Here is a 142,130-nt window from a genome sequence, read left to right as displayed (position 1 = left end):
TCAGACACATGGTAGGATTGTTGGGGTTGTGCTGTGCAGGGCCCGGAGCTGGATTTCGCTGATCCGTGTGGGTCCCTTCCAACTCAGGATATTCTGTGGCCACTCTTAATTGCAACACACATCTGCCCAGCTGTAAAATGATGACAGAGTTCACACTGCCATCAAACAGGGCACAAACCTCCTGAGCTGCTGGGTCAGCATGGCCCAGCTGCTACATCAACAATTCCTGCATCAGATTTATGTCCTTTTGCCTTTCCGCTGGTCACCAAGGCTCTGCTTACAGGTTAATTTGTTTACTGATATTTCACATCTTTAAAATTGTAAGATACATGGAAATCTCAACCAGAGTTCTGCAAACCATCCCAGGTGCACCAAGCATATGAGTGGTGCCATCAGCCAAGCCTGACAGGGAGAATAAACTATGGAATTATAGAACATCCTGAGCTGGGAGGGACCCACAAGGATCACTGAAGTCCAATTCCTGGGCCATGATACTGCCAAGATACAACTTACTTTTGCTCTCTATGTTCAGTATTAGCATGAGCTGCTAAATAATTGTGTGTGGAGAGAGGGGCACGTTGGCACTGAAATCAAGTGAAACAAAGAGAGGGAAAGATGAAAAAGCTGATTTCCTTCCAATTAAACTTTGTACGTCAGGGTTGGCATGGCAGAGTATAGCATATAGGAACGTGTGACTAAGCCGTGCAAAATATGACAGAGATGTATTCCTGCTGGCAGTGTCCCACTGGAGAGGTAGCAGGGAAATAGTGCATGGTTCATTGGCCTTCTGAGCCAATTGGGATGCTGTATCAAACGCCACCCACTTGGTAATAAAAGCATCCTGTGTGTTTTGCAGGAAGCTCTTTGGAATTAGGAAATTTTGACATGGACACTGTGCAGAAGGCCCCCTTAGGCTGCCTGAATTGGGCATTGTTCTGGCTTTATTTCGTTGCTGGCTTTTGTGCAGTTTCCCAGTTTCCAACATGGGGCTTCACTTTGGTTTTTCAGAAAAAAAAAAATGTTAAAAGAAAAATCCATCTGGGCAGGAGGTTGGGTTGGCGATGTGGGCTATTTCCCAAACACTGGTGTGAGGCTGTCACATGAGTTATTTGTAAACACTGACCCTGATGCTGGCCCTGCCTGTTCTGAGCTGTTTGTCAGCTGCTGCCCGGCCTCTGTCAGATCCCTCTGGCAGAGCAGTGCTTCCCCATAGGATGAGGGAAGATATGTAAAGGACTTCTCAAACAAGAACCACCTCCTACAGTTTTAGTGAAGGTGTTGGAGGTGAAGAGCCATTAACGTGACGGTTTTGGAAAGCATAATTTGTTTCAAGTGGCTTCAAGGTTTTTCGTTTTGGTTTGGTTTCGTTTTGTTTTTTGTGGGTTTATTTTTCTTTTCCTCAGATGCTTTACTGATATTTCACATGTCATTCGCCTAATTTGGGAATCATTCCTGGGTTCTGGTCTGGAATGTGGGATTTCGCAACTCTGTTCTTCAATGACATCATGTGGTTTGTACTGAACACAGCAGTAATAAATGAGAGCAAAGGGAGTTTACCAGCCTGTCTACAATAAACATTTTATCTGAATAGTCATCTTTTGGGCATCTGAACTAATTTGTGTGGATTAGATTTCACCTAGTAAGACATGCTTTCCATGTATATAGGACAAAGGGTCCCACTTGGATAACAAGGAAGCTACATCTTGGTTTCATCTCCCCCTTACCAGTGGTGGCTGTGAAAGCCAGAGTTCCCGAGAGCTTTGGTAGAAAAACACGACTTTGAGAAGTCAAGAGGAAATTCAGTCAGGGAAAAATGCAGAAAGTATTTGGTTTCAGTTCCAGTGAAATCTTGTGTTTCATTCCTGACACCAACACGCACCTGGAGGAGAAGGTGGATCTCAGGGGTGGGAGTTGGTGTCGCTTTTCTCCTTGGGAGTTGGTGTAGCTTTTCTCCTTGCTGAGCTTTCTTCCTGCTTACACCTGTTCGGTGTCATTATAAGTTGGAGCTCTCATGAGCAATTGCACTTTCTGTAGAAGAGTCCAGTACTGGCTAAATAGGAGGAGTGAGCATGTTTCTGTGTGCAATTGCTTCTGGGAATGGCAGATATCTGTATTTATGGATGCCTGTTACAGGAGTATCCCCATTTGTGAGGAAGGCTCTTCATGCACTGCTTAGCAATTCATGTGGAGTTCAAGATGACCCTTCCTTTGTGCTCTCAGATGGCCTCCAGGCAGCACCCAGATGTATTTTTAGCTCTCAGAATAGGGGAAAATTTGCAAGAAATGGTGCAGAGAAGAAATAAGCAAAAGAGTTGAAGCTGGCTCAGTCGTCGGATTTAGGCAAGCTGGATTTGCAGGAAGAAATAAGTGTTTCTGTGAGAGAAATGAAATGTGTACAAAATGAGGCAAACTACCTTCCCAAGGATTTGCTGCAGAAGTAATACACCTTCTGGACAAAGACCAGAGTCAAGTAAGGAAGGAAATAAAGTGGAACTTGTAAGGGATCAGTGCTCCATGAGCACACCTCTCACATCTCAAAACCAAAAACCCAGGGAGAGATATAAATTTAAGAAGCGACCAGGTCTGCATTGGAGAGTGTTTGAGCTGAGATGTCAGACAAGAGAGCACAGAGTAATTGCAAGATTTAATCATTCTTCCGGTGACTATCGATAGATAACCTCAACCAACAGTGCAGTAAAACTGCAATGCCTCATCTATCACGAGTGGTCTGAGGGCTGCAGAGATGTCCTATTGCTAATTAAAGACCAGCGATGTAGAGCAAGCAGGAGCTTCAGATATACTTGGACAAGGCTTTGCACATTCCTAGTTAGCATGTTACATTAGCCTGTAATTCCTATAACCCTCTAAAGCATTTATGGCTTTTTACAGACATTAAAAGCCAGTGTTACTGCTGAAAAAGGCTTGTAATTGAAGTCTATGATAAGCAGCAGATTCCTTTTAAACGAGGTTGGTGCAGTCATTAAGCTGGGGTGCAGAGATTATCTCGTGAACAGGTTCTACAATATTGCTAATACACACAGCGTTGCAGTGTAGCAGTTAATCTGAAAAAAAAAAAAAAACAGGAAAAGGAAGGACAGCAGTAAACCACAAATCTTTGTTTAGTTTGGATAACAATAATCAAAGAACACAAAAGCCGATTATGACTTTGCCTCCCACTGCTTTGTGCCTATTCATGCAGCCTGTCCTGGCTGCTCCACTGAAGTGCAACCTGAAGGAAGCTAACAAATACTTCATGTCTTTCTTTTTTTTTTTTTTTTTAAGTAATTTGCAGATGATGTCCTTAGACTGTTTTTCTTCGTCTTAGCTGCATGAAATAAACTCATCAGGGTGGTAACGGCTAATCTTGCAGCCTCAAATGGCATTAGAGGCTTATGATGATGCTAAAGTGACTGCCAAGTAGCTGGATTCCATCCAGAATTGCAAGTGACCTGGATATGACATAAAGAGAATTGGATTTAACCCCTGTATGCACTATTTCCTGGTCCAGCTGAACCATTGTCAGACATGGCACTTATTTTGTCATTGCAGGAAAATACGTCAGATCAGCTCAAAGGAGAAATATCTGTGCTGTAATAGTGTTTCTCATCCATCAGTGCCTACTTACCTATGTCTTAGGCCTGCACAGCTATAAGAAGCAGAGAATCCACTTGAGCCCTTGCAGGATGCTGCACTAACACATCGTGGTCGTTGCCACTGGGAAAGCAACTCCAGGATGTCTACACACCCTTCATCACACAGACATCCCTCTGGACTGTGCAGCTGGAATCCAATGAAGGTCACAGAAGTGCTGTGTCACCTACCTGTCCATGCCAAGGTGGAGCACCTCACCCTGGCAGGTGCATCTGGAGAGGTTATGAACTCTCCCCATCCTGCGCTGTGGGTTGGACCTCTGGTCCTGGTGCACTTCTGTAAAGCATGAACCACCTCAAAGGGTTACAGATAAGTGAGTTGTTGAGAGACACACACCTGGCCAAACATCTGTTGGCAGTTCCTAGGAATCCTAACACCCAACAGAGCAGGGACAAGGCAAACTGCCTCCTGGCTCTCTGACACATTCCCCTTTAAGCAGCAGCAGACTGTAATTCTGGTTTAACTGAGCAATGCCTGTAACTGTCATCCCAGCACTGGCTTTTTCCCTGGAATGACAATGATCTTGAGTTGCCTGGAATAAGTCTCCATGTGGTGCAGCTCCCCTGGAAGCTGTGAGATTAAATCCTTGTGGCATCTTGTTACAGGGATCAGCGGATAGAGGATTATAGATGTGCAAGTGGCACCCACTCTCTGGGGAAAGTAGGGAAACATCTGTTAACATGTGTGACCAGGCTTCCAAATCCCCAGTGTGAACCAGACCTAAGACTTTTTCATGGCAAGATGGATATTAGGAAAAGGTGTGCCGACAGGGGAAAATCTGTGAGCTCTTGCTACAGTTTGTTGCTTTCTAAAAGGGCTGAACTTTGTGGTTTCTTAGTGGAGTTTTTGTTTGGTTGTTTTTGTTGGGATTTCTAGAGAAGGATTTTTCTGGTTTCATTTTAGCAATGTGAAGCCTTATCTTTGTGTGACCAGGGGGTCTTTAAGAATGAGTGGAGAAACAGTAGGATTATGACCTTAGCAGATCCAAAGATAAAAGATAAGCAATCAGAAAAGGAAGGATTATTTCTTAAATTGCTAGAAACTCACTGTTGCTTGTTATCATGTATTTAATTTAAATATTGGAAAGACACCTGGGGTAAGAATCAGGCTGCTCAAGAGATTCAGGTATCCCATCACTATGAAAAAACCTCACACCTACCTTCCACATTGTCTAAAAAGCAAAGCAGAAAGGAAAAATGTCTTTATAGCTCTCAAATAGCAAACATGTTTTTTTCAACTAAATTTTGAAGCCTCTGTTACACATGAAGAGTAGGTGTAAAATATATTTGTTTCCCTTCAAATCAACTAAATAAATGTCGCTTCCCACCACACAAATTGTCACTTAAGCCAGCCTTTGAGAGCTGCAATTTCTACCCATCTCGTGTTTTTGCTGCCTGAAACACTATTTCAAATATTTTCAGCTTCGCCCCAAATACAGCTGACGATTTTTGGAAGCAGCACTTCAAATGAAGTTGGCTGTGAAGAATTTGCCTGGCACTAAACATCTGCAGTCAGCACTGTTATCAGCAGAGTGCCACAAACCCTTCCTCACCTGCGGGATGCTAATAGGTTTATTGCAGTTCAGATGAAAGACGTCTAGGCCATAAGCCTATCCCGTTTCTCCCAGTTTTTTCCCCCAACTGAAACACCTGTGAAAGAATGTGTGTTTATGGAGGTAGGAGTCTGACAGCACTGTTCGGAGCCAAATATAATGTGCAATCCTCCCTAAGGAGGCACTGGGGTTTTAGCTATGACGATTTGCTAATTTAGCCTCTACTTCAGTTCCTGTCCCCTGCCAAATCTGCTGTGCCTCTAAATCCTGAGCACCAAGAACCCTACATGCTCTTCTCCTGAGCCAGATGCACTTACTGCCTTCCAGTGTACCATACACTTAATTTCAAGCCCCTTAAAATTTCAGTTCTAAACTTTGATCACAGTGAATCCTTACTGGTAGGATGAACCTTGTTAGAGCATGAAACCTCACCCAGTCCAGGGAACAGCACACCCATTCTCTAGGAGAAGGGCTGATAGAAAAATCGACTCATTTGAATTCAGCTCAGAAAAATTTTCCACTTTATGTCATGCTTCCTGCCAGCAGAACGCAAAGCCTTTTTTATCAGACTAAACATTCTCCAAATCCCTGGGCAGTGGGTAATAATGTCTACTTCTATAGTGTACTTCAAAGCCTGTCTTCAAAGCTTTCACTACCTGCACAACACTGTAATGACCTTTATTTTGCAGAGAGATAAAGCCACGCTGGGCAGCAGTGCTGGCCAGGGGAGGACAGAGCCATGGCACAGGATGTCAGTGGTGAATTGGGAAGGGCCTGTAGGTCACAGGAAAATTAAATCATGCAAAGAGCTGTTCCACAGGCAAGGGGCACTAGCTGATACGAGGCAGGGTGGGGTGGACCTACAGGCAAAGGTCATTCCTCTGCTCCCACCTACTCCAAATCCTTTAACACTGGGCACTTCGGAGCCACCTCAAGCAATCTGGCATTGTGTTCTCTTGTCTCACTTCCCTGACTGCACTGCTCCATCCTACTGTTCCTCCAGAATATCTTTCCCTGGCTGCTGGCGTAGGCTCACGGAGGGAGGGATGCCACAGCATGGCAGGGAAATCTGCACAGAAGAGCTGCTCTAACTGGCTGCATTTACCCAGTTTCCTCGGGACTTCCAGATCAATGATCCATCTGCCATTGAGAGTGTCCCTAGGAATCCTCTTCCTGTCATAGCCTCCTCCTCCTCCAGTCAAGAGGTGCTGGGTGATGGGGTAAGGGAACTTGAGACTGCCAACATGCCATGGCAGATTCCAAGTCCTAAGCTTCTTTTGGAATCTCTAGAATCCTTCTTCAAATCGAGCCCCATACATGCAAACCAAAGGAAAGGCAGTAGGCTTTTTCACTTCTAAATTTTCATCTGCCAGCAGAGGAGAGGTTGTAGATTTCAGAGAAATAAGAGAGAGTTAGTTACGCTTCCCTGAATAATTCACTCCTGTCAACAGAGGTTGCTAATAGAGGCTCTGCCTGGGCATTTGGATGGAAATTAATGCATCGAGGAGACAAAGCCGTGTGCAGTTTGCAGACATGACACCAGCTCGGTGATCGGAAATGATACATCGAGTTTTATTATAGAAGATTCTTGGTAGACATGTTTATTAAATGACTTGCCTGCCAGAAGCGCTAAAGGATTTTCTGTTGTTTTCCTTCTAGCTCACTGTATCACTTCTCTAGGGCTTCAGATGGAGCATTTCCCCATACACGGCACTTTTTAGGCTTTCCCCCCCATGGCATCATCCTAATGAGCCTATAGGCATCAGCAGATATGAAACTTCCAATCTGCCCAAGTCTCAGATTCATTACACTAAGATATTTTCACCCCAATTTTCTAGTCTATCCAGATTCCTTTGCATTATCCTTCAGGTTTCTCAGGTGTTTGTGATCCCTTTCAACTTCATGTCACTGTGTGAATGCCTGTCATTCTTTTGATCAGTCCTTCCTTGGTCATCAATAAAAATGTCAAAAAAGACCAAAGACCTGATCTCTGTGATGCTCTAATAAACATTATTCTGTAACAGAATTACTCCCTGTTTAGTATTCTCTTTGTCTGCAGCTGCTCAGCTGTGATTTGGTCCATGGATTATTGCATTCAGATCATCCAAAGAGCTAAATTTTATGATATGTTATCAAATGCTTTACCAAGTCCAAACAGGCTCACAGACTTTTAAGATCAGAAAGAAGCATGAGAACATCAAATCTGCTCCTTTCAATCCTCGGTTGAGTTTGCTAATAGTATCACTGAAGCATCTCTTCCAGAATGTCCAGATTTGAAGACCCCATGAGATGAAAAATCAAAGACTTTGCTTCATTAAGCCCAAATATTGCCTTTTTTTTTGTTTTAAAATACTTACTGTTAAATTTAATCAGGCCTTACTTTCTAGACATTGAATTTGTGTCTTTTTTTCTCAGATTAAAGATTGCCTGGTATCCCATTGTTTCTCACTGTGCTTATTGATGTTTCATTCAGTGACCTTTTGGGTTTTTTCTCTTTTTTTTACTGACATCGATTCTACAAACTCTTCATATGTACCTGTGTGTAGATATCAGTCTCTGTGATGAGGAGGCCCTGCTTTCGTGGGGCAATTTGCAGCCTTCGAACTAGAGCTTCTAATTCTGCCTGAAAAAACCTATCTGCCTGCTCTGGCAAGGCTCCCTGTCCTGCACATCTTCCTTTTGCCCACGCGCTCCTGATGTACTTTAATTTTCATGTCTCCATACATAACTCATTTTCAATCATTTCAAAACCTAGGTAACATTCAAGACTGTCTTTAAACAATGGTCCTGATTCCCAGCTCACCCAAATGTGGGCAAATGCAGAGCAACTGCTTTGAAGTCAGCAGTGGAAAACAGGTCTAAACGTCAGGGGAGACAGCCACAATCTCTTTTGATATCTCTGGAGCAGGTCATGCAGAAATAGAATCCCAAACAATATCTGTGACCAGCTGTTCTGTTCATCCTGTGCCTCCAGTCATTCTCCACATACATCAGATCCCATCTCCCAGCTGACAAGAAAATCAACTAATCCAAAAAATGGAATTACCTAATTTTCTTCCCCATTATCTGAGGCTCATAATAGAAATGTGAAATGACCTGCTCTATTTCAGCAGCAAAAGAGAAGATGCCAGTTGACTCTCAGCTCCCAATTCTCACTGCATCATATTTCCATTCGCAAAGGTCAGGGTCAAGCCTGGTGGAGATTTTTGTTCAGGAAAAGCTCCCTTACAGATTAAATGGGATTCTTTTGGAGTTAAAGAGGGAAGGGGAAAAAAAAAAGGAAAGAAAGAGCTGTAGGATTTATTTAATGGAAAGAGCCTACTTCTCAGATGGTATAACTGGGGGCAGTTCTGCTGACTTACACCAGTTGAAGCCTGGGAGCATCCTGTTCCTGTCCTCCACTGTCTCACCCCATAAATTGTGGTCAGAATGATCTGGGCTTCATTCTGTACTTTCATTTCAGCCAACAAGGGCTGTGTGATGTCTTTCTCCATGGGAAGGACAGTGACTCACCCACCATGATGTGGATTCAGGGATTCCTCAGAGTCGTTAGAAGAGACAGGCAGCTCCATCCTCACACTTGTACCTGTGATGGATAGTCATCCCACAGGCAGGGAATCAAGAAGAGAGAGAGACATTTAAACATTTTCTTTACTTGCTCAACCTCTGAGCACAAATATATGGGTGTCTAGGTCTGGGCTTCATCTTGAGAGCTGTAAACAAGGACCTGTAAGCTATCTTAAGCTTGCAAATCTCCCTGTCATCCTGAGAAATCAACTGACATTGCCAGCCAGACCCAGCAGAACACACTTCATTATGCTCATTACTCAGGGCTGAAAGCAAAGCCCAGCACTGCCTGCTGAGCTGGGATGTCGCAGAGCAGGTGGAAAGCAGGGTGAGCACATCACCACCAAGGCCATCAGCAGAACCGGGGTGCTTCCTCTCCAGGGCTGGAGCACTGGATGAACACGGCTGGATGCTGTACAGAGCCAGTGACATGTTCAGGTTCCTGGCATCGAGGTTGCCAAGGAAGCAAAGTCATAGGATCTCCTCCACGACCATCTGCATTGTCTCATAAGGCATCAGATATGTCAAGGAGATTTCTCCTCTGGGCCATCATTTAGAAACTTGCCAGTGTGTTTGACTTGCATCATAGTGAAATGCCATGAAGTTAAAGGAATTCATTCTGAAAGTGGAGAAGGTGAGAAGCTCTTTGCTGTGAGCTCAGTGCCACAGCAGGAGGAAATGACTTTACTCTTGAGTTTGAGTTTCACAGTGTCAGAAAGGCTCATAGTTTACATCTGAGCACCAGACCTCTACGTTGTCATTTGTGTGCCTAAATGAGCATCAGCTCCAGGCTGTGAATTCAGGCCAGGGGGTTTGGCAGGGCCCTGAAAGAGTTTCCCATAATATGCTGCTCTCAGACCAGCTTCCCTGACTCCAGCTCCAGGCAGGACATGGAGGGCACAGGACATGCCTGCAGCTTAGTGCCAATAGTGGGGAGGACATCCTTTCTTCCCTGGTCATCTTTTCTTCCCTGGCCATCCTTCCACAGGAGAGGCTGCAGCGAGACTGTGGAGGCACAGGTTTATCCAGGGACTGTGAAGGCAGAGGGATGAAAGGGAGCAGCTCCTGTGAAGTGAGGAAGGGGGAGAGTGACTCAGGCAGGAGCAGTGATCCACATCCTGCGTGGTAAAGCTGCTGTACAGAACATAAGGGGCTTTTTGGAGAGAGAGGCCAAGGCCCTGGATGGCAGACTTACATCCAGACAGCTGCAGTGATGAATGGGATGTGAGTTGTGTAGCAAATGTGCTCCAGTGATAGAAATCACTTTACTGGAGAATTGATGATGCTCAGCATGGGTCAGTTCATCTTTCCCACTTCCCCATCCCTCTGCCCCAGATCCTGCCAGACACAGAGGCCACAGCTCACCCTCCACCCGCCTGAGCATCGCTCAGGTTGTAGGAGTGACTCAAGGCATCTACATGGGGTTGGCTTTTTGGATGGAAGGTTTTCCAGATCCAGTTGTGGGCAGCTTAGAGTTGTTTGGGAGCTTTGGCAGTGCGGCTGAAAACAGCTTTTCAGCCACAACTGAAAGCTGTCCATGGTGGCAGGGAGGCAGCAGGGACTTTATGCCACAGACAGTGCAGTCTGTGGAAGATAAGCAGATTTTGATGGAGTAAAGGGGTCTGAAAGAGGGTGTTTCTCAGTGTGGCCTACAAATAGGAGTGGAAGTTACAATAGGGCAAATCCTTGGTGGGAAATAGAAGGAAGAATGAAAGCTGGAGACTTCTGTGAAAAGGTGTTTGGGACCCCAGGGATCAGATGGTCCTTTTAAGCTCCTACTTCATCCTGCATTGGGGTGCAGTCAAGAAACAGCATGAAAACGGTGATATCATCTAGAGACAGGACTCTAGTTCTCAGTGAGTAAGTGGTTAAATCCAAGCAATTTTGTACCTTTCTTTTCCCAAGTTCAGGACCATCTTGCAGAACCTCTGGGGATAACAGAAGGAAATTTTCCTCCTCGTTGAAGCACCACTGCCGTGCGATGCAGGATGGCCGGGAAGAACTGTGGGGCTGCATGTGGGGGAGGAACAATGCCAGCCTGCCACGGGGATTGGAGCTCCTGCAGCTTTCTCTCCTGCTGTATTTCAAGAGGGTTTTAGTAACTCTTGGGACCTCTTAAAACAGATTGTCTGATTTTTGGCAGTATATTTCGAGCGCCCAATTTGTTTCATGGCATAGAAGCATTTGTGGACCATGATGTTTCTATGTCAACACATGCTTGAGGAGGTAATTTTTTCACCAGAAGTGGCAGATGTTAGAATCCAGATCAGAGCTCTCTCCACATCATTATTTTTAGTAGAGGACTTTTTTTAATAAGACATGTTGATATGTTTTCTCTATGTGGGATTAAAAGCACTTCAGGCTCATGCATGGAATTTGCTTTATAAATCTGTGGGAGTGCAGATTTTCTCCACTCTTGTCCACTCTTGTTATATTGCCTTTGTGAAATAGGAATAATAAACCTTGTCTGTCTCCTGAAGGGGCAGAGAATTAACTCTTTGAAGTTTGTAAGGCCATATAAATGCCTTGCTATTATTAAACTTACTACTGCTCAGGGCTTTTAAACAGCTGCCACATTTCACTTCGGAGGGGGTTGCCTTGAACTGGTAGGTGAAGTGAACACAGTATATCAGGATGTTGTGCTGAAAAAAAAGCTTTGGGGTCTGTTAGATTGAAAGGCACTAGCTAAATATGAGTTATGTGTAGAAATAGGTTTTATAACCCTATCATTCTCCTCTGGTGTACCTCTTAATCTAAGGGTTTTACTATCCTTTATGAACACTTAACAAGACCTACGTTAAGCTTCAAGTCTCTTCAATAGACATATTTTACACTAAGTCAATGCAGAGAAGTTAGACTCATTTTTTTGCCCAGCTTACACAGCAGTCAGCGACGGACCCACCTGGCCTGCTCTGGTAATTAGTAATTCATAATGACCTGCTGCACAAAAAATGATGAGAGAAATATAGGAGCATTAGGAAAAAGTGGCCTCTAATGCTGTCATGTTTTGGAAGACTCACTGCCTTTTCCTCTCCTTTCAACTTTTCTAGGAACAGCTGAAGTCTCATGATCTCCTTTAACAAATGTAGGCTCCTGCTAACTAGTTTCGGATTACAGGTTCAAGGGCCAGTCCTGAGCCTGGTGTCTCCCTGTTTGATCTGCATACACCCATTCCCATAGTATTCATGAATGCTGAGACAAAATAGTAAGTGAAAGTCTGTGATCGTCCCAATTAATGCAGTTCTGGAGATGCAGTGGGGAAACTGAGGCAATGAACTGGTATTCCAGAAAATTCTGTATTCAGAGTGCCATTGATAGAAGATGTAGGATTTAGGCATATAAGCTTAAGCATATATTGAAGGAAGATGTATGAGGATTTCACTGCTCTTAGTCTTTATATTTCTTCACTGGGAACCTTTTGAATTTGTCTCAAATCTTTGTCAACAGAACAAAAGTATTTTTTCTAACCTTTGGTTTAGTATTTCTGCTTGAGGAAGAAAGAGTCAAATTTTGATCCATGAAACTTCAGCAGTGCAGAAGGACACTGATGGACAGTGGCTGTTTCAGCCTGTGTCTTGTAACTCTGAGCTTTCACAGGGGGCAGTGCAGCTCTCTGGACCTTCCCAGGCAAAGGCTCTTCTCACGTTGTCCCCAAGACAGTGTGTATGGGAAAGTACCAGTGCGTTCATGTGGAGTGGAGGAAAAACAATAAAATAGTTGCTTGATTTTCTAGTGTCAAGCTTAGACCAAGCTCTGTAAGCCAAAAGAGGCCACATGGATGCACAAGACAAGCTCACAGCACTTCTCAGGGCATGAGGTTGCAGGGAAGTCCTCCATCCCTCAGTGACCCATTCCCTCTCCATAGAGCTCCTAGCTCCTGGTGCTGGAACAAGGTCTATGTGCACTGTCTGTCAGGGGGTGGGAAGCAATAGGGTAAGAGTCCTTCCAGTCATCTCTGCAATTTGTTTTCAGGCCTCCCAATCTCATCTTTGTCTTGGTAATATTTAGAAAAGAGCAAAAATTAGATTTCCCCTGTGCTTGTCAATGAAGCCATACCTGAGTTTGTAAGGCCTTAATGCCAGTATCTCAACAGGGACATGCAAACCATAAATGGGTCTGTGAAAAGGAGACTGTCATTGCAGGCATGGGACTCTAAACCTCCCTGCTGGGAAGGCACAAAGCCAGCAGCCACAAGAGCAGGAGGCTGCCTGTGCAAGGGGAGCTGCTGGCTGGGCTGCAGTCCTTCTCCTGCTGCCTGTTCCTGCTGTGCCTCTTCTTCCTCATGAGTGGGGGGACAGCACAGGGAGCAGAAGGCTCCTGTGTTTGGATCCCTCAGCCTTACTCTGAAGGGACCTTATCCACAGCCAAGGGGAGAGTTTAGGTAATGAGTCAGTTTAATCATGAACAGCTTTTGATTTTTGAAGGCTCCGCTGGCTGCTCAGTCACACACCAGGCAGCTGCACCCTGGCTCGCTCTTGCAGCTGTAGCCAATGATTCTTACATGAGGCTCAGGTTTGGAACAGTGTTTTAGCAGTGAATGGGACTGATTCTTAATCCTCCAGCTGCTTCCCAGGAGCCTGAGACATCCACTTCTTCTCTTTCTTTCTGTTGTGCCTACTGAAACTTTTCCTACTGTGCTGGCTCACAACTGCTCCATGCTGCATCTCTCCCTGGAAAGCAAAAACTGCTTGAGGCAGGAAAAACCATGAGCTGGCTTGGGCTCCTGGAGTGATCCACCACCCCTCACAAGCCCAGACAGCTTCAGGTCATGAATGGTCAGATGAGCCTCTTGGCTTGTCTGGGAGAACTGCTATTGCTTTTGAATTTATTGGTGTAGCAGAAAGCTGTACCAGCATATTCTTCATCCCACTGTAAGAGCAGTGGGGACATTTGCAGAGGTGTGCAGGGGTATGTGTGTGAATGTGTGTGCTCTCCCCTGTGGGTCAGGACCACGACCTGTGTACCAAGTGCCCACATGCTTCCACGCTATCCAGATTCCTTCACTAGTGTCTTTGCCAAGAATCTATTGATTTCAGACATGTTGAAAGCAGCCCCTTAAATGCATTTCTTGCTTTGGGTCTTCAGAGCACTCAGCAAGCATTAGTTAACTGATCCTTCTGGTGTGGCCTGTAAAATAGGTAAATATTATTCTTGCTGTGGAGCCAGAGAAGTGAAAGCAAAAAGATAGAGTGGCTCCACTGAGCTCACACAGAATTTTGTGTTAAAGCCAGCAGTGAAGGCTTCTGACTGTTGACAGCTGTCATCATCTGTGCTGCCATGGGTGTACCTCTGTGTGGCCCCTTTGCTAGAGGAATTAACAGTACAGGCCTCATTTTTCAGCACTGTGATGTGCCAAAGTGCAGCATGAATTCTGATTCCCAGCTCTGTAATATTCCAGCCCTGTAATACTTCCTCAAGTATGGGATTGCCAGAAGGAGCAAAGCAGAGTGTGGTCCTGGTTCTCAGCATCACTGCATTAGATACTTAGTGCTCTATGCTCAGTTGCATTTACAGGTGCCATATGAGTTAGAAATTAAATACTGTGGGACAGCCTCTTCTTTTACAGCCACTTCATTTACAGCTGCTGAGTAAATTGGATTTAGAACAGGCATCTCTGAATTTAGGATGTTTCTTTCCACTAAACCACTGAAATTTCCAGTCAGGTGAACTGTGGAGCCTGCGGGCACCCTGGATGTGAAAGATAAAATAGTTTTCTATTCCTGTTCTCATTTTGAGACAAAATATTTCTATTAAAAATAAGGAGCTGCCAGCACTATTGTGGGAAATTACTTGCTTTACTTTTTTGGATAACATAAGTCTCAATTAAAAAAAAAAAAAAAAGCACAGCCTAAAAGCTTCACACCGTTTTACCCGGTTTGATGATCAAAGGTACTTTTGTTCTTTCTGCTGCCCCTGTTGCTTTACACGGAGAAGATTCAGTAAACAGGGAGTGCATCTGCCCAGGCAAGCAGGGAAGAGGATTAAACTCCAGGAGTGAGGCACTGACGGTACCTGGAGGTGACACGTTTTGTACTGAACATTTCATTAGCTCCCACAAGGCTGACGCCTGTTCATTAGCCACATACATCCCAACCCAATTGCCCATGTAGCTCTGCAAGGGATCCCATCACTTTATCCTGACGGTGCTGCATACAAAGCAGGAAAGCTCCAGATTTCAAGCCAGCCCCTCAGTAGGAGATGTAATTAGGGAGCCTGGTCCATCAATATTTCACCACAGCTCTACTCCACGAGGGATCAGGCTGTGGGATGTTTATCTGTAGCTCATGTGCTTCTTAAACTTATCTCCTTGACAACTCCTTAGTTTAAACAAAGATTATTTTGGAACAGAGGCTGTCAAAAAAACCAGCAGCTCCAGAAGTTTTCTTGTTAAAATACGTTGGCTCAGCAGCACCATCTTCTGTCCTGCCCTTCAAACAGCCTGCGATGTCACGCTGCAAACGAGAGCGTGTGCCTTGGCTAGCTCGGGGCTAAGGAACAGTTTGAATAAGATTGAGTTAATGTTTTCCATGCTAGGAATTAAAGCCATAAAGAAGAGACAGCACAACAGATGGGAAGGGTGAGTCCATCTCTGCAGGGACCAGCAAGCCCCGGAAACCACTGGCAAATTGCTCCCAGTCAAGTGCTTTTCCAGGTGAAGCACCTTCACTTTGGTGGTTGTACTCTTGCTCAGAGGATTTTTCAAAAGCCATGACCCCCTCCTTACTGCAGTTGCTCCCAGGGAGCAGGAGCTCAGTGCTGCTCCACACAGTCCCTCTTGCACACTTGCTGAGCCCCGCTTTCCCTGGGGTTTTGCTGTTGAGTTTGCTTGGCTTTGAGGCCAAGACATTCCTCTTGTCAGAGAAGTGGCTTGATGGTTGCTCTTTGGTGATGCTGTGTAAATGCTGGGTTCCACTCAGCAAAGCTCAGGGATGCCCAGAGGCAGGAGAGGAGGAAGGACTTGGAGGAGCCAAGGCAGACAGGAGTTCTAAAACATCAGTGAAAAATCAGGAATTACAGAAGGACCTGCCCCTTGTCCCACTCCTCCTAAGCACATTGTGATTCAGGCAGAGATTTGTGTCATGAAGGTTAAATTGGGAGGACAGCTACAGTCATTTCTCGTACGTTCCAGCTGGCTGCTGTCTCCTCTCAGCATCCTGCACACATCCTCTGGGCTGGCAGCTCTTCTTTACCTCTAAAAACAGCTCTGCCTGTTCATCCCACCAAGTGTACCACTATAGTGTGTGTGGGAGAAAGAGAGTGAATTTCTGTATTTACCTTTTACTTTATTGTTGCAGGCCCTAAGTAATTAATATCCAAGCAGCTCAGATCCTTGTGTGACAATCATCACACAAGAGAAGAGCGTTCTTATGAAAAATACAACAAAGCCCTTAAATCTAAAATACAGAAGCTCTCTTGTAAGAGACACTCTGTGGCAGGATTCTGCATCGTGGCATCACTCTCGTGTTAATATACAGATCAGGGGAATGTAATAAATACTTGGAGAGCAGCCACAGCTTTCACAGCAGCTGTTGCTACGTTTTTGTCAGGATTAAGTTCATTTCAATTATAGAAAGTCTCGTGATCACCTGCTATGAGGGTTTCAGCCATTCAGGAGGCCAAGGGTGTGTACACAGCTATATTTAAATGGCAAATGCACAGCACACCATCCCATTTGCAGAGCACTCCGCAGACATCCCTGAATTAAGTGTTTAAGTATAGATTCCTTCTTCCTTTATAGCGTGATATGAGTGGATGTTTTAAGGAGGCAATTTAAAGGAAGAGAGGAGAGGCAATATAATGGACATCATGCCGTGCATCCCTTTGTACTGCTGCATTTCTCAGGCTGTGCCAGGAGAGGGCGAAACATCATCCCTTTTGGTGTTGCTGCAACCCTTCACTTCATTCAATGCAGCCATGGAATGTTCTGTCCCAGTGTAAGAGCACAGATCCACAGTAAACGTCGAAAATGCTACCAGTGCAACAGAGGGACAGCGTAGGCCCATCCTCTGCCATGGTGGGGGTGACCGAGACTCTCTCTTTGTCCTCCAGTCCCTCTAGGACCCCTGAGGTTTCCCTCTGGTCCCCTCTGGTTCCCTCTGTTTGGAAACCCTTCCAAATCCATTATGGTGAGGGGAAGTGGTGATGCAGCAACAGCAGACGCCTTGTCGGATGCCTGGACACCCCTGGGGAGGCAGAGCTGGGGCCACTCATTCTGTGCCCTCTCCTGGCTGCGTGCTGGGGGGACTGCCCTGAGGAGAGACAAATGAGGCTTCTCCTGGGGAAAGCCTCAGCCAGAGCTCAATTTCCCAAACAAGCCAGGGGCTGTGGGTGTGCTGAGAGGGAAGTTGTCCTGCAGGCAGCAGTACAGGACAAGGAGGATGCAGTCTGCTCAGGACGCAGAGCATCTGAAGGGCACCATGGGTTTGGGCCCATTGTTGCTGCTTTATTAAATCACAGCCCTCTACAACTGGCTCAGTGGCAACAGAAGAGCAGTGCTCATAGTTTGAATCGTGGTTTTTGCTGAAGATTAGAAGGCATCAGGATTCCAGTTTTCCTGACGGTATGAAGGACAGAGGTTTTTTTGTGATAAGATCTATGCCTGGAAAGCTCCCCAGGGAGCCACCAGGCCTCAACATGGCATCAAGGCAATTGGCAGCAGTCACCCCAATGCCTGCCTCCCAGCCCATGCCAAGCCGCAGCCATACCCACAGCCCCAGAGCCCATGTAGATCCTAAGGCAATTAGGATCTACAGTGAAGCTGGAGAAGGGTCTGGCAGTGAGAGTGCCATGGTTGGGAAATGCTCACTCTGCTATGAAGGCATCTGTAGGGATAAGCAGACAGACTGAAACTAGACTGAAGTGGTTCAGAAAGTTTAAAACCTCTCTTCCTATTGGCTTATCCTGTAGGTTGATGTGCCACTGCCTGAACTTCACGTAGATCCTAACGTGGTGGCAGAGGAAACCCGCTGGGAAGTTCCTGGGGTGGTAAGCTGACTGACTGTAAAGAAGACGTCTTTGGGGATTCTTTTCCCTGAAGTTTTAAAAAAATTAATTTGCCCAGTTTTCACTGTTGTTTTTTCCTTCATCTCTTCCTTACAGGAAGATGAGCAGGCAACTTTCTTCCTTTAGGGATTTTTTAAATAGGGAAATGAGACAGACATATTTTTTACCACTTGGTACGCACAGGGGAAGTGTATATCAAGTACTACTTAAATGAGCCAAGTTTAGCCTAGCTATTCTCTAATTATTTGCTTTTCTTGTTGCATGTTTCTTCCTTTTCCCATAAGGATACTTGTTTGGCATGTATGGAAACTCCCAAAAGATTGGAAGAGCATCTTTTAGAGAGCCAGGTCATGCCAGTCCGCCTGGTAACGAGGACAGACATTTACAGCAGGAAGTAGAGCAAGCCTCTAACAACTTCTAATTTATTTGATTGATTTGATAAATAATAAGTGCTGTTCTCTGAAACTTCCACTGATTGCCCTAAGCAACACTCATATTCCAGAAGCTGACAAAGCAAAGCCTCTGTTTTACCAAGGACAGAGTTTCTCATGCTTTGCCCCATGGCAGTGTCCTCTCTGAAACGCAAGGCCATCAGTATATAACTGTAGGCATGCTTAGTATGTGTATCCATATCCGTTTAAAATTTTCTTTTGGTGGTGTCTCACACTGCCATGGGCCTGATCCCTGCAAATACTGAGTAATGGAACAAGTCTCCCATGGGTGGACATGGGCTAAAGAGGATTTTCATCAGGAGAGGGAGCTCTCTCTGCACCGACTGCTGGGGAACCACCGCTTGCTTCGGGCATTAAAAATGCCAGGGAAGAGCTGTGCTCACCATTTTGTCCTTACGTGTTCTTTCATATGTTTGCAGGAATTTCACAGGCTGTTTAACTGCAGTGATTTGGGTTTATATATCTAGTGATGCTCTATAAATCTAATAGTAAAATGAGCCTCCATGTGGAGAATGCATTTGTTTGGTCCAAGAAGAAATAACGCACCCGCTTAAACGCAACAGCTTTTGGAGGAGTTTGGCACTGGATGGGGAGAGTACACTTGTCACATCCCTAAGGGATCTGCAGATGAGAAAATTCCCCTTATTTCAAGAAGTTTACAGAAGGCTAAAAGCTGTGAAAGGCACACTGACACTGAATTTCCCATTTTAAAAAATCAAATCAGATAGAAGTATTGTTGTCCTTTTGATCTACATATATTTTTAAAGAGGGGAGGGGAGAAGAGGGGAGCGGAAAGGAAGGGAGGGAATCCTCACACCGCCTAACATGCTGCTTTGTCAGACAGGGAGGTAGATAGACAGATAGATAGATAGATAAGATAGATAGATATATTAGATAGATAGATAGATAGATAGATAGATAGATAGATAGATAGATAGATTAGATAGATATCCTTATGCCTTTCAGTTCTCTGAGGCTGAAGCCGGAGCTTACAGACCGAAGTTTCAGTAAGGTTCATCCCTCCCGGCGATGCGACACTTGGGCTCGGCCCTGCTCGCCCCAGGGGGGAGAAGAGACATTTTATTCCCCTTTCTCCGGGAGTTGCCCCGGGTCTGTGTGTCCCCCGTGTTTCTGTCTGTGTGACCTCGCCCGGACCCCGCTCCCCGGGGCGCTCCCTCCGCGCGGGGGCAGCCGCCGGTTTCCAGTGGGACCGGGAGAAGCGGCGAATCCCGGGATTCCCGCGGATCCCGCGGCTCCGGCGATTCCCGGGGCTCCGGCCGCTCCCAAGCCTCCTGCGCCGCTGCGGAGCTGCCCCTGCTCTAAATCACAGAATCACAATTTGGGGGTTGGAAGGGATCTTTCAGGTCACCCAGTTCCAACTCCCCTGGCATAAGCAGGGACGCCTTCCACCTAGACCGGGTTGCTCAGACCCCCATCCTACCCGGCTTTCAGTGTTCCCAAGGGTAGAGCATCCACCACCCCTCTGGGCAACCTGTACCAGTTTCTCCACTCTCATTATTAAAAACCCCCATTCCTTATATATAATCTAAATCAACCCTCCTACAGTTTAAATCAAAAAGTGACCTTTTCTTTTGCAAATAATTCAGGAGATGAACAACATTATCAGCGCTGTGTATCTATAGCCATTTAAAATTTTCTATTCATGGCATCTCACACTGCCGTGGGCCTGATCCCCATAAATACTGGGTAATGGAACAATCTAATCTAAATCGATCCCCCCACATTTTAACCATTCTCCCTTGCCCTATCCTGAGAGGCTCTGATAAAAAGTCCATCCCCATCTTTCCTACAAGCCCTCTTTAGGCGCTGTAAGGGGGTCTAAGGTCTCCCTGGAGCCTTCTCTTCTGCAGTCTAAACAACCCCAGCTCTCTCAGCCTGGCTCCACAGTAGGTGGCCTCCTCTGGACTCACTCCAGCAGATCCACATCCTTCTCATGTTGGGGATCCCAGAGCTGGAGGTGGAGTCTCACAAGAACAGCGTAGAGGGGCAGAATCCCCTCCCTTGCCCTGCTGCCCATGCTGCTTTGGATGCAGGTCAGGATATAACTGTCTTTCCAGGCTATAAGTGCACATGGCTGGGTCATGTCCAGCCTCTCACCCACCAGCACTCCCAAATCCTTCTTGGCAGGGCTGCTCTCAGTATAAAAAAGAGAGGTGCCTTTCTATCACTCCCCCTCAACACTGTCCATGAGGGCCCTTGGCTGTGCTTTGCTGGGAATGGGGATGTGTGTGGGTGTGTGTGTGACTTAGCTCCAGTCCCCGATAAGGGCAATGTTCTGCACAAGTGGTGGGGTGTTAAGGTGGATTAGGGTTTGACTGAGTAGGCTCAGGGTTTAAGGACACTGTGCCACTCCTGCTGGGTGGTAAAATTGGTCTCTCTTACCTCTGTCCTCTGGGATCCCCAAACAGATCTGTGGGAACTTAGTTGTACTTTCTCTCGAATTTTGTGCTTCATTTCATCCTGTCCATTTGAATATCTGATGTAGTTCAATTCTCCTGGCTGTTAACACACTGAGCAAGTATGGCAGATTTTAGCAGCCCTTCCATTTGACTTCCTAATTACTTTCTTTTTCTTTTTTTTTTTCTTTGCAATAGGAATGTCTTAATTCCTAAGTGAGAATTCATTTCCAATTTACTGCTGCAAACAAAGCACTACATGGCAAAGATGTGTTTCCTTTTCACACTTTGTGTTGGTTTTGGCTGCATTTCAGGTCTGACCTCTCCCTATGTATCTGTAGGTGTACACCAGATGTTTGTGCCCTGTTGTGGTTGGTGCTGGACAGAAAGCATCACTAGACAAGCAGACAGACCTTTTTCATTTTGCCAGGGCTTTATCCTTGGCTCAGAACAGGAGGGATTTAAGTCTGCTGCTATTGATTTGATAAGGCAAACAGAACGTGTTTCATTATTTCTTTTTTTGTTTTTGTTTTTTTTTCTTTGTTGGGATACTCTCAAACAGTAGGAAATTGCACAATCCAGATGACAACTTAACTCACAATTGCAACAGCTCATAATTGCAACAGTCTTTGGAGTCAGCTTATGCCCAACTGCTGAAATAGTTTTATTTACTGATAGAATATTTCTGTATTTAAAGAAGAAAGCCTACAAAAGTTAAAGCCATGACTTATGCTTCAATCTGATAAACAGATGGGAAAACCACAGGGTTTGTTTCATTTTTCCACTTAGGAGAGCCATATTCACCTCTCAGCTTTCAGCACAGAGTTTGTGGCAGAGAAGTGGCATTTCAGGATTGATTTAATCTTTCTGTATTTCCTAGTTACTTCTACACAGAGAGCCTCAGCATTTCACAGTGACAACAGGACCAAGGTGTGGACCTGTCTGTGCAAATCTCCCCCAGTCAGGAGCAGGTAGAGGTTTAGGGGCTGGAAAAGTCCCAGACCCACATGGAAGAAGGAAATGGGACCAGTGTGCATTAACCAGTTCCTGGCAAACCCCTCTCAAGAGAGGTCAGTACAACCTCTTTGGTCCCAGTTTCCATAGGTGCCTGTGCAAGACTTGCCCTTACACACTCAGGTGAGAAGCTGAGGAGACACCAGTCCCATATCTCACCCTGGGCCAGACTCCAGACATGTGTCAGGAGGGACTGCCTTTCTCTCTGATGGAACCTCTAACAGAAGCTGGAACATCAGGGGTGGAAACTGGTGCAACTCTCCCAGCAGGTCAGTGATCTCATTAGGTACATATTTAAAAGGAATAAATTCCAGCTCTGAGCCAAACCTCAGCATCAGAGGTGAAGTCAAAATCCCTGTGAAACCCAGTGTCCTCTGAGCATTGCTTTAACCTCTCACCTCCATTTGCTATTGACATTATTTCTCCCTGAAAGGGTTTCTGTTTACACAGGGTAGCATGTCATTCTTCCTAGGACAACTCAAATTTTAGCCAGGTGCAAGTCATGGAAGATCTTTGCCAAATGCCTCACTGCATTGCACTTGATGACACAAGGAAAACTGTGGTTCCTGGGTGGAAAAGGAAAAGCCATGGTGCTGGCAGTCACCACCACAGCCATGCTAACAGCAGGATAAGGTTGGGATACCAATGTTTGACTGAGCCTGCTGAGGGACCTCCTCATCTTCTAAAAGACTTGAGATGGAGAACATCAGCCAAAATAACAGTTACCCCTTACAAGTGTTAGCACCTGGGGGTGCTACATTGGCATTATGTGTGTCCTGCGAAGGAATATGCATCCTCTGGCATACTCCTCCAGAACTAACCAGACAAGTGGGACATGATTCTCCATGAGCAGGAAGTAAAGCCTCATTTGCTGCAAATTTGTGTCCTGTATTACCAGACTCCACTGCAAAAATAATCTCCCCATGTCTCCCACCACACCCACAGCAAGCAGAGGGTGTGTGATGTGATGACATGCACACCAGTGAGCAGCTGAGAGGCACGTGCAGCCCAGCCCAGCGGGATGGCAGATGGCTGTGCTCATAGTCTTCCCATCCTGACTGTCTGGAGGTCAAGTGAGGGAATGAATTTCCAGGAGATCCATAGAAACTTCTCTTTGGCTCTAAAATGTGTCTTTCAAGTGTGGCTGGGTGCAGCAACAAGCCTAAAGTGTTGTAGGAGACACTGTCAGATCGTGCAGCACAGTGTTCCCATAGGAAAGCAGGATGGCAGGGCTGGGCTGGGCCTAGCTGGCTGCTGTCTCACCAGACTCCACAGAACCTCTACCTTCTGCATCTCCTAAACACCCTCTGCAAGTCCAGAGTTGCAGATGTCACTATGCCAGAACAAGTTCCTGTTGGCTGGAGCCTGAGCAGTTTCTGAACTTTGCCTTTTCTGGGGTAACACAGAAATACACGCTGGGCTTAGAAAATGTGTAAATATTGAAACCACAAGTGGCGTAACTTCTTTGTAAGAGTGAAAGAGTTGGTGGGCTCCCTCCTATAGTTCCTCTTCCTGTAGTTCCTCTTCGTGTAGTTCCTCTAACACACCTGCCCCTTGGATAGTCATTCACTCCAGCATTAAGACAATGCAGAGTAAGCCACGGGCTCTTTCTCTTCCCCTGTTGATTTCGCAGTGCATTCACTTTGTCCTGGCTTTGGAGAGAGAAACTGCCCCAGCCCAGAGCTGTGGGGGCTGTTTTGGGGTCCGTGTGCACCACCTGAATCCTTGATGCTACTGGCAGGAAGCATATTGCACTCACTCCTCTGTCCCAGTCCCCCATCCCCACTCTGTGTGTGCTCAGGGAACTGATCCAGCTGAAAAGTAGAGAAAAAAGGTAAAAGATGGATGAATTCATTGATGGCAAGAGCACTTGATAAGAAGCATCTCCACAAGAGGAGGAGCTGCTTTCTCCTTGAGCAGCAGCTGATCTAAAAGCCAGCTATTAAAAAACATCTTCCATGAGCACTCCTGCTTCCCTCAAGCCTTGGCTGCTGTTTCCCAACCTGGCAGTGCCCCTGCTCTGCTCTCTGGTGGTTTTAGCCAGGGCTGAGCTGGCTGGAAGCTCCTGGTGAGTTGTCAGCTAAATTAATCCTGCCCCAGCACCCTGGGTGGCTGCGTGTCACCAGGGGTGGTGAGAAGGACATCCATCTTTTCCCTTAACACTACCATGGATTTGTGCCCAATTAAGATGACTGTTAACTGTGGCCTTCATTAGTAGGATTGACAATGGAAAACTTTTAATCAAGTGTTTGGCTTGAAACACTTGAAAAGTGCAAAAGGAAAAGGCAGAGGAGGGAAAGGATCACTTCTCCCCTTCTCCATTTACCATGGATAAGTTAACAAAAAAAAAACCAACCTAAAAAAAATTTCCTCTGAGTAATTTGAGTCTGATACAGCTGGATTTTAAAATTCAGGATTTAGGTGTGGGAGGGAGAAAATCTCCACTTTCTCTCCCTGGACAGATGAAGTTTAGCAAGGATCAGGTTAAGGTGATGACTGTTTTCCATGTTGGTTCTTGAGGGTTTCAGCCAGAACTAGATTTTTGTGTCCCATTTATAACAGGGCTGGAGCAGGGGAAAGGAGCTATAATGGAAGTGCTGACACCACTCCAGCACAGGGCAGCCCTACTAATGGTGCCTATGTTGCTGGAGGAGCCAACTTGGCAGCTCATACTGGGACAAGCCTGACAGAAAGGCTCTTTGAAAATAATTTACTGCTCCAAAAATAAATGCAAAAAGCCCAACCTTCTTCATCTGGCAAAATTGCTCTTGGGAGTCCCAGGACATTGTCCAGGGTTTCCCTGGTGCCATGGGACAGGGTTAATTGCTTGAGGTGTGATGGAAATTGTTAGGTGTGATTTAATAACACTCTACATCTAAAAGGAATGAGGAAAAACTAGCTAAACCAGAATAACCCTGGCCCTGCTGAGGGCGGAGGGATGTAGGGTGCAGCAGTAAAGGTGTCTTACTTGTGCTGTTTCCTTCTGTCCCTGAGGAGAGCCGCTGGCCACCACGTGTCCTCCCAGCCCCACAGCCCATCCACCCAGCTCTGTGCCAGGCTGCTGTGGTCCTGCTCTCAGCTTCCTCACACATTTTCCATGACTCTGATCCCTTTTGCCTTTGTGGAGTGGAAATAAGTTCCCAGGGAGGAGGAATAAAGGCTGGGTGCTTTAAGCCACCATGCTGTGGGCTTCGAGGAGTTTCTGATGATGTTTTTGGCGGAGCTGCCTTTTTGTTTTCTCCTGTTGGAATGCACGTTGTGCTACAAACCACAGGGCAAACAGGCAGCAGAGCAAACCTACTGCAGGTGTGGGCACAGGAGAGCTGGTGCTACAGAAAAGAAGTTGCTGTTTAATGCCATGTGAAAGTTCTTCAGCTGGAGACACCAACATTTATGTGATTTTTCAAGAAACCAAGTCCAAAGCTGAGTTTATAGCAGAGCTAAACTCAGCTGTTTGCAGTGGGCGGAACTGTGCAGAAATAAGGAAGTTCTGAGTGTTGTTGAAGCAGAAACTCTTGTTCGAACCACAGAATCTAAAGGGAAATTAAAGGGAGCATGGGGCTTTCAACAAGAAATTTTTCTTTTTACCTAATGAGAGTTTCTCATAGCAATGCAGAAGTTTTAGCAGGGAGATGATACCTCACCAGCAGGACCCAGAGCACTGGGAATGCCAGGGATGCTCAGGAGGTGGGTAAACAATGGGGATATCAGGAGTGCTGGGAAAATGAATTCAAAATGTGTATTTCAAGCGATCTTCTACAGTTTGCAAAAGTGTAGGGGTTACTTGAAAAGCAGGCTATGAACAGATGTTTTAAGCTCAAGCTGTGTTAAGGTAAAAAGCCCCAGCACAGCTGGGCTCAGTGAGGCCCCTGACATGGTACAGGACATTCCTCACTGCCCTGCACTGCCTTGCTTTGGAAAATGTGTTTATTTAGTGGTAGCCAGTGCTGTGTTCACCCATTGCCCTGTGACAACAGTGTCCACTGTGTGGAAACCTATGTCATATTAGCAAAGCTAACAAAGCCAGGGCATCTTTGCATTCCCTCCCTTGCGCACATTGACTGAGCTCAAACCCGTTCACTTTCTTTGCCTCAGAGCACAGCCTTGGAAATGCAGTAGAATATTCCAGCGTTTCCCTCCAGCCCAGCAGAGGCTGCCACGTGGGCAGGTCCATGCCTGACCAGCAGTCCTCATGTCTTTATGTAACTCCATCCTCGGACAGAGATTAGCTTTCACCGGAATGCAGGTTTGCAGCTATTCCAGGGAGGCTCAGCAGGAAGCCTTGTGTGCTCCTGAAGGGTTTCATTTCATTTCTCTGTACAGCTTGTAAAAGGCTTCTTGGAAACCAGATCTTTGCATTTTACTTGAGTTCACTTATCTGCCAAAAGCTGCTTCAAGTTACTCTTTCCAAGCCATATTAAATTAATCCTTAGGTAAGAAGGAGGCAGCAACAAGTACTGTATATCTTTGTTGAGAACTCACCGCTTCTAATTACGTTCCCCCCTTATAGGTTTTAATATTGAGGACTAGAAAATGAGGTCAACCTCTATTAAATGTAATGACTTTCCCTGTGGGGCTTGCAATAAAAACAGCTTCACAACAAAGGTTTCTATTTAAGGGAGAGGAAGTGTCTGTTACAAAGAAATCCCCTGACTGGTGCAGGGGCTTAATTTTCATTTGCTGGCTACAACAAAGTGAAAAGATTTGGGTTGAGACTTTAACCGGTGCTTATCTGAGAAAAAATGGGCAGGAGAGTTAAAACATCAGGAAGAAAAAAAGCCCCATTGCTGCAGGAGATGGCCTAGAACCTGTCTGGCAAACAATACCTGAAATTGCTGGCAGCTTCAGAGAGGGCAGATAGCACAGCTGCATCCTGAGCCACACCAGGGCCACCATGAGCTGCATGCAGTGAGCATGCAAGAGGAGCAGCTTTGCCTTTCTCTTTTTGCTGCAGCCTGGACACAGCTGGTTCCCCATGGGTGCCCCCAGAACAGGTGGTGTGGTTTGTTCCTGCAGGAGATGAAATGAATCCTGTAATGGATACAGGACCTAATTTGGAACACTGCAAAGAGCACAGGTTGGTGCTGTGCCCTCTTTCCAGGCAGCTCCTGTGGCTGTGTACCCAGGGGGCAGATGATGCCCTGCCCAACTGGTAATTCTGTATATCTCTGATTTTCAAAAGTGCAGTGGCTTGAACGGGCTGTTTGGTGCTGCTGTAGCTATTTGTGTGGCTTTTTAGCTTGGTATTTAAAGCTAGGTAAGCACAATGATGTCTTAATAACTAAACTCTCTTTTACACCGGAAACTGGAGGTAAACTTGGCCATAATTTGTAAAAACTGCTGTTGCTCTGATAACAGCCTAACTAGCAAAGTTTGCTCTTTCTTTAAAGGTGGGGTTTTTTTTTCTTCCAGGAGCCTTGCAGGCAGGAATTTGCCAGGCAGTTAGTAAAACATTGTGCCTGCCAAGTGCAGGAGGATTATTTCGGCATCAGCTCGTATTAACTGCGCCACGCTCAGGTCGCCATGTTTGAGCTGCGTCTGAAGCAGCTCGAGAACGGCCGCTGCCGATTGTTCAGCTCTGGCTGCTCTGCTCCCTCGCTTTCCTTGCAGCCCAGCTCGCTGCTTTGCACTTCCGATCACTGCAGAAGGCCGAAATATCACGCAAATGCTGTTTCACTGTATTAATGCCCCGGTGCGCGGTGACACGCTGCAGACCTTGCGCAGGAAACACAGAATGACCCCGGGCCGCGCTGGGAAACAGGACTGAGGATCAACCTTCTCCGCCAACGGAGGTTCTCGCCCTTTAAGAAAAAGCCTGCAGTAATTTTCCATTACCCTGCAGAGTCTTGTCTACGTGGCAAGAATTGTTTGTGGAGGCTGGAGCATCACGGGTGAGGCGCAAGCTCCAATCCGGCTGCCGTTGCTTGGCTACGCGCTCGGCATGCCGGCAGCACGCCAGGCTCCTGGGAAGCACCTTTGTTCCCCGAAAAGGGATTTGAGTTGTGTTTTCATGCCGAAAGCTGGGGACAAATGCTGATTTTCTCAAGCAGACTGGCAGAGCTGGGCTTTCCAAACAGCATGAGCCAGCCAAAATGTTCAGTGATAATAATAATAATATGTGTGGAGTCCATCTCCTGTGATGGTTTCTCTTCCTTTGCACAAGGAAATGTAACGAGCTCATGATGTTTGTTTGCTGTTGCACTGATCCTAACTGGCACTTAATCAAGGCAGCATGTTGAATTGGGCAGAAATACTGTCAGCAAAATCCTCCCCCGCTCTTGTTGTTTCTATCCAATAAACTAGATGGATTGCTGTTGTTCTGCAATTTGATAAGCAGATTATTTTTTTTAATGTAAACTCTGGAGTCCTGACAGGCTGCCGAGGGTTGTCTGAAATATCTGAAATATTTCAAATGCCACAGGCAGAATCTGCAGCAGCACGGAGGAGCAGGTCTGTGTGCTGTCCCTGCTCGCTGGCGCTTGGCAGCATGGCTGGAACAGGCGTTTCCATGATGTCTCGACATGGCTTCAGCTCCAGGATAGCTTATTTTATCTGTGTGGGGCTTGATACTTCCATTAATAAGAGAGCTCTGTGTTCCTTCTAGCAGCCCGTGCTGTCAAGGACTCTCCCTGCACCAGCAGCCAAACCTACACTGGTAATTGTTAAGCAAACAAGTGTGTGTTCCCCCTACCCCCCTCTGCTGACACTTGCCTTCTGCAGCAGCTCCAGGCACCTTCAAGAGTATGAATAAACATGTTATTTGGGGGTGTGGAAATGTGAGAATTGAAAAATTTGATATAAAGTGGAACACACTGAGCATCAGCCTTAATTCTGCTTCATGAAGTATGAAGCCCAAGGGGAATTTTGTGCTCTCAGTCTCACATCCTTCATCACACAGATGAACAAACCTCACTCAGCAGAGCCCTGGCACAGCTACAGAGGGACCACCTACCCAGCACTGCTCCTTGAGGGGCTCCACATGCATGGTGGCTTTGAGGTGTCTCTCCTGGGCACAGGCATAGCTCTCCCAGCAGCCCTGTCACCCTGCAACATGTGTCTCCTAACCACAACCTCTCTGAGGTTTACAGTTTAAAGATACTGGTTTCCTGCAGTTTCTCTTGCAAATTAGCAATGTTCTTTGCTTTCTGGGCTCCTTTTGGTCCTGTTTTCTCACATCCAGCCTTTCCACCACCTCCTCCTCACCCCTGGTGCTGAGGGCTCCACTGCTGCCACCCAGCAGCTCAGTTGATGCCGTGACCATCTGGGGACCTGCACAGTGTTCCCCACCTCCCGGAGAGCCATGCAGGAAGGGTGGAGTTGGGCATGTAGCAGCCTGGCTATGTGCCATCTGTCACCTGGAATATGTTTGTCCTCCATCAGTGAAGTGTGCCTTGTGTGATGGGAATGACTGAGCAGACATTCAGGATGGTGAGTTTCCGTATCCCTATGTCGGATTTTCCCGTATGGATAACTTGATGATTAGAAACAGCACCTTATCCACACTACACAGCGCTTAGCTCTCTGTTCAGTGAACTTTTTGCCTTTTCTTATCTGTCCTTGGATTGTTTTATTTTTTTAAAGTAACCTACTGCCTCTTAGCAATCTTAGAAAACCTTGGTATCTAAGAAAAGATGAGTTTGGCTCTTGAAAACCGACTGCTAGTAGTAGCCCTTTTCCTTTTCATTGTGTTTTCAGAAGTGAAAAGCGGAACTTCTGAACTCTTTAATTTTTTCAAATAGGCACATATAAACGCAGAGGTGCACAAAGGAGGGTCCCTTTCCAAAATTTGCCGTGTGCTGTGTCTGCTATAACACACCACCACCACAGCTTGCCTCTGCTTGGGATTTGCTCTACACAGTAAAATGCAGAGGATCTGGTCTGCCAGGAGGAGGGTTTGCCTCCCTTGTTTGCACACTTAGGAATGTGGGTGAGTCGCTGCCTTGTTTGAGAAATGAAACCTTCTATCCCAGCTCCTTATGCCTTTGTTTTTAGAACTGCAGGTTACCTTCTGTTGAAGGTAACTCACGATCCCCCTGCTCCTCTGTGGCTCAGGTTTAACATCTGGTTTCACATTTTGTATTTCCTTCTTAAAAGCACAGAGATGGGACTGCATCTTCCTACGTGTGCCCTGAAATCCACAGGATCCCGCAGACCTTAGAGATCAGAGCAGGCAAACCCAGGTCTGTCTCCAGCGAACGGGGCTGGTTTCCAGTACAGCCAGTGTAGCTCTTGTACAGCAACATCCCTAATTAAAAGAGTGACAATTTCCAACTACAAAATTAGAACAGTGTTTAAGAACATTTTGTTTTAAGAAGGCAAGAAAAGCAGAGAAGGAAAGAATGTTCAGGAAAGACACAAAAACCACAGCATAATTTTCTAAACTTTTTTTAGCTTTCAACAATCTAAGCTTAGGGACCTGTGGCCATTTGGTGAATGAATTATCTGATTTCAAGGGGGTTTAAATGCCTCAAATGATATTCCTACCTTTGAAAATAAACTCCTTACTTTACGTAGATGCTTAAGTATGAGTTTCAGTTCTTTGGTTTGCAGACAGAAAAAAATTACAAAAGACTCTTCATACATAATTTGCCATTTTCCTCGACTGCAATTTGACATCTAAACCTGATCTTTTTTCCTTATATAATAGATTATTTCCTTCTTGGGTTTGGGGTTTTTTTACACTTTTAAGTCTGCCAGTTATTCCCAAAGGCCCAGTATTTATATTTATTCCACAGCAAGCATGTGACTGGTGTGACTGAATAATTATATCAAAATGAATTTGGGTTCCTTTTGTTGCAAAATGTTCTAGGGCTATAGATATGTTTTGAATGTGTAATAAGCTCTGGGTATTGAGATTACAAGAGCAACTAACTGCAAAATCCTAAGGATTAAGGTCATGCATGAGATATTTGATTCTCCCTCCTGTGAGGTTCGATTGCAAGATACAGTCTGCTCCCACTAACTTCTAAAATGAGAAAGCTTGAAAAATTAACGAGATTCTGTCAAATTTGCTTTGCTGCTAGTGGAACTGGAGGTGTTGAAGAAACGGGGACCTGTGAGGAAAGGAAGCAGCAGGGACCAGGAAGGTCAAAATCCCTGCTGGCTCACAGCTTAAGGAAAGACACCAAGATGACTTTTTTTTTTTCTGCCACAATTTGATCCACTATAGAATTCATTCTATCAGAAGGGGCAGCTCTTCCCCCTCTTTGTTGCTGTGACTGCAGCAGTGTCTCAAGGCTGTGGTTGGGACCAAGGTTCTGTTGTGCTGAGCCAAAGAATGTGTCCTTGCGAGAAAAGGATGCAAAGGGAAGATGGGAGAAATGTGAAGAGCACACTGGAGGTCATGGGGGAACAAACCTTAGTCCTAAGGAAATTCAGTGGTGTGGATTTTTTCCCCCCTGAGGTGGATGTATGATCAGGCAACTGCCACAGAGGTAAAACAGGTTGCTCTCTGTGAGCCTCATAGTCCCCAAGGCACTGTAGACCACTGCTCACCTCCCCATCTGCCAGCTTGATTTTTATTTTTAGTTGTTGTTGTTTTCGGGGTTTTTTTTGTTTGTTTATTTTTTTTACAGAGGTGGCCATTCTTCTGCTTGAATTTGCTCTGAGATGGCAATTTTTTTTTCCATAAGCTATTGAAAATCGTCTGATGGGAATAACTTCCAGTAACTGATTCTGTCATATGAATGGGGTGTATCCTTATGGAGAACAAACGACTCTATTTTTAAGTTAAATACGGATCAGCTGCATGCACTCCCTCTCCAAAAAAAGCTGTGGATGTTACAATTTCACCTGGTTGCAGGCATGATTAGTCCCTTCTGTCCTTCGTGCTGTCTGTAACTAGGGCATTGCTGCTGCCTCACTGCCTGTCCCAAGGGATCTGGGTGGTGTTTGTGCAAAGGGGATTGGGCTGAGGAAGGGGTGGAGAAATGCAGCTCTCAGCCCAGGATATATTTAGTGAATGCAGCTGTGGGAGGCAGCAGGAACAAGAGATCTCTTGTATTGCCAGAGCTCTGACAGCTCACATGCCTAAATAATCTGCTGGGTTTTTACCATTACGTTTCCACCCACGCTCCCGGTGTTTTTAATTTGAATGTAAAGTTATACTTTAATGTAGTCGGAATCCTTCTTGGAGCTTAAAAGTGAGATGTGTTACAGTGTCAGTCTTGCTGTAGCCCTTCAAGTGGGGCAGCACGCAACTTCCATGGGCACTGGATTTTCTCCATGGCAAGCAGAGAAGTTTGACTTCATTTTTGTCCATTAGAGAGGGTAGTGATGTCAGAATATGCCTTTCATGTGCACTGCAGTACTTGCTCGGGCTGGAAGCAGATATGCCGCACTAGTACAGCCCCTCCCAAGCAAATAAACTCTGCTGCTTGCCAGGGCTGCTGAGCTGGGGTGCAGAGCCTGCTTCTGCTACACTGGGCACTCCATTTTGCTGTGCAAACTTTGCTGGTTCTTCTGGCATCCCTGGGAGTCTGATCCAATATTCACTGGTACGTCATGGGATAAAAAAGGAGGACAAAAATAGGTTTATCAACCCTCTGGGTCAAGCAGGAGCATGTTACTGTTGCTGTGCATTAGGACTAATTTGTCTGGGCTCTCTGGCCGTGTTCAGACTTGCCCCCAGAGAAAAAGATGGAGGATGAGAATTCTCTGTGTGTCTTCTTCTCTGGCTTGTTCAATGGTGCACAACAAGCCATGAGCTAGACTGCCTGAGGCATTAAAAGCTTATGACAAATTAAACTGCAGAATATAAAAAGAAGTAATTTTTTTGGTCTCATTCTGATGCGGTTAAGGGGTTGGAAAAACAAGACTGGTGCAGGGAGGTCCAAAGCATGGCTTTGTGTCTGGATGATGGAGACATCACGTTTAGAGGGAGACAGACTCTGGTGTTGCTTTCCTGAAGTTTGTCCCACCTTAATGGTATTTTTCCATCCACAGCAGCATTGCTGGGAGATGTTGCAGTGACACATCCACCCTTCTCTGCCAGGGCAGCATCTTGGCTCTTCCGACCTCACCATGGATTTACCATTCCTGTGGCAGAGACTTGTCCCCACCTGATATCCATATGGGAAATGCAGCTCCTGTGGGTGGCTTTCATGGTTCCACCACAGGCTGGCATAGATTCTGATCCATCTTTGAAAAATTGTGTGGTATATGTGTTCTGGATATAGCTGTCCCACCTTTGCATACTGTGACCCAAGGAAGTTTCAGTGGCCAGTTTGTGTACCAAAAGCACTTAGTATTAAAGTGTAGCAAATTGCATCTGGGCACAAATCTGCACGAGCTCAATGCCCTGCGTACCCACACAGGCTTTTCTGTCTCGAATCCTGCTGATTCCGTGCCTAGGACTGGATTTATTTCAGCAGGTAAATGGTTAACTGGAGGACTAATTGGCTCTGAGAGCTCCAGTCCTTTGCAACAGATTATTGGCATGCTGGTAGGAGCAGCTCCCTTCCTTCCCTTCCCCCTTCATTATAAAAACATGAACTGTAGAGAAACCAAATACCACATGGCGCCCTGCACCGAGCCCGTCAGTGCTCCCGGCTCGGTGTTCAGCACAAAAAGTCCCTTTATATTTGGGAAGCGGAGGGAGAAAATTCTGGAAACGCAAGAACGTGGCGATAGTGGCTGAATCAGCACATTTATTTGTGCTGATATTTATTTATCAGTGTCCAGGCGCTCGACCCCACAGCCCCACACACCCACGGGCCCCACGCCAGGGCGGGGGAGAATCCCGGGGGTATCCAAAAGCTCCACGTCAGTTTATGGCTTTGCAGAGGGCTCTGGGCAGTCACTAAGGGGCTGAATGTAAAGAGAGAAAAATGAAAGCTTTAGGGGGGAAAAAAAAAAAAAAATTGCATTTCTGTTTTCCCGAGGAGCCGTGGGTGTTCTTAGGAAGCTGCCTGCAGAGGCCGTCGCCATTTCGTGAGGCGGCATTAATGCAGCGGGAGGAGACATGTTGTGCTGTTCATGGAAATTCGGATTTTAAGGTTTTTCTCCTTGGTTTGAAGCTTCTTCATTCTTCCTTCACCCTCTTTCAGTCCAAAGGCTTTAATTTTTAAACTTAAGGGGAAAAAAAGTAATAACAACAAGTGAGGAAAACTAGGGGGAAAAGGGAAAAGTTCTTTTGAAGGGATTACAATGTGCAAGCAAAATCAAGTCTCTATCCAGGAGAGAAAAAAATATTAGAGGTGTAAATTGGCTCCGAAAATGCCCCTAAGGGCATAGGGAGGATAATCAGGATGACAGCGTGGCTGAGCACTCAGTATCCCGGGCATGGCCCAAGTGTGCAGGGAAAATGCAGTTCATCAGGCATGTTTTAAATAGAGAATTTTTCTCTGGTATAAAAAGATACCTGACTGGTCTGTGCACACACAAAACCAGCCCTTTGTGATTTGCATGAGCCGACTTGACTTCCAGGTTTTGAGATACTAGTTTTAATCTAAAAGCCCAGATTATTGCTAGTGCTGCAGAACTGCTTGTTTGATCAAAGGAGAAAACAGGGATTGTGGCAGGAGAGAGGTCAGGCAGATACCCTTTGGTCCAAAACTCCTAGAGCAAACTGCAGTGTTTCTGTTAAGGGCCTTCTGTATTGGAGTTGACTTCTTCCACTCCAGGACCTTTCACTTGCAAAATACATTATAGGGCTCATTTGTTTAACAAGTCTCTGGGAGCTGCGAGAGAGAATTAATGCTGGCATTTGGAAATACAAGTGATAGTGCTGCATTTGATTCTGGTTTCATGTCATTATTTTCTGGTTTCAGAGTCAGAAAGAGCTGCTCATTTATTTTTCATGTAGCTGTATTTTTTTTCTGACTTCTTGAGGAGGCAGAGCTAATGAAATCGTGCTGCAAGAGGCCTGAAGCTTTTGATCTGATGTTCAGCTTCAATAAATTTCACTTCTGGAGTTTCTGCACTTTGGGGGAGGCTGCAGGTTATAGAAATGAATTAGTGCATCTGCTAAAGGACGAACTACAAAATTAGTGCAAAGGGTCTCTGCTCACTTTCCTTGACTGGTCAGTAAAGTGTAGCTCAGGAATATCACAGCCTCTGCTGGAATATGGCACAGGATCAGGAATGCTGCAGCAGTGCAGCACAGTTGGGTGTGTGGCTGCCTACTCTGAGGAAAGCAGCCATCGTTATTTCAGCTGCTCACGAAAGACTTGATAACTTCCAGCCATGGATTCAAATCCCAACTAAGTTTGCAAGGAATATCAGTCATATTTAAAACCAAGACTAAGTCCGATTCCTCCACATTAGCTGCAGTTGAATTTTGCAAGGTTTCTGATCTCCTCGCTCTGGGTGTGAAGGTGTTTCCTTTTCAAGCCTGCCACCTGAAAAGATTTCTGTGAGACAGTGATTCCTTCATGACAGAAAAGCAATGTAGAGAAACCTCTTTGCCACCCCAAGATCATTATTTTCTTGATTGCCCTCTTGTACTCTGCTGAGGTTACATTACATCTGCAGGTCAAATGTAACATGAATGCAGCGTGCACTGATCACATATAGCAGTATATATAGTAAAGAGCGTTACTGTGAACTTCATGTACATCCTTGGTTTGTTTGTGTAACACTGTGTATTATACAGATAATATAAAGCATAAAATAGTTTTCATATATAAAAATTACTTTTCCAGCATATACTAATGTGCCTTTCATAATGTCCTAATTAGGTTATGTTTTCTCCTAAACTTAATTCCATTTTATTAACAACAGCTGAGTAGACTTCAACTTCATTTTTGGTTCCAATTTTCATTCTGTTCAGTGTGTGTATATATATGTATACACAAGAAGATAATCCTTTATTAATCTTTTGAGCAGAACACTTTTCTTTCGTACAGCAAAAGTCCTGTCTCTGAATGTTCATTATCAGCACCTGATGTGCTGCCTGGAGCACAATATCCTAATAATTGGAGTTTGAGGGGAAAAAAAAAGCCGGTTATTAAAGTTACAGTGTTTCATTTTTGTGCATGTTATGATTCTAAATTATTCAAACATTTGACCAACTCCTACACCAAGAAACTTATGTCTCCCATGCATTTTTCCACCCCAAAGTGTTCTATGATTTCCTTTGTCTTACACACTATATTAGAGTATTCAAATGCGCTGTGTAGTACCAGTAGCATGTGGGCACATTACAAGAAAATTTGAGATAGTTTCTCAGTTAAGTGCATTTTATTTTGACCTACTTCCTTCCACTTGAATCTAACATTTGGTCTCTTCATAGTCAATATTCTGTTTTATGGAAAGGTTTTAAAATTTTACTGAAGGAGATGAGTAAGAGATGAAGTACCCAGGACAACTTAAATTTATATTATTCCTTTTGCCATTATTATTAAAAATAGGAAAGAAGAAGAAATGTTGGGAAAAATACAGGGAATGCTGATGCAATTATACCTACATGTTCAAAGCTACAGACTTGCTTTTACTCTTGAAATTTAGACCTCTGCTTCACGTTCTCTTTCCTTCTACAGACTGGGATAGGTAATTTCAGTTGCATTTTCCAACTACTGACATACATGTTCATTCCTAAATTCACTTCATATGCTTCCAAATCCTTAGGACAACATTCACTTTAGGCACACCAAGAAAAACCTGGAGTGATTCCACTGACCTAAATGTAATTATTCAGTGATGAATTAAAGGCACAGGCGCATAACTTAAGACCCATGTGTTTGGAGTACCAAGAAGAGATCAAAATCTCAGCTTTTGTCATTAAATTCAATGTTTCTAGACCTTAATCCAAGACACATTTGTAGACAGAGGTGATAGCTTCTTTTTAGATGCATTATTAAATCTAGAAGAGAATAAGTCAATTCTGGGCCTGTAGAACCCTGTTGGGGTCTTCCACTGGGTGAAATGGCCATGAAGGTGGCAGTCACATTTTTCAGGTGGTGATTAAGTGCTGTGGATGTCTCACCCAAGTCATCTTGCATTTCCTCTGCTGCTTTAATTGCACAAAGAGCCATTGACCTCATTTTGTGACAGGACTGTACCAACAGCGTTTTCTTGGACTGCTTACGTTTTCTCCCAGCTCACTGTCTAATAGTAATCTGTTACTAAATTTTTTTTTTAAAAAAGTGAGCTGTGAATGGTTTTAAGCTGAGACAAGATTGTCACTGTTAATGGCTTGGTCAGAGAGAGAGAGAGTATTTGTTTCAGCATGTAAATCTCCTTCCTGCAACAGTTAAAGCTGCTAAATCTGGAGTTTAGGTGGCTGACATGTCCAGATCTGCTCTAGTCCCTGGGCTGATGAGCTCTCCCAGCTGGGTAAAGCTCTGTCAGGAGCCAGTTTATAGTGAATTAACTGCAGGAAGAAAATATAAACGCTCATGGGAAACATGAGCCTGACACAGGAGCTATTTCTTTTCAGGTGGCATTCTAATCTAAGTGTGTGGTGAATCACTACAGCAAAAATTGACTGGACCCCACATCTAACAAGTATTGACAAATATGAAGAAGTTTGTTTTGAGTTAGTAATGTAAGGGGTCTTTTATATATATGGTGCATTACAACAGGGTGATTCAGGGCTTTCTCAGACTGTCTATAAAAATAAAAAAATTATATGCCTGTAAGATTTCAGAAGAAAAGGTACAGTTTCTTTTCCCTGCATGTGGCAATTTGCTGAATAATGCATCATTTTGTCAACTCTTATAGAGCAATCGATAAATGCCCTACAGTGCTCCCTGCACACAGGAGACAGGAATGAAGATCATTATGGAAACAGGCTTGAAACTTGCTTGAAATAAAAATCCCAGTTCTATATTTGTGGTTTTGGAGGCCTGGGCTGTTTTTCTTTTCATTCTAGAGTAGCTGTAATTCATCTTGTTCGATTTGAGTGAAATTCATCATGTTTCCAAAGCTAGTATGAAGCCCTTTGTTTCCAAAACTCCAAGGAGATTTACCAAGAAAGTATAGTTGTTGTTATGCTCATCATCTAAACTTTCCAAAGTCTCCACTAGAACTCAAATGGAGAGTTGGTAGAAAATGAAAACTAGAGCTTATAGTTGGGAAATTTTTTTTGTCCTTGACTGTAATTGTTAACACATATTTGTGCTAAGCCTGTTTTCCCTTTTCTGATCATACTCCTCAAACACTTAAGCAATCAAGCTTTACTGGCTCATGTTTGCAGCAAATAAATTTCAAGGATGGACAGGTAAATGCCTTTGGAAAATGAGCTTTAAATGTGCATAAGGAAGTAATCATGTTAGAATTTCAAATATCTGAGTTTAAAAATTAAATTATTAATTTCATTGTCTATACTAAAAATGTAATTTCACAACTACATTTGAAATCCAAATATTCTGAAGATTTGGCTTAAAAGCTATGAAATATTCTGACTCCTTTCGTAACAATTCTGTGGCATATTGAAAAATGGGAGAACAGTGTCTTTATTTTGAAACACAAGATTGGGTATGACTCTCTTAATCGTGCCAATGCTTTTTTTTTTTTTTTAACAGACTCTTGATAAAACAATGACCACAGAACACTCCTGTAACTCTTCAGACCGTTGTTTACAGCCAAGATGGTGAGATAAAGAACACTGCTTGCAGCTTCTACCTTTTAAAGTGATTTTAAAGCCTACCACTGTTACTAATCCTTGCATGTTTCCAGTCCTGCAAGTTTCCAAGCAGCGAATTTCATCAGTGCAGAGCAGTTAACGTGTGTAAGTCAGGTCACAGCACCTGCCTTTTCATGCTGTACCCACCGGCACTGCAATCCCTGGGAAGGTGCACTTTAGTTTCTTATTTGCTTTCAGAGCTGATTTCAGTAATGAGCAAAGTTGCATCATTCTTTTTTGAGTGAGGAGACATGTAATACCTCGTTAACACTTTTATCAATTCCTGTGTCTAAGTAGGTACAGGCAAAATAGTCAAGTGTTTTTTCTACCATGTCCCAGTCCTCTTATAAAAGTTTTTCAAGGCAAGCAGAACAGTTTGTTACCTAAAAGCTGACCTTGAAAAAACATATCACTGCATACAAGTAGCAGGGTTTAAAAAAAGGGGGGGGTGAAGAAACAGATTTGTTGTTCCAAGAACAATGATTTACATTAAGAAGCAATTAAACATATTCCAATCACCCCTATTCTTTAAGTTTGAAACAGTCTGGAGTTTAAAAGTCTCGGAAGATATCATCAAAATAAGGACTACTGTGTCTTTCTGACTTTTCTTACACCTCTAAGGCTGCCATTTAAGGCAGTAACTGTGTGTTAGATGTTGACCAAATACAGCATAAATACCTTGACTGAGATGATCTCTTTCTTACAGTTAAGATGGCAACAAGGGATACTTTGAAGATGATCTGTAATAACAACAAAGAACTTAAAGTTTCAAACCTCCTTAAAAAAGTGGACTCGATTTCCCCCCCCAAAAAATGTGTGTACATTCCTTAGTCAAGTTAATATAAAGTGTGATAATCAATCCTCTCACCAAACAATAGTTGCTGTTCTGTCATTTGTCTTATTGCACACAGGAACTCATGCAAAACTAAAACAGCAATGCGGGTCAGTTGTTAAGAAGCTGGTAGATCTAAAATTTGAGCTCAGGCCACAAGATCACATGTACAGGAACAGAACTGATTCTTTGATGCATTGTGACCAACAAGTTAAAAATTTGCTTAGGAGAGATCATTAAATCCCACAGAATACATTGAATCCTTTTTTGACTTCCATTTAGTCATTATACTTTTTATTAATAACTTATTTTTCTTTGAAAACAGGAATAAAAAGAGCTGAATCTTGGTTAAAGTAGCTTCATTTTGAATAAACTGAAAAAAACACTAAAGTTTGGCTTAGACTGAAAGATTTTTTCTTTACCATATGTTTATGACACTGATAAGAATTTGTTTCTAATTACTCATGGTAATAAATCTTTTTCTTGCTGCACACAAGGTTCATCATTCTGAACATGAGCCCCATAAAAGTGCCAGCAAGCCCTCCATATTAACATAATCTCAGTTTCCAGTGTTAAATCCTAGGAACAAAAAGGGCATATGTAGAAGTTCTCTCTATGTGTGTAGATGTGTTTGCAATTATTCATTACTGGCTGGAGCAAAAGTCTGGATTTGAATTCCAGTTCCAGGCCCCTAGCAGAATGAACAGCATGAGTTCATTGCTAGAGCTCAGTTTTATCCTTGCTGCTGCTGAGTTTGTTGCTTGTCTTGTGACAGGAGGAAAAAGCTTTGGCTGGGATCAATACACCATAATCATCTCCACCAGTCCCACAGGGAAGGTGGCTCCATGCTTAGAAGGCAAATTTGTATCCACCTGTGCAGTTACTGTGATTTTGATAGTTAATTATTGAGGAAGGAAACAGGAGAAAAAAGAAGCCCAGCTTGTTTGTTTGTTTGACCAACATGTTAACACGTTACATACAAAAACTCAAAATAGAGCTCTACATGATTTGGGACAGAGACAATTTTGAACACAAAGTTTGCAGGAAGTTAAATGCCTCCCACAAATAGCTCACTGTGCTCAAAGGGCGTTTGATGTCCTGTTTGCATCGTCTCTGTCGAAGCAATCTAAACTATTCTGTTTGATTTAGGGCCTGATTTCTCCTGGAAAGTGAGAGTTTTGGTTGAAGAAAAGCTTGGTGACACTGCACATCTCTCAGTCTTGCTTAGACTCCTGTTTTCCACTTCAAAAGGCAGATACAATACTTAACTCTTTTGTCCAGTGTTTGCCTTTCCACTATATTTGTGTCTCTAGAGAGTTGTGTGCTACCCTTGCACCCTGTGTGTCACGGAGAACAAGCCGCTTCACCAACCTTTTGGTATCCTCTGGCACAGAGGACACGCTGGGGCAAGCAGGGAAGGGATGTGCCCTGTGAAATCAGTGTGCCTTTATATGTTGTCCCTAAAGGGTAATAACATTGGGGCTGGGGGAGGAGGGAAAAAGGGTTCTAGAAGAAAATAGAATACCAGAAAGTGAGGTTATGTGCCTCTATCTGGAATTCCAGCCACAGATGCAATCTCAGAAAATAGTTCCCAAATTAGTAATGGAAACATTAAGTTGTCTTGCTAGTATCAGACCTGTGGTTCATAAAACATGGCTGAAGTATTTGGTCTAATGATACACAAAGGAAGAAAGCATGTCATCTGAAAGAGGAGTGAACTGCATGGAGGAAATTGCAGTGTAGAAATGCTGAATTTAGAAGAAAAAGAATGGGGTAACTGCAGAAGCAGTAGGAGTGACAATTTTGTTCCACTGTTGCATTAGGAAGAAGGACACAGACTGTTACTGGTAAGGAACAGCAAAGCTGTGTGAGGAGAACCATGGCTCTGGAGAGAGTGTACTTGTGTTCACCTCCATACGACTCGGTTGGAGCCAAGAAACAGAGGAGGTCATGGATATTCCTGTAAGGTTTTCTGGAGCTGCTTTAGGCTTTGGTGCGCCAGGAAGCAAAAGAGCATCACTGAATACATTTAAGTTGCAGTAATTTTTTGGTTACACATAGCAGCAATGGAGTAAGGCACTTCCAAAAACATTTCTGTCTGTAAATGTACACGGATATATTTTTTTAAAGAGAAACAATCTCTTATGCTAGACAGTCTGGTATAGTTAGAGAAAATCAGATAACAGTCTGAGCACACAGGTTAGGTCTTGTTTGGTTATAATCTTAAACTCTCCTGACTGGAATCACACTACTCTTACAAAGTGCAATTATGTCTAGAATGCCTGATCTCTTTTCCCTCTTTCATGTGCTTATTGCAAGTGATCACACTCTATATATTTTTCTAGAAATATACTTCTGTTCTGTGGAGAAACAATAGAAAGGCTGGAAATTTTACATGGAATTCCAAATCTTGGTCCGTGCTATGAAGTTGTACCTTGCAGGGTCAGCTGAAAATGCTGACATCAGTAGAAGTGCTGTTGCTGCACCCTGCTTTTATCTAGTTCCTGCCTTCCCCCTTGTTTTCACTGTTGGTGGTTTTCCAAGGAGGACAACATCTGGATTCTGTCCACGCGAGCACCTTTACATACGTGTGAGCACTTCCACTGAGAGCAAGAGGATTAGCTTTTGCAGGAATCTGAATAGCAATGAAGTTGCAGAACAGGTCTCCTGCTCTCCATAGTCTCTGTAGACCAAAACTTCAATTCTTTTTCTTGTGAGGGGAAAAAAAAAGGCCTTTTGCCCTTTTTCAGTGAGAAGCTGCATCTGCTGTTTTGTTCCACCACTGATTTCTTGGCTGGAGGCTCCCATGCTGTGGTACCTTTATGTGGGCCTCCACCATCTCGCCTTTGAAGATGGTAACACCTTATCCCACTGTCTACAAGCAGTAGATATCCCCTGCTATCCTATACACAAGGTCAGCTTTTCTCTGTATTTTGAAAGGAAATACATCTCTCGGCTCAAAGTCATAGTGATTGATTCTGTTCAGCTGACCACCTCCTTGAGGCTTTTCCAGGACCCAGCTGAGGAGAGAGCTGCTAAAAGTCTGACTATGTGATTTCAAGAGCCAGACTGGCTCCTGAGACCTTCCATAATCACTTGAAGCATTGTGGGTTTAATTCTGCCATAACTACTCACATTGTTAGTATGAAAAAGGAAGAATGGGAAAATTTCTGGTTTTAATGGAGCAAATTGGGCAAATGAAAGAAGGTAAAGGCATGTGTATAATTTAAAGTGACTGCTGAAATACGTAAATAATAATTATAGTCATGTTTGCTGGGTGTGCTTCTCGCACAGGAACACCATAGCTGGGGCTGGGGACAGCACTGATGGTGGTGACCAAGAATGGGGGGGATGCCCTTCCTTCCTGCTGATATCTGAAGTGGTTTCCATGGCTGTAGTCAAAATAGGAGACAGTGTCCTGGTGAGGTTGGCACGCCAGACAGTTTCTATGGTGTTGGCTAAAAAAAGCAGGACACCCAGTTTTATTTGGGTGTCTGTGCTGTTTCTGAGCAGCGGTAACGAGGGCTGGGAGTGATGTGTCAGAGGGGCGGGTGTGGGGTTGTTGTGGCTCCGTCCCTCAGGAGCTGAGGGTGCACAACACAGGGTGTGTACCCGGATCAGAGTAGAGGGGTTTGTGGCCCCGCTCTCTGGGGGGTGAGCTGCCTCTGGGCCAGGCCATGTCAAGGGCTGATGAGAACAGAGGTGTTGTTTGTGGAATGGCAGCAAGCGGGGCCGCGACATGCGGGGCGCCAGCAGCCACCTCAGGGGGGGTGAACCCCGCTGTGTATCAGGGCAGGCAGGCGAGGGTATGAAGAGATGTCTGGAGAAGGGTCTGCCAGAGAAGGCGGCGCTCGGACCGAGCGGGGTCAGGGCTAGGCTGGGGCGGGCGGAGGTGGGCTCGGCCCGGCCAGGTGGGACTGGGAGGGGACGGCGGCTGCTCCCGCTCCGGCTCCCGCCTCCCCCTGAGGGGCGGTGGCTGCGGCCGCGCGCGGGGAGGCGGCGGCAGCCAATGCGGAGCGGCCGAGGCGGGAAACGCGGGCCAATAGGAGGCCGCGGCCGCGGCGCGCGCGCGCAGACGAGGGCGGGGCGAAGCGGAGCGGCGCGCGGGGAGGGGCGGGGCGCGCGCGCGGGGCCGCCCCTTCCCCGCCGCAGTGAGGAGCGAGCGGGCGGCCATGTTGTGCGGGGGGAGGGGAGGAAGGAGTTGAGAGGAGACGGCGGAGGCTCCCTCACACACACGGCACAAGATGGCCGGGGAGCAGCCGCGGCTCCCGCACGGCTCCCGGGCGCGCTCCCCGCCGCTCGCTCCGGGGACACCCGGCCGGCGCCCCGGGTGCCGCGCTCGAGGGCCAAGTTGGGCCCGGCACTCTGGGGGCTCCGGGGCTGCGGAGGGCGGCGAGCGGGGCTGCCGAGAGGAGCTGCGACGGGCAGGCAGCAATGGCGCCGGGGCTGCGGAGCGCTGCTCGCGCCGCTCCCTCGCCGGGCGGGCGCGGGGCCGCCCTTGGCCGCGGGCAGGGCGAGCAGGGAAGCAGCGCCCCGTCCTCGGGGCCCCCGGTGCCGGCCAGCGGGCTGCTCTTCGCCGGGTAAGTGCCGGAGTCTCCGCGCTCCTCATTGTCCTTTGTCCTTGGGAGGAAAAACAAAATGTCCTTGGAGCGGGAGGGGGAGGGGGAGCTGCCTCTCCCTGCCCCCTCCTCGCCCCCCCGCCGCTCGGTGAGGGGACCCACGGGGACTCTCGGGGACCCCCACCCGTGTCCTGCCCGCGCGGGGCTGAGGGGGAGCGGCGGGACCGGGGGAGCCCCGGTGCCCCTCGGCGGCTGCGGCGCTGCCGTCCCTGCCCTGCAGCACCCGCGGGGCTCCGCACGCCCCGGCCCCGATGCAGCACCGAGGGGACAGCGGCGGCTTTTGGGTCCCCGGTGCGGCACCGGGCACAGGGGGGGCTGCAGAGCGGCTCCCCCAGCGCGGCGGGCGAGGGGGGCATCTGCAAACCAGCCTGGAACTCCAATGCAGCAGAGGAGGGAGGGGGGAGAGGTGAAGGCTGTACGACATCATCACTTAAATGTTTAGCCCCGTGTCGGTGTAAAGAGCGTTTGTTGCCGTCGCTGCTCGGATGGGAATATGTTTTCGTAGTTTGTGAGAACAAAGACGCCATGTCCTTTTCTCTTAAAAATAAAACTTGGTGTGGTGGTTTTGTTTTTTTTTTTGGTGGGGTGTTGGCTTTTAACTCTTTGTAAACCAGTAAGGAAAAAAAACAGGCTGCGGATGAGACAGATTAGTACTTTGCTGAAACAATAGAGAAGAATTTACTTCACTTGAAAAACAGCAGTTCAGGTGCAGAACTTTAAAGAAAACTTAAGAATTACGTGCAATTTGATTTTGCAATTAAAACGGCAATGCAGAAACTTAGAAGCTTGAAAAAAACAAAGCTCGGTCATGCCAAGTCTACAGTTTAAAGTTGGCAAAATACTACGGTTGTGATTTAGACGACGCTACGAGAAGAAAAGGTAGTTACTTAAATATGAATTACACGATAAGGAAACGGATGAGTTTGTATTTTACATGGAAAGCTTTTAAAAACGTTTCTTGGGTGTCAGGTTTGTTTTTTGTGTTCAGTTTATGCGTTTTTCAGAGACCTCACAGTCATTCTCTTTACGAAGCGTTTTTTGTCGTCTTTTCGGTGCATAATAATTTTAGAAGTTTTTAGTATTGCAAGACTTTCTAAAAATGCAAGTTTAAATGGAATGCCTGACGTTTGTTATGCATTGGCTCGCATTCAGCAATTCCCAATTTAAGGGCAAAATTGTAATTCTGAATGTATAAAAAGTCGCTGTGGTAGAGCAAGAGGTAAATATTAAGAACTTTAGTTTTAATTGGAGGTTGTGTATAGCCATATTTGTTGGATTTCTATGGTGTACACTTGAGCAAGGTTATAAAACTCCGCGCAGGTTTTAAACATTGCAGTTGGAGGTAAATCTACATTTTTCGGTACTTCCTCTGCAAATGTGGATCCGTCATTGCAACAATACAAGTTTGCCCTTTTTTGGAAATAGAAATACAGGTTTTAACAGCCGCTGGACTTCTTCACCTTTATGCAAAGTGTTCAGTGTCTTTATTTTAGATTTAGATTGTGGTGGTTTTATAACCCCAGCAACAGTTCTGCAGTATAGAACAGGTTCTGGCATACACACTTTGCCCTAAAGAAAGTTCTAGCTTTAGGTGGGTGTCTGTTGGATTTCTCTTTTCTTAAATGTGCTAGGGGATTTTTTTTTTAAATAGCTTTGACTGGTTTCTTTTAGCAACTGAAAATAAAATAGCAATAATTGTCTCAGAAAATAAATTCCTCTTAATTCGTAATGTGTTTTGTTGAACAGTTCTGCTTTTTTATATTTAACGTGTAGGAATTAGAATTTATATTTGGATACCTTTTAATTTAGCAATGAACATTTTTTAAAACTGTGTCTTTACCGAATGATTCCAGACTTCTTCTTAAGTATGAAGTAGTGGTGATGATAAATATAACTGCTGTAAAATAAAATAACATTTTTGCCTTAACAAAAGGCAAGAAAAGTTGGCTAGAGGTAGTGCAAATATAGTGTTCCTTGTGTTAAAGACCATGGTTTGGGATCTGATTAAAGGTTAAAGAAGCTGAAGGCTTTAAAACTGTATTCTGAAGGGCAAAAAAGATGCGTTTTTTGGGGAGATCAAGCAAGTCAGGTCTTAAAATTCAGAGAAGCTGATGACAGAAGCCATTTTGAAATAACTTTGCTATCACTAAAGGTTTTATTTAATTTTGCATAGCCTACTTCTAAAGACTTTAATGTGAAAAAAAGTACAAGGGGTGAGAGGTATTGGGTGATAAGTTACTCAATAAAAAATCTTAAATTTGCATTTGATCTCTAAGTCTTTCAAAATTAAAGTAATGGAAGACAGAAGAGCAGATCGCAGTTATTCATGAAAAACACAGATCATGTGTGTTGTATGTCAGTCACTCTCATCTCCACTGTGTTTTTCTTCAGCCAAGAATGTCCTTTATTTTTAGAGTTGAGTTCTGAAGATACAGTTACTGCTATCATAAGTTTTTCTTGACTTAATAATTACCTAAAGATCAATACACTTCAGGCATGTGACTTTTTCTGCTTTTCTAAAGCAAAATGCTGAAAATTTCCATACTTTTTTTTTTTTTCAGGTAGAATGCCATGAACAATATCTTATTTTTTGACTGGCTTCAGAGGAATCGTTCATGACTTATTTTCTCAGGTAAGAGTGGCTATAACTTGTGGTAGTATGTTCATTTCCTTATTTTTTTAATCTTGGAATTTGTCTTTTTGCTACTGTGCAGATGGGAAGGAAAAAAAAATCTGTTTTTTTACATGGAGGGGATACATTTTGTAAAGTATCTGGGCTTTTAGAAAGCTACCTTTTTTTTTTTTTGCAGGTACAGGTAGACTGTCTTCAAATAATGTCATGTTTATTTGCTACTTCTTTATAAATTTTAGTTTACCAAGGCTATTTGTTAAGTGGATTGTTATTTGTATAATCTCTGCATATACATATATATGCCTTGTATTTCCTTGGAAAAGGACAGTATTTTCATATAAATCCATTTCATTAAATGTCCTATTTCACCAGTGAGAACCTGCATTAAACTTTGATTGTATTTTGTACTTTATGAGTTTGCAGCATTAATGGTTGGGGATATTGTAGAACTCATATTTGACAGCAGTAACAGCAGTACCACGAGACTTCAAGTACTTGTAGAGGAGATTTTTGGGGCCTGTTTCTTGTTTTTGGGAACAGAAAGGCTTATGCTTGGCAAGGATAGTATATAGTTATTATACTGTAGGTAAGTTTGTCAGTCAAGAACATCAGGACTATAGGTAAGATCTGTGTGTACCTTGTTTTCAGACAAACTTGGTTTTGTTTTTTCTTTGTTTTCTTTAAAGGCTCTCACTGGATATTGTTCTTCCAAAGATTCAGATGACTGGTTGGGTAAAAGACCTTGAGCAAAATTCTGTACTGTTCGTGCCAGGTATGTTATACTGTGGTGTGGCTTTTTGTTTGTTTTGTGTCTTTTTTTAAAAAAAATTTATGCTGGAAATAATTTTTTTCAAAATAAACATTAAACGTTTAAGCTCCAGTGTTTTACCTTGTTGAATTTATTTTCTTTCAAGCTCAGTGCATTTGAAAACTGTTAGTAAGTACTGACTGCAGCAATGTTCGTGTCTCCCGCACCTTGGAAGATTTTTATGGTCACTCAGACACAACTTTAACATCCTGCAGTGACCATGTGGACACGTAGTAAAGCCAGACTGTGCTCTAAGAATTGCCATCTCCTAAGGACATTGTCTAACCACACTTCAGAAATGTTTTTCCTTAGTTGAAGGTATTTGTTTATTAGCTAGGGACACTCATAAGCTTTTCCTTTCCAATAAATTTTTTATACAATAAACTTAGAAATTCTCCTTTTGGTGTAAATTTGACTCTAAAAACCTAAAGCATTACGAGGTATCTTGCTCTCTTCCTTGCAGTATAAACAAATCAGCTTTCTAACATTTATAATTTGTTTTTACACTTTAAAATTCTGCATTTAGAGTCAGAGTAACACGTTTCCTTTGAGTCAGGCTTTCCCCACTGTGTAATTAAAAGTTGGAGAGCTCGTTTGCCTCTCTGAACTGGTTCCTTTTCGCAGCTTCCCACGTTCAGGTACCTCAGTGCGTACTCAGGACTCAAAGTAGAAGGTGTCTTTGTGAAGACACCTGTATCAGGAATCCCAAAAATACTCTTGATAATTTGCTTATTGAAATTACGTAATTGATCATGATAATTAAAGAATACAGTTGTGAACCCCTACCTGAGTGCAGCTGTTTTCTTTGGCTTGGATGAAGCCTTCAGCCCGTTCATGTAAAAAATCGTGGGCCAATTTTGCAAAGCTTTATAAAATATCTCTCCAGGTTGTACTAAACCTTTATCTGCAGTGAGTCACTGCTGATGTGCAAGGCAGAATTCAAATAATATTTACAGATAATGGACATGTCCATCATCATGGATGTCCTGCAGCAAACACGGCTAATGTGCAAATGTGTGTGTCAGTATTTTCTAGAACTTTGTTGTGTAACTGTCTGATGGGATCTGTGAGAACTAAGAGTTTGGGTTTAGAAGTGATCACATACCTTAAGAACAACAGAGCATATCTGAAATCCCGTGTGAATTTTCAGTTTAGAGGGTCAAAATCACAGATATTGCACAGTCTATTACAATAAAGGCAAGATCAGTCTGATGATAATGAGGGGACGGACCCTGTCAGACCCAAGACTTGTGTTCCTAATGTTATATCCTGAAATGTCTAAAGGTGCAACTTTTAACTGACCTGCTTTTCAAAAAAATGCAAAATTAAATATTAAAATTAAAACCCACAGTGTCAGGAGCAGATCTTGGCTGACCTGCATGTTCCATGATAAATACAAAACTGAGCACTTCAGTCTTAATCAGATCTTCAATCTGCACCTTTCCTGTGTTGTCCTGATGCTGTTTGTGCTGAACAGGTATTTCAATAAAGGCAGTTTTACTTGTCCCATGTTACTTTTCTGAGCTCTTTGTTGCTGCCTTTTCTTGTAAGAGCAATATCTTTATCTAGCACATGGCAGCTTGATCTCTACGTTAGGTAGACCCTCAGTAGGTTAGATGCACACTGCTGAGACTTGAAAGAAGTTTTACCTTTATGGATACCCTGCAGCTGCTCCTGAGGGTTGAGGAAGTCAGGAGAACCTCTCTGGTTGAGTCCCAATGACCTTTTCGGTAGAGGAAGCTGTTCCTCTGGGGATATGAAGCCATGTTAAGTATTCTCATAGGATTGCTTTTTGTTTGACATTTATATGGAAGAGCATTGGTGTGGTGATACACATAATCTTTGCCAAAAGACTCATTAATCCCAAGAGAGAATCTGATATCAGGTAATAGCTTTTGGGTGTCTGCCCTCACTTTTGCTGTAAAAGGAGATACACTGTCCTGATGGTTGGAGCCAGCACTGCCAGTCTTGGTGTGAAGGAGCCATGGACCTTTGATTCAGGGTGTGTTCTGTGTGCTGGAGGCTGTACTGTACTTACAGCATCTGTAATTTTAAAATAAATATAAGCCACAGCTATTAGACTACCTAAAAAAAGTAATTTCATATTTATTTTTAGACAGAGGTGGAATTTTTTTAATCACATGGGCTACAACAATTACTGCAAGTAGTCTGATTAAGAGACTTTGATGTTTATTAAATATAGGAAATACAGATGTTAACCTGAAAAGTTAATTCTTTTTCAACCAAGACTTGTATTTCCAAGCTCTGTGATTTGTGGCTCTGGGCATAAACTCCAGCTTTTGTGATTAATTCTGTAGTTTGGTAACGTTTGTTTTTTGGATGTTAACATTGGAAAACTCAAAAATACAGTGGTATATTTTGTAATAGTGGAAAAATAACTTGTGTGAATGAAATGTAATGTGTTATCAACATCTTGGTGGTGTTTTTACAAAACTTGTTTGGTTCACCTGTTCACTTGCAAGTAGAGAAGTGTCACTACTGCTGAGTGGTACCATTCTGGCAAACATTAGATTGCTTTTGCAAACTGGTGCTGAGGTCAGAACACAACTGGGTCGAGTCTTTATCATTAGAAGAAGCTGCTCTGTGGTGACAGAAGGTCATATTAAATATCCTCATTAAAGTTTCTGTGAAACTACTGTAGCTGTGTGCTCACTCTATACTAAAGACAACAGGAACCAATTTGAATGCAGGTGATGAATGTGTAGCTGTGCTGGGAGTTATTAAAGACAGTTGAGAGCTGTAAATTGAAAATCTTGAAATCTTTAACTGTACCTGTCTTCATATATCAGATTGTAGCTTTTAAGTGGCTTTTTTTGACGGAAATGTTACATAAAGGGCAGAAGGAGATTTAAAGGACCTAAATGAATGTATTTGCCTGGTTCATTTTTCATGCTTTGAATGACTGGTGGAGGCCTCCTGGATGATCAGAGTTCAGCAGCCATGTTGTGTTTCTTCTAAAATGGTGGATGGGCACTTTGCAGAAGTTCTGTGCTTCCATTTCATAGCAGCTGCTGGAGCACATTTAAGTACATTTTTTAAACCTTTAAATTTAACATTCCATTGTATATTCTACATGTTTATGCCAGTTTACTAATATAATTTTTTGTCATTTCCCCTTTTTAAAGGCATCTTTTTCCATAATAATTTCAAATAAATTATATCAACAAAGAAATGACAATTCTGTTCATCACAGCTTCCTTTCTGTGCGTCTGAGTAGATACTAATGGAAGAGAAGAATTTAAAGGATTGCACAATGTGCTGTCACTGGATAGAGTCATTAATTTTTATGTATTTGAGGCTATGTTTTAATATAAGTAGATTCTGAGACATCAGAAAAGAAGCAGTTTGCTCATACATGTCAGGAGGATAACCTTTATGGCTAATTTCACACGGTCCAAATTTACAGTAAAAAGGAAGTTCATGAGTTGTTTCAGAGTTTTAGGTCTTAGTTTAATCTTATAACCTTTGTTTAAGATGTCTGTGATTAAAGTTTTATTGATGTAGATTGCCAATAAGCATTTTCAAAGTCAGGGTTTCACATTTGGACCTTGCCCATACAGGGATAATTTTGAGATACAGAGTAGATAAGTGGTTCCCTATAAATGTGTTACATTATTTGCCCTTCATCCAGCTGATACCACCTCTCAGTAAAAAGGGTATTTTATTTTATCTTGTGAAGGGGAAGTCAGTTTGCTAAAGTTCATTTCCACTTGATGCCTGCCTGAAAAAAAAAGGGGTTTTTTTTGTGGTAATTTCTCAAGGGATTTGTGTACAGGACTGGGCCTGAATTTCTTGGGTGTTTTGCACAGGTTCTTTGATAACACATTCCCTAGTGATACTTCAAAGTTTTTATAAAATGTCTTCTGTAGCATATACTGTGATCTGTAATGCTTGGGGTTTTTTTTTTCATTTGGGGATAGGACTTGTTTAATACTCATAGGTTAATGCTTGGTCCTTAGGATTTTTTTTATTATTTTTAATTTTAATTCAAGTGTTTTAATATCCTGTTTTCCCTACAGATGTGTGGAGGAATTGATTTGCTCACTGTAAGCAAAATAGCTGCTCTTGGTTGAAGTACTGGTAAGTTGTTATTCCTAATAACATTTACTTTTTAGCTTTTTAAAAAAACCCAATCAACCAGACGAGGCTGTAATGTTTAACTGGCTGAAGCTTGTAGTTGAATCCATTCTGAAGGTCGTTGGTGCGTGGCCGTGTGCACACGTGTGTTTCAGAAAGATCCTGGGATCGTTCCTGCCGGGCTCTGGGAAATGGGCAATACTTGGATAGTGCTCTCCCCCTGTCTCACTGCAGAACAGCCTTCACATCTGGCTGGAGTTCTTTGGTCTCCTGTGATTTGACTCCATGTTTCGTTGAGAGCTTTTCTATTGTAGGTTTGCTGGTTCAGAAGGGTTGGTGCACAGATGAGTCTCTAGAGAGGCACTACACAATTTGGGTAACAAATGGTGTGGAAAGTACAGCAGAAGAACTTGCCTCACATGCATCTTGTTTTGTCCTTACGCTTCTGTCAGGATCAGTGAGAGTCTTTGAGCAGACAGTAACTGTCTCCTGTTCTGCAGTTGTTCTGTTGCTGTTTTTCATTCACAAAGGTCTGGCTTTGCACAAAATGATATGTAATGCCAGGACAGTTTTCTGTTTGTTTGGTTTTGGTTTTTTTTTTAAATTAAACTGCTAGCTGATAGACTTCAAATCATTCCTCATATAGTCAAAACACAAAATTGGCAGGCTTGAGTAGAAAAATTAATTCAGTTCTACACTGGATGAATATGGGAACAGAATCTTTTCCAGTTTCCTTAACTAAAAGGAATTTGGTCTTGACCTTTTGTTGTCCTTGGCACATTTTGTGACTTTCTTGGGAGTTGCCTGTGGAAAGACAGGTCCTTTTGTCTTTCTGGCTGCTTAAAATGAAAAAAACGCCTCGATTCTGCATTTTTAATTGGGGCATCCATTGCATTTTGTGTACATGGATTAACTTTTTTTGTGGGAAGCTATATTCCTGTAGCACTGTGCTTTGGAATATATGAATTTCTTTAAAAGAAGCAGTTTCTTAGAGCCAGTTCTTTCAGTCTGACACGATACATGATTGAGCAAGGCCTTCCTTAGGCTGCACACAGCTTGGGAAAATGTTCCGGGATGCAAATCCTCTTATTTTAGTGGATAGGTGACAGTGATTTTTAGCTGTCCCATGGCTGTGAGTGTTAGCAGAGCCCTCCAGCAGCCACTGCCATCTACGTGGCCTCAGGTGCTGAACAGCAGCTGCTCCAAAGTCCTGTGCTTTCTTCTCATCCACTCCCGTGATGTGGAGACTGATGTAGAGCTCTAGTAGAAGGGAAGAGGAGTATGCAGGGGTAGGGTGCAAACCTTGCTAGGCCATGTTAGTGTGGCCTTGTGCTGCTTCTGGGTCCATTGCATTTTGGACCAGTTTTATCACCGAGTTCAGTCCTGAAGCAAAAAAAGTGGAATTCATGAATTGGAGGAATTCAGTTTTTAATGCATGTACCTGAGCTTAGTTTTGATGCTTTTTGGCAAGTATTTAATATCTTCTACTCCTGGGCTCTGTAAGTTTTATTGCTTTGTTCTTTCAGAAGTCTTAAACTGTTTTTCCCACTGCAGGTATGTGTAGAACAGCAGATTTCTTGCCATGTGTCTCCTTCCAGCTATTCCTCAAAACTCTTCCTATGCTATCCACTGACGCCTTTCTAGCCCCCAGTCATCTGCTAGAATCTCTAAAACATGTGACTCATGTTCCATTTTTATATTAATCTTCATATGACTCCTAAATCTTTCTGTTTGCATTTTTGTTTGTTTTCTGATTGGGTTGTAAACTAGCTGTTGTCACATCTGGTTTCTTGAGTAGGACTTTGGCCTTTCAGTTACACACCGAGTAATTCTTCCATCCTTTTCTGGTTTATAATCCTTACCTAAAGGAAGGGGGTGAATGTGAAAGCCTTAATTTCCTTTAGGAAACAGTTGTCTACAAATGAAGTTGCTTCAAAAACCAATTGCAAAAGCATCCAAATTTGTGGATCTTAAAAGATCTAGTATTGCCCTCTCTGGTTAGCACAGATAATGTTTAGTTGAAGCACTGATTTTTATTTTCAATTTTTTTAAGAGAAGAGGGAAAATACTTGAAAACACCAGAAGCTTTACTGAAGTTGACTTTGCTTAATGCAGTAAAGTTTATTATTTCAAAATAACACCCAAAAAAGAGTGCATCTGTGAATAAAGTCACATCTTACCGGGAATTACTCTCTAAATCTGAGAAACCTGGCAAACAGCCTTAGCTAAAAATACCCAAACCTACATGACTTGTGCTTTTACTGCTGTGCTTACAGAACATCTAATGATGGTAAAAGCAGAATTAGGGCTGTCCAGAGCACTTATGTTCTGTGCAGTCTCTAACAGTAACTCATGATGGACTTTGCTGTCCATAAAGGACACATCTGCTCTTTCCTCCAGTGTAAAAGTTACCAGGGATGTGTCTTTGAGAATAAAACCTTGCTTTAATGAACTTTGAAACGTAGACCTTGAGGTTTGGTTTGTTCACAACCTCATTCTGTCCGTTCAGCTCCTTCTGTTGGAGTGAATTCTGTTTCTAGGGGAGGTCACCTCAGTTTTTAAGTGGAAGCCTCAGATTTCACTCTGGAAAACTTGGTAAATGTATTGGTGTCTCATGCATGGGTGTTGTATGTGTTGGATTTCAGTCTCACACCTGAGGAACAGAAGGTTTCAATAGACCTCAAGTGGCTGAAGCCATGGGTTTGGCCATAAGACATTGTCTTTTATTGCTGTGGTCTTTTAATAGAGCAACAGATAATTGCAACAAAAAAACTGAAGAGAAAAACTTTGTAAATTTTGTTTCACAACTGTTGCCTTGAACCTGTAGTCAAGGTTGGGAATGATTTCTCTTCCTTGGCAGGGAGTGTCAGTACTCTTGTCATTATAACATGACTGATTTTATCATGACCAAAATACTGTGCTTGGAAACCAAGCCAGGAACTGGTAGATAACAGCAACTTGAAAAATGGGCTGATGCCTAATTGATGTTAGAGAAGGAATGAAAGACTCGTGACATCTAAGAAAAAAATTGGGCTTTTTTTTTCAGTGTCTACCTCAAGTTAGGATCACTGCCTATGTCTTAGTGGAGGAAGATGTTTTTATAACATCATTGAAACTTGTTAGTAAAATGTGCCTTAATTCATAAGTAAACAACCACTGTGAAATCTTTTAAGCGAAATGTAGATTTCAGAAGCATAGAGGTTGCTATTAATATTTTGGCCATTCCTGTGGCATCTTTTTGATGTATGAATAACTTTGAGAACAAGAACGTGTTTGTAATTATAATACATTATCAGATCTGTTTACTGCTAATTGTTTTACAAGGTTGAGAGAAGAGTTTAAGACGAAAGCTGTGGGGTTACGTGCAAAGTTTTTGGTAACAACCAATGTAGTTGAACCTGGTAGGGAAATTTGCCCTTAAATTGGTTTTGGCAGATCTCATGGGTGTCTAAGGCAGAGGCCAACCCAACTGGAAAGAACCTTTCAAGGGTGACTAATATGTAACTAAATTACCTTTTTGAGAGGTGGGGAAAGCTAATGTCAGTAATTAAATTTCCTTATGTTAAGCTTATTAAAAATATAATAATATATAAATATTAAAATTATTTTAATGGTCCTATTTATGGGGTTTTCACTGCACTCATGTTAGTACTTCTGAGTGTTTGATTGTGACAATAATGGACAGCTTTGTGGTGGGGTTTTTTTTTCCATGCTCTGATACCTCGGTCAAGGCATTAACATTAAAAATCATGCAAAATTTTTATTCGTCTTCAAACACCGAAATAGATTTGAAATTAGGTTAATGAGAACAGTGGGGGAAAGAAAAAACCAAGCCCAAAACCAAAGCAACCCCAAAAACTGTTCATTCAGTTTATTGTGGGGAAAAAAAAATCTTCCAAAATATTTAATACCTGTCTTGACTCAGGATGAGTTGAATGCTTGAAACAAAGCACTTCTGTAAATTTGAATGTTCAGTTTGAGAAGGTGAAGATCCTGGGGTCGAATACTCTTAGAGCTACGCATGTTTCACAGTGCAAAGGGAATTACCAGATCCCATATTCCACTTCTGTATGCTCTAGTTTTCCATTGTATTTTAAACAAGGAAGTCTATAGAGCAACAGAAAACAGGACACATGTGAAAGTCAGACTGGGGCTTGTTGCACTGGTTTCAGTGATCTTTGCTTCACTGTAACTGGTAATTTTGAGATGAGACTGGGGAAACTGGGATGCCAAGGCAGAGACCACTAGATGGCCCCACTGGTTTTTGCTGGGCAGTGGGTAATTTCTGCATCACTTGTCAGAATCAGCCCATGGTTATCAGGGAACAGGTTAGTGGTGAATTTGGCTTTCAGACTAAAATGAGGTTAAACTTACACATATTCAAAAGAGTAAATTCATGTTGGAGTGCAGACACTCAAAATCGTGAAGACATTTTGAAACCATTTTTGCATGTCAGTTCTATGGTCAGCATTGGTTTCAAAATGATGTTCTTAACAATTAGTAACTTCCCATTCTTGAGTTTTGCATGTGAGGAGGAGGAGTAGGGTTTTTCTTAAAGTAACTTGAACTTGTATTTCTTGGAAGATGGAAAGATGAGGATATTGGGTTTGTATTTGCCCTTGTGGATGTCATTTGCTGGGTTTGGTTTCTCATTCATCTGTGGGCTTGGTTGCTGTTCTGTGACAAGTAAAGTTGGAATATGGATGAGGAGCCTTGCTAAAGGCAGCTGGTGTAACTTGTTACCATTTTCATCTGATTTTTGATATGTCCTTTCCCACCAGTAACTAAACCAGTCATTCCATTTGTTTGTAAGTGCATTTGCTGTTGCACTGTACATCTTTCCTGAGCTGGAAAACTGGGTTGAGATGGTGGAATGTCTTCTCTCCAGTCACCATCTGTCTATAAGAAACCAGTTTTTATGCCTGTTACATTGTTTTTGATGGATCTGTGACTTTGAAGAAAGGAGTGTGGACAGTAGTTACAAAGTTTGGCTTATATTTTACTAAGCAATGTCAGCTTCAGGAGATGGGTCAGTGCAATGAAGATGGTTGCAAGAGCAAATATCTTGGATTTCCCACCATTGGTGTCTCTAGTGGTTTAACACTGAAGAAATTTCAAATGGAATTTATGGAGCATGCAAAGCTTCTTGAACTTCTAATTATTTCTCCCTTTTTTATAGTTTTGGTTAAATTTTATATTTTTGACTCTTTAACTGATGGTTTGACATTGTTCCTGATACAAGCAGATATTATGGAATATGTAGTATGGAATGAAGCATCAGCTATATGTTTGAACTATCTTGAAGGTACAGTAGTTGAATGTCTTAGTTTAAAGCTATGATGTGTATTCCAACAGCATTTTTCTTTTAATTTTCCATAAAGAATCCAATCAGATGAAGAGTGTCAAAAGGAATCTACGAATGAGGCACCAAGATGGCAGTTCCACTGGTGATTGAGAGGTTGAGGAAATGGACTAATGCATGAGTGCTGTGATGTGTCTGTCCAAGAAAAGGATGTTAAAACGTGGACTCTCGTGTTATTAAACCAGAGAAGATCTGGGTTGTGATCATCCTATCAAAATGGACTTTGCACTTGAATTAATCAGTGACTATCCAATGATGGATCTGTTTGAGGACTGGGTGGCAGAATTTTCCTTTCAGATTGTGTTTGCATAACAGGCATATTAATTTGGTTGAAGATCTCTTGCTACCCCTTTGGAGAAAATGTAATTTTTAAACTGACTTTTAATAAAAGGTTTTGGTTTCTTTCACACTTTGTGTTTGTCCTTTCTGGCTGAATATTTTTATTATGTTGATATTGAAGTGGGTTACATTTTTGGTTGCTATTAAAGTGAGAAATACTTAAACTACTAAGTACTGAAGGCAAGGCAAAATTTTGTGCTATACTTGATTTCAAATGTGGTTTTCATTTGCAAATTATGCTCACTTTGCCATGACTTCCAATGAATTTTTATTTGCTGGCTTGTTCATTCAGGTGCTTAATATGAGGGGTTTTCAGTACTTGGCCTATTGTCAGGGCCCTGCTGCTGAACTTTGTGAGTTATTTTAAGATGGAATTGATACAAATTGAAGGCTGGGAAAATATGACAATAAAGGAGTACTTGAATGTTTTGTGTAACTTTTTTAGGTATGTTCTTCGGTTTTGTATGTTTTGGTTGTGGGTACAGAAACTTTTCAACATATTTCCTTGACAACATACTTCCTAAACAGTCTCTTTGGTCTTAAAATTGTTCTGTGCAAGTGTCCAACCTGTTCCTGCATGGAGCCTTAGCAGGGCAATACTGTACCATGTGTCTGGGGAGAAAGAATGGGGTTGTTTTTAATATTGCTACAGATGACATGTTAACCTTTGCAAATGAATTTCAAAAACCCCCAGTTTCCTTCCAGCTTTCTAGTGGATCAGATAGTTGAACTGTAGGCACTTTTCTCTATGTATTTGACCTGAAACTCACAGTTGTCTTTGTTTTGTGCTGGAGGGCCAAGATGACACGCCTGGTTCTGAGATAACCTTGGTGTTCTCTTTGAAAACCCAAACAAACCCTCCTTCACTGTGTGTTAGCCATTTGCCTTGCTCAGACTTCTTTGCAAATACCCGTTTTTGCCATGCTGAGTTGCTCATACTTGCCCCATCCAGCTGTTTTGATGGTACACACTTGCTCCAGATTGGTTTTGCTGTGTCTTGTTTTGTGGTGGAATTGGATACTGGAACCAACCTAAAGGGATCCCCATTCAGATGAGTGGATTTCCTTAGCGTTACCCAAAATTGCTTGGAATGGTCTTGCGTTGTGGTTTTTTTGGTTCTTGCAGTTGAGGTGCAAGGGGTCTTATGTAAATAGTTGTGGAATTCTTTAAAATGGACTGTGGCAATGGAGTGTTCCTAATGAAACCCCTTGTGGAAGGAGGATGGGTGGTTGGAGGTGCAAATGGCAGGTGTGTGTGGAGGAGTTGAAGGGGACTATGTTGGTTCTACTGGTCGAAGCCAATGGTTTTGGATTGTTGGGATGCTGTGCCATGGATGTCCCCATAGAACCCCAGACTGGCCCATTACCCCTTTCCCCTCCAGTGGTCCCCCAGTGTCTGATGGCTCTGTATTGTTGCGATGCTTATGAATATCCAAGATATCCTTGTGCTCCGAGGAGTTGGTTTTGCTCATGGAAGACAAATGGTGGTTGGAATCAAGTGGTCGGGGTTGCTTGGATCACTTCCATTCCCTCAGTGGTACATCCTCTCAATTCCAGGAGGTTGTGTTGGAGATGTCCATTGATTTCCAGTTCTGCAGCTTGGCTATTGTGCAGCTTTAAAATTAATTTGTCATGTTAAAATCTGTTACAGACCGTGAATGGGTTAAGAGTGCATTAAAAGTAACTGGTTTAATGGGCTTGGACTGACTTGCCCACAGTGCCTTGGTGGAGCAGATGGAAATGATGTGCCTGTTGCGTTTGAGTTGGTGGGGAAAACCACTAGGGAGGCGCTGTTGAGCTGGAGGGGAATATTGACCCTGCTGGGCTGGATTGGGAGTGGGTGATGCTCCTGTCCCACGCTGCCAGTGCCAGTGTTGGGGGGTGAAGGGAAGAGCTGTTGTTTGGGGATTGTGCCACTGAACTGGGGGGATGCTCCCCCTTGGGTGGGGTGACCCCCAGGGTGGGCTGTTTGGTGCCTGCATGGCTGGGAGCTCCACTCCCATGCCTTCAAAATGGCTTGTAACAGCACCACTTCCTGTCCAGGGAGGAAGTAATTTTAGCCCAGGCACTGAAATATTTAGCAAATCTTTTAAACAAAAGGCACAAATTCCATTTCTTTCTGGTTTCCAAAGGGTGCCTGAGCCACATGGGGTTAAGATGCCCCATGATCTGGGGTAGTTGGAAAGAGCCAGGGCTGTGGGGTAGCAGGCACCCTTTAGGTGGAGGCTCTCTCTTTTTTTGGTAGAAATGAAGGGGTGGGTCTATGGTACATCACCTGAGTTGTGGGGTAAATGTAGAGAGTGTCAATCAAAGGCAGAGCTCAGAGCTGGGAAGGAGCTCTAGATGGCGGCTGTGCCTTAGAGAGAGCGCGCTCAGCTCCGTGCCTTCCCCAACACTTTACGCAACTTTCCCTAACTTTCGGGCAGCCTCAGGGGGCCCCCACAGCCCCTTGCCTCTCCTAGGCACTAATCGGGGGCTGAGTGGACCTTTTTCGGGCAGAAAAGCAGCTTTTGAGGGCTCCTTTTTCGTGCCTTGCTGGAAAGAAGAAGCCGTGGAGAGAGCCCAGGTCGTTGTTTTTCCAGCTTAGAAGCCATGGCGTACCTCCATTTTTGTGCGCTCTCCTAATGAGCTTTTTCCCCCGGACATTTTTGTACTAATTATTGCTTCTTTTGCTTTATCGGCAGCATATTTTTGGGATTAGTATATATATTTTTTTTTCGTTTTCTGAAATTTGTATTTTATCCGTATAATTTTAAGTATTTTGGATCTAATGTTTTTCCACTACCCGAAACTAATATCGACTTGGTCCTGGCGGCGGTGCACGGATCAGGTAGGTGAGCAATTAATAATAATAATTTTTAGATATCTGCCGTTTTGTGTACTTTGATTTTCGACCGATTTCTGCTGTATTGGGATGACGCAATAAGATACAGAGATTATTTGCATCCAGTGTTACTTTGGGAAAGTTTGCAGGATGCTCCTCTACTGTGTTTATTCTCGGATTTTTCTTGTAAAAATGATTATTTGTGTTAAATCTCCGTGTTGCCGTGTTGATCAGTGTTGTGTATTGTTATAACAATATCATTGCAGCGTCAGGACTTTGTTCCTGATAATGAAAGCCAGTGAAACGAACTGGGACCTTACCTTTCTTTCAACTTTTGACAGTAAATACCTGGGCACAGGACTTCAAAGCAAACAGACACCCCTGACCCCCTCTTAATATTTTAAGAATAAAAAGATGATGAGAAATAAGGACAAAAGCCAAGGAGAGGAGGGTTCAGTCCACAGCAATGCATCGAGGTATGACCTATCAACTTTCTTTTTTTTTTTTTTTTTGTAAAACCTGTGAATACCCTGTTTACTTTGACAGCCTTGGGTTACTGTCAGTGCTTAATAGAAAACATTTTACTGATTTTGCTTCCTTTTTAAGGAATGACCTTGAGATTGTTAGCATGCCACACCCTAATTTTTTTTGGTAGCAATTTCTGAAAGTTGTGTTGTGACTTAAGGGCCTATGTCCTAGGCAAAAGGTACTGTACCTTTATTCAGGGCAGCCCTTGCCTCTGTAGGATGTTTTTCCAGCTTTTGAATTTCAGTTTTTAGGTTTTTTGTGCTGTGAAAAATGACCTTGTCGGTTTAGCCATTGCTGCATTGCACCATTTTACATACAAGGCAAATTTTTCTTTGAAGAATCTGAGAAGTCTAAACTTTAACTGAGGGCCATACAGAAGCCTGTTGTAGTAGTAAATTATAGTAAATAGACACAAGAAAAAGTTACATGAATGAAAAAAAGCTCATTTTAAAATATAAACTGGAAAGTGCCTGTTTGTCTGATACCCCTTACTTCAAATTTTATTTGAGCTTGTAGAACTTTGATACTGTTGAGGTATTTTAGAGTATTTTTATACAATTTAACTAGACTTTGTCCCGCTGGTGATGGCATTTTGTTTCATAAAATATACACTGGGACTGTTATCAAGAGGTACCAAATGCTTTGCTTGTTTTGTTTAATGTATTTTTGCTCAGTCTTTTTATTTACTTTTGTCGAGTAATGAGATTCTTTACAGATTTTTATAAACTTAACCTTGATGTGGGAAAAGCATTGAAATACTGGAAATGTTTGTTTGCTGGGAATGCAATTACCAAATCGCTCATTTTGTATTTAAAGGGTCGGCTCTTTCAAAAATTGGAAATTATATGCATTTTTGTTTCTAGTTTGTAAATATTTTTGAGTTTTGCATTTTGTCAATTTTAATTGAATCATGGCCTGTTTCTTTTTCTCTGGTGTTGTCTTCAGTCATTTTTAACTAACATCAATAAAAAAGAATTCTGAACTGTCTGTTGTATCACATGTGCTCTATGTGATGTTCAGGTGTTTGAATAGTATTTCTGATGTCTTGATTTAACCTTCCTTATGCACACGAACTTGAAATACTGTGGGAATACATATATTATCAAATTGCTTTAACCTTTTAGTATAAACTTGGATAGTATTCTGGGTGTATTAAAATTGCAGTCAAATTTTAAGTCCTAAAATGGATATGGGTAAGTCTGTTTAATTTGAAATTATTATTAACTGAATTAGCTTCAGAGATTGTTGAAGTATTATATGTAGCACCTATACAGATTTTTTCCAAAAATGCAGTTTAAAAATACATCAGATTTTCAAGACTGTGCTTTCTTTACTGTAAATGCTGCACACAAAATACTGTGTGAAAATTCACACTTTAAAAAAACGTATCATTCAGCTTACCTAAGTTTTTATGCTTTTTTTAAAGTGCAAATTAGCAACAGTAACAGGCATAATTGTTCAGGAAATCGAAAGGTATTTTTTGTGTTAGAAATATTATGCTGAATAGAAGCTGAAATGGGAGCCATGTAGTCCCACAGGAAGAAGACCTCTGGGGTTTTGTCCTTAGGCATATGGGATTTGCATAGTGTCTCAAGTGCTTTTGGGGTTTTCATTGAAAGGTTATTTATCATAATTGATCCATTTACATGAAACACCTGTTGTGTGAGGTTATCCTTCTTCCCCTTCACATCTTTTTTTCTCAAGATAAACTTGCTGTGGGTAACACCAACTCACCTGAAGTGTGGGAACAGTTGAACACAGGATATATGCAAGTGAACCCTGTCGAGCTTATTTCTGAGCTGTGAGTCAGCTGAATGTCATAAAATGGGCTTTACTTCCTGAGGTTGACCTGAAGTTGTAGGGGAAATGATTTCTAGGAAGTAAAGCCTCCACTTTGCTGTACTGTAACCCAGAAATGCACTGGTGTGTGCACTTCACGTGCTGCTGAGACAGATTGGCATCTGTGGAAGTTGGTGAAGTCCTGTCACTGAGTCCCTGGTGGGAGGCCTGGATGGTGAGGAGGTGGATGTGGCAGATGACATTCACCTGGAGAAGCAAAACTGCAGGACTAGAGAAGGGTGTTAAAGTGGAAGAAAATAGAATTCCTGTACAGCACTGTAGTGTCCTAACTTGAGGAGTATGTCTGGAATTGACTCCCACCTTTCCAGTCCTAAGGAAATGCAAGGTCCTGGCTGAACAAACAAATACCTGAGGATTGTCCCAAGGCAGATGATTGTTCTTGGGTGGGAGATGGTGTTAACTCTTTGCAGTTTGTAAGCTGAGGGGTGTACTCGCTTCCTTTCCAGATGAACAGCAACAACTGCCCTTTGTGCACTGACAGTAAATCCAAACTTGGAGCTGAGGGATTTCATGCAGCTTTCCCCACGTGGGGTAGAAGTTGCTGTGGGTCTGCTGCAGTTCCTGCTGACCATCACCTATGTGCCTGGGGCTTGCATTAAATAATTGAACACAATCTGGTGTCTTTTCTAGCGTCTTCTGTGCTGTGTTTCTGAGAGGCAGGTCGTGTGAAAGTACATCCATGGACAGCCCTCACTGGAATTGCAGAGCCAGAGGCAGGCGGGAGTCTCCCTAAAGCTGAGGTTTTGAGTGGTTTTGGAGGGATAGCAAGTAACAGGCAGGGGATACATTGTCGTTTTCCTTTCCTTGGCCTGCATCTGTTGCAGTTGCTCTCCTACCTCTGCAATATCCCATGTGGGACTGGTTTCTGCTGCAGAAGCTGCAGGGCTGGACAAGCCTTTGTGTCTATCCAGCTCTGAGCTGCTTTAGCATTAAAACATCTCTTTTTCTTTGGAAAAAAAAGGTCGTGGTGGGGTAGCTGTCAGCCCATTTTCTGAGCAGAGAGCTGGGGGGTCTGAGGTCTGAAATGGCGTTTGTTTGCTCAGCAGCCGCCTCCCAGAGCAGGGCTGTGCAGCCTTCCCACAGCACAACACCCTGCCTGACGTGGCAGCCATTTTATGGAGATGTCTGTACATACGAAACAGCATTTGGCGAGGGGGGGAGAGCAGGGAAATGAACATGTACAGCAAAAACTGCCGTCCCTGGCTAACGCTGGGAGCCGAGGGCACCCCTTTGTTGTTCGGGTAGCGCTCGGGGAGGGTTGCAGCGCTGTCGCGGCGGTGCGGGAGCAGCGGAGTCACAAAATGGCTGTTCTTTGTGCCGCACTGACGGACGCGCCGGAGCCGCGGGAGCCGTGCGGAGGTTCAAAGGCCGCCCTGGGCCGGCCGAGCCGCCATTGGCTGCGCGCGGGCTGCGCGCGCAGCGATCCCGCGGGAGCGGCAGCGGGATCGGGATCACTGCGCCGGGAGCGGCTCCCCCCGCTTCCTCTCATCTGCCGGGCGTGGGCTTGCATTTAATTATTTTTTTTTTTTAATAGTGTAGGCTATTTTGAGAACTGAGTTGATAAAGAGCAGGGCTATTTTTGGTGCCTTTTTTTTTTTTTAACTTCAAAAGGAATTGCAGAATACCGTAGTATTCCTGGAACGTGTCTTCTTTTGTTTGTTTGTTTTGTTTTGTTGGGTTTTTTCAGTATCCTTAAATTACTAAAACTCACTGTTAGCTTTCCACGTGTATTTTTTTCAGTGGATTTTCTTTGAGATGAATAGAAGCATTAAACGCAATTATTAAAATGCTTTTAACTGTGGGTTTCAACTTTTTATCCAGCTGATGGGTTATTTTTTAGCTGTTGTGGCCATCGTGCGTGTCCCCAGGCTTTCGGTTTCATTTGCACTGCTGGATTTTTTTAGCGAGGATTTTTTTCCCTCCCCCTTTTAAGCTTTAACCCTTTATGAAACTGTCAGGAGCCTTTTTTGAAAAGGGAAAACCCTTGATCAGTGCAGGACACAAAAGGAATAATGTGCAAAGAATTCATATGTAATCTGTGTGCAGCACAAAGGAGATTGTTCTTGTTTTGCTTTGTTACTTATGTTTCACATTACCCTCATGGAGGAAATGTCTCATCTCATTATGCATGCACAATCCTGAGGCTTTCAACTCCTCTGTTCCCTGTTTTGCGATTGCTGCCAGGGATGGATACAGTATATACAGAGCTATAAAAAGGGCTCACCAACTGCAAGAAGGCTACATTTAGCTGGAATTCATTATCTTCTGGATCATTCTTTTTCAGTTAAACATCTTGAGCTAATTAAACAAATTTTTATGTTTTTTCTAAATGCATGAGTTTTGCTGAATAAAAATGGAAAAACAGGAATCAAGAGCTCACCTGGGTACTTCTGTAACCCTGCCAAAGTGTCCATGTGGCACAGCATGTGCTGGGCTGGGGCGTTGCCATAGCTGAGAGCACGTGTGTGCAGGCGTGTTCCTGCCACTCCTGCCCAAATCCACCGGTGCCTTCAGCCAGGGGACAGTGACATGGCTCAGATCCTAGATGAGAGTCTGTTACACTTTCTGTCGGGTTGGTGTTTCACCTGCTTCTGAGTGCAACACTTGCCCTTATCTGCACCTTCCCCCATTTCCTCCAGAGCTGGAACAGAGCTCTGCCATGGCTCAGGGGTGGCATTTCCAAGAAACCAATCCCTTCTGTTGTGCCTTGGGCTACAATAACCACACTTGTTTCTGCATGTCAAAAAAAACCCAAAACATTTCCCCTGTTAGCTCTGAGAGGGCTCGGAGGGTTGGACAGGAAGGCCAGCAGTGTTTAATCTCTCCAATTCGGTATAGGGGTAAACCAGTTCCTATATTTTTCATGTTTCACACCTCAGAAAGCTGTTCATATGATTAACAGGTTTCTGAGTTGCTAAACCTGTCTTTGAGGAATTTTTATACTGGCATTTCTCTTGATTCAGACCTACTAGTGCTAGTTTTGAGGACCAGGCAAGGGTACCAATTACCAATGCCAGATGCAAACAAGTCATGAGGTGAAGTCCCCGGGACTGTGAGCTGGAGCATAGGGACTGAACTGAAGCTTCTGATGCCATGGCCTGGTTGCTTTTTAACTTGAGACAGCTGAAGTAAACCTACTTTAGGTGGAATTGCATCTCCTGATACATAACCTGGAGGTGTGTATATCCGTGGTATTTTGTTTCATGTTGCACACAGCAGTCCCAGCAGGAATTGCACTGTTAAATTAGACTCTTGAGTTCTGAAGATGGAAAAGGCTTCTTAATTTCCCCTTGCCCCAGCTGAAATCCAGCACAGGAAGGGAGTGATAAAGGATGGAGAAAGATTCTGTTCTGCTTTATCTCGTCTCCTTCAAGGAAAGTACAGACAGCACAGCACTGGGGGAGGGGATGGCCTGGATCACCATAATTAGGTATAAGCAGCCTTCTAGCAAAGGATGTGCTGTTCTACTGACATGGTGTCTTACATCAATCTTTTTGGTGTGTTTTTATTGAAAGACATGCTGAAATGCCGTGAAGATGCTCTTTCAACAGGTGCTGGTGTGTGTTTAAAGACCACCTTTACACCTTGTAAAGGAGCATTGAAATGAAAGCAAAAAAGCCCTTAGTGACTTGCAGTGAAGCTTTTGTAGGTCTGTCAAGCTGTTAATGCCTCCTTTTCTTGGAGCAGGTACTGTCTTTTGGATATAATTAGCCAAATGTTGCTGAGTCTTTCCAAATATGCAGTAGCTCTTACTAAATCACAGCTCATGCAGTGCTGCTGCTAAATTATAATTTTCAATCTCCAGCTCGCTTTATATTTATCTGTGGTCTGAGATAACCCACACTGTACTACATGTGATTTTCTGCCCTTGACTAATAAGGGTTAAAAAATAAAAAGTTTGAAGCAATGGTCTCAGATTCCCTTCTGGTATTGTGCTGGATGTGCTGGCTTGGTGTTTGGTCTTGGCAGGGCGTCTGTGGAATGTGTCTGCCAAGCTCCACAGAAGGGATGGAGTGGGATGCTGAACACTTCATTGCTCACCGACCTTTAACCGTGGTTATGAAGAAGGATATTGCAATGTGGAGAAACCACTGACTCCACAACACCTGACTCCATAGGAAAAAGTTGTGTTGTAATTATTTAATTATTTATGTTTATTGCAAGTGTTATTGTTAAGTATAGATGACTTAACAGAATTGCTAATATGTTAATTGTAGGAATCTTTCATGGGAAGGAATCCGTGCTTCACTACAGAGCTGTCACCAGTTGAGCTTTGAATGCCATGTGCTGTCTGTAAAACTGAGGCTTAATGATGAGCCTTAAATCTCTTGGTTAAAAAAGAGCTTTTAACAGTCACTTGGAATAACTCCCTCAGGCCAGATCAAGCTCACCTTTTCTGAACTGCAGGTCACCTGGAACCAGAAAGTAATTTCTGCACCTTCAGGTGCAGAAACGCCTCCCACCGTTAACCTCTTCAAAGTTTTTGGGCCTGAATTTCTGTGTACACTGCATGATTTAATCTGAGGGGTTTTAAAGGAAGTTTGCAGATGTGAAGGGAACAAAACCAACCACTTTTTCTGTACTGCACTCCATCCCCTCCGTGCATCTCCATGTCCTTTACCAGCGGGATGCAGCTGTGTGCAGAGTCCCCTTTGTGCTGCCACGGAGCTCCAGCCCTGGTGGGGACGTGGCAGGAGCTGGAATTGCAGAGGGCACAGCGAGTTAACCCTGCCTACTCTCTCACCTGAGGAAGATGTGCACCCCAAGGCTGCTGCTCCTCTCATTGTGTGAGGTGAGGAGGTGCTGGGTGCTGCCAGGACTCAGACTGGATACTCTCGCTTATGGGGGACGTGGAGCCCGGAAACACTCCACTGCTTCCCGGGGAGGGAGAGATGGGCCCTTTCAAACCCTGAGAACCGCAATTGTTCTCCCCTTTCTGTGCAGGAAAGGGGAAGGATGCTGCCTTTGGAGATTATCAATGGTGCTCCTTAATCAAGCAGACAGGTTTTGACTCCTTTTGTCTCTCTGCTGGCTTTTTCTTTTTTTTTTCTTTTTTTTTTTTTCTCTCCCCTACTAAACATCCCAAGCATTTTTGGCCTCTGGCTTAAAGATCAGAGAGTGAGAGAGTCAGCTCTCCCCACCATGAATGAACTGCTCCTTTTGCTTGCTTATGAAAGCACAATGCGGTGTCTTTGTAGTGGAGAAAAAAATCAACCCACTTTTGGAAAATCCTTGTCATTCAGCATAGCCCAGTGTGCTTTACTGAGCTGCAGCAGAGCAGTGAGGGATATATTTAGCTCAGGATTGCTTTGCCTTTGGCATTTGGGAGTGCTGTGCTGGGGTAAGTAGCAGTGGCCAGAGTAGGCTGGAAATGCTCACAGCCCAGTTCAGGTGGGTGTTTTGGATGGGATACCTGCTGGGTGCATAATCCCTCAGCTGGTACAGTGGCACTGTGGCCCAGTTGTGCCTTGTGCTGTGTAAATGTAATTAACACCCAATGCTGCAAGCCACGTTTGCAGGCACAGGTGGAAGAAGTGTGGATTCTCCATAGGAACTCCTCATGTACCTGTTTATGAAAAAAGAAAATAAGATTGCTGGTCACAAAGTGAGGTTGGGGAAATATTTTCCTGTTTTTTGAAGGACATGTTGGCAATCTCGAAGGGGCACCCCTATAACCGTGGGGTTTGTTGTGCCCCTTGAAAGATGGCCCAGAGTTGGCTGTATCATCCTGTGAGCATTCAGTTGTTTGAGACTCGCTCTTAAGCAGTATGAAGAGTCTGGCTGTGTTTTGGATATTCCCATTTAAGTCCCTGCTTGGAGGACATCATTGTTAGAAATACTGTGCATGGGTAGGGAGAGTAGAGGAGCCAGGAGTATTTTTCTTCTTTCTCTTCCCCCTATTTCTACTTTTGCCTGCAGGAAATAAATTGGGAAAAGCTCTTTCACTGACTGAACTTTCTCAAGGCTTATCACTCAGAAACTCTTTGCCTTGGGAGACAGGCAAGCACCAATCACTTTTTAACAGACTTTCAGAATAAAATCAAGGGAACTCAAAAAGCTAGGAAGGCATTTATCTTCAGTGTCACAATCTGTCTTTCACTTGACTCTCCTGCACTATCCGTGTGCTGTGTCTGTATGGCCTTGTCTGTGATTACTATGGCATTTACTCATTTCCCTGCCCAACCCCAGACAAAGGACAGATCCCATGCAGTTCTTCCCAGTCCCCTGTGGTACCTGTATTATCCCATCTTTATCCAGTGATCTATAGCCAGAGATCATCTTGTGTTCCTCTCCCTGACTGGTTTAGTAGTAGCTTGTCTGTTCATGTGGTTTGGAGCCTTTCTACAGCTACCCTGTGACTTGAGTGCACATATCAACATTGACGGTGCTTGTTTGTATTGCAACATATGTAGACATTTCATATGTTTATATAGAATCATGGAATGACCTGGGTTGGAAGGGACCTCACCTTGCTCCAGCCTCCCTGCCATAGACAGGGACACCTTCCACAAGACCAGGTTGCTGAGAGCCCCATCCAACCTGACCTGGAACACTTCAGGAATGGGGAGTCCACAACCTCTCTGGTAACCTCGCTGAAGCCAGGGCTTCACCACCCTCATAGTAAGGAATATTTTTCCTTAATACCTGATCTAAACCTACTTTCAGTTTGAAACCATTCCCCCTTGTCCTGTCACCATCCCTTGTAAATAGTCTCTCTTCGTAATAGGGAACATCACATTTATAGCTCAGATATTCAAAGGAAATGTTTAACAGCAGCACGGTGCCCATCTCAGTCAATGTGTTTACATCTTCTCTGGGTTGTCACTTTGCCTGTGTGTCCCCCAGTTCATGCAGGTTACTTTAGGAAGACTGAGCCACTTAAACAGGAGTTAAACATAACGGTTTCTGGTATTATCCAGCCCCTGATATTATCCAGGCATGGAATAATGTGCCAAGGGCCTTCCTGAGCCTTCACGGGGTGGTTTTGCTGGTGCCAAATCCCTGTGGAGCTTGCGAAGCCCAGTGGAATGTTGCTGTTTGAATTCAAACTTGTTTAGATTAAAAACATTCACAACAGTTCTTAAAACTGGGAAGAGTTCCATTTGGGTCATTAATCTGCCTTTATTCCCCTGGCTTAATTCAAGTTCTATCCCTCAAAAGTCACATTTTAAACTTTGGGGCAGAATGATCCCAGTTAGAACCATTCCTTTGTCAGTTTTTGGTTTCAGAAATGTGTGTTGGGGTCGTTTTTTCAGCTGATTGTAAAGGGTCTTATCACTGCAGTTCAGCTACTTATTTCTTGGAAGGAATGTGTCTTTCTTGGTAAGGAATGATTTGGTTTTCTTCCACCTCAAGTCAGGAACAAGCTCTTAATTAAAACAGAATTATAGCCTGAAGTATTTCTAAGAAACCAGGGTAATGTATTTGGCTGAGTCTTTGCAGATTTCAAATTTTTTAGGGGTTTTTCACTTTAAAGAGTTACCAACAGTCCAGCTGTAGCTTTCCTGATGTTCTTGGGTGTTTCTCTGCTGAAGCTGAAGGAGGGTGGACTGGTTGAATTGTGATTTTTTTGACAATCAATTATAGCTTATCCCTCCGAGTTTAATTGAAAGTAGGTCTTGTTTGGATGCTAACTTAAGGGCATTAAAACAGGGCAAATTCCAAAAATAACTTTCGAAAATAGGGCTTGGATCTCTGGGTACGTACAGTGTAGGGCCTGACTTGACATATAATGTTGTTAATATTTTATACTCTGTTGGCAGGTAGGAACGTTTCCTGATTGTCCCAGTGACAGTTAGAAAGGATTATTTTATAGAAATCACCTTTTCATTTGTCTTTTTTTATTCTATTAATGGAGAAATGAAGACAAACACACACTCTTTTGTCTTGATAACTTCCAAGTTGTTTATTAAAAAAAATAAAATTATTTGCAACAGCCTTCAGAAGGACGTAACCACTTCTCATCTACGTTTCTTTCCTTAGTAGGGCAAGCACGTGTGCAGGCAAATGCCTGCACATGCAGATGTGTATGTCTCTAGAGATGTCACCCTCTTTTCAGATGACACAGTTCACAGCTTGAAAAAAAAAAAGAATTACAGTGTTCGGATAATGTTGTGGATAAAGCACATGAATTACGGCTGTTGATGTGCAGAGAGTCTGTGTCCAGATGTCCTTGAAATAAAGCTTAGGGCTTTGAGGAACAAAGAGCTCCAGAGGGGGAGGAGGAGACTACTTACTGTTCTGCCTCTAAACAAATACTGCCAAAGCTGCCTAGCCTCAGTCTAGCCTAGGCTGTTACAATTCCTTCCATCTATTGCTAAGAAATCTGATGGAAGGAAAAACTCTCTTCCTCTTTTGTGTGTCCTTGTGGAACATGGGACGCCAGCATGACAAGAGTTGCTGCTTTCTGTTGTGACAGTAGAGGTTTGGATGCCTCCGGATCCCATTGTTCTGTGGAGGTCGAGCCTCCATCCCTGCAGGAGACTCAGCGGGATGGTGTCCTGCCCATGGACCAAGTGTCCCCAGAGCTGCTGGAGTGTCATTCCCTGGAGTGGGGTGGCACAACCACAAGTTACACATGTAGCAATGGAGGGCTGTGGTGGTGAAGAGGGGACCGTTGTAGAGATCGTAGAACGAGGGGTGCAGTGGGATACTGTGCCTGGAGCTGTGCCTTTGGTTATCGTGGTTAGCTTCTATCCATGGATAGGGACACGCAGGAAGGACTGGGCAGCCTGGAATGGCCGTGGTTCAACTTGAATTTCCAGCCCTGCTTCGAGGCAGCGATGTGATACCTCTAGGCTGGGGTGGTGGATCAGCAGCCATGGGTGATGCCTCCCCCCGCTCCTTGCGGAAGGGGCTCCATTTCTGGCCCTTCAGCCTCAGGCAGCCCCTCTCCCCGCGGATTCCCTTTCCTCCAGGCGCTTCCACTTCAGTGCTCGGGAACAGCCCCGCGGTCGCAAGATGGCGGCGGAGGGGCGGCCGCGAAATGGCGGCCGCGGCGCCGCCTGAGGGCGGGACCCGCACGGGTCCTGCTGCCCCCTGCCCGCGCCCCGGGGCACGGCGGGGACGGGCCCGGGGCTCACACATTCCATTACACGGGTTTGTTTTATCTGAGAGTGGAGGGTGTCTTGTGATGATGTGAATTAGCCCTATCTGCATATGGTGGTCCCCGGGAATAGTAGCCGGGTCTAGAGATCTGTCTCCATAGCGTGCATTAATCCCTGTGGCTTTGTATGTAATTGTACACGTGCTCATGGGTTTTTTCTTTTTTTTCCCTTCATTTTTATTATTTTTTCCTTGAATCTTGAAATCCGAACAAAGCCTTTGATGTACCTTGCTACTTTTGTACAGAAGTAAAAGCAAAATAAAAGTCTTGTTTTCCCTCTGCAAAGTTTTCCTGACTCTTCTTTCATAATGTTTCATCTAAGTAAGCTCTTAAATATTACAAAAGCATCCAGCTGCCAATGAAACGCTGACTGGGAAAGGGGGGATGCTCCTAATTCTAGAAGATTGTAGATTATTACCACACTGCATTTTTGTTTGTGATAGAGGTGTTTGAATGCTACCTTGCATGTGTCTAATATGGTATACTGAGTTTTCAGTTTTCTTTATTGGATTTTAAATGGAAAAATAGATTTTGAAGTGATTGGGCAAAGGTATTGGAATCTTTTGCCCACATAAAATAGTTTGGCCTCTCATTGTTTTGTTGACGAGCCTTTATTTAAGAGAATATTCTGTGTGTTAACCCATTTTAATGTAAAGATAAAAAAAAAATGAGGGAAATACATCTTGATGTTCTACTCTCCCATTGTTGGCTTGGGAACTGCAGTCTGCACATCACTGGTGTAATCCTTTAAACAGGAGCTACCTGATCCACAAGCCCATGTAAACTCCTTTCTGCTGTTCCAGTGCTGAATTTATTCTTTTTGCAAGAAGCATTATATTTAATATAATTTATGGTGTTACGGGTACAGTATTCGGTACTGGCCTCTACCAGAAATTGGATATCAGATTTTTTTTTGACTGCTGGCTATACTAGGATGCAGTGGAGAGCCATGCTGGATCAAGTGCTTATCTTTAATACAGCAGGATAGTCTCCAGATGCTCCAGCTCCCAAAATAACCTTGCTCTTGCTCGCTCTAAGACAGCCAGATCCTCAGAGGACTACGTGTGCTGCTGGAATTCCTAATGCTTTTCTCCGTGGTACTACCACTATTTTTGTTCTGTTGATGAGCCGGAGACCCTGGACAAGGATTTCTGGGGCTACACTCTCACCCCTGTGTACACTACCAGTCCTGGGAAGGAATTGCCGCTGCTGCAAAATGCCATTGCAGGGTATCTGTTCAGGACAGCATTCCCACTTAACATTTAGGCTATCTAAGCCTGTTGTTGTGGCTTGGGCATGTCTCAGGTTTGCTCGATGCATATTTCAAGGCTGTGACGGTACAGTTAAAATGTAATCTCTTCTTTCTCTACCATTAGTCACTCAGCATCCGAAGAAGCCTCTGGCTCTGACTCTGCAAGCCAGTCTGAAAGTGAGCAGGGCAGCGAATCAAACAGCAGCTCGGAGTCCTCTGAGAGTCAGTCTGAATCCGAAAGTGAATCAACGGGTTCCAAATCCCAGCAGACCCCTCCTGAAACCAAAGAAAAACCAGCCTCTAAGAAGGAAAGGATAGCAGATGTTAAAAAGGTATTGCCCCTGCTGCTCTGCACAGGCACGTTATTGCCGTACTTACCATGGAAGGTCAGACAGCAGGACCCCAACAAAGCTGTCTCCAGCTTCCCAGCCACTTTACACATGGACCAAACAGCCTCTGGCCTCCAGTGTCCCCAGGTCACTCTCTGGTTGCTTGGTCTGTGTGCTGGAGCCCTGCTGATGTCGCCCTTGTGAGCAGGAGCTGGTGTGTTTGTGGAACAACTCTTTCGGCACCAGGTAGACAGTGATGGGACTGACTGGTGAATGAGAGGCAGGGGTGTGCCATCAAGACGTGATCCTGTCATTTCATCCTCTCCCTCTGTCTTTCCGCTCTTGTCTCCTCTCTCCCTCAGAAGCAGTGGAGAAGGCTTGTCTAGTGTTTGGTCCACTTTTTTTTTTTACATCACTGTCTTCCTATGAAAAAAATATAGAAAAAAAAAAGGAGGAATAAAAAAGCTATTTAACTTCTATTGTTTAATATGTCCAGAACAGTGGTTTTTGTTGTTGTTGTTGTTGTTGTTTGGGGTTTTTTTCTTTTTTTGCCTTTTTTTTTTTTTTCAGCTTCCCAGCTACCCCCTTCAGATAGCCAGGTTTTCCTTGCACTTGCTGCCCAGGAGGAAATGGGATTTTTGGTGCTAATGCACCTGGTGTCCCTCTGCATTTCCCAGTGCAGAAACTGGTACCTGCTTTGCCTGAGGGGTGGAGGCACCTGAGTAACATGGTGTAGTGTGAGGTGAGAAAGAGGAGCCCACATATCCATTTGGAGACAGGAACTCAGTGAACTGAGTTCTGTTGGAAGGAAGAAAATCGGGATAGGTCAGTTTGTTTGTTTGTTTGGGGTGTATAACCATCCAGTTGTCCTTAGCTGTGGCTTGCACTGCACACAGGTTACTTCTGGAGAAAGTTGTTATATGTGTAAAGACAGAAGGAAGGGCAGTGCTTCCAGCCTTTGTTCCCCATGTACCTACCAGGAAGAGGTGAAGGATTTTGTTACCAGTTTCTCACAAATCTCCAGGCTGCTGGTTCAGGTCATGTCTAAACCCTCCAGTGTTCGGACTGGCAAGGGAGGATGCATTTCTAAGGCAGTTGTTGTAACGCAATATTAAAATTTCTGGTTTATTGTTGATAAGTGGGGACCAAAGGAAGTTTTCTCCTCCTTTGAGGGCTTCTAAGAGCATGTCCCTAACAATAAATGTTAACATTATCCTACAAGGAAGCACATCCATACGTAGGGTGATAATTAGCATGAAACATGAAAAGGTCAGGGCAGCCTCTAATAAGAAAGCCTCTCCCTTCCTAATTTCTCTGTTAATGGATGTTTTCCTTAGCTAGGCCTAACGTAGGCGTGTTGATACCTGTTCCTTTTGAATAACCAATGCAATTAATTATTATATTACTGTTTATTTGATGTTTGTGTAGATACACCCATGAAGGTGAGGTTAATTTGTGTTAGGTGCTGTTCAGATTTGTCATGGGAGTTGATCCCATATTCAAAACCCATGTCATGTAATAGGTGGAAAGATAAGTTCTTCAAATGGTTTTGGGAGTATTTTGATTTGTTCTTTCATGTGAATTTATCTCTGTACTTGCATGCCCAGCAGACACACACCTTCACAGTCTGTGTGTTATCCCATTGGTCCTTTAGCAGAGGCAGGGAAAAATTGCTGGGCTGCAGCCTTGTGTGCATCACACTCTTAATCCCAATCACTGCTGCATCTGGCAGTGTATTTTGATTTCCTTTTCCTGCCAGTGGCTTGCAGAGATATTTGAGGACTGGAGGGAGAGAGAATAACAAGGAGAATAAATAGATTTAGAAAACTAACAGGATGAGCTCTGCTGAGGGAGAGAGGAATTGCTGTTGTAGGTGTTTGAGGGATATGTGGTGGTTTGTATCTGCCCTGTAGCTCTTCTGATGTCCTGTGTCACCAACACAGCTCTGCATTCACACCCCTTAGGGCATCCATTCTTATCTCCCCCTTCTCTTCCTTTCCATCCACAAGAACAATTGCATGCTGCTATACAGGGTGTATTAAACTGGTGAGAGCCTCATTACAGCACATAGAGCACAACCATTCCCAGCAGTCACCTCTCCACATCCACGTGTCCTGAGCTGCCAAACCATATTGTCATCAGTGCATTCAGGAGAGGAACCAGCAGCTGCCACTTAGCCTTACCAAAGTACAGGGTGCCCTGCTCGGGTTGCCACCCAGGCTGGGCCACAGAGTTCACTTTTGAGGTTGCTACTGGCAATTTCTCCGGGCAGCTGATGGGATTTTCCTTCTGGAAAGGAACTGTGATTGGAATCTGTTAGCAGAAAATTGTCCTGTTGAGTTGGTAGGTCCATTCATTCCATGTGCCTCCTTACCTTTGGCACCGTTGCTCCAGGGGGCTGGCTACCTCAACACTGTCCTTCAGCCTCAGTATGCTGGAGAGTGGTTTGTACCTTGGTGGAAACATGGACCACTGTAAAGATAGCACTGAGATAAAACATGCTGCTTTAGAGTCTTGCCAAATACCCCAAGATAATCTTTTTCAGCCAGTTTTTAAAGTGTCCATCTACTGGTTGCTAATGGTTTTATGTTCATTTTTTTAAAACACCATCAAACTTCTCAAAAATGTCAGAAATAATTGGGGTGAAGCAGGCCTTCTGATGGTCTGTTTATTTTGCAGATGTGGGAAGAATATCCTGATGTTTATGGGGTTAGGAGGTCAAACCGAAGCAGACAAGAACCGTCACGATTTAATATAAAAGATGAGGTAAGGAGAAGAAAAAAAGGATGAGGGATTACTGAACATATAAAACCAACTAAACCCAAAGAGCAAAGGGAGGTCTCGTCTGCATTGCTTTGTACACTCTGAGTCCTAATTTGGTATCTGGCTGTTGGAGCTCACAGTTGAGGTCCCAGTCCTGCAGTTGCATCCTCTTGGTCTGAGACCTCTGGAGTCAGCGGGACACTGCGTGGGCTGAGGTCTGCATGCACTGATCTGATTGCTGGAACGGGGCGTAATGCAAGTCATGCTCTGCTGTAGGAACACCCTGGAGAGAATGAGTCTGTGTAATAAAAAAAAAACAGAACAAAACCAAAACACAACACAAATCCAACCAGGAATAAAGGAAAGTTCCCAGAAACACCTCAGAGCAACAAAGCAGTCATTGTTGCCCATACTGGAATGGATCCCACTAATAAATGCATTTGCGTGTCTGCAGCTTTATGAGCCATCACTTTTCTTTGATTGAATATTGGGGAATCTTTTGTGCTTCAGCTGGAGGTGACAGTGGTCAGAGCCTGGCAGCCAAACCTTCTAATCATTCCTTTTTTAGAACATTGTTTTTTTCTTAAGATGTAGGAATTAGCTGCCACCTTCATTTGCATCTACCAGGATTTGTACATGGAGCGCTGAATCTGCAGGTCTTCAGGAAGGTCAAGTTGTAGAAGAGGGGAAAGGGAATCAGAAAGAGGCTTCCATGGAAAGCTTGGGGCTTAGGGCTAGGAATCTGAAGATAAGTGGGAGACTTTCAGCAGAGCAGGAGCCAGGTGGTACTCTGTGACTCTGACTGTTTGTGCTTCACCACCAAAACGTGCATTTGAATTCTCGAGGGGTCTGAGTCACACGGCAAACGCAGGTCTCGATCTCCTTGCTCTGGTGTGTTATTGTTGAGCCTTGCGGCACCTCCAGTGCCACCACCTGCCCCCCCAGACTCCTGTGCTGGACGTCCCACAGAGCAGCAGGTTAGGAAGGGGCTTGGGACACACCATTGACGTAGCTTTTGTTTTCCTTTTCAAGTTCGGCAAAGGCCAGGCTCGCCTGCACTGTGCCGGCGACGTCACACCCACCTCAGACCTCCGCTGCACACCCCACTGCCCTCTTAGGGGCTCAGGTAAGTCCCATCTTTGTTTGTTTTACAATATTACGTGGTTTTGCAAATGTTGTTTTCTTTTTCGATATCTTTATTTCCTACTATTTAAGGTACGATAAAGTTAAAAAAAAAATAAAAATCTGAGATGCAAAAACTTTGCTATACCACAAAATATTGTAAAAAACAAAAAAACCACCCAACCCTCCAAATGACCTCACTGCAACTTCTGTGACACAGAAAGCCAAAATTAACAAAATTGGATCACCCCTTTCCCCTCTCTCCCTAAAGCAACACTGACTCGTCCTCGTAGGGCAGCTCCCGTCTGCAGCAGAGTCCGATGGAGGGTGTGACGTGTCAGGAGCACAGTGCTGGGGCCTCGCAGGGAGCAGGAGGACATGGAAAGTCTTGCTTTTGGAAGACCTAAAAACCAAGAGGGAGGAAATAATGTAGCTCAAGCCTGCGTGGTGCTGAGCACTCCTTGCTGCTGCTGGACCTGGCAGAAACCCAGGGCGCTTGACACCTCTCAAGGTTGCTTTTTACCTTTGCAGGGTTAATCCTGTCGCCAGTGACCTGCTCCTGTCTCTTGCTGCTTGGGACTTCCAGCACAGTGTCTGGGAGCTTGTAATTGCCTTCTTCCCTAATGCTTCTCTGCAGATTAGCAAAGAGCATCACCCAGGCAGCGTGGCAGGCTCAGAGACCAGAGCAAGGATGAGGCATCACAGCTCCCCACGTGCCGCCCCGTGACTCACCTGCACGAGGGAGATGGCGCGTAGGAGGAGCTGGTTCAGGTTTTGGGGCACTGCTCAATCACTGTGTCCTCCGAGAGCAGCACTTTGAGTAGGTTATTTGTGTGTTAGAAATAGTTGCCTTCTGGGGATTTCTGGGCAGATTGTGTAGGTGCCTGAGCTGTGATCAGAGAGGGTGATAACTCGTGATCAATACCCAGGCGTGGGCTGAGCTATCAGGAAGCAAAAGTGCAGCTGTGCACGAGAGCACAGAGCTGCTCAGAAGACTAGAGCTGTCTCCAGGAACAAGAGCATGTGTGAGTTTTTTAGTAAAAACACTACTTCCTTGGGCATTTTCTTTGCAGTTAATAAATCAGCTTCAGGTTTCAGCCAGAGGATGTGAGGCGTGCAAAGCCAGGTGCCTTTCAGAATATTCAAACTGAAAGGGGAAATTTAATTTAGATATAAGGAACAAATTCTTTGCTGTGAGGGTGGTAAGGCCCTGGCACAGGTTGCCCAGAGATGCTGTGGATCCCCCATCGCTGTAAGTGTTCAAGGCCAGACTGAACGGGGCTCTGAGCAACCTGGTCTAGTGAAAATCCCTACCCATGGCGGGGTGGTTGGAATGAGATGGTCTGTAAGGTCTCATCCAACCCAAACCATTTTATAATTCCATCATTCTGGGGCAGTCTAGAAATAAATGTGCCCAAACCAGACATGATCTTTTTACTTTAAAAAGGGTGGTTTCAGATTGAAGTTAGTAATAAATGTCACAGTGCATCTTTTCTGTGAGAGAGAGAGGCCACAAGACACGCACCGGAGCATTCTGAAAATACAACTGGTTTTATTATTGGAAAAAAAATCTGCTCATTTGCATTTTGGTCAATGCTTTGCCTCATGTATTTGCTGAAAGTTCAAACACTATTGGTCTCACTAGGAAAGAGAAGTTCAGCAGACATAAGACTAACGTGGTGAACTGAGGTTCTCCAGCTTTTGTGGAGCACTAGAGCATGACCACTGTTAAGCCTGAAATGAGCAAATTCTCACTTTGACTGTAGTCTGAAATATTTCTTGCCTCTGTTTAAGCAAGTCTTTATCTCTCCTAGTAGGCATCGTGCGTTCCAGAGGCTCACCTGGGCCTCCTTTCCAATGGTCTGGAGACTCCATTTCTCATGCCCTGTGCTAGTAATGACACTTATGGACCATCTGAAAGAATAGAACTTTAAAACTGCTGCTGTGTTGCTCTGCTTGGTGCTACATATGCAGCATCATTACGTTTGTACAGTGTTGCTCCATGGGAAAATGCAGCCTAATTAATCTGGTAAAATCATATGCACTTTATGTGCTGGGACAGAGAATTAATTAGATGTGAAGAGTCAGCGAGGCATAGAGAGGGAAGACTGATCCCTTCAGCTGGAGGTGGGGAAAACAAATTGTTTTGTTTTCCACTTCCTAGTCCAGTTGGAAGTAATGGTGCAGGAATAAGTTGGGCACATTTGTAGTGTTTGGTTGGGAAGGGGAGAACAAGGGAAGACAAGTCATTTTTCCCCTTGGCCGTGGCGGCAGCACCCAGAGGGGCAGCTGGAGCCCAGCACTGGTTCTCAGGCTCCAAGGGCGAGCAGTGTGCCCTGGCATCTCCTGCTGGGCTGACAAGAAGCCCACTGGGGGCTGGGGATGGACTTCCCTGGCTTAGCTTGTATCATTCAGGGAGGTGACGTTATTAAAATTCAAGTTGCATGTGATTTCCCAACCAGTCTGCTTCCTGATGGTGGTGTGTGGCAGCTGGAGTGCAGATGGGACCTCAGGTGCACACTCTGGACCTGGCGTTCCCCCAGCTCTCTGGTTTGCATCTGCACTTCCTTAACCAAGGAATTTGCTTCCAGGAGACAGGGTTGGTGGTAAGGGAGCAGGGAGGAGAGGCTGAGGAGCTGCAGGCACAGTGCTTCCTGGCACTCTCTACTGGGACAGGGAGGATGTGATGTGGGAGCACAAGTCAGGCAGATGAGTCAGGCTGGGGACTGGCTGTGTCAGAGGAGATATTGCTGGGCTTGACACACATCCCAAACAGACAATGGTGTTTTTGAAAAATGTAACTGAAGGCAGTTGAGCTGCAGTCACAAGTTAAATTTTTCAAGGAGGAAGAGAAGAGGAAAAGACGAGTCATTAAGAGATTGTCATCAGCTTTGTAGAGACAGTGACAGAGCAGGGGGAGAGTCCAGGTGTTAGGAAGATGCACACTAGAAGCCTGAAAAATGGGATTTTGGCAAAGAAGTGGAGTTGGTTTCAAAGAACTGAAGGTTGTATTTGGTTTTCTCCAAATGTGATCTTCTCTGACACGGAGCAGAAGAGAAATCCACCTCTCTTTGCCTCTGGCTTGCCAAAGGACAGAAAAAAGTAAACGTGCGCTGAGGGACAGATTTCAAAAATCATGCCAAATTGGAATGGCAAAGCTTCAGAAAGCAGATAAGAGATTGAAAGAGAAAAATAGGAAATTGAGGACTTCTGCTTGCCAAAACTGAAATCTGTGGAATGCTTGGCTTGTGTTGCAAGGGTAGGTAGGGCTTTCCATGGAGTTTGCCAGTCACTTGCTTCCTGGATGCTTCCTAAATGAGACAGGGATTTCACACAGGGCCGTGAAACAGGTAGATCAACTCGTGTTTATAGTGAGATATTGGGGCAAAAGGTGGTGTTGTGTCACGTGCAAATCTGACACCGAACCACAGTGAAATGCAGAGAAGCTCTTGGTCTAAGGTGGCATCCAGTGTTTCAGTGTATTTTAATGGATGCACTGGTGCAAGTGAGAGGGAAATTTCTGTTGGTGGAAGGAAAGCTGGAAAATGGAAATAAAGGGTGCAGAAAGAGAACAAAGGGGTGAGCCATGGCTCTCCAGAACCTCCACTTTTTCATGTTGCAGCTCATACTGTTTCACAAAATCCTTGTGTGAACAGTTTTCAGTTGAAGCTGTGTGAGCTGTATCCAGGAGGGCAGTGAGGGTATCAGAGGATGGAAACTGAAGTACCCGTGCTGATGGACAGACAGTACCTAGAGCCAAAGATGAATACTGCAGCAAAAAGAAGTTTGAAGTGGAAGATTTCCAGTGTGTGGAGAAAGCAGCCTTGGAGGCTACTTCTGTCATCTTAATACTCATTTAGAAATCTCACATGGGTTTCTTCAGTTTTGTCCCTAGCTATTTGTGTTCTCTGGGGCAAGTGTGGTAATCAGTTTTCATGGTTGACTAGTTTTTACGAAAATGGGGTTGTGTACAACCAGCCTAAAGATTTTTTTTTTGAGCTATCTTGGTCTGTAGGAGTTAATGACTCCCATTTAAAATAGTACAGCAAGTAGTTAGAATAGCTGTAGATATATTTAGCCAGAGAGAGTCTCACTGGTGAGACTGCAGGATTAGGAGGAGGGAAAGCAGCAGGACACGGCTCTGACCCATTCAGGTCCTCAGTGACTTTGGCTGTGGGAGAAAAAACCAACAGCAAAGCAAGGACACTCTTGTGATGAGAATGTTGTCTTTTTATGAGAATTTCCTTCCTTCTAGAAATCATAATCAATTTCTAGATCATAATTCTGTCCACAGGGTGGACAGATTCACCCTGCGTGTTTGTAATCCATGGGCTGTTGCACACACTGCACAGCCCCGTTGCTCAAAAGCACCTCCAGCCCTGCAGGGAAAGGGCCTGGGCTCAGCCCACGTGCGCATGTTTCAGTTGCATCCTTGAGGAGTCAGTCCAGAGTGAAGCCTACAACCTGATTTTCTTTCTTTTCAATTAAAGGCAAGTAGCGAATCTGAAAATGAGAGCCCAAAAAGAAGACGTCAGAAGCAGTTGAAAAGAAAGTAAGTTTTCTAGGGAAAGGGTTTTGAATGGTGGTACTTTGGTTTATTTTTCAGAACAGCAGTGCACAGGATTGCTTGCTGGGAGTTGTCAACATGGCGAATTTGTAAAATAAATAATTTTAGTATTTCCAGTAATAATACTTTGGATTACTAAAATTCAAGTATGAAAATGGATCTACAGATGGATGCAATTTCCCAACTTTTGTTTGTGTTTTCCCACTATGCCTTTGATGGAATCTGAACAAGTCAGGTTCACTTTCTGTTGTCAGTCTTTAACTTCTCCTTCAGCTTACTGATTCTCCTTCAGAGATACTTAAAACAATTTAATCCTTTCTCCTCCCACCTTTTAGATTATCTGAGAATAAAATAGCAAATTATTATCCTCTCCTATCTTTTATAACCCTCTATTAAAACAAAATAAATTCCATAAAGAATGCTTTAGGTGTCTGAGCACCATATCTGAGTTCACTTACAGTCATATTTTACTGCCTTTTCCCATCTAATGAGTATCTTTTAGTTTTTCCAAACACTAAAGGGAACCACGGAACTGTGAGCTGCTTGCTGGAGAAAACTTAAACACAGCCACATGATTCTGCTCCCTTTCTCCTGCATTTTGTCTTAACTCTTCATTTAGCTGTACACATCAGTGCAGGAGGGAAGGTGATAAAGCACAGGGAGGACTGTGGTAGTATGGACCTCTCTTGGGGAATGATCCTTGTGGACTCTCCATGCCCCCTTGGACAGAGGAGGGGCTCCTTCCAACGGCATTTTGGAGCTGCAGCTTTGTTCTGACCTGCCCACAGAGAACATGCTTCCTTCCACTAGTGGTACAGCATGATTTGGCTTCACACTTGGAAACTTTAATCCCCTGAATTTAGATGGCAAGAGACTTCTTGCTCCATTTTATGGGCTCCAAGGAGCTCATGGAACTGTGAATGTTGTGGCTCATACTCCATAAGTGATAGTGAGCACTTCGGATCTTTCCAGCCCATTTCAAAAATGCAGAAGTAGAGAAAACGAATCAATCAATTGAAGCCCTTGCCCACCCAGGTGTGAGCAGTACAGCTCTGCCACCAGCACAGTGTATGTGGTAAGAGCTGCTCTCACTCAAGAGATCAAGGCAATCCTGCCACTCTGTGAATCAAAACACAGGTGGCCTAAGACCTCCTCCTAAAAGCAGAGAATTGCACCATCACATCCCCCCTGCATTGCACTGAACAGCCAAGGGTGCAGCCTGGAACTTTTTCTTGTAGTTATGGCCTTGATGGCTTGGATGTCTGTTCAGCCAAGTATTTGTGTAGAAATATCATTGCCCTTCATGACCTACATTTCTGACTGTAGAATTAAATGGAAAAGAGAGGTCTCTGCTGGAGAGGAGGATGAAGATGGAGGGGAGCAAGGCACTAGTGGAGAAAGTGAGCCTGAACCGAAGAAAATTAAAGCAAGAAGACCTGTCCAAAGGAGGTAAGGACTGGTTCAGTCTCTTTTCCTGCCTGTGCTGGGTGGAGAGAAAATGTCTATTTGTCACTAAAGAATGTGGCTTTTTTCCATGTAATATTACCTTAGTTTACGACCTAGTAAACCTAGGGCCTAGTTACTTCCTCATCACCCCAGCAAGTGCTCCAGTGAGTGACACAGTGGTTTCCATGATAGTTAGAGCAGACTAAAGCCCTTAGGAGTCTAATATTTGAGATTCATGCATTCTAAAAGACTTACTAAAGCAGATGTTTACATAAACCATGCTGTATTATGGCTTTATTAATTCTTATTTTAGAACAGTGGCCAAAACTGGTGTTAAAAAGCCCCACAAAGTTCAGCGTGGGAAGAGAAAGAAACCAGACTCATCTGAAGATGACGACGACGACGAAGACGATGAGACCCCCAAGAGACAAACTCGACGAAGAGCAGCCAAAAATGTCAGGTCTGAAGAAGTGTGGGGTTGCTCAATGATGAGAGCTAGGTGGGGAGGAGGGAGCACTGAGGGACTCTTGACTGCCTGAGTGATCCTGCAGAGACCCTGCTCTGCCCTGCACATACCTGTGGCTGAGGTGTGGTTATTTTGACAGGTTCATGCTGTGAACATCTGACTTTGCCTTGTTTTGCCCTCTGTAAAATTGGGAGTATTTACCAATTCCTCTTAGAGAAATGTGAGGGCGTTTGTGTAATGTTTCTGAAGAAGCTTCAGATGAGATTAATAATCGCAAATAATAGTTGAAAATGAGCAAAAGGGAGCAGCTGTTCTGGATTGGAGCAATTGTCTGAGAGTGGCTGATGGGTTATCTCTTAGGACAGAGTGTTCAGGCATGGTGGAGGTAAAGCTTTATCCATTCCCCAATGTGCCTTCTCACCTTTGAGCACTCTTAGTAAGGGAGTTGCAAAGAACCACTCAAATAATATTTTGTGGTGGTTAAACATTCATCAAAGATAAGAAGTGTAGTTCCTAGAACAGTGTAGGCACCCATGCAAGCTTTTGATGCTCTGAAACCTCTGTTGTTAAAAAATAATCTTTCCCTGGATAGTGGAGACTTTCTCTGTTGATAGCCTTTCTTCTGCTGCAGCAACTGTTCCACCTCCTTATGGAGCATCTGATGTTAGCCATGGTCAGAAAAACTTACCTGGACAAGATATAGGATTAATCTGATAAAGTGTAGCTATCTGGGTGTCTTGGGGAAAAATAATGAGTAGATGACTTAAGACATGTGTGTGCTGAACATTCACTGAACCCTGGGATAAATGGTGGAGAAGGTGCTCCACAGTCTGTGCTGTTCTGTGTGTTTGTGGACTGGGAGGAGTCAGAGGTTTTAAATCAGTTTGGTTTTGTTCTTATTCAGTTACAAAGAAGATGATGATTTTGAGACAGATTCTGATGACCTGATAGAGATGACTGGGGAAGGAGCTGATGAACAGCAAGACAATAGTGAAACTATTGAGAAAGTCTTGGACATCAGGCTTGGAAAAAAAGGAGGTGCGTAGTTCTGGAAGAAGCCTTTATTTCTGATTGTGCACTCATAGTTTCTCTTGAACTGGCGCAATGCTTTTGGGACTTCAGAGGGAGACCAAGGATTATTTCAGTGCTTTTGACCCTTTCCTCTGTGCCTCTTATTTATGTCTTGTAGCAGCTTTGGTAACATGTAGTATTGAAAAACCTAGAATCTCTAGTTTATGTGTTCAGCAGCTTTCATTTAACCTGCACACATTTTAAAGATGCAGTCATTGTTCTGCAATTCCTACTTTTCTCTTCTTTGAAATATAAAATAGATCTTCCAGTGGAGTCAGTTTTCATAGCCCCATTGACAAAGCCATAATGAAAATAAAGCCGACGTTTTGTTCTCAAAGCCCTTACAAAAGTGTTTTTGTAAAACTGAATGGTTGTGAACTTTTCAAGAGACCTTCGATTATACTTAAAGAAAAGGTACTTATGACAGAGAGACTTTTAAAGATTCTGTTGTATGGAAAACTTTTGTGTTCCTGCCTTATAGGATTGCAGAATCTGTAGGATATTCTTTGTTCTTCCACAAAAGATGTATTAGAAGAGTAGCTTTCTGCTCTAATGCAGTTGAAGTCCAGTGGTTCATAAGGAAAGTACCAACTGCAGCCTGATTTCTCTTGCAGCCATTGGTGCTTCTACCACCGTTTATGCGACCGAAGCCAACGGCAACCCCAGTGCGGACTTCGATCCTGAAAAGGATGAGGGGGAAGTTCAGTACCTGATCAAATGGAAGGGCTGGTCATACATCCACAGCACCTGGGAGAGCGAAGAGTCCTTGCAGCAGCAGAAAGTGAAGGGCCTGAAAAAACTAGAAAACTTCAAGAAAAAAGAGGAGGAGATCAAGCAATGGTAGGCTTCACTCAACCAGTGATTTGGCCTCGGGCAGGTCATCTTTAGCCAGAGGTTTGCAGAGTCGAGACTGAAAACATTTGATTTCTTCTTGCAAATTGTGTTTCATGTGCACAGAACTCTGGTCTCTCTTAACCCAGTGGAGGAACATTCCCCCTAGTAGAGATGATATCTGTGTGTTGATGTCTGTGAAATGGAGAGGAAGAGGCATGAAATCTACACTGTTGCCACTTCCCAGGCTTAAGAATTGGGGTAGCTGATGACAAGTAAATGTTGCACAAATTTGCCTGGCCCAAGAGGTGCTGTGAGGCCTTGCAGCCTTATTAACTCTTGTTAACTATGGGCTTGTCTGTATGCAAGTTTTTGCATCAGTTTATGTCCAGCTGCCCCAGGAACTATAAGGGGAGCTAAGGTGTGTTTCCGAAGTGCTAAAGCTGGAGTAGCAGCTTCCATCTCTCTCTGATTCAGGTTTTGAGACCGACTTGTGCATCAGAATAAGGCATCATTTAACAGGTAGACAGTCTGAACATCTGTGACATGTGCTTCTCAGTAAAGATTTATAATTATGGGAAATTTAAGAAAAAAGTCATATAAGCAGTAGTCTGCTCCAGTGGCTTGTCTGAATGACAGAACCATATAGGAAAGTAGATCTTCTGTATGTGACATCCACGAGCATTATGTGACAGAAGCATCATAGTGGTTTTTTGTTCGGACTTTTTTCCATCTAGGCTGGGCAAAGTATCACCTGAAGATGTGGAATATTTCAACTGCCAACAAGAGCTGGCTTCAGAGCTGAATAAACAGTATCAAATAGTGGAGAGAGTAATTGGTAAGTGAAGCCAGTGCTTTTGTAAAGGTGTGAAGTAAGATTGAGGTCTTTAATCTCTATGAAAGCAAAATGATTGTACAGTTCTCTCATCTTCCCTGTCTCTCAGTGTCTCTGAATTAAAAAAAATGCTGTTAAGTGTATTTTATTGTGTGAAATTTAGGAATTTGGACAGTAGGAATCCAGGTTTGCAGATCTGTATTTACAAGCAATACAAATCAGTCACTCTCCCTGTCTGGGGTGTTGCTGCTGCTGAAGTTCTTTGACTTCAGCCCTCTGGATGCAAGGTGTTTGTATCCTAAGCAGCAGTACAGGCCTGGCTTTTGTGATGAGCACTTTCTGTGGTTGAGGATGTGTTAGGCTGCAAGGCAGCTCAGGGTTAGATTGTCATGATTAATTAATAAAACCAACATTGGTAATATCACAGTCATGTCAGTCAGAGGTGCCAGTGCTCAGTTGCTTTGGGAACTGGCTTAGAGAGCTGTTTAACCTGTTTCCAATAGAATTCCTATAAAAACTTGTGCATGGCAGTGACAGCCTTCCCTGCTCCCTCTGCTGGCTGATAGCACACCAACCCTGTTTTCCCTTCTCTCTCCAAACACAGCTGTGAAGACCAGCAAGTCTGCCACGGGACATTCGGATTTCCCAGGTAAAGGAGCATTTTTTAGTCCCTCTGCACTTTTCCTGCTTTGTCAAGACCTGTCTCATGGCTGTAGGGGTGGCTCAGCCTGTGCCTGTGAACTGCGCTTGTGGTTCAGCCGCTCAACCACAAGTACTGAGGTTTGGGCTTTGTTTTTGCATATTTTACAGCAAACAGTCGCAAAACATCCTCAAATGACCCCGAATACCTGTGTAAGTGGATGGGGCTGCCCTATGCTGAGTGCAGCTGGGAAGATGAGGCTCTGATAAGCAAGAAATTTCAGCACTGCATCGACAGCTTCAACAGTCGGAACAACTCCAAAACGATTCCCACCCGGGACTGCAAGGTTTGCTGGCTTCTTTCCTCTCCTTTACTGGGTTTCTCCAGGCTGGGGGGTGATGCAAGCAGTGGGAACATGAAGTTTTGTTAGGGTAAATGTCAGAGAACATTTTTCCATCCTCCCACCTGTGTTGGAAGCGTTGTTTGCTGTTCTTGTATTGTACTTTAGGCAGAGATGTGAACCCCTTTGAGTTTCATTTACTTTGTGCACAGTGAGAACATTATGTCCCCCCTGGGGAGTGGGAGCCTTAATTAAGCCTTGCAAAGTGCTTCCTCCTCAGAAGGAGCTGCAGGAGTTTTAATATCAGTTGGATGAAAAAACAGCACACCTGGTAAAAGAGGAAACCTGCAAGATGCTGATACAGTGGAGGAGAGGGACAGAAATAATGGGAGAAGAATCAAAAGAGGGCAAAGAAGAAAGTGGAGTTTGTTCCATCTGTGTGCTTTATGCACAGCTTACTGTGCTCTTGGGGGGACTCAGAACCCTGATCCTCAGAACCAGACAACAGCAGGCAAATCACAAGAAATGCAGACACAAGCACTAGCTGGGACTTGAATCGATGAAAAGAAATGCAGTCTTTGCTGAATTCATAGATATCATTGCTAAATTTTCAGCCTTTCAACCACTGACTGTTTTGTCCTTCTCTTCAGTGGACTTACGGCAGCATCTTTTTCAGGTGTTGAAGCAGAGACCGAGGTTTGTTGCCTTGAAGAAGCAGCCGTCGTACATCGGCGGTGAGAACCTGGAGCTGCGGGATTACCAGCTGGAGGGCCTCAACTGGCTCGCTCACTCCTGGTGCAAGTATGTGCAGCTGCTGTGACTTTCATTTTGTGTCTCCTAGTTTTTGCCCCAGTAGGATTTGGCCCTCCTGTTTTCGAGTGAGGTCCTGGCCCACCCTCCTTCTGCAGCTTGAAGGATTTCAAATGTTATCATGCCCAGCTGCATTGCAGACACTGCAAGCAGGAACTATCTAAAGCATGAACTTTAGAAATCTTGTGTGAAAACAAAAAGCATTTTCCCTGTCTGGGCCTGTTCATGTGCTGAATTTGGCTGTTGTGTGAGCCTGGTACATATCAGTCCTAGTTTTCCATTGACTTAATGGAAAAAAAGGTTTCTGTCTTAGCATGTTTATATACTCACTGAAGTCTTTGAGAAATGTCCTTCTAAAATTAGGCCACTGATTCCCCTCTCCCTTTGCCTTTGTCCTCCCGTTTGGAGTCATCATAGTTCATTTTTGCATGTTATTGTGCAATGTACAGTCTGGATGTCCCTGAGATCCACTTGGAAGTGTTCAGATAACTATTTTTGCACTGCCCATCTCTACCCACTGCTGTGGATTGCTGTTCCTGTGGAGCACACTAAATTGCTAGTGGCAGAAACTTGCACTCAGACAGCATTTTTGTTTGTTCTCCTCTTTCCCAGGAACAACAGCGTGATCCTGGCTGATGAAATGGGACTGGGCAAGACGATTCAGACAATATCATTCCTGTCATACCTGTTCCATCAGCACCAGCTCTATGGCCCTTTCCTGGTGGTCGTGCCCTTGTCCACTCTCACCTCGTGGCAGAGGGAGTTTGAAGTGTGGGCACCCGAGATAAACGTGGTGGTTTACATCGGAGACCTCATGAGCAGGAACATGGTGTGTAATCAGAGAGCAAAGGGTGAGGGGTTGGATTGAAACACTGGGTGCAAAGCAGCAGCTTCTGTGTGACATGTGTGACGCACGTTCTGCTGGAGAGGCTGCTGGATATTACTGGCAGCACTGCAGGCAGCTGGAGCTGATGTAACAGCTCATAGGTGTAATCCTGTGCTGCAGGGAATTTTATACCCTATTTTCCCTCTTGGATTGAGCACAGGAGTACTGTTTTTTCTCAGAGTTTAAAAACTACTACTGGGCTGAAACATGCTGCAGTGAGGAGTCCAGCAGTGTAAAAGTGCTTGTCTCCTGTGTCTGGAATTATTCAGACAACAGAGCACACAAGTGTTGGGAGTCTAGTGGTGTCCATAGTGAGGTGATGCCCATTTAGCTGATGAAGTTAAAGTTACAACAGCAAGTTGACCTTATTTTGTTACCTGTCCAAGGGCAGTTGAACCATGTGTGCAGTAAAACAAGCTGCTCCTTGGGCACCCTGAGCTCATCAAATGGCACCTTGAACAGCAGGGTTTTGGACTTGGTTGGAGTCTCTGTGTACAGCTACATTAAAATAATGATTGTTAACTCTTTCCTTTTGATAACCTTGGCTGAAGCTAACATCTGTCTCCCCTCACAGATACGTGAATATGAGTGGATTCATTCTCAGTCTAAAAGATTGAAATTTAATGCACTTATCACAACATATGAGATCCTCCTCAAGGATAAGGTGAGCAATGGTCCAAGAATGTTTTTACTTAAACTTTCTCTTATTTCAAAGGGGGAAGCCAGTCCCTAGCTAGTGGGTTTCACCTCTTCCCTCTGTGGTGATGGAGAACATACAGCTACTATTTCCTTTTGCTTGCCAGTAATACACAGGGATTTTTACCTGATTTAATTTAGGCTTGTTAAGAGAACAAAACATTACACTGACCCTCTGGCCACAGTGTTAGCAATATCTGCATTTTTACACCTGGGAGAGATCTGTCTGCTTAGGAAATACTCATCAGCCCTGTCAGTCCATCACTGAGTCCTAGCAGAAACCAAAAAAAGCTTTTTTAAAAAAAAAAAAAATCAAAAAAAAAATCACAACTCTCAGATTACCTCAGCTTTTTAGTCTTGTTCATCTCTCTTCTGCTGCTACTGCTGCAGTGGGACTAGTGCTACCCAAGGTCCCAAGGGCATGGAGAAAGAGAGAAATAAAGAGCTGGGGGAGGACTGTGCTTTCTGGGTAGAGCAAAGGAGGATTAAGATAGGTGTACTTACTGCAGGACTGTCCAGGTATGGCAGGAGTGTTACACGGCATGGCTAACGTTCACCTTTTCATTTCTGTGGAGGAAAAACTAGTGTAGGCATCTTGGTCCCCACATTTTGTTAGCAAGAAACTCTTGTGAGCTGAACTCTGACTGGGGCAGGATGTCCTGGGCAGCACACACTGGCCATGGAGAGAAAGGCCTGGGCAAGGTTGTGGGGCTTGTCTGACCCAGCGTCTCCTTGGCGCCTGTGTTTTTTTATTTCTCTTCCTCCAGACTGTTTTGGGAAGTATTAACTGGGCCTTTCTAGGCGTGGATGAAGCCCATCGGTTGAAAAATGATGACTCTTTGCTGTACAAAACATTGATTGATTTCAAGTCCAACCACAGGCTGCTGATCACCGGCACCCCGCTTCAAAATTCACTCAAGGAGCTCTGGTCCCTGCTGCATTTCATCATGCCAGAGAAGTGAGTCCTTCCAGGAAATATCTCCGTGTCCATTCTTGTCTGTTAAACAGGCTCAAGGGAGTGCAAAATGGCAGAAATCCCTGAATTAAATCCCTGAATTAAACTTGGTGGAGTGTCAGCAAGGAAAGGGGAACAGACATTGCTGGGGAAAATCAGAGGTTAAATGACTAACACAAGGAGTATTTCTGGCAGCAAACTGAATGGGGAAACCTGATACGTGCCTTTTAAATCTGTCTGCTGTCTTTGAGCCATCTCTAAAAAGCTAAGCTTCTTTCAAGCAATCAACCATCTCTGAGGTTTCCAGTACACTGTGGTTCAGGCACCCTCGCCAACCATTTCATGGCAGGCCCTGAGAGTGTCACTCCAGGACAGTGCTGTCTGGCTCATTGTGTGTCCACAGTATAACAAATACTTTGATTTCTTTAAAATGATCTATGGGCATTGCTAAGGCTAAGGCAAGCATGCCCCAAAGCTCACTAAAGTCATGTTTAACTGAAAAAAGAGCTGTCCCCCAAATACTTTTTGTTGGATTGCAGAAAGAGAGAAGGACGGGTTTGGGGTCTCCCAAATGGAGGAGGAGCATATCTCCACATTTCAAAGGAGCTGTTAGAGGAAGCAGCAATCCAAAAGAGCCTTCAGAGCAGGGTAAAACTTAGTCCGGTTGTCAAAGCCCTGCCTGGGGGAAGGCACTGTGGAAAGTTCAGAAACTGCTGCCAGTTAAATGTCAGCAGAGCAAAACACTGGAAAACTTGGAAGTTTGGGTCCTTGGAGTCAGCGTGGAGCTCAAATATAAGATGTTAGGAAGGCGCCTAAGCCCAAAGAGCTTCTAGCTTTGCCACCAATCTGCTTAGTTAGCAAGAGCAGAGTGAACCTGTTATCTTCCACTGTGTTTCCATTGAATTGATGATCTCCTGTCCTATGCAGCAAGAGCATATCTGATAGATGGTTTATGGTGCTTTAAGACATTCTGACCTCTCCTTGCTCCTCATTTCTGTTGCTAGGTTTGAGTTCTGGGAGGATTTTGAAGAGGATCATGGGAAAGGTAGAGAGAACGGCTACCAAAGCCTTCACAAAGTCCTGGAGCCTTTTCTCCTACGAAGAGTGAAGAAGGATGTGGAGAAATCTTTGCCAGCCAAAGTGGAACAGATCCTCCGGGTGGAAATGTCTGCTCTGCAGAAACAGTATTACAAGTGAGTCATTTAATAAGTTATTGGGAGTGCCAGTAGTAATGGGCCTTGGGAATGTGTTTCAATATACTGTGGATACTGTGGCCTTCAGAGTGCAATATGACAGCCATCACCTGTAGTACCAGGAGCTTCCCAGTAGGAAGCTGAATTAGGGTAGTTGGTATCTTTCCTTCTGAAAAATCATCTCCAGAGCAGTGGAGATGATCTTGTAGAATAATACAGTTCAGTTGGTGAGCTTTGCAGGACAGAGGTTATATCTTTTCTGGGGGAGTAAAGATCTACACAAAATTGTGATGCTGTTCAATATTAAACTGTGATAATATCGATAGGAAATTAAGGTCATGGTTTCTAGTGAGCAACATCCTGTAAAAGAAGTAAGGAGAGATAGAGGGAGGAGAGATAGATAGAGATAGTTCTGATGCTTGAACGAGATTTCCCAGAAGGCTTTGTTCCTCCAAGATTCCAGCAGGTGCACTCTGGGCTGTGAAATGATCTGGACTTTCATTTTCCTGTCTGCAGGTGGATTTTGACAAGAAACTACAAAGCTCTTTCAAAGGGAACAAGGGGAAGCACATCTGGTTTCCTGAACATTGTGATGGAATTGAAAAAGTGCTGCAACCATTGCTACCTTATCAAACCTCCTGAGGAAAACGAGAGAGAGAATGGCCTTGAGACCCTGCAGGTGAGTGGTGCCTTTGGTCACCACCTTTTTTCCTTAACTTCCCTCTTCCTTCTGTCCTCCTAACCTCCTGTGGCTTCTCCTTTAGAATTAGTCTGCACAACTAAGCCACTTGAACTCTCAGTGGAGAGTTCAATGGAGGCAACATTTTGTGGACATCTAGAGCAGGAGTTGCAGGCAGTGTAACATATGTCTTGAATGATTCATTTTGTGTGTGGCCTCTGCTGCGTAAATCCAGATGATTTGATTAAAGATGTACAAGAGATGCATGACCCCAAAAGAAGCAGTTCTGTGCATGTCTGTATAATGTAAGATTGGAAAACATCAGCTGGAATGATGGTTATTTCTTCAGTCTCTGATCAGGAGCAGTGGAAAGCTAATTCTCTTGGACAAGCTGCTGACCAGGCTGCGGGAGAGAGGCAACAGAGTGCTGATCTTCTCCCAGATGGTGAGGATGCTGGACATCCTGGCAGAGTACCTGACTATCAAACACTACCCTTTTCAGGTGAGAAACATCAGCATGCAGAATAGTGGGGTTCTCTTGAAAATGTGTGAAAATGCAGAGGGAGCTTGAGCAACAGGAGTCATTGAGTTTCCCAGAGGCTGGTGGCTGGGATTACAGGTTGCATTTACTGCAGGGAACTGGCATGTCCCTTCATTTCAGTGTGGCCATATCTCTGCAAAACTCCTTTGACAGGCCCCTTTGGCCTGTGTCCTGTGATAAACCCTGAGGAGAGGACTGTGAACACAGAGAGCCTGGCTGGGAGCCTGTAATGGGAGCTGTGGTGTCACCCGCTGTGTGAGCATCCCCCCTGTCCTTGTGACACAGCTGAGGCAGTGCACTTATTTTTAATTGGAGGCTATTTTTAACAATCAAACGCTGCAGGCTGCGAGAGGGGCTGTAGGGCTTGCAGGACCTGGGTGCACCAGTTCCTCAGGGCTCCTTTACCTTCTTTCTTTTATCACTGTTGTTGATTTTTCCAGCGCTTGGACGGCTCGATCAAGGGGGAGATCCGAAAGCAGGCGCTGGATCACTTCAACGCCGACGGCTCCGAGGTACCACAGTCCTGCCTCAGGAGGGGCCGGGTGGGCTGCCCGGGCAGTGGGTGTTGTGGCTGAGCCACAGGTTGTGACTGCCAAGAGGGGATTAGTTCAGTTCCTTTGTTTTTACAGGACCCCAGATACTTTTGAAGACACAGATATAGCAGGTTTTGCAACTGGCCATATTGGTTGTTTTAAATCTGCCATGTCCAAGGAACAGGGCTGCAAGTCACAACTCCAGAAAGTCCAGAAGAGGCTGGGAAGAGCCAGAATTTAGCAATGCTCTACCTATGGTCTGAAGAATGAGAGATAGTTGTTAAATGATTCTGGTCTGAACAATGAGAGATGGTTGTTAAATGATTCCAGTCTGAAGCTGGTTTTGGATATGAAATAGCAAAGGCAAAAGGAGGATTTTTAGTGTTGGCAGGCAGTAGAGTCTGGTGTTGGAGGTGAAAGTCTGCAGTGTAATAGGAGAGGACATCTCAAACCTCTCATCCAGGATTGCTGACTCACAGTGACTGGTGCAAGGCACTTGTTTTTGTGTCAGTCAGCCCAACCGTGACAAATACCTTTCCTCACTCCAGAAGCCTGGGCTGGAAGGGAATTCTTGGCTGGCACAGGAGATACAGAAACTCTTTGTGGTTGTGGGAAAGTTAACAAATAAAAGTGAGAAGGAGACAGCAGTGTGTGAGTGGGAAAGGAGAAAGAATGCCCATAGAACCTGCCCTTTTGCCTTCTTTTGAGGGCATCTGTAGAGGCTCAGGTGTCTTGGCTCTAACCTGGCATCCTGTGCCCTTGGGCAGTAATTTGAACAGTCTGTTAGTTACTGATCTCACTCCCCACAGGATTCAGGCAAGAAAAAGCAGATGTTTGTCTTCTGCCCTTGTAGGAATCTAGTGGTCTGACCTTCAAAAGTGACTCCAAGGTGCCCTTGCTCTGAGCTGCTTTGTTGCATACCTGGATTAGCACATCTTTAACCCCTGCCAGCGCTGCCTCACCATGGGTCCTGGCTTAAAGACCACTGGTGCTTAGCCTGTGTATGGGAAGGAAATAATTTTTTTGCTTTAAGAAGCATGAGTGCAACAGAGCCTTACATTTGCCTGTACAGCTTTTGAGTCACCATTGCTATTTTATGTCCACAGTTACAGGCTGGCTGACTCATGGATGCTTTTTTTTTTCCCCCTCAGGACTTCTGTTTCTTGTTGTCAACACGAGCTGGAGGGCTTGGGATTAATTTGGCCTCTGCTGATACTGTTGTTATCTTTGACTCGGACTGGAACCCCCAAAATGATCTTCAGGCTCAGGCCCGAGCTCACCGGATTGGACAAAAGAAGCAGGTCAGAAGAGCTGCCTGGGTTGTTTTGTCTGTGGCTTCAGTGTGAAAACCTAAACAGGCTCCCACTACACCAGAGCTTCTGAAAATATGGTCTTTTTGCCCCAGTCCTGACTCCAGAGAGTGCTGCCAGCCTCAGGGAATGTCACTGAAAAAAGGAGACAAAAAGTCAGTCCAGATTTCCCATATGCCAAGTCATTGTGTTGGCTTTGGGTTCTGGGATGGTTCAAAACCAAGAACCCAATCTGTTCCACTTCTCAGCCTAGTGGACTCTGTTCTTTCTTGCCCAGAAAAACTTAGCAAGTAGAGCATCACCTTTACTGGGGGTTTATTAGATACGTGAAAAGTTTGGTGCTAGTTTGAATTTAGCATGATTGTTTCAGAAGAAAATTTACTCTGTGCTTAGGCACAGTATAAGATGTGTGTTAACCATCCTGATTTTAACGGGGTCCCCTGAGATGTAAAGAGAATGTGCTTGTTTTTCTCCTGTAAACCCACATCTGTATGTGAATAGACAGTGTCAGCAGACCAGTCTCCTGTGAAACAGCTGAGGGTTGTATTGCTGTGTCAGCAGAGCATGTTCAGGTCCAGGAAATAGCTCTGTTCTCTTTTTGCCCCTTAGGTGAATATTTACCGCCTGGTCACAAAGGGGACAGTGGAGGAGGAGATCATTGAGAGAGCCAAGAAGAAAATGGTGCTGGATCATTTGGTTATCCAGCGTATGGACACCACTGGCCGGACTGTTCTGGACAACAACTCTGGGAGATCCAAGTATGTGACTGTGTCGGGAGGCAGAGATGTCTGGAACAGCACGTGGCATAACCAGCCTCACCTGCTGGTATTTCCCAATATTTATTGGATAGGGTGCAGGGCAGAAGGCTAATAAATAATGGCAGCTTCCACTGATTTGGCTTATGCGGCCATTAATTTGGACACGTAGGATAAAGATGATCAGAAATTAAAACCTATTTTTAATGCATTACTTGTTTTTCCTTCTGCCTTCCACCCTGAGATCACCCTGGTCTGAGAGAGCCTGATAGTGCTTATGGAAAAGCTGCACCTTGGCAGTAACCTCAGACTCTCCCCATTTCTCCCCAGTAGATGGAAGTGGTTCCCTTTATAGTCATTATCCTTGTTAGAGCAGGAAAGAGATTAATAAAAAAGCCTTTTATAGTGCTGGGTAGAAAACTTACTCCTTGCTTCAATTAGGAAAAACTTTGGTGTGGTTTTGTGCTGTAGCAGTGCTGACTTAACAACTCAAAACACCTTTTCCTTCTCACTTGCTCTTGCAGCTCAAATCCTTTCAACAAAGAGGAGCTGACAGCTATTCTGAAGTTTGGAGCTGAAGATCTCTTCAAGGAGCTTGAAGGAGAAGAGTCAGAGCCTCAGGTAGTTTGAAACTGAAATCACATAGCAATTTGTTGTCATCTCCAGGTCTGCATGAGGGATTGTGTGTGGTTGCCCCCACTTTGTACTTGTCCTGTGCATGAGAGCAGGTCAGTGAATAGGACACGTGTGAGTCTGGAGAAGCTGAAGGAAGAGTCTGGGATTGGAGGATCAGGGGGTTGAGGAGAGCCTTGCTGTTGGGGATTAAATAGTAAAGGTCACCAAGGGAGTCCCTTGTCTGGTGAGGATTCATTAGCTAGTTATAGCACAGCCTGCTGAAAGCTGCTCTCCCTGCCTCTTCTGAGCACTTATTCTCAGCATCCTTTTTTGGTTGTTCTCTGAGAGGCAGGAGTCAGCACAGTGAGGTGAATGGGTCGCTTTCTTCTGCCTCAGTGCAGCATTGCTTGACAATTTAGTATGGAGTGTGCTTTGACCGATTCTCTAAATGGCCCAAGCAGCAGAGCTTCTCCCGAGGAAGACAGTCCACAGTTCATATATCTCGCTGTCTGGAAATCTTCCCGACTGTTCAGCCTCGATAGTCCTTTTCTTCTGTCCTGTCACCTTATTTATACTCTGTTGTACCACTTGAGATAGTTCATCCCAGCCCTCGGGGATGACACCCTGCAGATATTTGCACTTTATTTAGCGCATATCAGCACACGAGTCTGTTCTCAAAGCCTCTTATTTCCCGCTGTGCTCGGTATCCTCTGCTTTATCCCTCCTTCTCCCTGACTGGTAGGAGATGGACATCGATGAGATTCTGCGTCTGGCTGAAACACGGGAGAATGAAGTGTCCACCAGTGCCACTGATGAGCTCCTCTCCCAGTTCAAGGTATGGACCCCCAGGCTCTGTAGTGGGATGTGGGAATGTGGCTCCCCACATCCTGCCATGGTAAGGTCAGTAACAGGCAGGAACGCCTCGGAGAGATCACAGAATCACAGAATGGTTTGGGCTGGAAGGGACCTTATCTAGTTCCAACCCCCCAATGTAGGTATTAATTTGCTTTCGAGTAAGTGGTTTTGAAGGCTGTGAATCAAATGCAGATTTTACCAAATTTGGAAGCAAAGCCAATAATTAACAAAGGCTCAGCAGGACTTCTTAAACTGCACGTACTTCCTCAAAAGCTGTAAGTCCAGAAACGTGGCAAGGAACCAGGAATGTAGTGACATAGGAATTAATTATGCAGTAGTTTATGGAAGTGTTGGCAGAATTCCTATGGGGCAGGAGTTGAGGCTTAGCAGACAGCTCAGGAGTGTTCCTGCCAGGGGAGGGAATTGCTAAAACTTTTCCTGTGCTTGTGAAAGGTCGCCAACTTTGCAACCATGGAGGAGGAAGAGACAGAGCTGGATGAGCGGTCCCAGAAGGACTGGGATGATATCATTCCAGAGGAACAGAGGAAAAAAGTGGAGGAGGAAGAAAGGCAGAAAGAGTTGGAGGAAATCTACATGCTGCCTCGAATCCGGAGCTCAACTAAAAAGGTACAGCCCATCTCGAGGAGCTGAGAGGCAGGAGGTGAGAGCTGGCAAAGGCAACACTCAAGGGAAGCCTCCTTGCCATCTGAACTGTCTTTCCTCCTCCAAAGTTGGTTGGGAATAAAGCACAGAGGTAGCACATTGACCTCTTGTTGGCATCATGCATTGGGCCCATGGGTTGGGATGCAGTGTGAGGACCCAGACTTAATTTGGTCTGACTCATCTTAGCAAACAAAATTAAAGAGAACTTGTAGTGACCACAAGGCAAAGTATCCAACTGTATTGGATTTTACTGCAGATTTTGCCATTTTCTGGCTGTTTGTTTTCCTTGGACTCTCTAGCTCCCTGGGCTGCTCTTGCCTAAATGTGGATCTTGAGGGGCAAAGGAGATGGTGTCTTCCTGAGTCCTTCTTTAGGTCATGGGATCTACCCCAATCCAAAAGAAAGCTGGCTGTGCAAGGAAGTTCTTCTGGGATATGGGACTTTGATAGATTATGCACTGTTCTCTGGATGAGCTGGGGAAAAACAAAGAAAGATAATTCATATTGGATGAATCCAGATTAATTTCTATGGAGTCCTGGTATTTTAAATAGTTTAAGGGACTGTGGCACAAACCAATGGAAATCAGTGTGTTTTCATGTCTCATAACCTTAGTAAATCAAAATACTATTGTGAAACTGCTGGCTCTACAGGGAGGATGACCACTAGAGCGTTTGCCAGCTGGGAACTGCAAAGGTGTGCAGCCTTTCTAGGGTGGTTACATGAGCTCTCACATCTTTAGGAATAAATGCCAAGGTGTTTTACAGCCTGTACATTAAATAGTGCCAGTGCAGGAGGGACAGAAAAGGTTGTTAGCTGATTAGATTAGCAGGTGTTAACTATACTACTGTTCTTCTGTTACATACAGGCTCAGACAAATGACAGTGAATCAGATGCAGAAACTAAGAGAAGGCTGCAGAGATCATCTGGATCAGAAAGCGAGACTGACGACACCGATGACGAGAAGAGACCAAAGCGCAGGGGACGTCCTCGGAGTGTTAGAAAAGACACTGTGGAAGGATTTACTGATGCTGAAATCAGGAGGTCAGTGCTGAGCACAAGAGACAGTTCAGAAAACAAATATAGAAGTGCCATGCAGGTGGAGAAAATCCCAGATTAATCCAGGACACGTTCACCTGTAAGCACGTCAATGGTTAGGTGGAGCTGGTTCATTGAGACAGCTTCTGCACCTTTATATAATTCAGTTTGCTCCCAGCTGACCTTAACATCCAGGTCAGTGAAAAGTGGACTGGATTGTCTTTAGTCAGGCTACAGTGAAGCTGGTGCCTTCCTGAGATTAATCCTTGTTGTAACTGCCTTTCCTAGGCCAAGGGGATTGAGCTAATTCCATATAACACGTGAGGTCTTAGGTGCCATGAGATACAGAGCTGGAGGAGCCAAGTGCTCTGGCCTTCCTGATATTTTTCTGGCAGTTATCCTGCTGATTTAAGCTCTGAGTGAAAGGCAGGCTCTGGCAAAGTGACCCCATGAGAAGCACTGGTCCCATTGATCCCTGCAGTTGTGTGTCAGTCCTTGGAGGCAGCTGGGGGCTGAATTCCAGAGTATTGTTTTCTTCTTTTATCTTCTGATTCTTGAATGTTTCCCAAAGATCTTTGTCTTACAGCTCTGCCCACATGTTCAGCCAAAGATGGAAAAGAGAGGGCTATAAGTTTTCCTTGACTGTTTCCATATCTGAGTTGCTATATTTTTAAGCAGGAGATACCAGATTTTCTGGACTGTGGTACCTGCTCTATGTCCATCTTGAAACCATGGAGGAGGAAGGACGTATTGCAATATGGAATATAGCAGCCATTTATTGTAATGTAACAGAAAGAGGCTGAAAGAGCAGAAGATGAAAAAAAGAAGGCAAAAAATAATTAATTTTAAAAATAACCTTTAATTGTAGCCATTGGGTCTACTCCTAGCACAAGGCACTGTTCGTTAGCAGCTACATTTGACTCTTGCCCTAAAGTTGTGTTAGCCATGGCAGGGACTTTCACAATAAAAATAAGACATAAAAATAAATAGCAATCCTTGTCTGCAAACCTCTGTGATTGATTGAACCATGCTTGGCTCTTCTGTGATAGGTTGCTACATTTACAGCCTGAGCCTTAAAATTACTAATGACATTGATTTAATGCCTCTTTTCTTCTTGGAAAAATGAAGTTAATAATTACCAACATGGTGTGAGCCAGTGCTTTCTTCTATTTTTTCTTTCTATTTTCTTCTATTTTTTTTTACACTACAGTTATGACTATTTTTTTTTTTGTCATCTGTCAAGCACTCAAAATTCATAATAATGTTGTGTTCTCCTCAAGCCAAGGTCACAAAACTTGTTGTGGGGGCTAATGGATGAAGATTCCCAGTGCTGAGGGATACTGAGCTAATCAATGGGGAATGCAAGGGTGATAATCTGGCAGACTGTAATTAATATATTCAAGTGTATTTGTGATACTGGACCTACTTTTTATGGCAGTTAGTTTAGTCTTCTTATTATTTTTTTTCCTTAGGTTTATCAAGGCTTACAAGAAGTTTGGATTGCCTCTTGAAAGGTGAGTCCCACCCTGGCCCTGCTCCAGAGGGGAATCACGGGGGGGGAATCACTGAGCAGAGCCAGACACACACATTGCTGTGGGTGTTTGAACCTTGCTGTCATGTCATCAGGAACACAAGCACAGCCGTGCAGTCCCCTGCGCCTCAGTTGATGGGCACTGATGAGTGCTGGCCAAAAGCATCTCGAGCAGTCGTGGCGCCGGGCTGTAACAGCATCGTCCTGCTGGCAGAGTCTGGCCCTTGGGGCATTCCCACTCAGCCTAGAAAAGAGAGGGAGCAGCTGTTGGAACAGCAAATACTACCCAAAACGCTTGCCAAGCTTCTCTCTGCACGTTAGCCTCAAAACTGAATTTGGAGCATCTTTCCGTGCTCTATCCCTCTTGAAGGGAAACGGAGAGGCACAGACCATCCGCGAGCGTGGGTCAGCAGAGCCCTGGCTGAGTGCTGTGACCCAGCATGAGTGAGGGGGGAAGGGAGATGCCATATGTGCTGGGGCTGGAAAGCCCCTGCTGAGGTCTCAGGGCTGAGGCAGGGTTCCCTGCATATATTGTATGAGAATTACAGTGTTTTTTCAGCTGGTTGTACTCTTCTGCTGTGAAACACGAGGCTTGCGTGTGAGTCTTCAGGCAGGCAAAAGGGACAGCAGATGGCAGCTTTGCACCATCAGATGGAGTTAATATGGAACTAGGAAAGCCTGAGGGAACACTGGGCAGTCATAGAGGGCCCCTGTTGTACCCAAGACAGACAGTTCCCACCTTTGCTTTAGTACTAAAAAATCCAAAGGATTTGATCACTTATTCTACATCTGAACTGCAGCTGTTAGACCTAAGAAAAGACCAAAACACTGAGTTGCTTCCTGCACAAACTCAACTTGTGCGTGTTTCATACATTCGTATATATACAGTATTGAGTACTAAAAGCTGTGAAAAAGTTGATTAGGAGATGACTGGGAGGAGATATTCTCTATCAAATACAAAACACTTTCGCCCTTTCGCAGGTTGGAGTGTATTGCCCGAGATGCTGAGCTGGTGGATAAATCTGTGGCTGATCTGAAACGTTTAGGGGAGCTCATCCACAACAGCTGTGTGTCAGCAATGCAAGAATACGAGGAGCAGCTGAAAGAAAATCCAGGGGAAGGTAGGCAAGAGGGTTGTATGCTGCCGTTATGATGTTTTTGGGATTGTTCCATGGAGCTGGAAACTGTTGCCATGCTGGATGGGGAGGTGTGCCACATAGTGACTTAGAAGCAATAAAACAAGCACACACTTAAACCATCCCATCTCTGCCAGGCAGCTGTCACCAGTGGAGAGAAACTTCTGAGCCTTTTGCTCAGACTGGAAAGTGCCACTTGAGTCCGCTGGTTTCTACTGGACATGTGTTTTCATGGGGAGAGACTGAAGTGATCAGCTGATTTAATGCTGGGTCACAAAGCCCAAATTTTAACTGCTCCTGAGACTGGGAAGCAAACTGGTGCTATGTACTCCATGGTAAAGCTGGATCCACAGTTAGCACTTCCCAGAGCTGGAATCATCATCCACTCTCTGTATGGCTGTTCTGTGATGTTAGTTTAGAGATAAAGAGTCAGGTCTGGATTTCCTGCTGGGTCTCTGCCTGTTGCAGCTGAACAAAACTGCTGAAGCAACAGCTCGAGCATACTTGGATGTGTTTTTAAGAAAATTATACTGAGAGGTGTTGGGATTGCAAATCTAAGTGAGTTAGTGTAAGAAAACTTATATTTTGGGCCTTATGTTTAAATAAGTGGTTGAGGCAAGGTCTTGATCATTGTCTGTGAAGCCATTTTTACAGAGGCACTTCTTTCTGTAAGAGTTCTCTTAGTTGCTGTGTTTTATTGTTGAGCAGGGAAAGGACCTGGAAAAAGACGAGGTCCTACTATCAAGATTTCTGGTGTCCAAGTCAACGTGAAATCCATCATCCAGCACGAAGAGGAGTTTGAAATGCTGCATAAATCCATTCCCGCAGACCCAGAGGAAAGGAAGAAGTGAGTTTGGCTAAAGTAGGCAATGCAGAAAGAGGCTCAGGGAATTTGGATTTTGTAGTGAAAAGTGAATAGCCTGGATATGTGGATTTGCTTTATCCTCCACAGCATTAAAAGTAGCTCGTGTTTGAAATGCCTTTAGGTACCGCCTGACGTGCCGTGTCAAAGCTGCTCATTTTGATGTAGACTGGGGAGTGGAGGAGGATTCTCGCTTGTTAGTGGGAATTTACGAGCATGGTTATGGAAACTGGGAGCTAATTAAAACAGATCCGGAATTGAAGTTATCTGATAAGGTAGGTCGCTTCGCTTGCTGATTCCGTTGGGTCCATGGTAGTGCTCATAGAGAACATGCTTCATTTACTCCAGAAACAGATGTTTGTGTTTATAACTACTCCAAAAATAATAATAAATAATAATGAGGAAAACAGTGACCTTCATGGAATGTTGCATGCTCGATGGAAAGCAGAGCTGTGTTATTTGATGGGCAGTACATTTTCCCTGAGCAGTACCACATGAACCACACTGAAATGATGCAGGAAGAAAATGGCAATGCTGACATGTGTGGTTACATGCACAGGACAGAAGAGGCTGCATTGCATAATCATGACTTGATATTTCCTTGCGCATCTCACAAGAAGCTGAGTCTGAATTTCTGTGTGGAAGTAATTTTTCACGGATTTGACACTGCTTATGTCAAGACTGGTCTGTGTTAGCTTTGAGGGTATAGTTAGATGACTGGTGATGGCAGCACAGCCAGCTGGAAAGCCTCCATCTAGTTCCTCTGTTCCTCAGTCATGCCCACAAGAACAGTTTGTGGAGACCATGTTGAAATGATCTGGGTTAAAAATAAGCCTCCATCCATTGTGTCAGTGCAGTGGAAAGAGCAAACTGCAGCACAGGGCTGAGGAGCATCGGGAATCTCCACACCAGCTTTGCTGCCAATATGTGACATTCCCATGGTATCCCTATTAGTGCTTTTAGCAAAGATCATGCTGTGGCTGGGAGCCCTTAATGTGTGGAGTTCAGAAAGGCATCTTATAGTGGAAACAACTGCCTGAGACACACCACCCAGTTTCCAATGAAGTATGAAACTAACCTAGTTGATGAGCTGAGATACTTCCCACAAAGTGGCCCCTTGGAGCCTTGTTTTCCACTAAAAATTCTCCATCTGTACCACTGCTGTAGCAATCTTAGGTTACCAGAGGGACCAGCCTGCTGTGACAATGCTGTCACAAACAAATCTGATGTGTCAAGGAGAGTGGACTCAGTTTTCCAACACAAGGTCCCAAATATAGTTTGTAAAGGTTTTTTTTTCTTCTAGAAAAGATCTTTTTTCTTCAAGAAAGATCCCAGAGAACCTAGAGAGCTGCCTTGGGGTCCTTCAACTTCTGCAGAAGTCCAAGGGGAGGGATGCTTGTTTACTAGGAGCTTCACTTTTAGCCGGACAGGGAGAGTCTTTGAGCAGGGGGGAAGGAATGCTTGAGCCTGCTTGTTCCCCCAGAAGGTGCAGCATCTCCAGTCCTTTGCTGGGCCTGGAAGGACTGCTGATAGTGTGTATCTCTTTTGTCAAGCTTTGTGCATGAAGGTATATATTTTTGTTTTCTGCTTTATTGAAGATCCTACCTGTTGAGACAGATAAGAAACCTCAGGGAAAACAGCTCCAGACCCGCGTTGATTATCTACTGAAACTGCTGAAGAAAGACTTGGACAAGAAAGAAAACATGAAAGATGGGGAAGAGGTGAGATGTGGCTGCCTGATTCTGGGGATTTCAAGAGGAGTGATTGGCTGATGGCAGGGGCAGCCTGTGTTCCCAGGTCACTGAACATTATCTCCGTGAGGGAATATGGGCTTGTCTGTTGTCTGATTGCATTGTGATATTGAAGTGATAATTAGTTAGGGGCAGGTAATTATTGCACTTACTCGGGCTCATCAGGCTTCCTGCCATCCTGCAGGGCTGCAGCTGTTTGCAAGGTGTTCAGGAGATATAATATGTCCCCAGGAAGTAGCTATTTGCTTGCTCTGACTACTTCTGTGTTTTCACCAGGGCAAGCTAAAGAAGAGGAAACCACGAGTAAAGAAAGAGAACAAGGCTCCCAAAGTCAAAGATGAGCATGGGAATGAACTCTCCTCTCCTCGGCACTCGGACAACCAGTCAGAAGAAGGTGAAGTCAAGGTGAGTCAACCTGGTGGATAGTGGCTTTTCCAGGTTTCCTTGAGCTGTGCTATTAGTGCCCAAACTCACCTTGAGAAGCATCCCCAGCAAAGCCCTGGGGAGTCAGGGAGCACTACAGAGTGAATTCCCACAGGACTGACAAACTTACAAAAACCTACCTACAGCTGTCTGGGTGAAGGAGGGACCTTTCCCACCTATTCTTTTAGGTCAGTGCTTTAAGTGGTTTTGGGCATCTTAGAATGGCCACACACATTCACATATTGACTTGGAGGAAAGGTTGTCTTAGGACAAAGCCTGCTGCCCTTATAAAGGAGAGAAAGAAGAATTGTTTTTCTCTCCTTTTGGGCACGTCAGCCAGTGGTGAAGTTGGAGTTTACCAAGGTCATGCTGTTGCTTAGAAAACGTTCTGTCATTGAGTGGTTTGGCTTGTAGTCTGAGGCTTTTTGTTCATGTGCTGATCAGTATCTACCTCAGGGGCTGAGCGTTCTGGAGCACAGCTGGCACAGGAAAGCAGTGCAGATCTGCAGCTTGCCAGCTTGTCACAGACTGGGGCTCCTCTGGTTTTTGTACCCTTTTGTCAAGTTTGGGTGGATGGCAACTGCTTAAGTAGGGCTTGCTGTCTGGTTAAAGAGGTGTGAGGGCAAATTTGGATGTACCTCAAAAGTTGCCTGCATTTTAAGGATGTAAGTTTTATTGGAAGAAAGTGTACATGAGGTGAGGACTCCAACTTTGTGCTGTGACTGGTTTTCTAGGAGGATGGCTTGGACAAGAGCCCGGTGAAAAAGAAACAGAAGAAGAAAGAGAACAAAGAGAACAAGGAAAAGCAGACATCCTCTAAGAAAGAAAAGGAAAGTGATAAAGAGAAAAAGAAAACAAAAGACAAGAAAGAGAAGGTATGTGGTACTCTCAGGAGCAGTTTGATAGGAAAGTCCCTGAGCAGAAGGACAAAGTGTGAGACTTAGGATTCATGGAAGGCCCTGTGTGAAGAGACATCAATGAAGCACTGGGGGGTGAGGTGGTATCCTTTTTTCAGCCCTTCTTGCCATAAAAAGTAGAAAAGGCAGTATGTCCTAAAGGTTGATGAAACATGAGCAAAAAGGAAGAGATTTTGTCAGTCTGCCTTTAAAGTACAGCTATCCCTGTGACAGTGATACGGCCACATAGCTGATGTTAAGGAAGAACAGGAGAAGAGCCTGGAGCACTCAAATCAAAGTTCTGTTCAGCTGTGATTTATCACAGACTTGGCAGCTCCTTGTCTTTATTCCCCTTTAATTTAAACTCACCCAAATGACCCAAGTGCCCACACCATCAAGACTGAGAAGTTGTCATTGTCACTGTTCAGGACTCAACCAGAATGAGTGTTTCAACATCCCTGGTATGTTGGAGACTAAAATGTCTCTTGAATCTTGAGTGCAACTGCCCTGAGGCTGGGTTCAAATTGGAAGGGGGGTAAAACTTCCATAACACTGACCTGAAGTACCTGTCCAAGGAACAGGTATGTGCTGCATGCGAGTGTGCTTTGACACTGAGGTCATAAGTGCAAACCAAGAAGTTTTGTTGAGTATGTAGCGGAAAGTTTGCTTTCCAGTGATATTTGGTACAACTTTGACTGCAGATAAGTCATGTAAGTAAAATTTTACATAAACAGTCCATGGTTTGAGAACTAGTGACATCACATGAAGTTGCAGATCCTTGTAGACATGAGACTACCCTGAGCTTTGTCCTTTGCAAGGGAGGGATATTCTTTCACTTAAACTCTCTTCCAAGTCTTCAGCACTTGGTTTTCTCTCCATGAGTGTGAATATCATATTCACGTCCAAACTGTTGGCTCTGACTTCTCTCTGCTCCCTTAGGGGTGATGTAAAGCTAAATAGAGCCATTGCAGCTCAACAGTTTTTGATTCTGGGAGGAAAGTTGTAGGAGCAGTGCCCAGGGTTTAACAACTGCCAGTAACAATAGTGCAGAGGCTGTTAGTTGGATTACTTGGGATTCTGCAGTCTGGCTCATCATGTGATGTGTGTAATTTGTCCTTGTAAAGCCTAAAGGTGGAGAGGCCAAATCTGGGAGCAAAGGGAAGAGATCACAAGGTCCTGTCCACATTACTGCAGGGAGTGAACCGATCCCCATTGGCGAAGATGAGGATGATGATCTGGACCAAGAAACATTCAGCATAGTGAGTATTTTCCTTGGGAGATGAGAGGGCAGTGGCAGAGAGCCCAGCCCAAGGCAGTTGGGGTTTGCTTAGAAGGACGTGTTGTAGGTGTCAGGGTGTGAACCCTCTCCAAGCGCCCCACAGGGATTTCCTCTGGCCAATCGGAGAGCAGGGCAGGACAATCCTGGATGAGATCTGACCACCAGCCTCTGTGCTACCCACTGGTAGCGTGTCAGCAGAGCAAGCACAAGGGCTCTCTGCTTCAGTTGGTAAGTTCCCACCTCTCATTTGGCAGCCCTGGGTTACAGAAGACCCTGCAGCCTTATGTGGCAATCCCTTCCCTATAGAAGCCAAGGAGCCATTTGAGGCTCTTCCAGGCAGGGAAATAGAGTTTACAGGGTGACCTTGTATGGCTCTGAGAGGTACAGAGCTGTGTAAATGCTCTCACAGCAAATGTGCCCACAAGGCTCATTGCAAAAATAGCCTTTTAGTAGAAGTTGTCATGGCAGATTCTCCTTGGCTGAAATACCACTTCCTAAATACAGTTCTCTCAAGGCAAAGCTGTATATTCACCTCAGGTCTATGTTATTTTTTGTCTTTTTCTATAACTTTCCTTCTGAGATACATGGAAGGTCCAGTCAGGCAGTAGAAATCGGTCTGATTTCCTGTCTGTGCCCAGTGTTGATGTGCACAGCTGAAAAAGATGCTTTCATCTCATGCTTGCCAGTTTTGGTTAAAGGGAGCATTAAAGTGACTGCATATAGGGATGAACAGGATTGAGTGAGCTCTCCTGCAGCTGGGGCTGCTGGTTCAGTGTGTGGATACTTGGATATGCTTCTCTGCCAGCTGTGGGATCTGTGTGGGAGCAGACCATGTGTGGTTATGGCTTGCAAGGCAAATTGTTCCCCTCTAAAAGGCAGAGGCAGTGGAGGTGGGGAGACTCTTGTCTTTTCCTGATTATTATCTGCAGCATGTCTAACAAATTGCTGTTTTATAGCTGATTTCTCCTTGTCTTATGGTCAGATAAAGCTAATATCTCGTTCTAATGAACTTCTTGCAGCTCTGATTAACAGGGGAACAGTGTAGAGACCTGTGCCAAATTAATCACTTTCTCCTCTCTATTGCTCTTTCAAGTGCAAGGAAAGGATGAGACCAGTCAAAAAAGCACTGAAGCAGCTTGATAAGCCTGATAAAGGACTGACAGTTCAAGAACAGCTGGAGCACACACGCAACTGCCTCCTAAAAATTGGTGATCGCATCTCTGAGTGCCTTAAAGCCTACACTGACCAGGATCACATCAAGCTATGGAGAAGGTGAGGGATCATTTTGTTTTCCTTGGCTGATCTAGGATATTTTGAAATGGTAGTTAGAGGCTGTTGAGTTTTATGTGAGTGAATGTGCCATTTGCCTGTTATTTTACCAGTGAAATCTTGTGTTCTCTAGCCCACTCAGTCCATAGAATCACAGAATTATGAAATGTTTTGGGTTGGGAGGGACCTTAAAGATTATCTAGTTCCAACCCCCCTGCCATGAGCAGAGACATCTTCCATTACACCAGGTTGATCAGAGCCCCATCCAACCTGGCCTTGAGCACTTCCAGGGATGGTTTTCCATGGCCAGTCCCAGGTGAGGGTTTTTTTCTGCAAGTGTTGGTTTCATTTACCTGGATTTCAAAGGTAGTTTAGATAAACCAGTCCAAACCTCTTTATTTCACATTGAGGAACTTGGTTCCGGCCCTCCTGATCATCCTGTCCTGTGCTGGGTTGAGACTGTTTTCCAGAGGAGGTCAAATTGATTTGGTGTTGGTTTGGAAGCAGTTGGCAGTTAAACTGCTGATGTAGCAATTAACAGAAAACGTTCATGTCCTTCTAGGAACCTATGGATATTTGTGTCAAAATTCACAGAATTCGATGCCAGAAAACTACACAAACTCTACAAGATGGCTCATAAGAAAAGATCACAGGAAGAAGAGGTGAGAGCTGAAGTGCCTTTCCTTTGATTGCTGTCTTTAAATGTTGCTGCACTTAAAGTGCCAATACTTTCTGCCTCTTACCATGGGTGTTCTTAGTTGTTGTTGTCAATGTGTGATTTTCTCAACATCTAAACAGTCTGGCTGCATTTGCCTTCTCTTTCATGTGGCATTTCTGGTCACTTTGTCCTGGCTGTTCTGACCAAGAAAAAGCATTGTTTGGTGTGGCATATGGTGTTGAGTTGCCCTTTAGAGTGAAAAGCCTGGCATGCTGCCCTGTAGAGAGAAGTGTAGAAGCAGAGCTGCAAAACTGTGCCTGTCCTCCACCACGTTTGCACCGTGCTCGGGCACAGTTGGTTCACCAAGTCTTCAAAGAGGCAGGAAAATCCAGAGCCTGACAGACAAGGCCATTCCACACGGAGTCCAAATCTTTTGGTGGAAGACCAGCTGAGCTGTATCCCTCTCTTCCACCTTGCAGGAGCAGAAAAAGAAGGAGGACACGTCCAGCATGAAGAAGCCGTTCCGCCCAGAGCCTTCAGGCTCCAGCCGCGATTCCGTGATGTCCCAGTCTCACGTGCCTCACAATCCTCATTCCCAGAAGATCCATATGCCCCCTTCCCACACCCAGCAGCAGATGCACGGGCACCCACGTGACAACTATGGCCACCCAAACAAGAGACACTTCAGCAACACAGGTGAGTGCTGGCAAGCCAGGAGAAACCACCCCTTCTAACATAATGCTCCTGGACACTAATCCTTCTGGGAATTGTGACTGGTCACGTGTAAAGGTGATGGGTTAGAACAAATATTACCATTGTACTTACTGCTGGACTAGAAAACATAACGATGAGGAAAAGAATATAAGAATGGGACACAATAAGATTTGTCAGAATAATGATAAAGAAATTCAAAGAAGAAAATTGGGCCCACGTAGTTTAGGGAGGAGAAGGTTAAAGGGGCATCAATAGTTCCGATTTCTGTGAGAATTCAACAAAGTAATGGGCTTACTAAAGTATGAAAGAGACTTACAGGTGCTCTTTCCTCGTGGCAGATCGGGGAGACTGGCAGAGGGATCGAAAGTTCAACTATGGTGGCAACAGCAACCAGATGTGGGGTGGGGAGAGGCACCACCAGTACGAGCAGCACTGGTACAAGGACCACCACTACGGGGACCGGCGGTCACGAGGGGATCCCCACCGGAGCTCCGGGAACTACAGACCAAACAACCTCTCCCGCAAGAGGCCGTACGAGCAGTACAACAGCGACCGAGACCACAGGGGCCACCGAGACTATTATGACAGGTAATTAACTCCCTTCCACCTCAGGCAGGCTGGGAGGAGTTCAAAAGGATGCACCGTGTTGGCCAGGCTTGCCTTGGGAAACTGATCTCCATCCGTTTGTTTTCCCTCCGCAGGCACCACCACGAGTCCAAACGTCGACGATCCGATGACTTCAGGCCTCAGAACTACCACCAGCAGGATTTCCGACGGATGTCTGATCACAGGCCGCCCATGGGATACCATGGCCAAGGACCTTCGGACCACTACAGGTCCTTCCACACAGACAAACTGGGAGATTACAAACAGCCCCTCCCTCCATCTCACCCTGCAGTGTCGGACCCTCGCTCTCCCCCCTCTCAGAAATCCCCCCATGATTCCAAGTCACCTCTCGATCACAGGTCACCTCTGGATAGGTCATTGGAACAGAAAAACAATCCAGATTATAACTGGAACATTCGGAAAGCATAAAGAGACTGAGAAGGGGAAGCGCACGTCTGAAATACTTGGATTGGTGTGGCGGTGGCTGCTTTCTCCAAGCCAGCAACGAGAAATTCTGAACATGCTGCTATCATCTGGCTGGGTCAAGGAGGATTATGGGGGAGTGGGTGGAGGAAGATTTTCCCTAATTCTTGATTCTGGTTTGGATTCCCATTTCCTTTCCCCTTTTTTACCATTGAACTGTTCTATCATGGAACCAGCCTTGCTGCCTCGGTCTTTGTTTTGTTTTTGTTTTCCTCAGTCCAGTGGACCCAAGGGAATTTTCCCCAGCCAGTGTTTCCTCAGAAGGAGAAGGCAGATCAGTGCTGCTTAGGATGGTGCAAAAGGCTGTGAGCCTGCTCCAACTTGATGTTATGACAGATGCTGCTTTGGGATTGAGGATAAACTGGTTGGGCTGGGATTTGTGTGTAACCAGCATGGGGCAATGGGAGGATGTATTCAAGGAGGGACAGGAAAGACCCTCAGCAGCCAACTTTGGTTGATAGAGGGACTTGCTGTCCCTGCAGAGTGAGCTATGCTGGTGACAATCCATCACTTTCCTGGCCATGTTATCATTTCTATGTCTTTATCCATTTCAAGAAACTGGCTCTGCTTTGATTTCTGTCGTCCCCTGCAACAGGAGAGCTGGGGGTGATCTTCCTCCCATCTCCAGGGCTGGAACTGGCAAATCTTGACTCTGGGGAGGGCGGGAGTTGGGATATGTGAAAAAAAGACTGACTTCCTTAGCAAAGGCTTAGTTCACTTCTAACCAGTAGTAAAGAAATCAGGGTGAGAACAGTATTTCCCAGTGGACAGGGATCAGGAATTCACAACAAAACGCTTCTCTTTTGGCATGGGCAGCTTGGGTGGTCCAGGAACTAACAGGTGCTGGCTGGGAGCTGCAAGATCAAAAGATGGCCCTGGGCATCTGGGGATCCTGCAACTTCCAATCTCCCCCCACTGAAGTGCTCCGGTCTTTGGGCAAATAATTTTTCTCTGTGCTTCACAAAGCAGTGATCACAAACCTTTACTGCAACTGAAGGATAAAGGATGGTAGAACAAAGGGAAATAGGAATCCACTGTTCAGGAATAGTCACCTTCCTGCCACCCTTCCAGCAGTGACTCAGAATTGCTAAAAGTACCTGCACTTACAGACCTTCTGTCTGTCTAAATTGGAAATGAGCTTGGGGACTTAGCACCTCAGTGAGCAGGGAGCAAATAAGGAATTCAGGACTGGTCCTTGGAGCAAACGTCTTAAGACCCCAGCATGGCAGAGGGAAAAGAGGAGTCTGCAGCCCAGTTCAGTGGACTTCAGGGCAAACACTCCAAATATTCAAGCCACAGCATTTGATGCAAACCAGCATGGACTCTGCTGTGGTTGTGCACAGATTGCTGGCCAGAAGTAGTTTGGGTGATTATTTTTCAGGTTGATGTTCCCTGGACACCACAAAACTCTCCCAAAAGACAGACTGCCCAGAGTGTGGTGTCTGGGGATGTGTCGCCTCCCAGAGCTCAGTGTTAAAGACCAGGCTGTTCCAGACCAGGCTGTTCTCTTTGATGAGAGAGAGAAGCTGGGCCTCCTGTTAAGATGCCAGTATTTGACCCTAATAAGCTGTGATGTCCTTTCCCCGAAAGACTGAGGGCAGGTGGGTGTTCAGGGCTGGTTTCCTGACTCCAGCCAGTGCCTTGGAAGGTGCATGCAAACCAACACTAATATATCCCATGTCCCCTCCACGCAGCATATCCCTGGAAATCTGCTGCCGTCACTCCTTCTGAGCCTGCTGCTTTAACGGGACGCTCGGGAAGGGTTTTTCTTCCTTTTTGTTTTTATTTTGCAAGATTTCCACCAAATTCAGGGCAGTTTTGTTTCCTTAGGGGCACTTGCTGCCCTGAGAAAGTGTTACACTTGTGTTTACCTGTGTAGGGTGAGGTTAATGCAAGTCTTCCACAGTCCCCCTTGGAGCTGCCAGGCAGTGGGAGGTGTGGAGAGAGCATGTTTCCGCAGCTTTTCCCACTAAGCTGTGACTGCAGCCTGTGGTATTCAACAAAGAGGTCCTTTCTTTTCAGAGGTATTAGCTTTTAATGTGAAAATGGAAGAAACCTTAGAGGGGGCAAAGAGAATTGCTCTTTTTGTCCCCAGGTGGTGCTGTCATGGTGGGAAGTTTGTGCCATACTCTTGTAGGAAAGGCAGTACTGGCCAGCCAGTGTTAGGGTTGGTGCAGGAAAACTTTGAACCCCAGCAAGAGGCATTTTCTGTGTCCAGATGTGGGGGTTTGTGCACATCATGGGTTCCAGGTATGAGGTTGGTTTGGGTTTCTTTCTTGTGCAACAGCAACAGCTTTACTCTTGTCCACCAGAGAGTTGTCCCTGCTGTCACTTCATAGTGATGCTGAATGAAGGCACATCATTTTGTCCACTTGTGGTGGGCAGGTCTTTGCTGAGTTTGGTTTTAGTGAAGCTGGAGAATGAGATTTGGGAGAAAGTTCTCCCTGAGCACACACACACACATTTTATGTCCCCTCAGCATAGGGACCATGACCAGACACAGTCACTTGGATATGGGTGGGATCAGAGGGGACACGTCCACAGCCATAAAGTTCCCTGTGGTGCTTGTGTCAACACCTGGTACAGCTCTTCCTTCCGAACCGGCTGCTGGATTCCCTCCAGCCTCTTTGCAGGAAAAAGTACTAACTTGATGGGTTTTTATTAAAAAAAAAAAAAAAAGTTTTTTAGCCTGACCTCTTTGGAAATGGTGTAAAGTTATGAATTCACATGTTGCAAGTCCTGCAGACCAAAACCTGCTGTGGGGACAGGCGATGTGGTCCCAACCAAAACGGATGTGTAACAACGCACTCAAGTCCTTGCGTGAACGGTTTGTAATCCTCACAAAAATACTATTCTGCTTTCACCCATTTCCTCCCAACCTCTGCCTCCCCTCCAGGGAGAGAAGGACTCTTACTGTAAAAAATGCGGACTTTTAAACCTGTTGACTAAAAACAGTAATTAATATTAATTTATATTTGTGAAAGAAATGCCACTGTCCTAGTGATTTCTGATGTAAATATGTTGTTTATATAGTATGTATGAAATTTTCCTACCTTGTAAAACTGCTGTACTTTTGATTCTTGTATATTAAAAAGTGTTACTGAGATTTTCAGAACGGCCCCAGCATGGTGTCTCTGGGGGGTCCTGAGGCCCCTGGGTACAAAGGCAGGTTGGGGGGGTGAGAGCCTGACACTGGGGCTGTTTTGGGATGACAGGGCCCTTTCCTGCAAGCCATGATGGATATTTTCACTGTGCAGGAATAAGCATGTTCTTCTTGGCTGCTTTTACGTAGTTTCACAGTCTGCAGTGATAGAGACTTGGAAATCCTTTCGGATGGGAATTTCCACCTGATCAGGAGGAGCCAGGCATCCCTCACCCATATCCACCAGTATTTCACTGTGATGATACCAATGTTTATGTGTTTATCCTGCTTCCATATTTTCTGGATAAGTTTACACGTGTTAACTTATTTTCGACCTTTTCTGGGGAGAATTCCCCATTCTCTAAAAGGAGTTCTGCTCCTGCTGAGTTGGTGGAGTTCTCCACTCTGTCTCCGGCCCCTCCTGGGCAGGATGTGCCTCTCCCCAGGTGGGATGTGATGGCACCCAGTGGGCTGCTTTGCTTTGGTTGTTACCCTCTACCGCTCATGCTGAGGCCCACAAGGCAGGGCAGGGAGCAGGGATTGGAGCCATTTCTCCCAAGTTATAAAAGCTCATTGTAAAAAGCACTTTTCACACCTGTAGCCACTGGGTCCAGCCCTTCCCAGCCTCTCTGCCGCTAAGCCAAGTTTCAGCCAAGAGTGAAATTTCACAGCTGAGTTATATGCTCCTGAAAAATGGATTTCCTAATGGAAAGAGTGACTGGCTGTTAGCCATGGGGCTGCGGCAGGGAGAGGGGCTTGGCTGGAGGGAGGCAGAGGGGCTGCAGGGAGCTGGTCTGGGTGTACGTGCCTGGAGCACAGGGGGGTGAATCTACCTGAGGCCAGTGATTTTTTTAATTTTATTTTTTTTTTAATTTAAGGAGGCAGGTAAGGATATGGGCACCCTGATGCTGGGGACACCATCTTCCTGGCACAGCTCAGCCCAGCATCCCCCTGCCCACCCATCTCCACAGCACCACACTGAGAACAGTTAAATCCTTCTCAAAGCTGATGGAGAAATGACCCCACATCTCACTGCCAGGCAGGTCCAGTCAGTCCCACAGAAGCATATCATCCATAAGGACGTGGTCCATGCAGTGCCATGGCCATCCCAGAGTGCTGGGCAGGGCTGGGGCTCCAGCTGGGAGCACAGGATGGAGCCATGGTCACTCCTGCTGGCTCACCTTGGCAGGGGGACCCAAGGTGTCTGGCAATGCCGGCACGGGGAGCAGGACCTCCAGCCTTGCCTTGCACCCACCTCAGTGAAGGGATGGGGAGGCTGGGAAGCCCCCCTGCTGTGCTTTATGCCAGAGTGGACCCTCTAGAGGGCAGCCGGTTCCTGGAAGAAAAGCCATTTTTTGGTGAACAACAATACCCTGCGGTTGTGGCTGTTCCCAGACAGGACAGCCGGCTGTGTGGAGCGGCCGCTCACCCTGAGTGCTCAGATGCAAAGCTCAGACCATCTGAGGTAGTGGCCCAAGGCCAGGGGATGGGCAGGCACAGCCACAGTGGGGCTGGAAACCCCTTCCAGATGGCAATCAGTGGCACTTGAGCTGTGGTCCATTGCAGGGCGATGGGATGCGACTCTGGAGCCCCCAGGGGCTGCACTTCACTGTCCATGAAGCACGGTCTGGAGAGCAGTTTGAACCTCCCGAGGTGCCACAGGGCCATTGCTGCCACCACCAGTGTCCCTCCATGGCCTGTGCCTTTCCGGCTCACCTCCTGGGGAAGCTTCAGTGCCATGTGTGGTTAATGAGGATGGGGCATCCTTGTCCCTCGGGGGTCACCATGCCCTCACATCAGCACCTTTGTCCCACCAGGATGTGTGGGTGCTGCCTGCTCGCTGCCCCAGGCTGGAGAGCAAGGGACCATTGAGAGAGACACCTCCCTCTCCCCCCCCAGCCCCTGTGCTCCGGGCACCTTTTAGATGACTTTGCAGATTTGGCTAAACCTGAGCTCTGGTGAAGCTTGTGGCAGAGGGACTGGGTTTGGCTCTTTCAAAAGCTTCTAGTTCTCCAGGGCTCTGAAGGAGTGGGAGGTCAGGTTTCAGATCTCTTGTACTGGGTGTCATTGCATGGATTTGGCCAAATAATGTGTGTTTTGAGTTGGTGCTGGTATTCCACCTGCCCTCAGAATGTCCCTGTCCCCAGTTGCTGTGACAAGAAGTCCTTCAGATTTCAAAAATGGAAAATTTAACAAAAAAAAAATTGCAATTTTGCTTTTCCTCATTAGAGGGCAGCAACAAACCCAAATGGGACAGGAGAGGTGGAATGGAGGAATTACCATTACCAGATGCAGGACACAATCTGCTGGGGTGAGCAGGGGAAGGGTTATGGTACCCACTTGGACTCCATTGCTGCACATCTGCTTTCCCAGCAAGGCAAGGTTCTAATGGTTTATTATCTATATTTTTTCCCCAACCCCCTTTTCATTTTTTTCATTTGGCTGTAGATAAATCAAACCCAGAACAAAATTTGCAGAATGCAGGACAGAAATAAGCTCTCTGAGGGTTAGAGGTGGGAGAGAGATGCCTTGGGAGTGAATGCTGAAATGGGGCAGCCTTCACATCCCACGAGGGGAACAGCGCCAGGCAACGCACTGGGAACAAACCGAGACCCACTCATTTATTGTCAAAAAACCTCAAACTTTACTTGCGTTTCTCTCAATAAATAATTTACAGTATGTACATATGGTGACACTCCCGAGGGTCTCAGCGCAGGGAGGAGGTGGGGGGGACCTTCTCATAATGCCCCCCCTTTGCCTATGTATATTTTTTTCTTTTGTTTCCAAGTATCGGGTCCTTCTTGGCCACACTTCACCTTTAACCAGGACTGGGTCAAACACAACCAAAATAAAGTGCTTCACTGTTTGCTTCTAAAATAGGGATACCCCAACCACCGTATGCCAGAGGCCACCACTGGAGCACCCACCTGGACAGAGGGACTGAGCCATGCCATAACCAGACTTTCCTTGGGTGGAAACCACCCTTAAACCACAGCACATTGTGCCGTGGGGTGATTGTTTTACAGGAAAGGGAGGTCTTAAGGGAATTACTGACCTGTTGGCACACTATGGCTGGGCCAGCTCAGACAGCTTTCAAGCAGCACTGTGTCTTCAGAGGGATGCTGCGCACAGCTGCTATTAGATATGGAGCAACACTGCAAGAAACAAATGTTTCCTCTGACCCAGAGACAAATTCTGGCTTTTAAAATTTGAGGTTTGAATTTCTAGGGAAGATAAAAACTTGGTTTTTTTCTTGAACAAAGGAAATAAAAAGTCCAAATCAGCCTGGCTGAACAATTAGTGCATTGGGAAATTAAACTGTCCTGTGCCATGGTCCAGTGGCTGCTCCCCTCAGAGTCTCCAAACTGTGATATCCTTATTTCAAAATCTCCCTAAACAGAGTATCTGGGGCACCAGCAAACAAAGCAAGGAGCAAAGTAGTAAACACATCTTTTTGTTTCTTTTCTTTCCTTAAACATTTAAAAACCAATTACATCTCTTCATCTGTACAGTCACACGAGATCAATGCCAGGGCTCTATATATTAAAGAGACAATATAAATTACATCCATTGACACAAGTTTGCATTTCTCTGCTGCTTTACAAATGGAGCTCTAGAGCTGTTAGGACACAATGAATAGTCACGCTGAGTATTTACACCAGGCTGCCTCTTGGCACCAGCCAAACCTAGCCTGTTCCCACCTCTTTTGGTGCTATAACTTGTCTCATCATGCCCAGAGACCTCCCTTGAGAGTAAAGAGGTGCCCCCAAGTGTGACACGTGTTTTGGGGCTTGTTTCTGGAAACTTCCCCCTGAGGAAAGGAGGGGAAACCCATCAGGAGGTCTCAAAGGCACAGACCAAAGGTGGTCTTGATTTGTTCATTGAGCAATGGGGTGAACCACAGAGGAACATGGAGAGGAGGAGACGGGCAGCATTACGTGGTGGAGGAGGAGACTATTGATGGTTTTGAGACAGGGAACAGACATTTGGAGGCAGCTGGGGGGGGGTCCTCTGCTGCGTCCCGTCTCCTTGGCTGGATTTCTAACATTGCCCCATTTCTGATTCAAGCCCAGAATGGCTTAAGGTGCAACTGGTCTGCAATGGGGTTGCAAGCCGCGGCCCCAGGATGGGGAGCAGAGCAGAGACCTAGCAGCAAAAAAGGAGTGCCACACTCCTGCTCCACCCAAGGGCCAGGCCAAGCTGGTGAGGGGCTGGAGGGATGTGTGGATTGGGTCTCCCACTGAGCAGCTGCCCTGCTGCCAGTTTTAGGGGACCAGAGAGCAAATGCTGTGAGAAACTCATCCAAGGCTGGGCAGAAGTTGCAGGAACCACTTGAATACTGGCCAGGTTTCTCCCACTGCTATCAAGAGTCCACGGTGGGTCCGGGCAGAGACAAGAGAGACAGGAATAAAACTACTGAGTGAATCAGCCGGATGAACTGGCTGGAACAGGAGATGCCCTTTGTACCACAGCAAATGCAGGCCAAGGCTTGAGGAATGCATCCTCCTTCCACTCAGAAGATGCCTGGCACTAGCAGCCAAGCAAGCGTGGGATCATCCCCCACCACTTTGGCCCTCTGCATCATCTTCTGCAACAACAGGGCTGTGGACAGGACATGCCCAAAAAGCAGAGCCTGGCCATGGCGTTCAGGATGTCCAGCCCTGCTGTGCTGGCCAGGCTTGGCCCTGTCTTGCTGCTCCGTGCCCTCCTCACGGGCTCTGGCCTCCGAAGACAAAGCCACGTTCATGCACGTCAGTGTCACAGTCACCATGTGCATTTTTGGGACCTAGGGGAGCGCTATGAGGAGAGGAGCTACAAGGGTTCCTCAGCACCCACTCTACTGGGAGTAGGAGGAGGGGGGGAGGTGAGGAAGGTCCAGACAAGGTACAGTCCAGCAAAAACTCCTGACTGGTCCCACTGGCAGCACGTTCCTCCCAGGCAAGAGCTGCGAAGGTGGAGGACTTGCAGCCAAGAGAGAGACTGAGGTCTGAGGATAACCTGTGCGGTTTACAGCACCTCCATCTCATCCCTGGTTCCCTCCTGCTCCCCTTTCCCTGCTCTCCATGGTGTGATGGAGCAAACCTCTATAACAAGCACAACCAACTCAAACACAGCAGTGCTACCCAGAGGGTAGGATGTGTTCCTGTGGGAGCCATGTTGCCCGGGGCCAGCTCCCGTGTCCTTTCATAGAGGTGCAGCTTGTCTTTGTTGGAGTGAAGCATCTTCACATCCTCAAAGGCATAGTAAGCAGCCAGCATGAAGTTGACGTCCCCCGTGGTGAGGAGGTCAAAGACGCAGGACTGGAAGTAGAGATCCTCCACGGGCAGCTTTTCCCTGCACTTGGCCGTGGCCGTTTCATAGGTAAAGGCCTCGGGGGGGGCCGGCAGGCTGGGCCCCTTCCTGCGAGCACGACCCTCCGTGGCCTGAGCCGAGTGGATGGTCTGGAAGTCAATCTGCTGGTTGAGTGGACAACCACGGAGGCACAGGTAGAGGCCCTGACTGTCCCGGTCCTCCACGGCGTTCACCACCTCCTCCGGCATGCGCACAGCGAAGGTGAGGTACCGCCCCACCTGCCTCACCACGATGGTGGTGCCGATGTACTTGGCCTGGATCTCGATGTGTTGGCCCGACACCTTCTCGGTGATCTTCAGGCTGTTGGCTCCGTGCTTGTCCCCACCGTTCTTGGAGCCATCGGCGAAGGCAGCGGGGAGCTCGTCCATCTCTGCCTGGTACACTTTCTGATCCACACACTCCTGGAAGCTCTTGAAGATGATGGTGAGCTGTGGGGGAGGAAAGGGACAGGGTTACAACCAGTGATGACCACCTGAGAGGACACAGCCGCCACCAGGAGCGGTGTGGAATGGGGATGAGCTGGATGCTCAGTCTGGATAGGAGAGTGACCTTCAGCTCATGGGCAGGTGCTTCAGGCTTAAAAGCCCCAACTTTAGCCACCCAGACATGGTCATTCTGCTACAGCAAAGGGATATGGACAGGGTGTATGCAGTCAAGACCCAAAGGCTGAACTGAATGCACCACCTGGATCTGCAATGTTATCTCCAAGCCCAACACAGGATCTTCCTTGCAGCTGGAGCTGGGTGGAGTATCCCTACTCCCAGGCCTGTGGTGGCATGCCTGTGCACGCAGCACTGCCTCGCCTCCAGGGCTGCCAGATGGCAGCAGGGGATGAGCCCTGACTCCCTTAGAGGCAGTGGAGCTGCTTCTTTCACTCCCATGACATTTACATCCCAAGGGCTGGACCTCTTCCTTTCCCTGGCCACTCACAGACCAACTGACTCTTCCCCTGTGGGCCTTAGAACGTGTCATGCTCCACCTCAACCACGCAGAACCACACAGGCACACATGTGTTCAGTGTGGTCCCATGGGATGGCCCTTCTAGGGGTGATTTTGTGGTGGCCTTGGCAGTGTTGGGTTAATAGTTGGACTCAATGATCTCAGAGGTCTTTTCAAACCTTAATTAATTCTGTGATTCTATGACACAAACTGAGCCCAACCTCACCCCTGGCTGAGGTCCCTTGCCAGAGGAAGGACCTCACAGCACTTGCTCTTCCCTTGCTGACCTGGCTTTATGGGGCAGACTTGAGGAGAAGGATCAGTAGAGTTTGCATGGGAAGAAGAGCAACTTGCTCTTCTTCCCACACAAACGACGCTTCCTCTTCCACCTCTTGCAGAGTTGCTCTTCTTGCACCTCTGCCTGTGAGGGAGAAGTGGTAAAGGGGATCTCCTTCCTTGTGGTTCTATGGAGGGGCAGACTGAGATCTGGCCAGAGTGGGGCAGGGCTGGAGAAGCGAGCAGAGAACACAAAGAGCCCTATGGGCCAAGTGCTCCCATCCTTTCCAACAGCATAAAGTCCTCCAGCCATGACACAGCAGTGTTCTCCACAGCTCATGCTGCACATCTCATGACTAATACCTCCTCACCACAAGCTCGTGAGGCAGATAAGGAGTGAAAAGGCTCAATTAAGATGGTGATCCTGCGATCCCAGCAGGTCCTTAAGGACCACTTTCCTCAAGCCAGACTTGCAAGCTTCAGCAGGTTTTGATGTCTTTTAGCGAGTAAGGAGTTCAGAGTATCTTTTAGGAGGTTTATCAGGGACAGGTCAAAACCTCAATGCAAGTTCCAGCTCAGGATAAAGAGGTCACATCCAGAGCTGAGAAGCAGCCCATCCTACACATGCTTCTCTCCCAACACACAGGAAGAAGACGTGGAACTCCCAGACGTGGCAGGACAGGACATTCTCCAAAAGCAAGAAGATGCCTCCTGCTGAGCCTCCCTTTTTTTTTTTTTTGGCACAAAAATTGCCCTGTTAGCTTTAGAGCTTGTGCACCACGGGGCAGAACACCAGTTCCTCAGCTCCAGGTCTCTCCTGAAGCTGAGGCCATGCCACACAAGTCCTGCTGTATGACAGCAGCACATTTTCAGTTGGGTTTTCTCATTGCTTGCCTCGTACCTTCAGGATGTTTATTTAGGCTGTCAAAGCACCTCCAGAACAGACTGTTCCCCACAAAATGCCTTGACTTGGCTGCAAACCACAGAGACAATTACAAGCCTGGGCAAAGGGGAAGGCAGCATGAGGAGCTCAGCTCCCTCCAGGCTTTTCCCTGCAAGCTGTTGCCTCCCTGGAGGGCAGTCCTGGGTTTGCCTGGGCCTTGGGTGTCCCCCAAGAAGTACTACCATCATTCCTAGGCTGGCTGTTCAGCAATCTGGAGTTCCAAGGTGGGAGCTCTCTTAATTTGAAATCCCCCACTTGGCCATGATGGCCCCCTGAGCTGCAGCATCCTCAGCCTGCTTACCATGATGGGGCTGGATGCGCTCAAGAAGAAACCACAGGCCATTCAAGGCTGGGGATAAAAGAAGAACGGACATCTCATATTTAGGGACAAACATTCTAATTCAGAGAAGCTCATGCTCCATCTTACACTCCCCAAGGAGAAGTGCAAATGGGGGAAGAGACGGAGGACAGAAAAGCTGTTCAGAAGCCCCTGGGGACGTGTCCAAGGCTCACCTTGCTGGTGGCGGTGGCCGAGGAGCCAGGCAGCACCGGCGTGTTGGTGACCTGGACGTTCAGGTAGTTATTGTCTATGAGCGGCCAAGCCCCTTGCACCTTGCAGGTCTGGAAAGTGTCCGTGAAAGTCCTGAGGTGGGGGTCCCCAAAGAGCCCACAGTGGGTGTAGTTGGGGGTGGCCGAGTGCCTGTGAAAGCTCTTCTCGTAGTGGCAGATTTCGGGGCTGTCGGAGCGCTCCTGGCTGTCCCCGGGGGGCAATGTCCGGAGGCGGGGCTGGGACGTGGGGCCATCCTTGGAGCAGTTGTGCTGCACCATGAGATCGTCTATGCCATGCACGGCGGAGTGGTAGGCCAGGTCTCCCCTGCAGGTGCGGGCGGTGCGGCGGGTGCAGTGCGCGTACGCGCGCAGCGCCGTGCAGAACTCGGGCGCCTCCTCCGCGCCCAGGTGGTGGGACCCTGACGTGGCCGCCCAGAACTCAGAGTTGCACTTGAGGATCTTGCATGAAGACGTCACTGTGGGAGAGGGGAGGAAAGCACACAAGGTGGTCAATGCCCGCCTGTGGGACACCCAGCTCTACCCCCGGCGAGAGGCTGCGTCCTCCTCCCACGGCCCAAACTCATGACACCAGCTCTACCGCGTGATGGGACTCACTCACCAGACGTGACCCTCTCACATGACCCAACTCTCATGCATCAAAGCCAAAGAAACCAACAGAGTCTGCCCCAATTTAAGCCAAAAAGGGAAAGAGCACCCAGTCTTTAGATGAATGCTCCTGGGGGAAAACCATGGCGTGGAAGAATGGGACATATTCATAAGCAGCGATAAGGGAGGACCATTAATGTGCTGTGAAGATGCAATGGGGTTTTTAATGCCTTTTTAGGGTTTGACATTCAAAGCTCTGTGCTGCATGAGGTTCTGGGTGCTGTGTCCAGATTGAGGTCTACCAGCACAAAAATCTGCCTCCCTTCCTTATCCTCCTTCATGGGCATGGGAAGTGGATGTGCCCAGCCACATGCCAGGTTAGAGCAGGACCACGACCCACCCTGCAGCACAGCCAGAGGCCCCCTCACCATCCCCATGGCTGCAGCAGTGACGGGTGCAATACTTGCCCGTGTTCCTGCGCCTCCAGAAAGAAGCAGGAACCAAAAAAACCTCTTTCTTGGCTGCTGTGAGGCTCTGCCCAGCCCTGGGAGCCCATTCCCCACCACGGCCCGCTGAGAGAGAACAAGAGGTGGAGGAGAAAAACCGGCGTGGCAGGTACGGGGATGCCAGTGAGCCCCCGCCTCCCCTTCCCACCCGCCGTGCATCGCCCAGGAGGAGGCGAAGCCAGAGGCTGCAGGGCCTTTGCCAGGCCCAGCTGGAGCCCCAGTGCTTCCTGGCAAGGAGGAGGAAGGCAAAGAAAATTCAGATCCTGTTTTTTTCCCCCTGCAACATCTGCTCCCTGGGGCAGTGTGGCTTCCCTGGAGCAGCCTGGAAAGCAGCTGTGCAAAAAGCACACTGGCCACTGCTGAACTGTCGCAGGCACTGCTCTGCCCCTGCCAATTTGGAGTCTTGCTGGGTGAACCCAGGCTCACACCACTTAAAATTCATGGCATTTTCCTTCCTCTCCTCTTAATGGACCCCCTCGGAGTGCTTGGAAACAGGATGGGCTCAGGCACAAAAGGCAGCAGGAGGAGGAGAAGAAAAGCCCCACCATTTCCAGATGCTATTGTGGTGCCTCTCACAGGCGTACCCATATATTCCTGTCTCGGGGTTTGTTTAGAATGAGCTTGGCAAGGCATATGTGCCAAAAGCATTTCAGATTTGTTTAGAAAGAAAGTTACAAAACCCAGCATTGTTTCAGGGAAAACAGTATGTTTTAGTTTTAAACATCACAGTGATGGAAACCTAAACAGAGTTGGTGCTAGAAAATCAGAAAGGGAGACTGAGACTATAAAACACTGAGCAATTCGGCTGTGAGAAACAAGCCTGTCTCCTCTCTGTTTCCAAGAAGAGTGAAGTGCAAATAGGAAATGGTGACAGGTTCCTCACAGTTTTAAAATTCATGTTTAATAAATTCAGATGCAACAGCACCGAGGACCCGGGAGCTGTTTGGTCTTGGCAGCATCCCATTTAAACCTGTAAGAAACATTGTGGAAAGCCTTTAACTCATCATTGACCAGAGGTGACTCAACAAAATGGTTCTGACCTGGGACACAGGCTCACATTGCTGCTAAGTCTTCTGCATGCATGGGAAACATTTAAAAATATTTATTATTTCATATCCCTGTCTCATTTATTCCAGGCCTGTGGTTTTCCAGGGCTATCACAGTGGAAGGTAGGAGTCAAAACAGCACAAAGGAGTGTGACCAGTGCCACCACTGCTGGTTATCCCAAACCCTTGTGGCATCAGGCAATTAAAGTCATTGCTCCCTAGTAGTTATGTTAATGTACAGCTTGAGGATGCCTTGAGGTTGCATGTGGCAGAAGGCACTGTCACTGCAGACAGACTTGCCAGCACAGCCTCAGGAAGAGCTGGAGGACACATCCCTGGACACACAGGACCCACACACCTCACAGTGCAGTGAGGCACCAGGATGCACTGCACAAAGCATCCCATCCTGTGAGCAGAGTCCAGGCTGCAGTAGTACTCTGGCTGCTCCAGACCTTCAGCTGCTGTGTAGAGGGGAATTTTTTAGCAGGAATAAAGCCACAGCCCCCAGTTCTTTCAGGACTTGCTTCATTCACTTGGATGAGGAGATGCAGGCATGAGCTGCAGAGTGGGCTCTACAAAACAGCTCCCCGACACCCAGTGCAAAACACAGCCCAGCGCTGAGCATCCCTCACTGCCATTCTGCCCAGGGTCACACATGACTTTATAAGGTACTGAATTGAAAAATCCCAACAAAACGGAGGGCAGGGAAGCTCATCTCCTTCCTCCCTGGGCCTGAAGGGGGAGCGTTCTGCTCTGAGATGTTATCGCTCCAGTTTTGGCACTGGTCCCCTTCTCACTGTTTCGCTCAGGGCCCCATATAAGGCCCGATCTCCCAGGCCAGGTGCCACAGGCAGCGCAGGGGCCGCGCACCCTCCCCGTCCACTCATGCCTGGCCTTTCCCATGGACATTTCTCCAACCTCACCAGCAGCCGCCAGGTTTGGTGATTCCCTCACACTGCTGGGCAGGGACCACAGCCAACAAAGGCTGCGGAGGAGAGCAAACACGACCCTTACCCCTCCCGACAAGCCTTGCCTCTCCCCTCTGGCAGCAGCTTTGGCACAGCGGTGCAGGCTCATTTGTACCCAGGCCAAGAAACGATGTTTATTCAATTTCGCATAATCTATTTTCCATCGACTCACAATGGATCTGTTTTTCAACCACAGATGACTTAGCACAGAAACAAACCCCTCTCAAGCAGGAACCCAGCAAGGCTCTCCTGGGATCTGTGAGACATCCCCAGGTCTGGGTGAATTCTTGTTCATGGCAAAGGGTCCTTCATCCCATAGACAGGTGACTTCAACCCCTCCAGCCACCTTCCAAACTCCCCATCGTCTCCTTTCAAGACCTTGGTGGCACTCAAACCAGAGACAAAATTTCCTTTCTAATCTTGAAACCAACGGGTTTGGAAAGTTTAAAGCCAGAGGAAATCACAAAACCACCTGGACTAGGACGGCCACCCCGTGCAGCCCAGTGCCCCCCATTTGTTCAGGTACACCTCCCACGAGGATTCCTGCGGTCTGCGCAGACTGAAAAGCTGCCCAGTTCCTCGCCGGCTGTTTCAGGAGTTTATCACCTTTACAAAACACGGGTCTTGGTTCTAAGTGGATTTTATCTGACTTCATTGTAAGGACATAAAAAGAACCAGCGATTTTCTCCAAAGCAGTAAAAGGTCCGTTAGTAACCAGTGTGTTTCCCACAAAGATATTTACACACTGCAATCAAGTCCCTTGTCAATCCTCCAGATAAGCTAAACGGTTTGCACTTTTAAGTTTTCACTGGAAGGTGTTTGCCCAGCCCCACCATCAGACCTCCCTCCAGCAGCCTTGTTTCCTGCATAACCTACCACACCGACAGGCGATATGGATAAAGGACACACTCACAGCTCTCCCGAGGTTGCCCCTTTCACCGGGACACTGAATTGAGCAGGCACTGAAATGTGACCTTTTCCAGAGCTCCTGGTTTGGAGAGAACTGGTCCTCCATTGAGCAAGCATCCCGTGGACCACCAAACACACACTCAGGCATTTGGGTTATCACACGACCCCAGTCCTGCTGCTCTGCCCTTGTCATCGGTACATTATATTACTCACTGTCAAATTAAGTGTTCAAACATACTAGATACACGCATTTAATTTTAACAGCACTTAATTACCAATGCCACCCTATTTTCCCTTAAGCTGGTGTCAGGTAACCTGGATTTCATTTACCCAAATCACGTTCTTTCAGAAAACTAGCACAAAAATCAACATTTCATCTCTTCTCCTGTAATTTCTCTAACAAAGAGAATTACTGGAAATTAATTTCAGTAAGCAAAAGCCAACTCTTTTAAGACTCTTGATTGCATTTTAACCAGACCTGTTAATTTTAAAGTGTTCACTGCTAAGAGATGTTATTTAATATCTACTAACGGGCTGGAAAGTATTTCATCACCCACATGTGATGCAAATACATCATCCTGCGTTTTTCCAAATACGTGGATTGAAGTGTAGATGTGCAAGCCTCACACATGCAGTAAAAGGCTTTTTCAGAGAACACAGTAAAACGTAATTACCTTTGGCCTCAGATCTGAGCACCCAGACTTAGGCTCCTAAACACATATTTATTTAAGTAATCTAAATAAACATATTTATGCTGACACCTCAATAGGAAAGGCACGATTCTCTGAGGTGCTAAATACCAGCAACATTTGCCAGGAGATGTGGGCTGCTCTGCTCACAGGCGGACAGCAGTCACCACTAGCACCAAAATGACCCCAAAAGAGTTAGAAAAAAATAAATCACATTGCTGCTTAAAACATGGCTGAAGGGATCCCTTCCAGCAAGGTTTCAGGAGCCCAAAGCAAAAAGTGAGGGAATGAACACCAGCCCTTTGCTGGAAGTCTACATGAGCCACCCCAATGGTGGCCATGCTGGTGCCACATCTTGATGCCCAGGAGGGTTGTCAGATCAGATATAAAGAAGACACTTTTTACAATTAGGGTGCTGAAACATTGGCACAGGTTGCCCAGAGAGGTGGTGAGTGCATCATCTGTGGAAATATTCAAGACGTTCCTGCCAGTGGCAGGGGGGGTTGGACAAGGTGACCTTTAAAGGTCCTTTCCAACTCAAACCATTCTGTGATTCTATTTTATGACACGGATCAACCGGCGCCTTGTCACACCAGGGAGAGAAACGAGCCCATCGGTGCCATCGGCAGCCCTGAGGGATGATGGATGGGGTGTCGTGGGCAGGGGCAGCTCTCCCGAAGCCCCACAGGGCACCCTGGAGTGAGGAAGACCCAAGGGCCACCTGACCCAAGCTCGGTGAAAGGATTTGTGCGGGAAGGCAGTGCCGGGCTCTTCCAGCGACCTCCTTTGAACTGTTAATCAAGCACAATCTTGCAGAATAATAGCCTGGTTATTATTGCCTTGTTTGCATAACAAAGAGGCCCAATAAAACTGATTTGACTGTGCTCAGAGGGGGTGTGAAAGATCAGCCCTGAGAAAAGAGCTGCAGGAATGCAGCAAACTGCTCCAAAGCCTCAACCCAGGAAGAAAGACAATGCAATTTGCCATCAAGAAAAGCCCAATAGACCAATAAATTACCCATGTGCAAAGGGATTAGATCAGGTTTCAGTTGCACTGAAGTGGGGGCAGGACCGGGAGGAGGGAACTGAAGGAGAAAAATAAACCTGACTCTTAAAGAGCTCAGGCTCATATTTTGCAAGGGTGTGCGTGGGGAGGTTGGCTCTGTGGGGCCACCTTCCACGCTGGGGCCGGGGTTTTGTGCTCTTTTCCACTGGCAAAAGCAGCACATGCACTAAATCCAGGCAAAGGCTGTACTTGCATACGATAGAGTAACTTCAGATGTACCGGAGAGCACACCTCAATCCTCACAGCCTCGTTTAACCAAATCCTTGTCTTGCTCAAGAGGATGCTGGGGAAAGGAGAAACCAGTTCCTTTAAGTCAAAAGAACGACACAAGATGGAGTTTTCTCGTTTCAACCTGTGTCAATCACTAAAGCATCTGGAGGACCTGCCACGGCCAACTCCCTTTTGTCCTCAGCGCTGAGTTCACGGCCCCCCATCCCTCCTCTCCAGGCGTCGCAGAGACACGGGGCAAGTACAGGCAGGAAACAAGCAGAGTCAGTGTCTTCACCAGCTACAGCACAAACTGTCGGATGCTGCCGAAGGAGCCCTTGATGGCTCCTGTCACTTAGTCAGCTCTTTTGGCTCAGAGAGTCAGCTTACCGCTGACCCAGCATGCTCAGCGGGAGCAAATGCATCTCTCCCCAGCCCCCCCCAGCCAGCCCTGCTCCTCTTCCAGCCTCACCTCGACATCCCCCCGTGCAGGGAGAAGAGTGGGCAGACACCACCGGAAAGGGCATCAGCCATGGGAGGTGGCAGCTAGGGCCATGCTGCTCTGAGAACTACTGGAAAATCTTGGGAAGTTCAGTAGGCACGATGGGCTGAGAGGAGGAATCAGACAAAATGCAGCAATGGGGTCACAGACTTTGCTCTCAAATCTTCCTCCTGCGATTGAGGCCTCAGCACTGCCTTTGCCACAAACACTGAGCTTTCACCTGCTCAGAGGAAGCAGCAGCAGTGGATGGTTCAGAGGATGCAGGTTTTGCTCCACTACGAGCTGGTGGGTGGAGGATGAGGAAGGAGGGAAGCAATGGGGAAGTGATCTCCTGACTCTCCATCTGCAGAAGGGCACTAAAAGTGCTGGCTCTGCACCACAGTGTGCTGCAGGCTGGGAAGCTGTTGTGGAGCTGCACACCTGACTTTCCCAGCTGGAGAGCACCCCAACGTTTTCACAAAGCGTTCTCAAGAGCCAGTAAAACTCCTTGGGGAAGTAGTCCATTTTACAGATGAGGACACAGAGGATGTGAAGGGTTTCACCAAAGATGAGCCCAGTGGGAAGAGAGGTGGATTTGCACTCTCATCCCTGCACGATACATCACCCTCAGCTTCCTCCCCCAGCCACCACCACCCACGTCCCCCTCCCTCTGAAGCAGCAGTACTTGGATAAGGTCACCTCTGCCAGCCACCCCCACTGCTGAGTGCTTCAGGTTTCCAGCAGACATCACTCTCCCCATGCCAAAGCTGTTTTCCCAGGGTGCCTTTGAAGGCACAGCTGCCACCCACCAGCGCCCGGGGCCCCCCAGGTGTGGCAGCGGGTCCCTCACCCTCCTCCCCCTCGCCCAGGCCGCAGTGGGGCTGGCAGGGAAACGCTTTCTGCTCACAGGTGTGGATTCCCTCTAGGAATAATCATCCCTGCCGTGCTCTTGTGAAATTTCAACCCTTCAAACGCAGAGGTAAATGAGATACAAAACGACGAGATGGAGAAAAGCCTGGAGCACATAAATCTGGATGAGGCAAATTTATACAATTAAATGCCTGCCAAAAAATTGCGGCATCTCAATCGGAGGCGTTGGTTTTGTGCAGGGCGTGGGGTGGCAGCTGCCCGGCTGGATGGCAGTGGCCCCATGAGCCCATCAGAAATCCATGTGGACACCTGACTGATGCTGGAGCCACACCCAGGGATGCAGGGGATCTTGTGGATCACTTCCTGCAGGCTGGGCTCCCATCCAGAACCAGACTCCCTCCCCATAACTCATGCCCCACAGAAGCCTCAATATCTGTCCGTCCTTCACAGCCACAGACCTTCAGAAGTTTGTTTATTTTTAAATGCATTTGATTGCTGCCCCTCCTGGGCTCAGGTTTTAATTTTAAGAGAAAAACTTTCTAACTGAATCCACACCCCCAGTCCCGCTGTGCTCCCCCATTCCCATCCCGAGCACAGTGATACTCTCATCGCTGTGAGCTGGCAAAGTCCAGAGTCATGATCCATCCCTAAAATGTCCTGCCACATGTCCTTGTCATCTCAGAAAGGGCCAGCTGGAGTGTGTCACACAGCAAGAGAAAAAGGTAGCTTGTCCAAAACCCAAACCGCCATAGATCATTACTAGTGCTTTGGGGACCAAAGTCAACAGCTGTCCAGGAAGGAGAGGAAACCGAGGGAGGAGAAAATTCTTTGGGCTCAAGTGAAGCTTGCTCTCTGCCTGACCCATAAACCCCTATATGTCAGCGATAGCTCTGCTTGCTGGGAACTGAACGGCCAAGCTCCTGTGGATGATCATGCAGCAGAAAGTGGGACTCGACACCCTTCTGAAGGACCTGCTGTCCCCACAGCTGTGGGACACAAGCCCCCGGCCACCCCACACAGCACAGTCAGACAGAGCGGCTCAGTCTGTGCCTACCAGGGCTGTGTGTGTGTCGGAGCCAGCTTGTTCTCCGCAGTGAGAGCCCGATGACTTCATCAAGGGGATGGCATCTGGTTTTGCAGTTGGCCATAATTCAATTCTCCCCCTTGCTGCAGGAATTTCAGCTGGTGGAGCAGTGATTTACTCAGCCGGGCTGCACTTGAGTGCAAAGCAATCTTGAGGCTACAATCGAACGCCCTGTTATTTTGAGAGCTCACGGACAAGGGAATAAATATCCTCTTCTTTTCATCCCAGTAGCTGCCAAGTGCAGGCTACAGAGCTTTTTAAAGGCATTTAGGAGCTCTCCTCTAACAACTGTGCTCCGGATGCTGTACGTGGCCAAGCAGGGCCCTGCCTGCACAGCTTGCTCCTGATCAGGATGGGATTTACCAGGACAGCCTGAAAAAGGCCAGGGTATCCCTTCACCTGCCCCACCACAGCTGCACCTCCAAGCATCCCCCATGCTCTCCAAAAACCCTTCCCTATCACCCCAGCACACATCATTTCTGGACTGCAGCAGCCCTGAGTTCACCTTGTCCCCCTTCAAACCACTTGGGACCCTGAGGCTTTTTTGGTCCTAGGTTCCCACACTCCCCCTTACTCCAAGTTTGGTGTCTGCTCCAAGAGGAAAAGCAAATCAAACCAAAACACACTCATCCAAATGGACCACAAGCCCTCATCTTTGACCTTCTTCACTGTCCCACTAACACTCATCCCTTGAGAGCAGCAGGGCTTGGCTGTGGGATCCCCTGAGGGACTGATGGGCTGAGGAGGGGCTCACTTGGACCACACACTGCCCTGCCAGAGCCTACAATATTTCATGGGATGTGCCCATTAGGGAGCCAGAAGAGAGACCACAAAACTCATTGTCACTGGGGCCGCAGCCTGGCTCTCCAGGGACAGCAGGTCGGTGCAGAGCCCGAGAGCCCCCAGGTCAGGAAGTTTTTGTGGCTGCCCAGCCCTGTGAGCACTTTCATGTGCACATCCGACTCGGCACAGCTGTCCAGGCCACAGAGAAAGAAACCTCAGCTGCTCCCAGGATAAACCCAGTCATTCTTAATATCACCTTGTTCCCAGTAACCAAGGGCCAGGAATTTAATGATTTTCTGTGGAAAAAAGCAACGTATCCACCTCACCTACTTTAAAAACAAGGTGCCTCCTTCCAGCCCCACGACAAGCCTTTCTGGCAATGGCAAAGAACTCACTGTTCCAAGTACCAGATGAGCTCTGAGCAAGCAACAAAACAGGGAAGCCAAAATATTTCCAGGTTTACGTTTGAATCCCTCCCTTCTTCTCTGCCCTGACAACATCTCGCACTGGCGCCTCCTCCCCTGCCGCCACCTTCCCCAGGTTGGGCTCCCCCTTCACAGCATTGTGGGGGTGTTGCCTCAGCAGCCTCTAAGCCCCTCATCTCAATTTCAGCTTAATGCTGCGATCACCTCCCTGTTACTGAGACAAAAGTCATTTATCAACCCATCCGATCCATCTCCCAGTGGGTTGGATTCTTATCTAGAACCTACCATGTTGCCTGGATGGACCAAGGCTAGAAAATTCCAAATTTTTTTGGAGGCAGGAGTGGCAAGGCTGAAAGCAAACGGGGACAGCCAAAGCTTAGTACGCGGGGGAGAGCAAGACCTGACGCACCTGGAGCAAAACACCCAGGGCCAGATTTTGGAAGTACAAAAGGGTACAAAAGAATTTGCAAGAAAACTCAGCACAACCCGTACTGCGATGCACAGATGGGGGTCAGCTGAGCACTCCAGGAAATCAGGGTCTCAGCTGGGAGGGGAGAGCACCCGTGAGCATCCAACACTGGGACTTGGCACAAGCTCCAAGGAGGGCTTCTGCCAGGAAAACTGTCAGCAGTGGCCTGCTCTGGCCAGACCTCCTTCCCCAGCTGCCCCAGGGTCATCCTGACCCACGCCAGTGCCCCCAGCCCGAGGGCACTCACTGGTGGGGTCCGCCCAGGAGGCAGCAGGGCGAAGCCATCGGTGTGAGAGCAGCACAAGTGGGAATCCAGCCCGGGGTGTGAGTGTGGGGGGGTTTAAGCAAATAAATAAATAGGGTAGGATTCGGCGAGGCACTGATCTGACACGCCGAGCGCCCGCCTGGGCAGCCTCCAGCGGCCCTGCTCACCCAGGGCTCTCAGGAGGGGTGCGAAGCCTCCTTGTTGCTGGGAATCTGTTGGGAACCCACAAATTCCCAGGAAGCGCAGGGAAAAAGGGGCAAAGGACATGTCAAGGAATAAATCCCCCCTTTTTTCCCACCTTCCCACCCCAAAAAGCTTTCAAAAAAGCCCCCAGCGTGCTCCCAGCCCTGGGCACGGGGAGCCCCGTCTCCGCCTGCGCCCCACTCCCGCGGGCTCCGGATCGCCTCGTTCTGCCAGTTCTTTGCACCTTATTTGACTGCTGAAGGGAGAATCAAACAAAGCAGCCAGCCAGATCTCCTATCAAGTTCTTTCTTGCACCGTAAATCTCACAGCCTCGACGCTTTGCAACTCAACCGCTCCGAAAAGGGCGTTAAGCAACACATATGGGAGCAGCTCCAGAGTTTCCAGAAAAAACAGGGGGTTCAGTTTCCAGCCTTGCTGGGAAGTCCCATGGGAGAAGTGAGGTCCAGAGGGCCAGCGCTGGAAAGGTTTTCCTTTCGCCTTCGGAAGAGGGCGAAGAGGGCAAGAGGGGAGGAAGGGCGTAAAGAAAGCAGTTATTTATTTATTTCCTACATGTGTGTGCAAGACTGCTTCACCTACGGTTATGCAAAAGAAAGGCAGAGGCGATTTAAAAATTAATAAATTAAAAAGAATAAAAGGAAAGTTTTACTAAACTAAAAAAAAAGAGAGATGGGGAGATTTAAGCCTTAGAGCTTTTCTTTCTCCCTCCTGCCTTCTCTCCTTTTTTTCCCCCTTGCAAATGAAAAAAAAAAAAAAAGAGGTAAAGAAACTGGAGAGTTTTGGAAGGAACAAATCCGCCTCTGTGGACTGGGTTTCCCCTCCCCCAACAAAAACAAGCACTCAGGGCTTGAAGGAATTTGCAGGCAGAGATCTGCCAAAAACATTGTGAAAAACTATGGGGGATTCATTGGAAACAGATGGCGTTTTCAGCTGTAATTCTGAAATTCTCCCCTTTTCTGACACAATACAAACAGCGGGGCTGGGGCTGGAGGGGGGGCCGAGCCCCGCGGCGGGTGCGAGCGGCCGGCCCGGGGGTGCCGATGCTCGCAGGACCATTTGGTTGCCATCCCGCTCTCGGACAGCACAACAGCTCCCAGCCCAACCGGGGCGAGATTTCCAACCAAATAAAGACGCCGAGACCCCAAACCCCCGGGAGGAGCTGCGGGGAGAAGGGGCGCCCGCTCGGAGCGCCCGCGCATCCTCCGCCCGCCGGCCCAGGTGAGCGCCGGGGGCGCGCTCCTCCTTCTGCGGGGCCCTGCGACCCCCTGCACACCCCACCTTCCCCAAAGCACAAAGACACGACACCCCTGAACCCCTCCGCAACCGTTCCCTGGCTCTGCCCTTCCCGGGGGCGCTCCGAGCGGGGACCCCACTACTCTCAAGGCAGAAATTTGGTGTCGGGGTGCTCAAGTGTGCCGCCCTTCCCCCCCGTGTCCCCCTTCCTTTCACGGCACCCGAGAAGGGGAGAACAAGGTAACCTGGCGCTGTCAGGACTCCCCCCCCCCCCCCCCCCGGCTGCCTTCGCCGCTTTGATTTCCACCATCTCCTTCCTTGTGGGATGAGGAGCGGGGAGACAAAGACGATGAGGTCAAGGAAAAACACCCACCGCAACTGCTCAGGGAAAGGGGAACTGGGGGGGCACGCACCGAATCTGAGCCCCACTTGCTTATTTTAAACATGTGGCAAACTGCTGCGAGGAGAGGGAGAGGGAAAGAGGCCCACGGACAGGGGAACGGGGGCGGCGATCCAAGGGCTGCCAGAAACACAGGGAAGAAGTCTGCAAAATAAAGAGGCTGTTTCTTACCTGAAGGGAAGATGCAGAGAAAGACAGGGAGGATTTGGAAAAGTCCCAGGGCTGTGGATCCTGCCCCTCTCCCCATACCCATCCATCCAGCTCGAGCTTTAACCACTATCCTCTCCCTGGAAGAAGAGTTTAAAAAGGGAAAAAAAAAGGGGGAGAGAAGGGAAGAGAGGAAGAAGGGGGAAAAAAGGGGAAAAAAAAAATCAATCGAAAGAAAGAACTGGGGGAAAAAATGAAATCAAAAGCCCCACATGGCTCCGCGGAGCGCGGCAGGGACGGGCGGCCCCAGCTCCGGGCTCCGCACTGAAAGATTACACAGACTTTTTCTCCTTCTCCTCCTCCTCCTCTCCGTCCCCTCCCATTACAAACCAGCCCAAACCATCAATCATCCCGCTGCCTCCCAATGCCTGCATCCTCCTCGGCGCCTCCTCCTCCGAGCGCGCCCGCCTCCCCGGCCATGCTGCGGGAAGGGGCGGGAGCGGCTGCGGCCATGGGAGTGAGGGAGGGAGCGGGGAAAAAGAGCCGGCGAGACGCAGGCAAGGGGTTTACTGCTGTGGATGGAGCCATCAAACTCTCCCGTGCCCTGTAGGAAGGGGGTGGCGGTGGTCCCACGCAAGATGGGCTGCGGGAAGGGCTCTTGATGTCTCCCCGTCTCCTCCCCACTGTCACGCATCACACCTCGGTGGCAATTTGGGAGAGGGGCTTCCTCCCATCCCGTCGGGTCTCAACACCCACTGTGCCCTCTCTGCCTTTCTCCCATGGGCCTGACAGGAGCGCTTTGGATTGCCCAAAAATTAAGCAATTTGGGGCAAAGGGGCTGTCATACAGCAGAGGGGGAAACTGAGTCAGGGAGTCTCCAGGCAGCTGGTGCGGGGCAGGGATTGATTGTGAGAGCAATGCTGAGGACCCCGGCCTGCTGGGGTATGGACTGCCCCAGCACAAGGAGCTCCTCCATGCCCTCCCAGCCCTTGGGAGGGCAGCGTGGTAGGTGTGAGTGTTTCACAACCGTTCCAGGTCATTCACCTGCACTGGCAGTGGTGAAGTAAGGCCAGGTGACTCACAAACAGCAAGTTTCATAGATCCTTATCATTAGGCTGTCACTCCTTAGATAAGAGAATAACTGTCAGGTACCCCAAATCTAGTTGCTAGCCTGCCAAGGACTGATGGAGTGGACTAACATGTACCTACACTCTCTCAGGACCTCCACCACAATCTCATCTGCACCAACAGCCCACGTATAAAACTGGTTGTTCAGCGTTTGCTGGGGGAAAGTCTCACCAGGTGTGTTGGTAGAATTGTCCTGAGGGTCTCACTCTGTAAGCCCCACTCAGAGACCCTTTGGGCTGCCCCCAGGCAGACAGCAGCCCTAGGAGAACTCTACCTGCTCATGACCCATGTGGACAGAGCAGCAGCTTGGAGCACACAGGCATTTGCCTGCTGGGCTTCCAGATCCTGCTCTTTTCCACCTCCTGCAATGCCACAGTGTAAGGAGGTGAGCAGATTGGATCTTAATGCCCACCAACTCAGGGGTCTGCTCCACCCACGAGAGGCCTAGGCCAGGAGCAAGGCATCCACTTAGTTTGGATCTCTTAAAAATTTCCCTTGAAGGATGTTTTAGCCACAGTGAACTAAGACAACTTCACTTCTGAATGAGGGTGTAGGCTTTAATAACTTCCCTGTTTTGGATCATTAGCCCTCCTTTGATTGATTGCCCCCTTGCCACCCCGATGTTTCATCTCCTTTCTCTTGGGCTTCTTAGACAAAGAATGAAGGGAGGCTGGTTGTTTTACACAACCCTTCTTCCAGTTCTGTAAGACCATGGGTCTTCTCTTTGCAACTTGTTATAGGCTGTAGGCCTGGGATGCTCCTTGACTTTTCTTCTAGTTGTCCTTGGAAACCTCTTCAGTTTCCACCTCACAAACATCCTTAAGGATGATTTTTGGAGTGACAGTAGCTTAAAGTCTCCAACAAGAGTTTGTGATCTCTTCCCTGTCTCGGATCGAATCTGTAATTCAGCTACAACAAATATCCCATGGAAGGAGGAAGAGGAGGTGGGAATAAATATCCAAGAAGCAAAGATATCTATTAACACCTATTTCTCTGTGAGGGGTGTGAGGCCCCTGCCTTCAAATGAAGGAGGAGCTTCTCTGAGGCTTTATCCAGGCTGCAACAGGAATTAAAACACTGAGGCTTTTCCATCTGGGACCCAGATGGGATCCAAAAATCCTGTGGCCTTTCCTGCCTGAGTGGAGATCTGTCTTGGTCCTGCTGGCCCTAGAGCAGTCAGACAGTGTCCACTAAAATCAGAAGGAGCTCTGTGTGCAGAGGAGCTGCCAGAGCGGGCAGAGCTGGGCAGGAGATGAAAGCTGGCAGGCCGGATCCAGACCTGTAGCAGAAGCAGTGTGGGAGGAACACCGACTCGAAGCACCTCTTTGTGGGGGATGTCAAACAGGGGCAAATATGTCCAAACCCTGCCAGCTGCTCCTACCACCCAAGAAGAAATGCCTGCTGATGGGATGTGTAGGCAGCTGGAGCTGGAAGGGGCCTGGGAGGCTGGAAGGAGCCTGGGGGGAGGAGGGAGAGGATCTGTGAGCTAGGGGGAGCCCAGGAAAGGGGGGGAGGTCCAGGGGATGGGGTTTCAGACCCCAAATTCCTTTCTCTTGCTCTCACCCTCGCCTCTTGCAATGTGACTTTTGCTTTTATTTCAAAATGAAAAACATCACTTCTGCTGTTATCCCCACTGATGACATCTAATATGATCTATTTATTTTTAACTCAAGAAAAAAAATCTGAATTATGAACTTCTAAACCCCAGCTGTTAAATAGCTGCTGTGAGGCTGTTTTGATGGTTTGACCTAAAGCACCACTTTGGTATTGCTGTTTTGGGGCAAGCTGACACATTGCAACGATAGCCTGGAATCCAGTTTGAAGCCTCATATTTAAAATAAGACCCTTGATGGAAATTCTGCCTTTGGTGTAGGGAAAACTGCACTGCCATAAAGCAACGGTCGGGTGCCCCTGGCTCCAGTTTGTAAAAATTTCTCCTTGATTTTGCTCCGTTGCATCATGCATTGCAAATGGGATTGCTGTTCTTGGCACCGATCAAAGCAGCGGATTTCGCTGGAGAAAACAACAGATGTGTCCAAACCGTAACTTCAGGGAGGAAAAGGCCCCAAATAAGGTGTGTTTCTGAGATCCTGCTCCCCCTCCTGTGTTTTTCAAATAACCTTCGCCTTTCTGATTAGCTCAATCAAAGACCTGGACTTTAAATTGCCTGCTGAATCACAGGCTGTGTGAAATTCGGATCTCTGCCTTGCTTAATGGGGATATCCAGGCTTGGAAACATGGAGCAACTGTGTTTTCCCTCTTAAATCCCGTCCAGGACTCCCTGTTTAGGCAGCACTGAGCCCAGTGCTCTTTGCAAACAGTGTGTGGGAAACCACCCACCACTAAAACGCAACCACGGCAGAGCACGGCCGTGCAGCGGCTCAGCCCCCGGGCACAGGCACCTCCGCGGTCATCTGCACATTGATCCCTGTGTTTGGTGTCATTGCAGAGGGGTGACTCGCGAATCACAGCCTTCTCCGAGGTTTTTGCAGGATGAGCTGGAAGATTCCCCGTTCCCATGGGACGCTCAGCCGGGATCACCAGCCTGAACTTTACTTTCCTCTGCCCTGCGTCACACCGTGCATGGCTGTGGGATTTAGTGGGGCTGAATGAATGTGTTTGATTTGCACCCAAAGGTTTGCAGATGACAGCTCCCCTTACAGCCTTCCTAATGGAATTATTTACTACCTGTAATTATATGGCTAAAACAGTAAACATGGGTATTTCTGAGGACTGCAAGTAGTAGTTAGAGGAATGGATGTCAAGGCTCCTTGTCTGCTCCTGACTCTCCCATGAACTTTCTGCATGGCCACTTTTCACACCACTATCTCCACACATGTGCCTTTGCCTGCTCTGCCTCAGGACAATAGGACAAGGGGACATGGGCTCAAGCTCTGCCAGGGGAGGTTTAGGTTAGATGTTAGGAAGAAATTCTTTACAGAGAGGGTTATCAGGCATTGGAACGGCCTACCCAGAGAGGTGGTGGATTCACCATCCCTGGAGGTTTTTAAAAAGAGATTGGACGTGGCCCTTAGTGCCATGATATAGTAATTGGAGTTGGATCAGGGGTTGGACTTGATGATCTTGGAGGTCTTTTCCAACCCAATCTATTCTATGATTCTATGATAGGACAAGGTATTCATCTCATGGCCTGTCTGGGATAAGCCATGATCATCCCTGCAAAAATCTAATCCTGAAATGTTCTGCAGTGATATATGTGTGTTTAGGGTAAGCAGCAAAAAGCAAACTGCTCCTTAAAGGAGGAGGAAAGGAAGTTTGGAGTGGAAACCCCCAAGTTTTTGTCTGGAGAAGTTTGACAGCTGATCCCAAAATGTTTGTGGAGGTAAACCCAAACACTTGTGCTCTGAATAGTGCCCTTATTAAAGAAAAAAACCTCTGAACAAGAACCAACAAAACCCAAGCATCTTTATGCAGTAACAGCCACCTCTGATGTCTGCAATAGTGGAAAATGCTGTAGTTAATTTCAAAGACCTTCCTTTTACTCATCACTCCATTTTTTTTATCATTTTACAGTTTCCCTGGCTGAACAAGCAGATGCTCCCCCTGAGCTCTGCACCTCAAAGCTGCTGAATACACATTTAAACCCCCTTCCCTACCAACTAGTTGCCTTTCAGGTAGAGCAGCTGACAGGGAAAGTGCCCTCTCAAGGTCTCCTTAGTGCCATGCAGTGAACTTGGGCAGCAGCTGAAAGGGGAAGGCAGAAGTGATGGCACAGAACTGGGCTCAGAAGACTGACCCACTCTTGCATAGCAAAGTGTAGAGAGGAGTTTGCTGGTTTAGATAATCCCCCTCCCCACAGCTGCCCCTGTGAACGACAGACTCATCAACCTGGCTGTGTAAAAAGATGCCAGTGGGTTGAAGGTGGAATAAAATACAGCTTTGTACCACCAATAAGTAAAATATAAGAATGCTTTGTTGACCCGCATCTTTGCATCTGTAGATTTGCGGATTATCAGCAGCCCCCACTGAAGTTGTGGTGGGCAACCCTCTCTGCTCAAAATGCCTGCCTCAAGCTCACAGCCATAAAAATCACCTCTAAATGCTGAAAACCAGCCAGGCTGGACAAAGGGAAGGGAAGATGGGCTGTCACCCATGACAGAAAGCAAAACAAGCAGTGATATTTTCAGAGTTCATCAAGTCAACTTTTTTTTTTTGACTGGTGACATTCATTCGTGTCTCTCCCCTTCCCTTGCTTGCAAAGCCTGACTCCTACACATGGGAGCATGTAGCCATCCCTTGTTCAGCAGTGTTTGGAGGGCTGGCTGGAATTCACCATCTGTATATTTAGTTCTCTGCAGGGAGCTGGTCTTCCTGGCCCAATCTTCTCTTTGGGGTAAATATCAAGCAATATCTCTTTAGTGTATCTTCTTCACATCTTGGCTCCCCTGTGAAACACATAGAAGATGGGCTGGGAGGTTCCCAAGACCGAGTTCAAATGGACAAATGTTAGCTCAGCAGAAAAGATGGCTAAATCTGAACTGCCAAAAAATGCTCAGAATCACAGAATCACAGAATGGTTTGGGTTGGAAGGGACTTTAAAGATCATCTAGTTCCAGCCCCACTGCCCTGGGCAGGGACACCAAAAGAGTTGCAGAGAGCTGTGTATTTATCAGCAGAGACAGAAGCCAGTCTGTGGAATGGGACAGTCTTTCTCTGCTGCTTTTAAAAGCTCCTGATATATTGAGAAAGTGCAAACATAGCTCTCTAATTCCCCACCTCTGACTGACAGGTCAGCTAAGGACATCTCCTCCATCTCATTTAAAGGTGGGAGATGGCATCAAGTGTTTGCAAATCTACATCTGCAGCCCTTTGAGCAAGGCGTGTTTGAAGAATCCTATGGAAAAAGCTCTGTGAAACCCAACCACCTTTCCCAAGTCCCCTTCTGTCAATTCCTGACAGCAGTGGCCAGAAATACAACCCAACACAGGAAACCTTTCCTGCCCTCTTGGTCATGAAATACTAAGTGACAGTGTCCTCAGCTGATTTAAAACTTTGTCCTGAATATCTGAGAAAGAGACATTCCTTATTATGGGCAGAGGGGAAAAACCCAAACAACTTTTCCAACACTTCTGTAGGATTTTGGCAAACGAAACTGGGAAGTTTTGTGGAGGGGGAACATCTTGGAGGTGGCACCGGGCATCCTCCCGGGTGTGCCCGGCTCGGGGCTTGGGCTGGGGCTGGGCTGGGACTAAGGCTGGGCTGGGACTGCGGTGGACTGGGAATGAGCTGGGCTGGGCTGGGACTGGGGCTGGGACTAAGGCTGGGCTGAGCTGGGGTTAGGCTGGGACTAAGGCTGGGCTGAGCTGGGGTTAGGCTGGGACTAAGGCTGGGACTGGAGCTGGAGCTGAGCTGAGCTGGGACTGGGGGGAACTGGGCTGGGACTGGGCTGGGACTGGGCTGGGCCGGGGCTGTGGCCCCGCTGGGTGGTGCTGTTATCCCTGCGCCGCCTGCGAAAGTATCCAGTTTATAAAATAAATGCAATCCAACGCCGCCTTAAACCACATGACATAACAGCAGCTTGCGAGCTCCCATTAAAATCTCAATTTGGGGAAATTGATTCTACCTCTGAGCAATTGCGATGCAATTACTCCAACAGGCAGCAATCAAGAATCACATCAAAACAACACCAAACTTTCATCTCCTGCCTCGCAACCACCACCACAACAAAAAGCACCTGTCTTGCAAACGCAGCCTGGTTTCCTTAAATATATATAATTTTTAGGAAGGGCAACATGCATGTCCCAGAGTGGCAGTGAGCCCGGACAGGGGCTGCGCTGGCCGGTGCCTCTGAACTGTCCCGGCTGGGGGCTGAATTTTGTCCCCCGTCCCCTGGATGAGGTTTAGTGCAATTTACGGACTCAGGGCATCAGGAACAAACTCTCTCTCCCAGCTCAGCCACGCTCCAGCTGCCCATCCACAGATGTGACCATCCCTGCCATATCCCACATCTGTCCAGCTGTCGCCCTCCCGACCTTCTTCCCCTCGGAGCTGGCAGACCCCCCAGCGCTGTGCAACCAGAGGAGTTCAAGGAAAGCTTTGTGCCCCCGCTCCGGTCTCGATAATCGCGATCATCCCCGGGAAGAGCTATCCAAGGAAAAGGGGGAGATACTGGGGAGGATGTTTTCAGTTCTCATCAGTGGTCTGCAAGGAATTACTCGATTGACTTAGCGCAGCAGGGAGCAGCTTTAGTGGCAACCATCAGAAGGGAGGATAAATGAATAACCGCATGCACGCCAGCTAGCGCCGGGCAGGGAGCGCTGGGCAGGGAAAATGGGAAGAATCGAGGTTCCTTATAAAAAAAAACAGCCGGGGAGGGGGGAGGCAGGCGGGGACCGGGAGCCTCAACAGGTCCGGAGGAGGAAGGGCCATGCAGGGAGCCGGGGACATGCGGCCGGGGGGGCCCCCAGCCCCCCGCCCCGCTTACCTTGGCGGCCGCATCAGCCTCTCCAGCCCCGCGGGGGTCGGTGCAGGCAGCGGCGGCTTTGTTTTTGTTTTTGTTTGTTTTGTTTTGTTTTTCCAGGAGGGTTAAATAAAACAAAAATAAAATAAAATAAAACTAAATAAAGTAAAACCCAAACGAAATAAAATAACAAAAGCCCCCGAGGGTCGGAGCGGGGGTGGCGGGGGTGTGGAGGCCGAGGGGGGCGCGGGCAGCCCCCCGCCCTGCGGGCAGCCCCGGCGGGGTGCAGGCGGCCTCGCTCAGCGGGACGCGGGGAGCCGCATCGCCCTCCCGGAGCATGTGAGAGGCAGCGGAGAAGATAGAGCCAGATAGGGAGGTCCCCTCCCTCCTCCCTCCTTCCCTTCTCCCTCCTCCCTCCTTCCCTCAGCGCACGCTGAGCAGCGTCGCTCGCAAGAAGCGGCGGAGGGAGGGCAGGCGCAGCCCCGGCCACGGGGAGGGCGGGCGGGGGGTCCCCGCCTCAACACCCCCCCGTCCGACCCCCAGAACCTCCTCTCCTTGTGAAGGCAGCCAGGGCTGGGGGAGATGGAGGAGGGCTTGCAGCGTTCATCTCCTCCCGGAGGGGTGGGGATGCTCCACCTGCCACGGGAATGAAGGAAAGGGGGATTTGGGGAGACACCCTCTCTCCAGCCAGTGGGGCTTGTATAGGAGCAGAGAGCATCTTTATGAGGACTTTCCAGGATTGTGTCCAAGACTGGGATTGGGGGTGGGAGGAGGACCCCGAGCAGGGGTGTTCATGAGGTGGGGAAGGGATGGAGATTCCAGGCTTCCCTATCAGCCCCTTGGTGTAGCCCCCTCCCCCCCCAGCTGCCCCAGCTCCCAGCATTGCCTAGAGTTGGACAGCTCCCCCTGCAACCTCCCCACCATGCTTGGGGTGAGTGCCCATCTTCCAGAGGGGCCTGGGGGGACTGATTTTGGCATGCATGGGTACCAGGGTGCTTGC

At 46.1% G+C, this 142,130-nt stretch overlaps 2 protein-coding genes across 12 annotated transcripts; one reads left to right on the top strand and one right to left on the bottom strand.

The window, feature by feature from the left end:
• The first annotated feature begins 21,826 nt into the window (after positions 1 to 21,826).
• On the top strand, positions 21,827 to 113,138 carry CHD2 (chromodomain helicase DNA binding protein 2). Of its 11 annotated transcripts, none has more exons than XM_027644501.1 (43): positions 21,827 to 21,925; positions 38,123 to 38,190; positions 46,236 to 46,306; positions 46,993 to 47,078; positions 51,155 to 51,215; positions 60,078 to 60,212; positions 72,607 to 72,814; positions 75,491 to 75,577; positions 81,187 to 81,248; positions 82,590 to 82,712; positions 83,023 to 83,169; positions 84,080 to 84,213; positions 84,861 to 85,086; positions 85,815 to 85,915; positions 86,517 to 86,561; positions 86,723 to 86,898; positions 87,569 to 87,693; positions 88,315 to 88,531; positions 89,163 to 89,252; positions 90,052 to 90,242; positions 91,244 to 91,432; positions 91,949 to 92,111; positions 92,461 to 92,613; positions 93,093 to 93,164; positions 94,337 to 94,486; positions 95,105 to 95,253; positions 95,775 to 95,871; positions 96,608 to 96,700; positions 97,174 to 97,347; positions 98,249 to 98,424; positions 99,891 to 99,932; positions 100,931 to 101,070; positions 101,794 to 101,932; positions 102,072 to 102,222; positions 103,546 to 103,668; positions 103,975 to 104,103; positions 104,856 to 104,996; positions 106,142 to 106,276; positions 107,390 to 107,568; positions 108,128 to 108,227; positions 108,703 to 108,919; positions 109,276 to 109,525; positions 109,639 to 113,138. In XM_027644501.1, exons 6-43 carry the CDS (start codon positions 60,151 to 60,153, stop codon positions 109,970 to 109,972), a joined length of 5,490 nt encoding a protein of 1,829 aa, XP_027500302.1. In that variant the 5' UTR covers positions 21,827 to 21,925; positions 38,123 to 38,190; positions 46,236 to 46,306; positions 46,993 to 47,078; positions 51,155 to 51,215; positions 60,078 to 60,150; the 3' UTR covers positions 109,973 to 113,138. The 11 variants fall into 11 exon arrangements, with proteins under 11 accessions (XP_027500302.1, XP_027500300.1, XP_027500301.1 ...); XM_027644499.1 differs by lacking the exon at positions 21,827 to 21,925 and adding an exon at positions 25,198 to 25,343; XM_027644500.1 differs by lacking the exon at positions 21,827 to 21,925 and adding an exon at positions 28,988 to 29,084.
• A 2,650-nt stretch (positions 113,139 to 115,788) lies between these two features.
• RGMA (repulsive guidance molecule BMP co-receptor a) lies at positions 115,789 to 141,448 on the bottom strand. Its single transcript, XM_027644598.1, has 4 exons — positions 141,155 to 141,448; positions 133,606 to 133,721; positions 121,192 to 121,703; positions 115,789 to 118,948 (listed from the first exon to the last, which is right to left on the bottom strand). The coding sequence occupies exons 1-4, from the start codon at positions 141,166 to 141,168 to the stop codon at positions 118,253 to 118,255; spliced, it is 1,338 nt and encodes a 445-aa protein (XP_027500399.1). The 5' UTR covers positions 141,169 to 141,448; the 3' UTR covers positions 115,789 to 118,252.
• Positions 141,449 to 142,130: the final 682 nt, after the last annotated feature.

This window comes from Corapipo altera, unplaced genomic scaffold (assembly GCF_003945725.1).
Source record: "Corapipo altera isolate COAL_440 unplaced genomic scaffold, ASM394572v1 50, whole genome shotgun sequence".
Taxonomy (NCBI): Eukaryota; Metazoa; Chordata; class Aves; order Passeriformes; family Pipridae; genus Corapipo; species Corapipo altera.
Note: the sequence above shows the minus strand (reverse complement) of the source record. Positions and strands in the feature narration are given on the sequence as shown.

Bases quoted from the DNA above. Each gene is read 5' to 3' on its own strand.
- RGMA (XM_027644598.1), bottom strand. The intron at 121,704-133,605 runs GTAAGAAACAGC...CCTCTCCCACAG, and splicing joins TCTCTGCATCTTCCCTTCAG to TGACGTCTTCATGCAAGATC. The intron at 118,949-121,191 runs GTGAGCCTTGGA...CCTCCCCCACAG, and splicing joins CGGCCACCGCCACCAGCAAG to CTCACCATCATCTTCAAGAG.
- CHD2 (XM_027644501.1), top strand. From the start codon at position 60,151: ATGATGAGAAATAAGGACAAAAGCCAAGGAGAGGAGGGTTCAGTCCAC. The intron at 85,916-86,516 runs GTAAGTGAAGCC...CTCCAAACACAG, and splicing joins AATAGTGGAGAGAGTAATTG to CTGTGAAGACCAGCAAGTCT. The intron at 88,532-89,162 runs GTGTGTAATCAG...CTCCCCTCACAG, and splicing joins ACCTCATGAGCAGGAACATG to ATACGTGAATATGAGTGGAT.